The following is a 144179-nucleotide window of genomic DNA, read 5'->3' as shown; positions in this document are numbered from 1 at the left end:
CTCCTATGCACATTTCAGCCTCTAGAACAGCAAAGGAAAGTTTTTCCCCAAGGCCTACAATGTTCCAGCTCCCTCAGTCCCTGCAGCTTTGGTTTCCATGCAGAATTTCCTCCCTACTGGTGTGTCTGATGGAGGCCTGATCCCACTTGGGATTCAGCCACCCTGAATCTAACAGCTCATCACCTGGGCCCTAGAAGGAGGGGAAGTTTTGGAGAATCCAAAGAGTTCATCTTACGCAATTCTCAGAAAAATTGGTATTCTCTTTATACGGGACCAGCCTCTTTCTCTCAGGCCAAATTGACAGAAAGGGATCCAAGAGGCAGTCCAAAAAGTAAATTGTTGAGGCTCTCTTTTAAACCACATCCTGCAGTTTGAAAATAAAGCATCTTATTTTTAGAATGCCAGCAGAATTGTTCTGGCTCTGCCCCTGCAGTTTCAATAGTGGCCTTGGGCTCTACAACCCTGACCTTGAAAAGAAAACGTTTACATTGTAAATGCCCTGGCACTCTGAAGACTATTCTATCATGGAATAGCCAAGGGAGGCTCAAAGTTCAGAAGCGGCTTTGTCCTTTCTTCTGAAAGGCCTAATCCGCGAGGCTTTCACAGTGACAAAATCAACTCTTAGCAGTAATTGTGCATGGGTTCTAGCTATGAACTTGCATAAAATTTGAAATTTCACACAACCAATCCTGTTCTGGGGATTTTACCACCGATCATCGGGAAATGGAGCTTCTCGAGGGTTTCAGAGGAAATCAGAGCGTGCAGGCCCTTAGGCGAGGAAACTTGCTAACAAAATGCCTTTAATATCATCCATTCTTCCCAGACACACACAGGACCATGCTTGGCGGGGCTGGCCCTTGAGGACTGCAGAGGTACCCAGGTTCTGATATGGTGGCTTCGAGAAAACAGACTGTTTATTTCAGATATCTGGAGTCAGCTGACCAAGGCACTCAGATATTCTTACTGTTCCAGAGTTAGGTGGAAGAAGAAAAGCCTCACAGTGGCTTGATGGCCATCTCCAGGGTCTCTGCTGGAGTATCAGGGGCTAGGATTCAGTCCACACTGCCAAGTGGGCAAAACCATGGTCAGTGGGTAGAACAAACTGGAAGAAGCTTTCAACTCATATTGGAGGTGGGAGGTGGCTCCCATCTGGTGATTAGGACTGTGAAGCTAGAACAATCCAAATCCAAGGGCCATGATCCATTTGTCATTGGAGATGCCCAAGAGCTTAACTACCGATGGCAGTGGGGACTCCTTCATTGATGAGTCCTGATTCTGGTTCTCTCTGTGGCCATGACCAGCATCACAATGTGGCCCATAAGAACAGCTTTGGAAAACGAGACTAAGTGAACGGGGCATGACCAACGCATTCACTTCTCCAGGGTCTCGGACTCCTCAGGAAGTCCACCCTATGTGCCACAGCTACTTCATTAACTCATTTAAACTGCATAGCAACCCTCAGGAAGCAGGTACTGTTGTCATTCCTACTTTACATATATAGGAAACTAGGGTTCAGAGGTTAAGTAATTTGTCCAAGGTCACAAAGCAAGCAAGTGGCAGAGGAGGAAATCCTGGCTGTCATTCCCCAGAGTTTGCTCTTTTAATCTCTAAACTCTTCTGGCACGGAATGACCTCTGCAGGCTCACTGATACACAGTACCGGGACCACCACTGTCTGCTGTATCTGCCTTCCTTACTGGGGCTTGTTCCACTGACACATCAGAACTCCTTTGGTGTCAATTTTGTAATTGCAAGATCCCCTCCCCTCCCTATTAGGCTGCAAAAAACCTCAAGGTTACCCTTTGGGTTGATAGTAGGCCTTTCCATCATCTTATTTTTCAAATATACCTCTCCCCAACACACACAGCATCTGCCACCAATACACTCAAGGCTAAAGAATGAAAGATTTGGTGTCAGTTGAATTGCCTAGGTGTTATCGAACCAAAAAGAAATGAGGCCAAGGTAAATACATATATTTGTATATGTGTATATACATATAGATTGCTTTTGTGTCTTAATGTTTCATGTTCTAAATAACTCTTGGTTGAAATTGAAAACAAAGGGAATACTAACATAATAGCTAACACTTACATAATCTATGTGCCAGGCTCTATCCTAAGCTTTTTTCTTATGTTAACTAATTTAATCCTCACCAAACCCTATGAGGTTAAATAGTATTATTATCCCCATTTTAAAGGATGAGGAAATCAAGGCACAAAGAACTGAGTCACTTTCAGGTTCAGTACTTGAATGAGTACCCAACTAGTATTGCCAGGTGAGAGAGGACAGTAGACCAAACAAAAGTAATCTTAGAAGAGGTACAGAAAACAATTTGAATTCAAGAGACATCACAGAGGAACAAATCAACAGCATCAGAAATGAGAGACAAAGGAGTAACACCAAGATAGCTCCCAGGCTTCTGGTTAGCTCAGCTCCTTGCCATAAACGGGAAAAATTCCACCTCCATAACTCTGTTCGGCCTTTTCCCTTTTATTTGGAATGCCCTTCCACACTCTTCCTTGACTTCCCAAGCTATGAAATCTAATGCTTATAGCCCTTCTATCCACTCTACGTGGACACTCCTAGGTGCGTTTGTCACTTGCATCCAGCTTTTTGTCTTCATCTTTTTTCCTCTATATTTTGAGCTTTGCAGGGATGAAGAAACAGCATCATAAAAAGCAAGATGTCCCAAACTTTAGCCATTTGAGTATTGATTTTGTCACTCTTGTCTATGTTACTTTTCGCTTTGTTCTTTTATTTGTTTATTTTAGGACTGCTTTAGATCTACAGAACATTTGTGAAGCTAGTACAGAGTGTCCCCATATTTCCCACATCTGGTTTTCCCTATTATTAACATCTTATGTAAGTATGGTATCTTTGTCACTATTAATGAGCCAATATTGGTATATTATTACTAACTAAATGCCATAAATTTAATCAGATTTTCCTAATCTTTTTAATTAATGCCTTTTCTTCTCTTTCAGGATCCCATCCAGAATACCACATTACAGTTAGTCATCCTGTCTCCATAAAGTTCTTCATGGCCATGATAGTTTTTCAGACCTTCCTTGTCTTTGATGATCTTGACAGTTGTGAGGAGTACTGGTCAAGTATTTTGTAGAGTATCCCTGAATTTGGATTCATTTGATGGTTTTATGATTAAAATGGGATTATGGGTTTGAAGGAGAAAGATCAAAGAGACAAAGGACCATTCTTATCATATCATATTGAGGGTACATGCTGCCAACAATATTTTTGACTATTGATACTGACCTTGATCAACTGGTGGGAATGTGTGTCACGATCCTCCATGGCAAAGTTACTCTTTTTCCTCCCTTTCTGTACTATACCCTTTGGAAGGAAGTCACTATGCACAGCCCACACTTAAGGAGTGGGGAGTTATCTTCCACTAATCTGAGGACTAGGTAACCATCTACATTAATTATTTGTAATTCTTCTGCATGAGAGATTTATCTATCCTGTCCCATTTATTTATTCCTTTATTTATTTCAGTATGGGCACACGGATACGTAGTCTATTCTTACAACCCAATACTACTAATTAGTTTTTTCTGCTCAAATTGTTGCAACTTTGGTCCTTAGGAGTTCTTTCAGCTGGCTCCTATGTTCCTTTGATATGGCCCCATTATTGTGAGTTTTCTCTCTATCTTATTTTTTTAAACACTTCCTTACTTTCTGACACGGTAGGAGACTCCAGTCTCATCTCGTATATTTCCTGTCCCACTCATAGAATAAGTCATTTTTCTAATGAGCCTTGGCTCCTTTTTTGAGAATGATATTAGGAAATAAGATCTGTGTTCTAGATATGCTCACTGTTATCGGGTATTGTTTGTAGTCCCTTTCAACTGACAGAGGAAGGAAATATAAGTGTGTATGTAAACCTGAGATAAACAGATATCTACAAACATTTCTATATATAACCATTGGTATCAATTTTAAGCTTAATGTGAGTTCATACTGATGTTTTCAATTCTAATTTGTTACCATAGAAACCATTCTAGCCTTTTCCCTTGCCTGTCTGTATCTTGCCACTCCAACCATGAGAAGCCTGGCTCCCACCACCCACCACCTGTTTACTTCATTATTCAATTCCCATATACATGTTAGCAGTATCAGAATCGTTAACTACCTCTGTAGGAGATAACTTTATCAACTAAAGTACAGCACTTATGTGCAGGTTCTTCTGCCTGTAGTCTTATAGACTCCCCTTTTTCCAGGTACTAGGATCAGCACCTTACCCTCCAGGTGGAGGTTAACCTTCAATGAGGTTATTTCAAATACTTGCAATACAGTTAGATTGTTTTATAATATTCTCCATCCCACCCTGGCATGTCCCATATCCCAATCTCTTACATGATATTTTCTTTTGAAGAGAGGTAGGGAGAGAGAGAGAGAGGGAGGGAGGCTGAGAGACAGAATTCCAAGAGGCTCCATGCCCAGTACAGAGCCTGTTGCAGGGCTCAATCTCACAATCCCAAGACTGTGGCCTGAGCCAAAATCAAATGTAATGTGCTTAACCAACTGAGTCACCCAGGTGCCCCCCAAATAACCTCATGTTATGAGGTTAATGCTCACTCTTTAATGTTCATGCTTTAATGTTTTATGGGTTTTGGCAAATACATGGTATGATAACAGTATTATTCAGAATAGTTTCATTTATAAACAAATCACAGGTGCTTCACCTATTCAACCATCCCTTTCCCTAATCTGGAAGCCACTGTTTCGTTTTATTTTGTTTGTTTTTGTTTTTGTTTTAGGTTTTTTTCTTTTTTTGCAGACTCTAGTTTTCTCTTTTTCAGAATGTTATATAAATGGAATCATAAAGTATTTAGGCATCTCAGGCTGGCTTCTGTTACTTACAGTAGGCATTTAAGGTTCATCCATATATCCATATGACTCGATAGCACATTCCTTTTTGTTGTTGAATATACATTATTTTGTTGTATGGACGTGCCACAGTTTGTTTATTCATTCACCTATTTTAGGACATACCAGTTTGCTTCCAGTTTTTGGCAATTATGAATAAGGCTGCTATACACATTGACATACAATTTTTCTGTTAATATCAATTTTCAAATCATTTGGGTAAATACCTCGGGATATGACTGCTTGTAAGAAACTTCCATTGTCTTCCAAAGTGGTTGTACCATTTTGCATTCTAATCAGAATAAGAGTTCCTATTACTGTGCATGCTAACCAGCAATTAGTATTGTCATTTTTTTTTTTTTAATTTTGGCTCTCCTGATAGCTATGCAGCAATATCTCATTGTAGTTTTGGTTTACATTTCTTCAATGACAAAATTTCTTTGTTTACTGCTGCAGTAAGTTGCCACACACCAAGTGAATTTAAGAACACAAAAGTGTTACATTTTAATAGAATAGGTTAGAAGTCCAACGCTGGTCTCACTGAGCTAAAATCAAGGTGTCAGTCCCTTTGCCATGAAAGGTAATATATACACAGGTTGTGAAGATTAGAAAGTGTACATATTTGGAGGACCATCATGCTGCCTACCACATAAAGATATTGAGCATACCTTCATATGTTTATTTTCCATCTATCTTCTTCGATAATGTCTTTTCAAATGTTTTGCCAATTTTTTAAATTGAGTTTCTCATTTCTTATTGTTGAGTTCTAAGAGTCCTTTGGATATTTTGAATACAAGTCCTTTAAAGTTATGTTTTTCCTTCTAGTCTGTGGCTGCCTTTTCATATTCTTAAAAGTGTCTTTTTTCAGTGAAAAAAAGTTGTTAATTTAACAAAGCCCAGCTTACCTATTTTTTCTTTCACTAATCATGAGTCATGCTTTTGGTGTTGTATATAAAACCTCAGTGCCAAATCCAGAATCACAGAGGCTTTTCCTATATTTTCTTCTAGAAGTTTTATAGTTTTACATTTTACATTAAAATTTATGATCCATTTTGAGTAAATTTTCGGTAAGGTGTAAGGTGTATGTCTAGGTTTATGTGTTACATATGGACATCTAATTGTTTCAACACCATTTGTTGAAAAAACTATCCTTTCTCTTTTGTCAAAAATCAGTTGACTATATTTAAGGAGGTTCTGGGCTCTCTATTCTGTTCTATTGGTCAATGTGTCCATTCTTTTTCCCATACACTTTAGCTTTAATGTAAGTCTTGAATTTGGTAATGCAAGTCCCTCAGTTTTGTTCTTCGGTATTGTGCTAGCTATTTTACGTCTTTGCTTGTCCATGTAAAAATGCAAAGTCTGAATTTTTTAGAGTCAGATGGTTGATATCTACAAAATAGCATGCTGGATTCTGATTGGAATTGCATTGAGTTGATAGATCAAGCTGGGAATAATTGACATCTGACCAATATTATCTCTTCCAACCTATAAGCACAGAATACCATTTCACCTATAGAATCCTTTTATTTCTTTCATCGGTCTTTTGCTCTTTTCCATATACATATCCTGCATATATATATATAGATAGATAGATAGATAGATAGATAGATTTTTTTTTTAGACAGAGTGGGTAAGCAGGAAGCAGGGGGAAGGGCAGAGGGAGAGAGGGACTCTTAAGCAGGTTCCATGCTCATCATGGAGCCCCAAGCAGAGCCCAATTGCATGAACCTGAGATTATGCTGAACCTAAATCAAGAATTAGACATTCAATAGCTACCCAGATGCCCCATATTTTGTTATTTTCTTTTCCTGCAAGTTTTTATTTAAATTCCAGTTACTTAACATACTGTGTAATATTAATTTCAGGTATACAATTTAGTGATTCAACACTTCTGTGCAATAGCCAGTACTCTCCTTAATTCTCATCATCTATTTAACACATTCCCTACCCACCTTCCCTCTGGAAACCATCAGTTTGTTTTCTATAGTTAAGAGTTTGTTTCTTGGTTTGTCTCTCTCTCTCTCTTTTTCCTTTGTCTGTTTTGTTTCTTAAATTCCACATATGAGTGAAATCATATGGCATTTGTCTTTCTCTGATTTATTTTGCTTAGCTGAACACTCTCTTGCTCATTACAAATGGCAAGATATTTTGTCAGATTTATACCTAACTATTACATTTTTTATGCAGTTGTAAATGGTATTTTCTTTTCATATTTTAGTTGTTCCTTACTGATATATAGAAAGGCCTTTCACTTTTGTACATTGACCTTATATCCACTTAGCTTGTTGTACTTGCTTATTAGTTCCAATAGTTGTTGGGTTATTTTGTAGATTCTTTGGGATTTTCTACATAGCCAGTCATGCCATCTGTATTTTTTAATGGCTATATTTGACTAGTCATATTCCAAGTGATTATTGATATTGTTGGGTTAGTATCTTTCCTATTTGCAACTACTTTCTACTCACTGCATTTGTTCTTGGTTTCTTTTCCCTCTCTTTTTGCCTTCTCTGCTTTTAATTGAACATTTGATATGATAACATTTTTAATTAAAAATTATATTTATTTAAGACCATTACAGGTTCACAGGAAGATTGGGCAGAAAGTAGTTTCCATAGACTTCCTCCCACCCCCATCATCTTGCATTACTGTGGTATATTTTTTACATTGATTAGCCAACATTGATGCATTATTATTAACTGAAGTCCATACTTCACATTAAGAGTCACTCTGTGTTGTACCTTCTGTGAGTTTCAACAGATGTATAGTGACATGCACCCATCACTACTGTATCACACAGAGCAGTTTCACTATGGGTATATTCTTTGGGCTCCATTTATTCATCATGTCCTCTCCCTCTCACAAACTCCTGACAACAACTGATCCTTTTACTGATGCCATAGTTTTGTGCTTTCTCAGAATGTGATATATTGGGTTGATCTAGTACATAACCTATTCAGATTGGTTTCTTTCACTTAGCAATAAACATTTAAGGCTCTTCCATATCTTTGTGCGACCTGATAGCTCATTTCTTTTCATTACCGTATAATATTTCATTGTATAAGTATCACAGTTTGTTTTACCATTCACCTTATCAAGGGACATCTTCGTTGTTTCCCAGTTCTGGCATTACAAATGAAGTGGCTGTAAACATTCATGTACAAGTTTTTGTCTGGATGTAAGTTTTCAACTCATTTGAATAAATACAAAGGACCGTGATTACTGGATCAGGTGGTAAGAGTATGTTTAGTTTTTTTAAGAAATTGTCAAATTATCTTCAAAAATAGCGGTGCCATTTCCCACCAGCAAGAAATGGGAGTTGCACCATGTCATTACCAGAATTCCGAGCTGCCAGGGTTTTGGATTTTAGCCATTTTAATAGGCATGCAGTGGTGTCCCTTTGTCATTCTGATTTGCATTTTCCTAAAGCAATATGGGGTTCAGCATCTTTTCAGAGGTCTGTTCAGGGATTTTACTGATTTTTTAATTTAGTTGTTTTCTTATTGTTGAGTTTTAAAAGTTGTTTATAAAGTTTAATTACCAGTTCTTTACTAGGTATGTGTTTTGCAAAGATTTTCACCCAGTCTATGACTTGCCCTTCTGTTCTCTTAACAGAGTCCTCCAAAGTGCAGAAGTGTTTAATTTTAATGATGCCCAACTTATCAATTTATCAATTATCACCTTCTCAATGATCTAGGAGACCAAAGCCGAGGTCACCTGGATTTCCTCCTGCATTATCTTCCAGGAGTTTTATAGTTTTGCATTTTACATGTAGTAGTCTATGACCTCATGATCTTAAAAATATGATTTCACGTCACCTGCTCTCTTAGTAGTCTCTCTTAGTGATAAACGCTTAGCACACAACACTAATCTAAGCCAACAGGACACTTTACCACTTCACGGGCAGTGCGGGTATCTTATAACAGAGTATTAACAATACCTCCCTCCTGTTCCTTGTGACATTGCTGTCATTCCCTGATGAAATTAGTTTGTTTGTTTGCTCCTTTAATTGGGACAGGAAGACTGAAGAGAGAAGGAACTCTCTTCTTCCATCTGGAGCAGGGCTCTAGCAGTGTTTTTTCATAGGGGAGGAGTCCCTTGTCATGAAGAAGGCTCTGGACTTCTTCCAAAATTGTTGCCAGAATCAGAAGGGGATTTTTCTCAGATCCCCCCATGAGAACCTGACAGGACTCCTAGAGAGAAAGCCCAGGAAAGTTTGGGGGACCCCTAAGACTGATGATCCTCAGCAGTTTCTCATGATCACACTAGCCCATATCCTATATCTAGTAATTTGCTAAAATTGCCATTTTGATATTCCTACCATGGCATGGCTCTAGCAGTTTCTCTCTAGGTAAGCAGCTCTCTGTCTCTCTTCACTTTGAGTTGGCAATTTACCCCACATTTACACTTTTCTGATAGGTCCAACCTGAATTTTCTGATGGGTCTGGGATAAGTCATTGATTTTCAATTTATCCAGCCTTTCCTTATTAGAATGAGAGTGATGGCTTCTAAGCTCTTTAAATGTTTAAGCTGAAACTTAAAAGTCCCTACTTACTGTTTCTTTGTTTTTCAAAACACACTTCATTATTTCAGTGCATTCTACTGGACTTTTCGTATGATCCACAGAAACCTTCTGGGACCTATATTTTGCTATAGCTGCTGCTGTGAATATTACAAATAGTAGACTTCAAGGAGGTCTGCAAAGGAATAAGCACAGAGCACTTGGCCTCCGGCTATACCACACACTTCCTGTTGCCTAGCCTGGAGCTCTTCTGACACATCCCTCAACTCCCTTCCAAAGCCCATGCAACACTTACATGCAGCATGCAGCCCTGGAGTAAAGGAGAGTTAAGACCAATAGAGGAAAAGCCTATGGATAAATGTTTTTCCCTGAAATCCCAGGGAGACAGGAATATCAAAAAGCTCTCAGAAGATCCTGGTAAGACAAAACACCAGAGCCTGCAGCAATGGTCAATTCAACATTTTGTTCTAGTATCTGCTTCCCTATCTTCTCCCCAGTGTCTACTCCCTGGAATTGCTTTCCAGATAAATAGCCTATAGACAAGGCTTCATCTCCAGCTCTGCTTTTAGGGAACCCAGGCTAAGACAGAAATTTATTTAAAAAGAGATTCTGCAATGAATCTGTAAATGGAGAAAAACAACCATTTGCCATTAAACAGATGGTAACTGCCTTTCCATTGTTTTCCGTGCTCCCCCACCCATCAACACCTACTCCTTTTAGCTGCATCTCTCCTTCCTTCTTCCGTAGTTCACCCACCTCCTTCTATATTTTGAGAAACTAAGGAGAAAAGGGAAAGGAAAGAAAAAAGAACACAACAACATTAATCCCTGTTGCTCACACTCCTGTGGTTAAAAAGAGAGATGATCAAAAGTTAGAAAAGCGCTACTCAAAGTATGGTTTGTGGACTGGCTGCTGGTCTGCAAATTGCTTTCTCAATCTGCAAACAGTTAATAGCTTGCTCCAGAATGTAAGTCAACTGTATCACTACATGCTATATTGTATTCAGTTGGCTTTTTTTTAAATTAAAAATTATTTTTAATTTACAACTGACTCTTTTCTTTTTTTGGTAGCATAACTCCCTATGATGAAGTTCTAGAACCTAGGTGAGGTTTGGTGGGCTGAGGTCCAGAGCTGATGACCAAGAAAGAATTCTTGAGACATCTTTGGTGCAAAATGGTGGTTTATTAAAGCACGGGGACAGGACCCGTGGGCAGGAAGAGCTGCTGCCCTGGGTTGTGAGGATGGAAGGTTCTGTACCCTGAGGCTGGGGGAAGGTGAGGGAAAGGGAGGTTTCAACGGAGCTTTCATATGCTAAAGAGGGCCTACAAGGTGCAGGGATACCGGAGGTCTTGCAGGCTTGATAAATGTTGTCTTTGGGCAAGCCATTAACATCAGGATAGTTGGGAGATTCCTGGTGGGATGTCACAATCCTGCTATCAAGTGTCTTTGTTAGTGAGATTTAGGTATAGAAGAAACTTAACTTTACTTACATTTCCTTTTACCCCAGTCTCCTTCCGTTTTGTTTATGGAGCGGAGGGTGACATTAAGGCTTGAGGAACTGAGTTATTTGCCTCTGGAAATTGTGCTATTGATAATGTAACTTCTTTGTTTGTAGATCTCTAGGACATTTGTAAACCAAGGGAGACTCCTGTCCTGCAGGATTGTGATCTCAGCAAGTTAACTATTTGTTTCCGTTTATGGCAGTCAGGGGTGCCTGAGGAATGTCACATATATTACCGAGGGGAGGGGAGTGGGTGGAGAGGGGGTGCAAGGTGCCAGCTTTTGCTTTGTCCTCAGCCTGCCTCCTGCTCCCCCATCACCTAGACGAAGGAATCAATGCATTGATTTACATTCTTGTGTTAACTCCTTACCTCCTGATAAGACTGGCTTTTTAAGTAGCACTAAATTAAAGAGGTATAAAAGTACTAATAGTGGACATTTCTCAGTGTGTTCTATTTCTGAGCAATGTTCTGTGGGCTTACTGATATGATTTACTATTTAATTCTCAAAAAAGGTTGGTAATACTATTCTCATTTTATAGATAAGGAAACTGAGGCACGGTGAAGTTCAATAATTTATCCAGCATTACCCAGTTAATAAGTGTTTATAGTAGATTCCAAAATGGCCTCCAAAGTGATCCTCAGTGATGCTGGCCACTTGGTATTCATACCTTTGTGGAGCTGGCTCCCTTTTTGTATCAACGTTAGCATGTGTGACCAAAGAATACAGAAGTAATGATAATGTGTGATTTTCAAGATGTTATGAACTGAACATTTGTGTTCCCCCAAAATTCATATGTTGAAATCTTATGATGATATTAAGGTCTGAGGCCTTTTGGAGATAGTTAAGTCATAAAGGTGGACCCCTTATGAATGGGATTGGTGTCTTTTATAAAGGACACCAATCCTTTGTGTGTCTGGTCTGGCCAGAGAGCTGGCTGGCCCTCTTCCCGTGATGTGAGGATACAATAGGAAGATGGCCATCTGCAAACAAGAAGAGGGCTCTTACCAAAGACCTTATTGGCACCCTGGCCTTGGACTTACAACCTCCAGAATGGTAAGAAATAAGTTTTGTTTATAAGTCCTCTGGTTTCTGATGTTCTACTATAGCACCCCAAACTGATTAAAACACAAGTCTAGGTCAGAAAAGATACTTTTATCTCCACCTTATCCTCTCAGATTACTTGTTCTGGGAAAGGCTGCTTCTATATCATGAGGACACTCAAGCAGCCCTATTGAGAGGGCCAGTGGCAACGAACTGATACCTCCTGCCAGCAGCCAGCACCAATTTGCCAGCCATGTGAGTGTGCCATCTTGAAAGAGGATCCTTCAGGTGACTGTAGCCCTGGCTGACACCTTGACTGTTACTTCATGAGAGACCCCAAGTCAGAACCACCTAGCTTTCCTGCTCCTGAGTGTCTGACCCACATAATCCATGTAACGTAACAGATTTTAATTGGTGTTTTAAGTCTCTAGGTTTGGGGCTAATTTGTTTCACAGCAAAAGGTAACTAATACGGTAAAATGGTCTTCCCCCACAGCCTGTTTTCTTCATTGCTATGTGAAACAATGGAAGATGGAAAAGAAAATGACTTCCTCCTTATGTGACATGATGTTATTTAATGCCACGGTCGCATACCACCTGCCATCATCCCAGCTAACACCAGGGGCATGCATTCCAAACTTGAGAAATACAGGGGTGGACAAGAGAGCATGTAATTGCAGTAAGATTTGTGCATGTGTAGATTCAAATCTTCGAAATTCAGGCACATATCTCACTTTGGGCATCTCCAAAAATAACAACTTGTAAGGTCTGATCTCTCTAAGCAACGCTGAGAGCTGGAGATATAGAGAGATATTTGGAAAGAGTAGAATTCAGAGATCGATGGATTTTTCAGATGGGTGTTCACAGATTGTTTGACCTTTTGCTGTGGATGCCTATGTGACAGTGTTGCTGACTTAATGAATATCAGCACTGTGGGTGCTAATGCAAAGTGGTTATTGATCAACAAGGATGGGTTTAAAACTGGGTCTGGCCAAAGAACAATGAGCCCCTTCCTAGGAAGATAGGAACTTTCTATTCCCCCTTAAGGTATTTCACGTCAATGTTCTCACTGGCAAAATGAGAAGAATGCAGTGATAGAACCGAAACTATTAAGTGCCTACTATGAGCTGGTTGCCGTACTTTCTCAGTCATAACTACTCAACTGAACCACTGTAGAATAATAGCTACCATAAACAATAAGGAAACAGGTAAATGTGGCTGCATTCCAATTAAACTTTATTTACAAAAATGGGCAGCAGGCCCATATGGACCTGTGGGCCATAATTTGCTGAGCCTGCCCTAGATTATCTTTAGTGTCAACTACACTGCTCTTTCTCCTCTCTGAGCTTCTGGAGATGTGACTCCCTCTATCTGCCATATCCTTTCTCTTCTAAATTGCTTTTCTCCTGCTCATCCTTTAGTTCCCAACTAAAGCATCACTTCCCTGGGGAAAATACTGTCCATACCTTTGTCCACACCCTGCTTCTGAAATGTTCCCAGTTTCTTCTTTTATAACCTTCTCTCCCTTTCTTGTGGTCACATGCTTCTGTGTGTTTCTTCCCCAATAAGCTGAGAGCTCTGTGAAGGCAGGGATTTTATTTGTCTTGTGTACCATTCGAAGCACAGGGCTTAGCCAAGTCTTGATGACTATAAGGGGAAAGAACAAATGATCCTCCAGAGGACATCTAAGACAAACTTGGACCATTTCACACTTGTGTCTACATATTTTACAATTTTTCCTAAAGCTACCTTGTTCCCAAGAAATGGATTCTACACTTGTATATTTTGTTAAGCTCACTGGCAATTTGGTCTCTATTTTACAGTGCAAGACTCTCAAAATGAGAAACCATCTGTGAAATTCATGTTTAAGGCATTTTCATTCTCTTGCCACTATTTCCCCGCAATGGTGACCTTTAAATTTAGCCTGAGTATAAGTGGGGTTGTCAGAACATCAGGTTACATTATGCAATGCAGCTATTTGTGCCTTTTAAAGACCATGTAAGTTCCAACATGGACTCACAGCAGGAAGGTATCCTGATGAAATTCTCGAAAGCGCAGCCGCCAGGATTGAATCCGGAAGTGGGTCAGCAGTCAAGAAGACACATGCTTCTTGGAAATCAGTTTCACTGAAAACAAGTCCTCATTTATCCTTCCAGAAAATAAGTAACCCTTGGCTTATGCGTGACCTTGCTTCTTCAGGCAGATTGCAATGATGCTTGTGTTTGAAGGAGCAGCATGGAATTGTGCTCAGAAATTATTTTTCTCTTGCAGAGGTAGTGTGTGGATCTGTAGTGAATTGTAGAGTCATTGATTGTCCCACCTTATCTGAGAACCCGAGTGCTCCCTAGGGGTTGCCTGGGGCAGTTACTCCTCCTGGGCATGGGCCATCTCCTGCTACTTTTTTCACAACAGTATGATTAGCTGCCCCTCCTCTGTGTTGATAAACAGCTCAAAGGTTGAGCGAAGCAGCTCCCAGAGACAATTCCGGCTCTGGGTCACACAGACGATTTCTTTAGGATAGTTTCAGTAGCAGAGCTGAGAGGGCAAGCAGGGAGGGAGGGAGGGGAGAGTGAGAGGGGATCGAGCCCCAAAGGATGAAGCCCAACCTTCTGCATGGGCCGCTGTGTTGATCCCAGTCCCAAGGAATATGCTATAAACTGACATCTGAGAAGAAAGACGAGAAGCAAACAGTACAGATGCACAGAGTCATTAAGTGGAAAAGAATAAGCACAATGTTTAGCTCTCTTCTTGGGGAACTTCAGTGTAACACCAGTCAAAGGACACCCTCCTGGGCTTTTACTCCAGTCCAGTTTCAATAATAATGTCCCTGCTCAATTTTGGTTTTTAAAGCTAAAAGCTGTAGATGGGCAGGATCATCTAATAATAATGGGAAGTGTCCCTTGCACAGTGACTATATTCCAGGCACTGATCTAAGTGCTATACGTGTATAAGATGAAGTCATAGGAAACCACTGTATTTACAGACACAAAATAGCTAAATACCAGCAATTCATGTTCCCATCTAATAACAACTTATTTTATTTTGACCACCATCCTCTAAAGACTGTTGTTTTCTGGTGTGATGAGCTCTAGTGGAGTTTGAAACTTACCTCTGCCACTCTGGTCAAATAGTTTCTGGTCCTTAGTTTCCTTTGCTGTAAAATGGTACTAATACTACCACTTGCCTTGTAGGATTGTCAGAGGATTAAACAAGTAAATAAATGTAATAGTGCCAGCATGTAAGTGTTCAGTAAATATAGGCAATTAGCATTAGCTCTGCATAAAGTGATGTTTAAGGTCTTCATTCTAGAAATATTCTATGCAGTCACATCAGATGCTTTTTTTTTTTTTTTTTTTTTTCCTTGCTGGGTATTTATTTCTTCTTCTATGACAGTACCCCAATTTCCCCTTCAGGTACCTTGCCCTGACCTGGCAGGGCTGTGTGTCAGCCTTGCTTCCACTTGTTATGGAGTGCACACAGGTTCCAAAGTGGGTCAATCCTGATATCTCCTGCCTCCCGTACTTGCAAAGCCAGGCTCATCTCCTTTTCCTCTGATTCTGCAGCTATTCTGTGTTCCTCCAATAAATTCTGTTTTTGCACAATGGGGGAGGGGGCATGGTTTAACGAGAGGTAATTTAGCAGATTATTAGCAAGTTAATTGGTTTCTGTTGTTGCAACCGAAGATCCTTAACGTATATATCACTAGAAATAGGCATTTTAACTAATTCTAAATAATGAAACTAGCTAACATATACTGACTTTCTGACTAGACCTTTACTATGTCTTATATTTAATACATCTTTGTAACAGTAAGTGTCATTAGCGCCTTTCACAGATAAGAAAATTAAAGACCTAGATTTTCATGCCACTTTCCCACTTGGTGGCTGAGTGTCCTTGAGCAAGGCTTTGAACCTCTCCGAGTCACAGCATCCAGATGTGTGAAGTGGGGTTGGTTACATACCCACCCACTAGGTGGTTCTGAGAATTACACAAGATGATGGAGGTATACTAGCACTTCATAAACTGATCGTGCCATTCAATGTAAAATCGTATTATGATTTCCTATGGTCAAAGGATAAATTTTAATACTCCTTCTTGGTGTCTAATTCAAGCCATTTGTTCTTTCTGCACAATAATAACAACTTTTAAAACATGGGTTTTAAGTGAAAGTCCCAACAACTATGTACACATGGATAATGAGATTCTTTTTCTTGAAAGCAACATTGTAGCTTCGTGGATTTCCTGGCTGCTTTACTCCCTTGCCAGGCCAATCATGGCTGAAGCTTGTGTTGTGTTCTTTGCTTTTCTGATCAAACTGAGAGCCCTTTCTCTCCTTTTACTCCTATTTCCCTCCTGTCTTTCCCAATCTCAAGGCTCCCCAAGGACCAATAAATGCCAGCAATGACTACACACAGCCTTCTGAAGGTTTTTAGTAAATTAGAGATTAGATCCAACTTCCTGTATTAGAACTGAGATTCAAATTAAGGCTTTCCAAAGTCTACTGATGATTACATAAAGAGTAAGTGGGAATCGTGAAAATTAGGGATATTATTTCCAAATGCCAGTATTTTTAATAGACAAATAATGCAGGGGATCAGGCTGCAGTATATTAGCAAAGGATAAAGAAAAAAGGAGAGGAAGGTAAACAGACTTTATTTGCGAAGGCCCAGTGAATATTCTTATTGGCCCATAGTGCCATCTTGTGGAGCACTTTTAAATAGAGTTTGTTTTTCAGCTGTGATTACATTAGCTTGATTATTCCTAATCATGTAAAGCACCCATGAAAAGCAGCAAATATTTCCTGGTAACCCGGGAAAGCACAGATGATCACACCTGGGAGAACCAATATGTCTGTTGCTCTCTCATCCTCGCTAGGAGTGGCTGACCAGTCATCCCATGCTTCAAGTTATTTTTTTCTCTTGGCCCTCTGTAATACCAGATGTTCTTGGTTCTGGCAATTTCCTTCCAGCCTCCTTCACCGAGTCCACATTATTTACGTAACTCCAAAGATCCTATCTTTGTCTTCTCCTTCTATGTGCCAAGATTCTTCACCTTTTTGTAGATTATTAATCCACAGAGAATCCTATGAATAGGATTATGAATAATAAGAATAATAAGAATAGAATAATGATCACCTATGGACCGTGGTCTTTCTCTTCAGAAAATAACACTCATATCACCATTCCTCCCCACACACCTTCCCTCTCCACTCTCTTTCTGTTACACACACACACACACACACACACGCATATACATTTTTGCCAAAAAATTCAGGAGATTCACAAATTTCCTGACTCCACATTTGGAACATTGGCTTTGCAGCATTACCTTCAGTGACGTGATGGAGTCCCAGACTTGGAGCTATCACATCTCTGAAGGTGCATCTTAGATATCCATGTCCTCTTCTATCTTCCTTCCTTCGTTTCCAGCCTCCCTTGGTATCCCTGATCTAAACGTCTTGCCCTTTAGCTTGACTAACTGCCTCTCAAAAAATGCCTCTGGACACATTCAAATTCAGAACCATTTAATGCCTGGTTCATTTGCCACCATCTTTGGGAAGCCATTTCCTAATCAAAGAGAATTAAGCTTTTCCTTTTGTTATCTCTCAGAACTTTTTTCAAATTCTTTGCATAAAATATTTCAGACTTTCCACAGTTTACAAATGACTAAGTAGAGAGTAAGCTCTTGAGAAAAGACACCACATTCTATTCATCTTTTCAGCATCTATCATACTAGAGGGAGGGCTCTACCTTGTAGCTGTTCCTTTAATATCTGTGAAGTTGAAAGACTTGGTTTAATTTTTTACTCTATGCCTTGCAATATGACCATGAGCAAAGTTAAAGTCTCCAAGTCTTGTTTCTTCATCTGTACCCAGTAATCTGATAGATCCTACATGTGAATCCTTGGAAGAATTCAGTAAGGTCATGTATGTAATTCACTTGGTCCAGTTCCTGGCACACAGTTGGGGGTCCATATATGTTTGCTGGGGTTTTTTGGTGTTTTTTTTTTATTTTGTTTTGTTTTTTAATAAAAATACCCTCAGGGGAGGAAAAGAGTTGAGGTCACTCTCTCCAAAAAATGTCTTCCTGTGATTTTTGGAAGCAAGTGGCTTTTCCTGTCTTTCAATTTAAAAAATGATTAAGAAGTCCCTAAATTTTAGGCACTGAGCTAGGTACTAGAGACACAAAGATGAATCAGTGTTTTGTTCTAATAAGTACAATCTTTGACATTTCTCGGTTGATACTGAGATGCCCCTACCCAAGAGGCATTATTGCATTAACAATATTTATGAAAGTAATTTTTTAAAGCATTATTTTGTTTAGGCCTATGAATGGGTTTTCAGTCTGAGCCAACAGTTAGCAAGAGTAATCTGCTGTAGCTGGTTTCAGTCTCATGACAATTGTGGTTTTAACAGCACTGGCAAGTTGTCCGTGGTGCAGTAGAAAGTGTACTGAAGTTGGAGTAGGTCGAATTCCAAAGGACACATCCTTTCTTCCACACCACATATCCAGAGAAGAGTGAGTTTGGACTTTCCCCATTCATGGAGGTGCTCACTACTGTTGATATAAATTCGTTGATGTCCTGTAGGGTTGTATTTGTGCAAAAAAATCCTATTCAGAATTTCATTTTTTAATTAAAATTCTGTTTATTTTATAACTAAAAGCATAATATCTTGCTGAGTTCTGCCATATCACTTGCCAAATCATTCTTTAGAATGTTGATCCAATTAATATTAATAGTCCCACCCCCTGAAATGTGAAGCCTCCTGTTTCCTCACCTCCTTGCCATCCTTGTCAAACTTAATATTCTCTGAAAATCTGATTTTTGTCTACTGATGACTATAATGCAGTGTCTTGTTGCTGCTTAAATTGGACATTTCTATGACTATGAGTGAAGTTGAAATCTTTCCCTATACTGTGAGTCACTTGAGTTTCCCATTCTGGCTCCCCTACTCAAGTCTGAAACATTGTGTTGGTATTAATGACTTTTGTTGTTGATTTGCAGGAGTACTTTGTATATCTTAGATACTAATCCCATTAAAAAATTCTCCTATTTTTTTCATTATCTTACAGGTCTTATGTTCCACATTTAAGTCTCAAATTATCTAATTTGTGTATGGTGTGAGGTAGAAATCTCACTTTGCTTTCCCAAGATCAACTACTCAAGAAGCTGCCCTTTCTCCGTTGACTTGTCTTGCCATCTCTATCATATATCAAGTTCTTAGACAGATATGGATCTTCTAAACTTTCCATTTTGTTCCATTGTAGTAATACATTATTCCTGTACCAGAACCACTTTTGTTACCATGGCTTCATAGTCTATCTTCATATCTGCTAAGGAATTCCCCTTTATTTACTCACTGCTTCAAAAATTAACTTGACTTTTGATATTCACCACAAATATTAGAATTAGTCTTTCAACTCTATCAAAAAATAATGCTGGAATTTTTCTGAATTGTATTTAATTTATAAATTAATTTTAGGAGATTTGATTCTATTACCATTTTAAGTCATTCCATCTGTGAACATAATGGTATAGTCTTATATTCAGAAATTTGTCTGTCTTCTACTTTACTCACTATAAAAGTGTCATGCATTCTTTGTCAAGTAAATTCCTAGATGTGCTATGAATTTATTGCTATCATATTATTTTCCATTATTTCTTTTAGTTTTTTTTTTAATTACTGATAATAGAGGGACACTAAAGCTTGAATGGTCTTTGCTAATATTACTGATATCTTGTTAGTTCTAATAGTTTATGACACTGTTCGATCTGTTATGTGGATTGTTATAACTTTCCTGGGTAATTGGTCCCAGGAGGAGAGGCTACAAGTCCAGTCTTAGTTGCTCTCCTGGTGAGTTTAAGGAGGAGAGGGGACCAGACCTTAGAATGCTGAATCTTTGGAATCACACGTTGTTCTCAATCTCTCCTATTTGCCACCCTCACCAGGCAACACTGTCCTCTGTATTGGTTTCCTAGGGCTGTTTTAACAAAGTACCATGAATTGGGTGGATTAAATAACAGAAATTTATTGTCTCATGGTTCCGGAAGCTAGAAATCCAAGATCAAGACATGGGCAGGACTCTAAGACCCATGAGGAAGAATCTCTTCTGTACCTCTCCTCTAGTTTCTGGTAGTTTCCTGGAAATCTTTGGCATTCCTTGGCTTATAGAAATCCCCCCGCCCCCAACAGCTGCCTTCATCTTCACATGGTGTTCTCCCTCTGTGTGCACCTGTGCCCAAATTCCCCCTTTTTATGAGGACACCAGGGAGGTTGGATTAGGGGCTTGTTATACTCTAGTATTACTTCAGCGTATCTATTTACATCTGCAATAATCCCATTTCCAAATAATGTTGCATTCACATGTAGAAGTCGTAACCCTCACTACTCCCAGAATAGTGAGGGTTACGACTTCTACATATGAATTTTGAGACACCCATAACCCATCACAGCCTTCAAAGAACCTGTCAGAACCTGTGCCCTGAGTGCTACAATATTATAATCAAATCAGGTGATCCTTGATAGGTCTGCCCTCACCTGTTATTTGCTTCCCGCCCCAACTGCCTATGAGTGTCATTTCTCTTTGGTCTCTAGCCAGGGCTGAGCTTATGCTACTGGGTTTCTGATCTACATTGGCAGAAAATATGTGAGAAATAAAGACAAAAGAACTCCCTTCATCTGCAGTGTTTATCCCATCCATGTGAACTGCCATTTTCCCCCCATATTGTGGCCCAAGCACTATTTTCTCTCTGGGAGTTTATTATAGTTTTTATTCACATTCCTAGAGCCACCACCTTCTCTGTTGCTTCATCCATTTCAAAGGATGCATTCAATGGAGGAAACATAGTCTGTGCTAATTTGATATCTACACAGTCATCCTCTGCCTGAAATTGTTTTCTAGAACCTCAGCATGCAAGCCAACCCTTAGTTCACCAGCCATTTCTGATTTAGGAAAGGGAAATAAAGGGAGATTTTACAGTCCACCCAAATGGAGGCAGGTGGGTAGGTAATTAAAGCTAAAAGCAAAGTTTTAAAGTATATTTTAAAGATTTTTGCTCAAGAAAGACTAAGCAGCTAAAGAAGAGTCAGAATATTGATAAATGATGGTTTCCCAGACATTGTTATTGTTGAAAACAAAAAGATGCTTGTTAACGTGCCATGGAGATATTCATTTTTCTTTTCAGCATTATTCAGCTGACAGCTCTGTTGTGGCTCTTCCTTGTGTTGTGATGCACTTTGAACAGCTGCATGTAATGACAGGATCCCTGGGGTGGGAGACAAGATTCCCAAGGCCCGGCCTTTATCACTAACTGACTCACCTTGAGCAGATCACCAAGCCTTGGTTCTCCTCTGTCAACCAGGGTTCGGACTCATATACAGTTCAATTCTCACCAGATTTAACATGAAGTAGTGTGTGCTTATCATGGTGTGAAGATGAGTGTGCCTGGTATCTCTGTTAGTTTTTCAGAGAGCTTAAAGGAGCTGAGTGGTAGATCGTATAAACCTACAGCGAGGGAAAATATATATAATGCCATTAAAGATGCTTTCTGTTCAGAAATCATGCTTGCTTGGCTATTGTTGTTTTTATTTAATAGACGATTTCTTGGAGCAGTTTTAGGTTCATAGCAAAATTGAGCAGAAAGTAGAGTTTCTATACATATCCCGTCTGCATTGCACACAAAGCACCTACCTCCAATTGTCAACATCCCCCACAGATGGTGCGTTTGTTACAATCGATGAACCTACACTGGCACGTCTCAACTACCCAAAGTCCACAGTTTACATGAAGGATCACTCTGGGTGTCATTTATATTCCATGGGTTTGAACGAACATAGAACGACGTGTATCCACCATCACTGTTTCATACAGAATGGTTTCACTGCCTTAAAAATTCTCTGTGCTCCACCTGTTCATCCACCTCTCCCCTGTCATGCTGCTTTAAAAACAAACAAACCAAAAAACTTAGCATAGCTTTTTATTTTGCAATAACTTAAGATTTTCAGAAAGGTTGCAGAAATATTACGTAGAGTTCCTGTATACCCCTCAGCCAGTTTCTCTCATTGTGAACATGCTACATTTTCAGTGTGTATTTGTCAAACCAAGAGACTGACGTTTGTACATTGCTATTACCTGAACTCCAGACTTTATTTTGATTTCATCATTTTTTTCATTAATATCTTTTATCTGTCCCACCGTCCAATCCAGAAAACCACAGTGCATTTAGCTGTCCTATCTTCCCAGTCTCCTCTGGTCTGTGACAGTTTCTCAGTCTTTCATTGGTGGCCATGACCTTGAAAGTCTTGAGGAGGATCATCAGATAGTCTATGAAATGTCCCATAATTTGACTTGGTCTCATATTTTTTCATGATTAGCCTGGGATTACAGGGACTATATTTTTTTGAAAAAGAGGGGTTTATTTTGGAAACTAAAGATGTGAATTACCCTTCTAATTATATCAAATTAGGGGGTACATATTTGCATGACACTTAACACATGACTTGGTGATATTAATTTTCACCACCTGGTTAAACTAGTGTTCGCCAGGTTTCTCTACTGTTAAGACACTATTTTTCCCTTTCCTTATGCTATTCCTATGAAAGAGTCACTGAGTGTAGCCCATGTTGGATAGGTAGCAAGGAAGGGGAATAGCAATTAAACTTCAAGTCTTGAGGGGGGACCATCCACATATATTATCTGGAATTCTCTTTTATTACTTGCTCTTTTATGTATATATTCCATTTTATTTTGTTTGTTTTTACCATACGTCAGTGTGAAACAGTTGGTTCCCATCAGCTTCGGAGAGCCTATTGTTAAATTTTCAGAAATTTTGCAAGCTGGTTGACACATCTTGGCAGCCTGAAATCAGCTATGGTAGGAGTATTTACACCACAGATACTGGCAAACACTATAAACCGGCGCTTCCCCACCCACCCCTTCCCCCAGAGAGCTAGTTGTTAAACAGTTACCAGCACACTCCTATATGCCTACATGCCAAATAAACATAAAATGCAAAAAAAAAAAATCAATGAAAGATTAGATTAGTGATTAGATATCACAGTGGGCTCTTTATTTCTTTGCTGATTGAAACAGAAAAAAAAAAGTGAGAACATGTCCCTCTTCTGCCATCTCACTCCTACACTAGATATGACACCATTGTGTACAGAGGCTCAGCCATAAGTGTGAGCAACCCATCTGCTCATTGTTCCCTTCAATGAGTACAATACGTCATCTCAGGAGCCCTAACACTACAGATTACCAGCTGATCAGCTTTTAATATTTATATTTATTTATAAGTGTACATATTTAAATATGATAAACATATTATATTTATATTTATTTATATTATCCTGAATGCAAACATGACTTTCCTGGATCAGGACAATCATTATGACTTGCAGCGATAGCTGTTTCCATTCCTCGTGCCCCAATACTTCCCCCTTCTGAGGTGGTACAATGAGACCCTCGCCAGCAGGGGAGGAGCCCTGAAAATAGGAAGCTGAGAGCTTATATACGTAGTGCTCCCTCCACTCCAGAGAGAAGAGAAACCCAATCTCCTTAATGTCTAAGTATTCCCTTTGGGAAGAGAAGGGGAAAGTTCCTGAGTTTGTACCCTTCAAAGTATAAATAAATATTTCCTCAGAGTAGGTTAGACAATTGGAGTTTATAACCAAGGTTTTATTCCCCTTTGAGGCATAAACACAGAGAAAGACAAGTTTCTAAATCCTTCCTGAGGTTTGTTGGCTACTCAATCCAACTTCCCAGGCTGGTCCTTAAACCAAGTCTCATTTCTTTACTCAGAAATTCCTAGCCATGTAGAAACATAAAAATATCTTTTCTACTGTCGCATACCACCTTCTGGTAGAAAGCAGGAACAGTACAGACTCGGAAGTTTTATTTAACAAGAACTAAAAGAGGAATAAAACTCCTTGACAGTCCTCAGTCTCTGGGGTCTTACGCTTTCTTTTATCATCCAAAACAACCAAAATTGTGGTTTAACCAAAAAAGCAGCAGCAGCCCCAATTTATGGAAACCTAAAATCAAGCACAGAAGATTTTTGAGGACAGCGTTTGGTCTCTTGAAGAAACATAAATAACAAATCCTTTGCCTCGTGGAGAATGAAAAGTAAACTCATCAGGCAGAATTAGTGATCTGTCTCCCAAAGGCAGCCCCAAGGTTAGAAGCTAGAAGCCCTCTGATGTCAGTGATTCTCAAACATAGCCTATGACCAACTGTATCTCTATCGCTGGGACCCACTGCAGAGCTCCTGAATTGGGATCTCTGAGATTCTGGTGCCCAGCAATCCATACTTTTACAGTGTCTCAGGAAATCCCCCCAAAAAGCAAGCAGATTTGGCAACCTCTGCTCCAAGTTTTCTCCCAAGCAAAAGGATGTGGTTCTGGGAAAGGCGTGCAGTTCCACCTACAGGTGATCCTTGGTATTACAGAAGTTCAATATACAGCTCAATATACCAGTTAACCAGAAGTATCCTCTAGGTGGAATATAAAAATAAAAAGATAAAACATTTATTTTTCTACAACTATTGCTTAAATTATACTCTTTAGAATGTATAACCATTATAACTGAATATTTCAACTCTTTTGAAATATTCAGGGTCATCTTGGGCAGGATCCATAACTTTCCAGACATATTCGGTTAATAAAAGTCCAGAGTAGTTTAAAACTTCAGACTTAAACACAATTTAAAATCTCATCTCCTCACCACCAAGCAGCTCAGCCTAGACTGGTGACATACAGGATTAGGATAGAAGTTTTGGGCATGAGCCACTCTTTTCTCCTCAATCAAAGAGCCCTTAAAGCAGAAGGAGAGCTGTGGTTAGCCCTGAAACACAAGCTCCCTTTGGCTCCCTTGTTTTGACTTGCTCTCCTGAGGTTGGTGGAAAGCAGAGAAGAGACACACTTACCGTGGGAAGAGATTCCCAGCCCCCTTTCTGAGTGAGGGTCCTTTTACTGACCACCCAGGGAGTCCCCTCTGCTCTGCCTTATTCTCTGACATCTGTTTCCCTCACGTGGAACCTAAAGGGCTATGGGTCCCTCTTCTCAGGGTCATTGTCTGAGGAAACTGGAGCAGGTGTCCCTCTCATTCTTTTCCTCCCAGGTACTTGTCCTGCTGGTATGGTGGGCTCCAGCAAGTCTCCCGCCTTCAGGAATATAGAAGCAAAAAACAATTAACATCCTTCAGAGGACATGGCATGCTGTCCCAAGAACCCCTTACTACTGTCCACTCCTCTCTGATGGCTGTACTGGGGGGCTGGAGAGTCTGCTGCACTTCAACAAGCTACTGGCAAGGAAGCAACGTGGCAGTTCACGCAGATACCTCTGATCCCTACAAATGGCTTTCTCGGAGCAAAGCCAACAGCCCTTCACTTGGGTCAAAGGGTGAAGCATGGCCAATAGGTTTTGCCCACCTCTACATAATCCCTGATTGGAAACATCCGATCCAAATCAATGATTGGCAGCTCTTTTTAGAATGGGACATGCTCCATATTTTTTTGTTTTCAGTCTCAGGTCCTAGGTACCAACAACAGAGGGTAAGGAAAAATCCTAATCAGCAGTCTGTTACACAGTCATATTCCCCTGAAGCTAGTTGTAGGAAAGGCATCGAACTCCAACCAGTCTATTCATCACTGTATTTCCCATGTCGAACAAGGTATCTGTGACATGGCAGGTACCCACTAACTCGCATGAATGAGTGATAAACGAATGGACGCATGGATGGATGAATTTGTTTCTATGTTGGGAACCAAATTAGAGAATAGATTCTGTTTTCTTCTCATAAGTGTACTTAGAGATATTGCTGAGAATCAGTAGCCACCCGGTAACTATATAACTAGTAATAATAAATATAGCTAGTAATAATAATAAGAGTCCTAGTAACAATAATATAAAAAACACACACACCAAATTCTATGTAGGGATTATAGTTTTAATACCTCCAACAGCCCTCTGATGTAAGTACTGTTATCTCTATTTTACAGATGAGGAAACCAAGGCTTAGCTACTTTAGTAAAAAGCCTGAGTATTCTCAGGATATATCAAGATTTCTCTCATTGAGCTTCTTTTCTTGACTGAAACCCTGCAAATTTTATTTTTTGACCCTTAAGGTTAGGGATGGCAACTTGGTGTAATTTCACACAATAATACCTGAATGATAGTGGTTGCCTACAGCTCCATGTTGATGAAAATACTGGGATTGAGATCGAATAGTTATGCCTGCAATCAGATGTAAGGGGCAAGTGGTGGGACACACACATGCCATCCTTGATCCAGGCATTCATTCATACCTTTTCTAGCAAAAGTTGGAAGTTGGCAAAGTCTATTTCTGGCGTCTCCAGCTTTACCTCCTTCTACTTCCTTCTTACCCTCCTCTTTCTTAGGCTTGGTGTCTGGTCTCTTCCCCACTCCCATTTTGTCATGGATCACTTTTACTTCAATCTACACGTGTCTGTATTGTTCTGACCTTCTCGTGGGTATTTGTATTTAATCTTTAGGCTCATTGGGTGCTCTGATAGAGTAGAAAGTGCACTGAACCTACAGTTTAATGGCCTGAGTTTCAGTTCTACCTTCAGTATTTATTTCCTGTGTGATCCTGCTACACTGACTTAATTTCACTCAGCATATCATTTCTGTTGAAACAACTTCCAACATTGCTTTAAGAATCAAATAAAACCATGAAATTACAAGGCAGTATAAACCCTAATTATTAAGACATGGCAGGATTTGTCTGCAGTTGAAGGAGATTCAGGATCTGGTGAGAAGTTAGAGGATATATTCTCCTTGACAGGTAAGGTCTCTCAGAACCTCCGGCATTCCCCCATTTGAACACACTGAATAATTCATAGTAGTTAGGATGGTGGGTTAGAATTTCATTTCTACTCTGTACCACCTATCTGACCCCTGGAAGTCTGTGTCTCTTTTTTCCTACTAAAAAAAAGAAAGAAAGAAAGAAAGAGATAGAAAAGAAAAGAAAAAGAAATGGAATAATGACAGTGACAATAGGACAACAATGAGGTCTAATGCTAAGTGTTCAATAAGTGTTAGCTGTTATCTTCTCCCTAATTGTCTCCTTCTCTCTCCTATTCTGACAATTATCATCTTGGATTGCAAAGTTGGTTACTGATGACAGAGACCTGCATGAGGGGCACACACCTCAAAGAGGTGAACGCTCCCACCTCAGGTACTTCCTTTGTCTAAACCAGTTCCCACACCTGCTCTTGTAGACCCTTCATGGACAACTCCATCACTGTGACTCCACAGCCAGGGAATGAATGGGTATTAGGGCTTATCTGGTCTATTAATTTCCCCATAAGGCACTTCCATGGATTGGGAGGAGAGTCTGACCAGGACTGGTGACTTAGTGAAATCACACACTTTGGAAGCCAGCAGGTGTGCATGTGAATGGCTATGTGATATTGTACAAGTTACTTCAGCCCTGGTACACTCTGGCAGACACTCTTATTTGGCCAATCCAGTATTTAGTTTCATCCCCTATCTTCTTTTTTGTCTTCCACAGTATGGTTGGAAAGCTAAATACTCACTCTCTTGACTTTCCTTGCAGCTTGATGTGGTCGTGCGACAACGTTCTGGCATGTAAATGAAGTCTTCTGGGGTTTGAGGGGGCTTCTGGGGATTGTTTTGGTCTTCCAATTAAAAACACAATAATAATCTAGTACCGTCCCTTTTTCTTTCCTCTTGCCTTGGTTGCAGGCATAATGGTTGACGCTGTGGCAGCCATCTTGCAACTGTGAAGAAAAGCCTGAAAGAATTACCCAGATGTCAACCCTGCCATTGTTGAACTCCTGAGTCAACACCAAACCAGTGTGAGGCAAACAAACTCCTATTCATTACATTCACCCTTGACAGTTTCTCAGAATTTTTTAGTCAAAAGCCTTTCTACCTGAAATAATCAAGTCCATATCAATCAAAGGAGATTACCTGATTCATAAGGATACTGAAAGAGTTAAAAGAGAAACTGTATGTAAATCAGTTTGAAGCTAATAGATATCCAACAAATGTTAGACCCCAAAGACCCCTCCCTTGACTTTCCTCTCTCTTCTTCCCCTGCGGATTTAGTGAAGTGCTTCTTCGCCAATAATTGTATCCGCTACCATCGTTCTCCTCACTTCTCCGTGTTTCCTAGAAACAGTTCCAACAGCAGGAAATGGTGCAGTGGAGTGGTTAAGGGGGGGTAGACTTTGAGTCAATGAGATGTGGGTTCAACTCCCAGGTTGGTGCCTTATTAGCTATAGTACCTGGGCATGTTGTTTAATCATTTCTGAGTCTTGGTTTCCTCATCTATCAAGTAATACTAATATCAAAGTGCTGTGATGATTATTATAAAAAGTTATTTGTTGAGTATAGTGTCTGGCACATGGTAAACAGTAAAGGCTGTTGATGGCAATTGCTGTTCTCACTGATCTATAAGTGCCTAGAGGGCTAACACCATGTCTAACATTTTTCCTTCAATTCCAGGGCCCGGCAAAACCTAAGTATCCAATACAAATTGGCTGAATGAATGAATGAGGCAAGATGCTTCTGGAAAGTAAGTCCCATCCATCTTGTTTGCAGTTGTATCCCTTATCTAAGACTGTTCCCAGCAAATAGTGGAATAACAGTATTTATTGGGTGAATTTTTGGCCTTTAGTCAAGATGAGTCTCCGATCACATAATAGAAAGCGCTAAAAGATGATACTCAATATAAGAAAATTTATTTTATGGACTTCTTAGATGCAAACCTATTTCATTAATTTGGATATATTCAACTCTGATGCCCCTTCCCTTTGAAAATTATATATAAATAAGATTCTTATATATCAATTCTTTCTTACAATTAAGACAACCAATAGTAAAAGTCATCTTAATATCACATGACATTTTCTCATCCACTTTGTCTTACACAAATATTTCTGTGATACAGCCTTAATTCTTAGATGTATGTTCAAAAACTTGGATTTTCCCGTTTGGTAATATCTCTGTATTTTTTGAAGTTCTTGATCCTATATAAAGGATTTTTCAGATTCACTATTATTTCCTTCTGTCTTCTCATTTGTTAGTAATATATTCTAATCCCTCTTCAGATTTTTTTTGTAGATTTTCTATATCTGAAATGTTAGCAGGATATGAAGGGTGATATGACCTATCACTAACATCATTGTTCTTTATTTATTTGAGCTGAATTATTGCCAATGGCTTTTACAATGTACTGTCTTTTATAATGCTTAATTTTCTACATATTTCTATAGTTTTCTACGTGTTCTAACATGACGGATTTTTCTTTCTCTTTCATTTTCCAGAACCCAGGCTAGAATTTTTCACTGTCTTTCAGTTGTTCTGAATGAAAAATCATATTAGTGATTCTCATTAATATTTTAGGAGAATAAGAAGAAATAATTTATTTATGGTCTTTAGTGCTCACATTTTGCCTGAAGGAGTAACCATTTTTTATTTAAGGAAGAAAGACTGTTGTCATCATTACCTCTCAGTAATAATTCAAGATGCTTGTTATTAATGGGTATAAAATTAAATTTGACCTAGAAATCACTGTTTATGCCAAGAACTTTTCAATAGTCAAAATTGTTATAATCATAACTCATATTGGTGTAATTTGGGGGGGTTACCAAAACATTTTCACATTCATTATCAAATTTACTCAGCAATACATCTCTTTGGGGTGGGAATGGTTTTACCAATTTGAAGGTAAAGAAACTGAGGCTCAGAGCAGTTATCCAAGATTAAAGTAGAAAGAGTCAATCTGACAGCATTACTGGAACTCACTCCATTATTATTTGATAGTTGTCCCAAGAAAACCAAAGAATGAAGGGAATTTAGAGACAAGTGATCGAGGACAACATGGCAGTTAAAGCAGATAGACCAGGAATTGAAGTACATTTGTGTATCTCACAAGAATTAGTTGAGGACATACTATGTTCCACTGTTGTTCAGTGGTTGGGATAAAATGGTGAACAAGACAGATGTGACCTCTACCGTCCATGAACTTACTGTCTAACAACAAAAAAAGAAGTAAATAAACAGGTATTAGGAATCACAAAGGGTACCCAAGGTCTCCTCTTACAATTCATTCAGTTTGCAGGGAAAGAAACTGAGGTCCTGAATGGTGACAAGATTTGTCTAAGATCTCACAGGCAGATTGTCAGAAATCCAGGACAGGAAGCTAAGTTTCCATACTTTTGGTGTAATGGCTTCCCAACACGTAAATACCATCTTCAACATTATTATTGAATAATAGGCCAAAGAAAACAGGGAGATTTAGAATCAGAATTCTCTTACTCTTTACTAACTGTGTCCTAGAGATAGTCTAACTTTTTACCTCCATAACATCCATCCCCTGCTTCTTCCAGTAAATCATCAAGACGAAGGTTTCCCTGGTAAAGTCCTGTGACATGATTGCTGCATCACTTAGAAGGAGTTTAAGCTCCAGGTAGCTGAAGACTTCTTCAAATAACTAGGAAATACAGAACTAAAGTAGAACTGCCTTTTTTTTTTTTAAGGTTTTATTTATTTATTTATTTAATTTTATTATTTTATTTTATTTTAGAGAGCGAGAGAAGGGGAAGGGGAAGAAGGAGAGAGAGAAAATCTCAAATAGACTCTTCCCTGAGCACAGAGCCCAACACAGGCCTTGATCCCATGGGGTTCGTATTCCTGTACCAAAGACTATTCCCAGCAAGTTGTGGAAAATTAGTACTTGTTGGATGAATTTTTTGAGCGGTAGTTCTTGCCTTAGGTGTGGATGGGGAATGAGTTCTCCAGTTCCCAAATACTGTCATCACTGCCTTTTCTTTTACATTCTGCTTGTTTCGCTCATTTATGTTCCTTGCCTGTCTCTGAAGGGACATCACAGGTACTAGTGTAGACTCAGATGTGCGGGAAAAGTAACTTCATTTTGTCTAATGCCTGTCTTCTGCATCCAAATGGATACAAAACTGCAACTAATGAGTAGTAGCATGAAGTTGAGTTCTCTACATTTCTTCCAGTTTAAAACAATGCCATTTCAGGATAAACAGCCTAAATTTCATAAGCCTGCACCCTTGTGACTCACTCTGCTCATCACTAAATTTAGCCATGGGGCTAGATTAAGAAAAAAGAGAATGAGATGTAGGAAATTTAAAAGACCAATACCGGCCATCTCTGGATTGGACATAACAAATGGTGTCCTAAGAGACAAGAAGAGGGGAGATATAAAATATCCACCACCTCCCATTCTGGTCCCATCCAGGAAATAGCTGTCAAAGAGACAGATGTGTCTTCATTTCTCCTCCCTGGGCTCTGGCTGGGAGAGGGGAAGATGCATCCAAGAAATGAGGAGATAGTAAAAGAGCAGGGTGCATTGCCATATTTACATGTGGGCCTCTAGGAAGAAATCTCCTCCCATGATGCCCCAGAAACACCACTGAAAAATATAATCCCTGAGTGCCTTTCAGCACATCAGACAGACACTGATCCAATATATCAGGAATAAAACCACATTCCCTCCTCTCATAGGCTTATTTTCCAGTTGAGAGAGACAGATATAAGTGTGATATCTAAGTAAATTATATAGAATGGTCTTCAGTTGGGTTTTTTTAAAAATATGACACTGGCCGCTATGGGAAGAATAGACTCTAAGGGGGTCTAAGTGTTGGCAGCTACTTTGGTAATCTGGGCAAAAGATACCAGTAGCTCCAACAGAGTGTTGCTGTAAAGTGGGGAGAAGTCATTGAATTTGGAAAACATTTGAAGATAGAGCCAGCCTAAGTTTCTGTCCCACTGAATGTGGAAGTGGGAGAAAAACAGAAGAGTCATAGATGACACCAGTATTCTTGGCCATAGGCAACTGGAAAGTGAAGCTGACAGTATCTGAGGTGGGAAAGATGGGAGTAGAGCAGCTCTGGGGAGAAGATCAGGTGTCCATGTAAGGTCTGAAATGTTTAGTTGTCATCAAAGTCAAGATATCGAGGAGGAGCAAAGGGGATAAATTTGATACTGTACAGAAAAGCCGAGATGGAAATGTCTTCAGTTTCCATGTAGTAAGAATGGGACAGAGGAGTTCCCACGCATCCTCAAAGAGGAATGCAGCAGGGAGCTGTGTTGAAAGCTAATTGTCTGCTATGGGTCCCCTGTGGCAAAGAGCTGGATATGGAAGTGACAAGGGCCTGAGAGTTCTACAGTGCAAATAAAAGCTGAGATGAGGCCCAGTGGGCCAAGAAAGAGTGTTGGGCCATGAGCAGGCCACAAGGGAGAAGACCAGGGGCCATACCAACTGCAGATCTCACAGGGCCTCCATGTACAGCTACACCCACCAACACAACCCCCAGGGCCAAATCACCAGCCCAGGGAGCAGCCCCAACAACTTGATGCTCAGCAGAGCCCCTTGATTATCCAGATGTGATTGAGAATGATGCTTCTTTCCAATTGCCCCCAGGATCTCATCAAATTCCTCTTTAAGCTCAGAACTCTGGAGGAGAGAAGAGGTCTCACCTTGAACTCAGAGACAAAGGTTTCCAGGTGTCTAGGCAATAGCTCTTTCCTTTGGGTTCCTTTGGGACCTTGTATTGGAGGAAGTATTTTACTCACTTTTTTAGGCAGAAAACTGAGGTTCAAAGAAACCAGATGATATGTTTAAGGACGACTAGGAAGTGCTATATATATGTACCAACTAAAATACCATGGAGACAGATAATTAGGTATTAGAGCTGACAGGAAGACATCTAGGAGCTGGGTCTTCAGCCATCATCATCTAAGCTCTGTTGCAAGGCAGTTCAAGTCCCAGGCACTCTGGGTTCTGCACAGGCTGCCTCCAGGAGCCCCAGGGCATTGCTCAGAAAAGAGCCTTAGGCATAGGCTTTGGGAATAAAATACTCTGAAACCAGGAAAGGGGCTCACAGAGGCAGTAAGATGGACCCAACGGGATCTGTGCAGAACATGGTGTCCAGCGAGATTTACCTTCTACTTTATTTGTTTATTTTTAATTTTGGTCAAAAATACATAAAATTTGGCATCATAACCATTGTGAAGTATATGACTCAGTGGTTTTAAGTACCTTTACACTGATGTGCAGGCATCACCACCATCCACCCACAGCACTCTTTTCATCCTGCAAAACAACAATTCTGTCCCCATGAAGCAACAGCTCCCCACTCCCCTTCTTCCAGCACTCAGCAACCACCATCCTACTTTCTGTCTCTACAATTTTGACTACTCCACATACCTCGTATAAGCAGTATCATATACTATTTTTCTTTTTGTGACTGGCTGACTTTACTTAGCATAATGTCCATGACATTCCTTCTCATTGTAACATGTGTCAAGATGTCCTTCCTTTGCAGGGCTGAATAAGTCTCTTGTATGTATACACCAGATTCTGTTTGCCCATCACCCACTGATGGACATTAGGGCTGCTTCCACCTCTTGGCCATTGCAAATAGTGCTGTGATGAATATGGGTGTGCAAAGGGATTTATTTTGAATATGAACTGCATCAGGCATCGTTTTCTCATTGAATTTTTCAAACTACCACACGGCATGGGGTGGCAGACTCCTAAGCATCCTGCAACATCCATTCTCCCTTCTTCCTTAGTAATAGAGCCATCCCTAGTTTTAAATGAGCATAAAGAGAATGAGGGCAAAGTAAACCAAAAACAACAAAGGAAAGCTGTTGATGCTCAATTTCCCTTGCAGCTAGATGTAACTACATCACCAGGTTCTCTCCAGTGTGTGTGAACAGAAGTGGTGTGTGCAACTTCCAGGCAGGCTGTTCAAAACTAGGGGTGCTTTTACCTTCCCTCCCTCCCTTCCTTCCATCTGTTCTTCCTTCCTCCCACCACTCAGAGATGAGGAACAACAAGATAGAGGGAGCATGAGTTTCTGACTTAAGCTGTTTGTGAGGTGCATGACATCCCTCTGCCCTGTGTTCTGCTTTAAGGTCTCTGCTACAAGTGTCAAGTTCTCCCCAGCTAATACTGATAGATTATCATTAATGTCATTGCACAGATAAGGAAACTAAGGCTCAAATAAATAGAATGACTTACATCCAGTCGCAGCCCCAGGTGGACCAGCTCTGCCTGGTTCCACACCTGCGTTCTTTCCATTATACCATCTTGCCTCCAATGTTTAAGTGAGATATATGCATATGGGCGTGTGTGCGCCTGAGGGCACACACATGTATATGGGTGTACATGAATTTAGATTGTTTCACTGACTTAATCTTTCTGAAAAAAAATTTAAAAATTACAAATTAAATGATATTTTAATTGTACGGGGGCACTTAGGATTTGAAAATATTTGTTTAAGATTTTTTTTTTTTTTAATTTGACAGAGAAAGACACAGTGAGAGAGGGAACACAAGCAGGGGGAGTGGGAGAGGGAGAAGCAGGCTTCCCGCTCAGCAGGGAGCCTGATGTGGGGCTCCCTCCCAGGACCCTGGGATCATGACCTGAGCTGACGGCAGACGCTTAATGCCTTAGACACCCAGGTGCCCCTGAAAATATTTTTTGAAGATTTTTTTTAAAAGAATCCTTTTTTAAAGTGAAGTTTACATCTCCAGGTTTGTTTTGTTTTGTTATGCAAGTCCAGGTTTTTCCTATACTACATTTAGTTTACTTAACACAGAGCATACACACACACACACACACACACACACACACACACACACACACGAATAGATAAGTATGTCTCAATTGCCTTAATGGCCTATGATATTTGTTTTTAAGCTTCATTTGTCCTATTGGAGGAGGGAGAAATCTAGAAGAGGGGAGGAACAAGATAGGCAATTCACACTCAAATTTTCAAATAAAATTTCTATAGACTTATCACATTTGCAATTTAAATTGTTTTTCCATTGCATGAGTGGTTTAAAAACTAAAAAACAGAGGGAAGACAATGGAGCAAACTGAATCATTGGTTTATAACCTACAATGACCACGAGTTTAAGTGGGAGTGTATGACTGTACTTCCTTAATTCTGCCATCTGGCAAGGTTTTCCATGTGATTAATGAAAGACCATTGCACAACATTACCAGGAGGGAAACAATTCCAATTATGCATAAAGCTAAACCATAATTACTATGCAAATGATTTCAGTAATGCAATAGAATGGGATATCTGGTCATTACAGGGCAGACAATTCACAATGCTAATTGGGGTTAGTCTGTTTTTAGAAGGTAAATAATATTAACAGTAAAATAAATCCAAACTAATATTAGGTTTGATTTTGCCTATAATCAAGGGGCATGGTCTGCTTCTGAAATTACATTTACATTAAAAAGATAAACGATACTTGCTGTGGTTTCTATCAAATGTAAAATGATTTTGGATTGAAAATACTGGGAACAAAATGATACTGAGATGAGATTTAGGATTTGAGAGGAGGGGTCAGCGGTTGAGAGTCTTCAGGCCAGAAGATCCACGTGGAAATAGACAAGCTATAACTCTCAGAGTTGCCCAAATAGACCTGGGGTGGGAGGTGATGCTCAAAACCTGAAGAACAGGAGAGAACAAAAAAAAGAAAACTCCTGTTCTGTCATCCTCCTAAACCTTGCTTTTTTCCCCCAGGCTCTCTTCCATTAACCAAGTTTAAGTCCTATACTACCACCTACTTGTTCTCTTATGATTATTTTCAAATCAGTTTCTTCTGACTCCCTCTTCCTCCCCATTCATGCTCACCTCTCTCCCATTCTGTGCGATGGTAGCTCATGAGGTCCTTCCCCTCCCCTGCCAAGTTCCACTCTTTTTATCTCCAGTGGAAGTGCCCAAAGCCTCCTTCAGCAAACCTTTCACTCCCCTTTCTGCACAGCCACTGAGAGGACACAGGACCTGAACTTGGAAAACCAGATTTATGCTCCCAAGACTCATACAGAATGGAGCCTGTTATCCCGGAACCCGTGCCTGAATTTTGAGCCATGCCAGCGGCTTCCCCATCCCCTTCCCCCAGTAGACAGGATATCTGTCTGTTGGAATTCCTCCAACGAAATCCCCTTCTAGATCATCATCACCAGCATTTGTTTCTGTGGCTTTCTGAAAAGGAACCCTAACTGATACACTTTTCCTGAGAAATGGAAGATCTGCATGGCATTCAGTGGAGGGGGCTGAAGAGAAGTTCATGGTCCTCACCTAAATTGGAGCTGTTTCTAAAGATTGCTTGTATCAGTTTGAATTTGGAAATATCCTGTGAGTACATGACATCATCAGAAGCAGTGCAAGTAGTTGGTTCAGAACCAAGCTCCCAAAACAGACCATGTGGGTTTGAACCTTACTTTCTCCACTTGGATAGCTGTATGGCATTGGGCAAGTTGCTTACAAGGAAAATGGAGAGAGCAAGAATACATTCCTCCTAGGATTGCTAGGAGAATGAATGAGTTGTATGTGTGGATGCCTTAGAGCAGATCCTGATATCAGCAAGTGTTGTAAGTAGGTAAAATGTGATTATTAAGATTTCTGAAAAAATAGCCTATGTGGGTAGGCTATTTTAAATAAGATTTAAAACATAATAACTTAATACACTTTCTTGGCATCTGTGTACAAGATTTTATGTAGCATCCAAAGTAGTTACCCTGGGTCTACAAATATCCCCATGATACTGCCATTATTCAAGTTTGGTGGGATTTTTTTTGTTTATTTTTGGTTTTGTTTTATTTGTTTGTTCCAGAATTGCTCCTTTAGAACTTTATGTAAAGCCTGCTGTACATAGGTTGTAGCATCCTTGTTCCAGTTGGAAAGGGATTCAGTTACAAAAATACCAAAGGTAAGTGACTATCAGAGTTGGAAAACAATGTGGGGCCACTGTTCCCAAGGTCACCCAAACCCTGCCAAAAAATAAAATTGCAGAAGGGAGGTCATATGGGTCTTTGCTCCCATAGACCGTAGTGGCACAGGAAACCCAAGTCCTATGGCAAAACTGCAGGTGCTTGCTTATCGGACAGCAAAGTCTCCAATCCATGACCATAAGTGCCCTCCACCCCTTACAGGGTTTCAGATGACCTCCAAGGAAGCCCAGCCCTGGGACACATTCCTGCCTTCCCCCCTCCTAGAAGGGATCGATCAGGACCTGCTTCTGCTGCTGCTACCTCTTGGTCTTTCACTCCCAGCCCTGTCCAGACTACTTATTAGGCTCTCAAAAGGTGGCCAGAGTTTGATGCATATTACCTTGAACCACATCCCAAGGGCCAGATCTGTGGGATATTTGAGAGCCCACTGGTGTCTTAGTAAATTTAATCCTCTACACAGTCCTGGATTTGAAGATAATGCCACTCTCAGTATTCTGAGTGAGACATTTGAGCTCCCAGCTGGCAATTACAGTAGGAAATGAGTCCATGGATCTCCCTCCCAGGCTCCAACACACACCGTGTTTTGCATTCAAGACTCCCCAGTGCCCTCAGATGTCTTGGGTCAGGTGTGGCAATGGTGGATATAGTCAAGGCACTGGCATATTTCAATGCATGTCTGCTTCAGAGAAGCAGTGGTGGTTGAAGAGAAGCTTGCCTGGTCATGTTCTGATCCCAAAAGGTGGTCCAGTCACCAAGTCCAGTGTAGGGCACAAGGGGTGGTATCATCTTCTAGAATTAGTCATCTTAGGTGGTGGGCAGCTGTTCTTACCTATGGCACTACCCTCCTCTCTTGCTTTGGGTTTATTCTGCCACTCTTTTTCTAGCTTGTTGAATTAAATAGCTTTATTTGTAATTTTTCTTTCTTCCTCTGTCTAATAAATGTGTTAATTATATAAATTAAAGTATTACAATCACTAAACCCTATTACCTTTTATTTGTAGTGTTTTTATTGTTATTCAACCCTAAATATTTTGTAATTTTACTATAATTTGTTCTTGAGGTACACATCATTAATTACTATTTGTTTTCATTTTTAAAACTATAGAGATTATTATAGTATTGATTGCTAACATGACTGCATTTAGTGGAACAACAAAGTCTATAGTGTATTTGTTTCAGGTATTTGCTGAGACCAGGTATTTGTGGCTTTGTATATATTTATTCTTTAACTGACGGTATAAGAGTTTTTTTAATGCCTACTTACTGTATTGTCCAAATCTCCTTAATCTTTAAAAAAATCTGTCTGCCTTATTTATCAGATTCTAAAAAGAGGCATGTCAAACTCTTCCATGATTAGTAAGAATATTGCCATTTTGCCCTGAAATTCTTTCAACATTGGTTTAAACATGTTGAAAATGATGCTGGTTGTTGCAGATGATTTCAGAACTATTTTAGTTTCCCAGTGAATTGCTTGATTTATTGGTCTGTGATGACCTTCTGTGATTTTACTGCTGTGAAAAGGCTAATATCAATTCTTAATCTATTTTAAGCATATATAAACAATCCATAATTACTAGTAATGATTAGGCTAATATTAAATTGCTTTTAACTACTTTCTTAAAAATTTTGGTTTGTAAAGAAAAGGGCTCCTCAGGAGTCAATGAGGGTAGTTTGGGCCCAACCTCATTCAAGCAAGCTGTCAGTCTGTGAGCTCAACATCGACAACCCCACTTGTGAGAGATAGCAGATGCATGCCCTATAATTTCAGTCATTTCTCTCTTTGTTCTGCATGCCCTGGGTGGAGATGAGGATGGGGACCCGCAAGGCTAAGTGGATAAGATGCTGCTAAAACACACTTCTTCATTGGCCACAGACTATCCCAGATGCTGCAGAGTTGAGGTCTCCTCTCTGACCAGGGTCATCTCGCTCCTGCTACTGCACTGCATCTCTTTCTCATCCCAGCCCAGCCTTTTCAAGCTCTCTTCTCCAGAACAAGGAATACATCCTAGTGTCTAGGAGGCTCAGTGGCCATCAAGATATTTCAGCTTAGCTCAGCTCAGCTATGAAGAAGCCTGGAGACCAGGGGAAACCACATGGCCCATTTGGGTGTATGTTTATCCTATAAACCGAGGGAGTCTGAGGTCATTTCTTCTAACTGAGGGAAATGCTAGGAGTCTAAGAATCTTATTGCAATAGGTGACCTGCTTTTCATGTTGGGAACTTCAAATCCTAAGTACTTTGCTGAGAAATTAAACAAACAAATCTCCAGCACTGAGCACAGGAATGATGGCAAGGGTATGAGTATTAGAAAATTCTAGGGTGGAGCCTGGTGGAACTGGAACACTTTTCTTCAAATAAATACTCAAACTAATGAAGACTTTTTTTCCAGAAACTTCTTTTTTTTTTCTGAACTTCCACATCTCTAACAAATGAAACATACCAATTTTCAAGACAAAGCAAGCTATGTGTAAGTATAAGACTTTTAAAAATATATAACATGCTTTGAATTTTATTTTAGTCCTCCAAAAATCTAACAAAATAACTTTCTGTCTGTTAAAAAAAGACTTTAAAATGTCTGTTATATAGACCCTCTATTTATAGGAAATCTTTCCTATACCAATGTTTTTAGTCTGAAGTTTTCTCTAACTTGGGAGAATCGTAATACTTAACCAAAATTTAGATGCAAAAAGCACAAAATCTGAAATCACCAGCACAGCCATTCTGCTTTTTCACTAGAGGGCAGCATGTAATAACAAATAATAGTATTACAAGGTGATGAAGTAAAAAGCTATTTTAATAACAAATGTCAACCTCACAAAGACTCTAAAACAACACGAAGAACTTAAGAGATTTTCAGCTTAACTTTAAAGAGTCGTGGATATATTAGAGGCATTATTTTACTCCACACATTCACACATTCTATTTTAAGCACAAATTCTTGAGACTACAGGATAATAGGGGTAGAAGCTTTGGATTCTCTGAGGCATCTTTTCTTCATTTACATTTAAACCAAAGGAAAGGAAAACCGACTTCCCAGCCTAGAAAGTTTTCAACAGATACTAAGAACCAGTTATAATAAAGCCTCTCTCAATGTCAGACCTTGAATTTTATTTGGCAATTAACAATCTGGAAAAGAAACTCAAAACTTCAGGGAAACATACCCACACCACTGAGAAATTTACCTAGCAAACTGTCATTCTGCAAATTCAGGGTATAAACGTGTTTTGCTTGGCCTTAGTGTGTGTGTGTGTGTGTGTGTGTGTGTGTGTGTGTGTGTGTGTTTTCAGAACTGCCTGTATTCCCATTCACACTTTTCCCTACAAGAATCCAGATCCCTGGGTTATCTGGAGCACACAGAAAATCTGCCAACATAGAGTCCATATTTTCACATGCAACGTGGGACTGGGATCAAATGGTGGCTACTCCTTTTGGACCAAGCAAGAGCCCTTCAGTATTTTTCATTTCCTCTGACTCTGCTATCTAGATTTCCTAGCTATATTTGTTTTCTATTGTCATGAAACAAATCACCACAAATTTAGAAGCTTAAAACAACACCTACATGTTAGCTCACAGTTTTGTGGGTCAGAAGTCCAGTCCGGGCATGACTGCATTTTCTGCTCAGGGTCTTACAAAGCCAACATCAATATGTCAGCCAGGCTGCATTCCCATTTGGAACTTAGAATCCTCTTCCAAGCGTATGGTTGTTACAGAATCATTTCTTTGTGGTTTTGGGCCTGAGCTCTCCATTTTCTTCCTGGTTCTAAGCAGGGTTTCTCTCAGTTCTTATTGCCTTTCTGCATCTCTCACCACGTGATCTCCTACCTCTTCAAAGCCAGAAAAGGAGAACTTACCGCGTACTAAATCCCGCTCATGCCTCTGATCTCCCTCCAAAGTAGTTCAGTCCCCTTTAAGAACTCACCTAGTTAGTTCAGCCCCACCCAGGTTACTTTCCCTTCCTTAAAGTCAAGTGTGCTGTATGACATAACCTAATCATGAGAGTGATGACCCATCACAATCACGGTCCCAGAGATGATCCAGATGGTGTAATACAAGGCAGAAACCAGAATCTTGTCCAGTGCACTTGGCTGAGAGTCAGTTTGTCATTTATTATCAAGCATAACACCCTACTTTTTCAGAAGAGAGTTTAAAGGAAATTGAACTATTTCTATGCAAATATTTCCATTAAAAATTGAGAAGACGATCGGAGGAAAGGCCACATAGTTGGAGAAAAACAAGAAAAATATTCCTACACATTTCAAATGAAAATAAAGGGGACTATTTTTAAACACATTTATGCATTTTTGTTACCCATCTGGCTGCTTTGGGGGTTCTAGTCTGTGACCTGGGATTTAAAGCATCTCCTGACATCTATTTCCATTGAAAACCTCCATTGCAAACCTCCATTGAAAACTGCCTTTCAAAATTCATCCCATGCTCCTCTTGGCTCTTCACTCCTACTTCTCCCTTTTCTCTTGACTTTGGTAGCTTGAATCTCAGGGGTCCCCTAAGATGAAAGAGTTTTCCTACACCAGTGTTTCCCAGACTATCCTGTGGTAAAGGAAATTTCTTTCCCCAGTCTACCACAGGCCGATACTTCTGTAAATCAAAATGATACAATTGAAATAAAATGAGCTCCCTGATTATGTTGTTGGATGTTGGAGCAATACTAAATTGATACAAAAGTTTCAAAATTTTATCTTGTTCAAGACTGGTGACCAGCATCATGGACAGCCACCATTCCACTGACCATACAATGCTAACAATGACCTTTCATCAAACAAATTTTCAGTGCAAATCTTATGTAGTATGAAATGACATCTATTACTATGGCTATAATAGCTAACTTTTCTTGTGGAATTATTAGGTGCTACTGTCAATTAATTTCCTAGTACTTTATACACGTGATCTCCTTAGTCCCCAAAATCTACTCATTAAATGGATTCTGTTATCTTATAGGTATGCAAACGAGGCACAGATAATGTAAATAACTTGCCCACATTCACACAAATAGTCTGGGTTCTCAAATCCCACACTCAGCAGCCATTCCTGTGACCACAAGGGGTGTTAGAAATCCAACCCAATTTGGTGTCAGGAAGCAGGGCTCAAACTACAAGTCCTCTACCTCCCGGATACATGACATGGATTGAATTACTGAACTTCTCTGCGGCTCATTGTCTTCAGTAAAGGGCAGCACTCAAATATACAGCTCCCTCAGATAAATAGGGAGAGATCATTACATGATATAATTTGTACTAGCACTTTACAAATTGTAAAACTCTCTTCAAGCATTAATTATATACCCACATCAGAGTTTGTTTGTTTTTTTCCAAAGATTTTATTTATTTATTTGAAAGAGAGAGAGCGAGCACAGGTGAAGAGGGAGAGGCAAAGGAAGAGGGAGAAGCAGATTCCCTGCTGAGCAGGGAGCCCGACTTGGGGCCCAGCACCAGGAGATGTGACCAGAGTTGAAGGCTTAACCAACTGAGCTACCCTGGTGCTCCACCTCCTTCAATTTTTTAAAGCAATATCGGCATAGACTCTAACCAATGTCCTTCAAAAAGTTTCTTTCAAATATGCTGTACCAGTGAGGGCTCAGAGGGGGAAGAAAACCCACTCTTCCATACAGAAGGAATTGAATATAAGGAACCAATTACAGAGCTGATGGAAGAGCTGAAAATCCAGAGGGTGGAGAAAGATTAGTGAGGGTTCGGCCAGAGTAAAAGAACCAGAATATATATATGTATGAATATATGATGAAATACCTATGATCTATATAGATTCAATACAAATAGCAAAGAATTCTCAGTCTCTCCACCTACAAACGCTTCACATTTTAATCTTTTAATTCTCAGCTTTGTTCATGTTTTTCTTTCTGTCATTCTAATAGCTGCCCTAGTCCGAACATACCAATGTAGCTTTCATAAATACATAGATATCAATCATCTGAATTACATAAAAGTCCCGTCAGCCATAAACTTAGCAGAGCAGACCCTGGGACCAAAAAGCCTAATTGCCATAAAATAGTAAATGCAGAAAATATCACGTATTTATTTTCACCAAATGAGCAAGGACCTGGAGAAGGTGGCAAACATAGGATCAGGCATCCAAGCAGGGAAACTGGCCTTGGGAAAAATCCAGGAAACTAATTCATAGGAAAGAGGGAAGAAATAGGGCTGAACCTAGAGGTGTTTTGAGAGGTCTTTTGTCTCTGCATAGCCAGGTAAGGTGGACGGGGCTGGATTGTGGCTCCAAGGAAAAGCTTACAATGGGTGCTGTGAGGAGCTGAAAGCAAGCTCACCAGAGATGCTGACCAATCAGAAGAGAGGCCAGCACTAACTCCAAAGTGGGGCTCTGAGGACCTCCACTCTACTGAAACATTATTGTGGGAAGGCCTCAGAGCAGCCCCAAGTAGGGATCAGAGAAGAGGAAGAGGTGGTATGGGGTGGCAGGATTCTCATCAGGTAGCAGGTATTTTCCAGCAAGCCCAAAGCAATTTTGCTATTTTAAAATCTGGGTTGACAGGTGCCTATGATCTGAAGCAGCTCTGTCCCCAAACTAAGCCCTACATAAACTAGACTTGAAAGGAGAGAGAATACTGCCAACGTGTACTGTTCTCCTGTTCACTTCTTATCCTAACCACGGGTTGTTTGCCTGAGAGTAATGCTGTCTGTGAACTGGGTCAGAGAGAAGACCCAGAGAGTTCCACATCAGAAGGGCGATAGTATTACATCACGGATCTAAACAAGGCAGTCTGTTTTTGGAAATATGTGGGTGACTTGCCAATTGCATCAGCCTTAGCTGTTGCTGCTCTTGATAATACATTATTAGTCATCTTTATTCCAACAGAATCCTCACCATTCTCTGCAGATTTGATGTTGAATTTCAAATCTACTTTAGTAATAATATTTATAACTGGTAGGTTAGAAAGCCTGCGTTTTTTTAATAAAAGCAACTTATTTGAAGATCAGAGAGAAAGTTGGGGAATAAAAAAGCTCCTGGTCACTAATTATCTTTTTACAGGTGCTATAATGAATTGAAGCTTAGCATATCTTTGTGTAACTCTTTGAAGATCTTATATTGACATACCAGATATCAGGAAAAGTCAGTGGCTGCTATGGGGTATGGAGTTTGGAAATTAATGAAGAGAAGTGGAGGAGGGATTACAAATGTTTATGTCCTTTTCAGGTGAAAGAAGTTTGAAAAGGATGTATGAATTGATTGGCACAAAAGACTTTATTAATCCACCTACTGCATAGCCTATATGAAAGCGCTTTTCATAAAATGTATTAGCCAAGGCTTTCTGGAGAAATAGAACCAATGAGCCGTCTCTGTCTCTGTCTCAGTCTCTGTCTCTGACTCTATTATCTGTATCTCTCTAATCATCATAATCTATCTTTAAATCTATTTATCTACTCATCCATCTATTGATGTATTTCAAGGAGTTGACTCATATAATGGCGGAGGCTTGGTGAGCCCAAAATTTGATGGGGAAGGCCAACAGTCTGGAAACCTAGGGAAGAGTTACAGCTCAAAGCCAAAGATGATCTGTTGGCAGAATCCCTTCTTGCACGGGTAAGGTCAGTCTTTTCTATTAAAGCCATCAACTGATTGGATGTGGCCCACCCACATTAAGGAGAGCAATCTACTTTACCCAGAGTCCATTATTTCCATGTTAATCTTTTCCAAGAAAAATACCTCCTAGAAACATTGAGAATGATGTTTGACCAAATATCTGGGCATTGTGGCCCAGCCAGTTAGACAAATAAAATTAACCATCACATATGGTAACATGAAGGAGTACCAGTTCTTGTTAGTTATCTATTTCCAAGGAAAAGCTGCAAAGGTGGCAAAATGACTGCCAGCTGAGGAGTAACTGCAGGTTGAGATGTTAAACAAGCAAGGAGAAGACTTAGGGACAAATAGTAACACAAAGATAGTAACAACTCTGTGTTCTCACCACGTGTAGATATATAATGTGTGTGTAAAATACATATTTTCAAAACTCTGCTTCCCCCCTCTCTGCCTGCCTCTCTGCCTACTTGTGATCTCTGTCTGTCAAATAAATAATAAATAAAATCTAAAAAAATACTTTTGATTCTTACTTTATACTTTTTCAACAAAAATAAATTAGTTAAAAATATTTGTATGAAAAAATAAAAAGGATGCTCAAAACTTTCCCTGCCAACCAGGTATGATATTTAGCATATTTACTAATCAGTAGGGTGCAGGTTTGCTCAGAACCAGGTGTGGCCAGAAGTCATCTGTTCCTGATGCTTCCGATCAGTCTTGAGGCAAAATTTGTCTCCTCTGAGAGTCCTGGCTCTGCCCCCTACCTTTCACAGGCTGCAAGGCTTCAAGGTATGGAGTTTGCCTTTTATTCTCAGAGAAATGTAAGACAAATGGAGGGGAATGAAAAGAATTTTATATCTACTGCAGAGAGGACTGAAGAGGGAAGAATAAAGGCAAGGAGGTAAAGGTGCCATGAACAAAGAAGTTAGCAGTAGAAATGAAAAGAAATCAGTGGGTTCAAGGCCTACATGAACTGGGTGTATGGGACAGGGACGATCTGGGTTAAGTGTAGGGAGGAGAGAAATGGGAATCGTTTACAATCAAGAATTTTCAATTCCTATATATTAGCTTTCCATTGTCTTTTAAAGACCCAGATGTGGATATCAAGTAAGGAGCTGGATATACTAGACTTGAGTTCAAGAGAGTGGGGGGAGAGCAGAACTGAAAGTAATAAATTTGTGTATTGCCAATAGGTAGATGGTGTTGAAGCCAAAGAAGTATATACAAGGATTTGCCTCCTTAAACACCAGTTATAAAGAGTGCTAATCCTATGATCTTGGGCAAATAAACAGCTTCTTCATGCCTCTATTTTCTCATCTGTAAAATGGGAATGAAAGTACCACTCATAGGATCGTTGGGAAGATGAGTAAAATAATCCATGTACCCTCCCTAGTCCTGGGCAAGCACTCCATGAGTATTAATGTAATTTTTCTCCCACAACTGCCTTCACATCCACTCTAAGTATGATTGTATTAAGACCACTCAAGTCTGAGTGCCTTCATTGGGGTAACTTGGATGTGCTTGCTCTATCAAATTCTAAAAGTCCTGGCCAGTCCCCCTATTACCCTAAGTCCTCATCTGCCATCTCAGGCAGCTTTGGCCACCCTCACATGTTCACAATTCTTTAGGCAAGAAGAAGACACCAATCTCAGGGGTGAGAAGTCAATATTCCCTCCCGGCAGACATTCCCCCTTACGAGGTTTGCTTTGAGGACCATCCTAATTGGGCTTCAGGGAAGAGGCCCTTCCCCCTTTCCCCAGAGTTGGGAAGAGCAGGAAAATGCCATGATGCTCTTATACCTGTGAATCCCATTTTAAGCATCTTCCCAAGTTCTTCCTTATATAGTTGAAGGTGGTCAATGGAACTGAAAGTCAGAGGACCCTTTTGTTCATCTCAAAGTAAGTCCCCCAGAAATGTGTCCAGTGTTGCTCTTTACAGTGGAAGGAATTTGTCATAAAATATAATTTGTCGTTATAGCTAGCTTTCGTCATCAGCCAAAATTCCAGCAGCAAACTGCCCATTTCTCATCACTTATACTTCATTTTTTTTAGTATCAAATTAATTGCCTCATTACGACCTCCTTGCAAATAAATTCTGGCCCATGAATCTGAAGTCAAAAGAGATTTAGGGAGAATAACAGTATATAATATTGTCTTTCTTTCTATATGCTTATGGTATTGGGTTACAAATCTGAATAAGACATTATAAATATTTGTACTATAAAGGAATTCATAAATACCTGTACTAAAAAGGGTTATGTGGGTGATGTTTGAATTTAAGGGAGGGTGATAATTAATTGCTTCTCCTCAGAGTTCAGAACTAATTAAGAAGTAGAGTCAGATACATGGAGACCAAAACACAAGCCTTATAATTCAGAAAGGCTAGATTGAAGAATGTTTATCCTGTAGCAAATGTAGGCTTTCCAAGCCTCCCCTCACCCCTGCCAACTCAGAAAGGCAAGATGACAACCTGTCTTCAGAACCCTACCATATGCAACAGGGGCCATGAATGCATGCCTATTGTTGGCAGGCAGATTCCCAAAGAAGGAATCATATGGCCTGTTTTTGAAGGAAGAGACAGTCAGGGAAGCTTGGACAAATGGAGATCAGACCCGCCCTGCCTTCCAAATCAGGCTGGTAAAAGAGGAGAGAGATGCCACAAGTGTTCCTTGCATCATTTTCCTTCCTTCCTCCTTTAAGGTAAAATAAGAGGAAGGAGAAGAAGGGCCCCTTCAGAGGTAAATGTAAAAGGTAAATGCTGTGAACATGCAGATAGTGGAGAAAGATTACCCTGGAAGTGGAAAACCCCAAGGAGGGCAGCATCATGATGTTCTTTTGCTCTGGGGCTGCAACGGGTGAATTTTTCAGGGGAAGGTGTGCAGGCAGCTTTCCTTTCCAACGGAGGGAGAGTGTGAGTGGAGAAGAGAGGAAAGCCAAGTAAGCCTAGGAAAAGTGAGTGGTCTAGAGGGACTTGAAAACCAAAGCTTCATCGGGGACTGGAGGCAGACAGTGAAGAGGCCGTCTGGTGCCAGGTTGTGGAGGATCTTGGTTACAAGCCAATGAGTTTCTCTTTTATTTGGTCAGGAATTGGAAAGCAGTCAAAGTTTTTGAGTAAGAGAAGAACATAATTATAGTAATGCTTTAAGAAGATTAAGTGGGCATCAGGGTTCGGAATATATTATCTAGGGAGTGTTTGGAAGAAGGAAGATCAGTCAGATGCTCCTGTACGGGTTGGAAATGGAAGTAACATTAATTAGTATCATGGCAGTACGACTGGAAGGCAAATGGCTTGTGTCATGCTTTAGAGTTTACAACAGTCTTAGTGCATGAATTACCTCATGTGATCTGGCAACTGTGAAAAATAAGTAGCTCAATGATAGGCATACTCTAAGATAGACACTTTGCATCATCAATAAATATTAATTGAATAAGTTCAAGGAAAACTCTAAAGCACGTGGTGACTACAAACAGGAAGGAAGGCAAGTGGACAGTTAAAGATGACTTGAAGTCCTCAAGAACAACGGTGATTAATTTATTCAAAAAGTATTTACCGAGGTTCTACTATAATGCCAGGAATTGTTCCAGATGCTGGGCTATAGCACAGAACCTAATAAACAAATAGCTTATCCTCAGGGAGCATATATAGTAGGGAAAAGAAATCATCAACCGATATTTAAGGAAACATAAAGTTTCAGGGAGGAAAGGGGAAAAAAATCAGGTTAAAGGAGAGAGGGTCAGGCAGGTGTTTTTATAGATAATGCTATCAGAGAAGTCCTTTCTCTGAAAGTGACTTCTCAGCAAAGACCAGACAGGAGTGAGTTGGAGAGCCACACAAAGTTCTGGAAGAAGAGTATTTGAGGCAGCAAGAATGGTAAAGGAAAATCCTCAAAGCAGACACCTGCTTTGAGCAAGGAGCAGCAAGGAGGCCTGTGCAGGCAAAGCAGAGACCACAAGGAAGGAGTGGTAGGAAATGAGTAGAGAGAGAGCCAAAGGCCAAATCCCAAAGGATTTTGTAAGCCGGGCTAAGGACCTCTGGTCTTTGAGAATCATTTGTAGAGGAGCAAGCATGAACTTGCAGGAGTCCAAGCATGAGATGATAGTCACTTGGACTAATGTGATATTGTTAGAGAAGATGAAAAATAGCCAGAATCTGTTTATGGTAAGATAAAGCTTAGAGGACTTTTCATTGGATTTGATGTGGAGTGGAAAAAAAAAATTAAGGATGCTTCCAAGGTTTGTTCCCTGAGCATTTGGGTAAATAGCGGTGTCCTTACTGAGATGGGGAGTGGTAGACAATGGAAACAAGAACTTTGCTTAGAGCTTGTTGTCTTTGATAAACCTGGAGATGTTGCAAAGGAAAGATATGATCCTGTACTTTGGGAGAGGAGGCAACATTAGAGACATAAATTTGAGAAGGCTTTACCATCATCAAAAATAGAAAAGCCAGACAAGAGAAACTGGTTCTTCTATATATCCAGTATTTATTAAGTATACAGTATCCGTGAAACACTTTTTTAGGCCCTATGGGTGCAGAGCCCAAAGGTCTCACCATTTACAAGCAAGGAAAAAATGAAATACAGGGTAGTGGGATAAGGACTATAGCAACAGATTCTGGGGAGGATTATGGGAGACAGAAATGAGGCACTGGATCCAAGAATTCAAGCAAGTCTTCCTAAAAAAGGTGACAGCTGAGAGAAGTTTGGAGGATTAAAGAAGGGTTGTTTGGGAGAAAAATCCAGGCCCAGGGAAAGGGCATTTCAGGTGGAGGGAGCATAGTTATCAGCATAGAGGCATTTGGTAGCATGACATCTGAGTAATGGCAGTTCTGTAGGTAGGACTGGGAAGCGGTGGGCTTGTGGGAGAGTGGCAGGAGATGGGACTGGAAAATAAGCAGGGACAGACCATGAAGGACCCTTTGAACCACACTAAGGGGGTGGGGGTGGGGTGAGAAGAGGACAAGTTCCATTTTGGAGACGTGAGTTTGAGATACAAATGGCACATGTCTAGAAGGTAACAGAAAACAGAAGATCAGAACTCCAAGGAAGGTCAAGACCAGATTCATATTCTTATATCTCTCAGTATCTATAATATCTCAGAGTGTGCCTCATAGGGGTGATCATTGAAGCCACAGATGCAGATTCATGTTTCATGACGGAGAAATTACAGAGAAAGGAAAAGCAGGAAAATAACAGAGTTGTAAGGGGAGCCCACAGTTCAAGAACTAGAAGAGGAGGCATCAGGATAGACGTCAGGGACATTTAAGAACTGGAAGAATACACTGTCACTGTTGCCAAGGAAGGGGATGATTTGTGAAGGCCACTGTGGCTGGCAGTGTCAAACACTGAGCGAGGTTAAGGAGGGTGAAAATGGAGGAAAGGTCATCAAACGTGGTGACCAAAGGATCCCTTGGCGACCTTTGGGTGAATAAATAAAAGGCAGGGGGTAAAACTCAGCAGCTGGGGTGAGGGTGACAAGGAGTCCAGCAAGAGTGAAGGCAGAGCAAGTGGACTTACAAGCCTCCCTTCCCAAGCCTGTCCTATTTTCATGCCTGGCATCTGCCTTTTGTACTCAACCTTCACGTGACCCTTTTCTCCTGGCTCTCTGTCCTGTCTCCTTTATTCTCACTGACAACTGTCCCAATGTGGCGGCTTCTGTTGCCAACGGCAATTCTAGCATTTAGCCATGGAGTAAGCTAGGACCTGAATCATCAAGGACACTTTATCAGAAAAGGAAATAGGTCAAAGTTTACCTTGATGAAGGATGTGCTGCTGTCTTAGATTCTGTGAAATGAACAGAATCTCTCATCTCATTTTGTTTTGCCTGTTCGCAGATTCTGAATGCAGAATTAGGAATAGATTTTACCCATTGATTTTTCTCTGAACCCATTGAAATCACTGTGTGTGTTTTCCTTTATTTTGTCAATTTAAATGTTTGGTTTTTATTTATTTAAAATGTTTTTAAATTGAAGTGTAATTGACCTGTAACATTATATTAATGCCGGGTGTACAACATAATGATTCCGTATTTCTATACATTGTGAAAAGAGTATAATAAGTTTAGTTAACATTCATCACCATATATAGTTATCAAAATTTTTTTCTTGGGATGGGGACTTTTAAGATCTATTCTTTTAGCAACTTTCAAACATGTAATACAGCATTATTAACTATAGTCACTATGCTGTACATTCATCCCCAGGACTTATTTTATAATGGCAAATCTTTAACTTTGACCATTTTCATCCTTTTTGTCCACCCCCTGCTCCCACCCTCAGGCAACCACCAATCTGTTCTCTGTATCCATGAGGTTGGGGTTTTGTGGTGGTTGTTTAATTCCACATATAAATGAGACTGTACGGTGTTTGTCTTTCTCCTTCTGACTTATTTCACTGAGGGTGAAGCCCTTAAGGTCCATTCATGCTGTTGCAAATGGTATGATTTCATTTTTTTTATAGCTGAATAGTATTCCAGTGTGTGTGTCTGTGTGTGTGTGTGTCACACACGCGTGTGCATGTGCATCACATCTTTTTTTATCCATTCATCCATTGATAGACACTTAGGTTGTTTCCATAACTTGGCTATTGTAAATAATGCTAATATGAACATGAAGTGCATATATCTTTTCAAATTGGTGTTTTTATTTTCTTTGAATAAATGCTCAGAAGTGGAATTGCTGGATCATATGATAGTTCTATTTTTAGTTCTTTGAGAAACCTCCATACTGTTTTCCATAAGTAAGTGGCTGCACCAATTTACATTCCCACCAGCAGTGCATAAGAGTTTCCTGTCTCCATGTTCTTATCAGCTCTTATTATCTCTTATCTTCTTGATAACCATTTTCACAGGTGTGAGGTGACATCTCATTGTTTTTGATCTGTACTTCCCTGATGATGAGTGATGCTGAGCAAATTTTCATGTACCTGTTGGCCATCTATATGTCCTCTTTGGAAAAATGCCTATTCAGATCCTCTGCCCATTTTTTAATTGAATTGTTTGGGCTTTTGCTATTGAATTGTATGAGCTTTTTAAAAAATACATTTTGGAGATCAACCCCTATCATATATATGATATTTGCAAGTATTTTCTCCCATTCAGTAGGTTACCTTTTCATTGTGTTGGTGACCTCCTTTAATGCATAGAAGATTTTTAGTTGGATGTTTATTTTTGCCTTTGTTGCCTTTGTCTTTGAAGTCAGAGCCAAAAAATCATCGCCAAGACTGATGGTCAAGAGCTTACCCTCTGTGTGATCTTCTAAGAGTTTTATGGTTTCAGGTCTTCATTTTCGTCTTTAATCCACTTTGAGTTTTTGTGTGTTGTATAAGGTAATAGTCTAGTTTCATTCTTTTGCATGTGGCTGTCCAGTTTTCCCAACACCATTCATTAAAGAGATAGTCCTTTCCCTGTTGTATACTCTTGGCTCCAGAATCTCTTTAAGAACACTTTCTACTAGGAATAATACCCACCTACCTATTAACAGTAGTTACCCACCCAGGTCCTGGCTGGTTGTGGTGAAGGATACCTTTTAGTTTTTACAATATACATCATTTTAATGTTTTAGGTTATTGTTGTTGTTATTGTTTTGTAACAAAAAAAAACTTGTTGGTTATCTAATTTTAAGCACTTTGTTAAAAACAAAACAACAACAAAAAGATATACCCTTCATTCTTCTAATCTGTAGAGATACCATTTGGCTAAGACCATCTATACTTTTCTTTGTGTTTCCCTTCCATCAATCTTTGGCAGCCGGGATTAACTCAATGGAAATGTTGGCAGACTCTCGAGTCAGACATTCGTTCCCTTTAATGTCATGGCCATATCTAGATAATTGTTCTCCTACATCAATTGATATCTAGCTTTTAATGTAATTGGATTTTTGCATATCCAAATGCCACTTATGCAAATTAAAACAATGACCCCATTCAATAAGCTGGAAATGATAACCATAGTCATTATGAAAGTAAGTGGAACTAATCAAAGCCCCATCTTCATAATTTTCTTTTTAGAGACCAACAACTGAAACAAATGATCAGGAAGAGAATAATTGGCCATTTATTCCAATCCCCGCTTTTTCTAATAGTAATAAAGAGCACAAATAGCAAACAAATTGAACACTGCTCCCCCTGAGCCAATTAATTACCAAGTCAAGACAGCTTTACATCCTCCTACTTGAATCTTTTCCTTTTATCACTGGCTCATCCAGACCCTCTTCTTTTCCTTTGAACCATGCATGTCAACAGCCTCCCAGATTCTATTCCTGCTTTTCTTAAATACAGCCTCCACATCGATCTCTGAAATGAGCTCTCTACTGCAAAAAATAAGCCACTGTCTTGCTTAAAACTCTTCAGTGGCCTTGGCACAACATGGAATGTTTAAACTCTTTGTCATGGCATGCAAGATCTCTGGTTTGCTGGCTCTTACCTGTGAATCTTCTGAACTCACTTTCATAATATGCCAGATGGAGCTCTTCCCCATGACTTGGGGTTACTGTGTGGAGCTCACATCATTGCCAGACCCCACTTCTCTTGTGGTGCATTTCCCTTTGGGGTAACTCCATGCTCTTTTGTCACCACAGCTTGGTCAGGATGACCACAGTCCACTGTGGCAGGTTTTCCTAATTTTAACATTTGGTCGAATGGGTGGTTGACTTCCTTTCTTCACTTTAAGATCCTATGCACAGATATCCATTTCTTTCCTAAACCTCTTTAAACCAAGAAGTCTTTTGCAACATATTTTTTTCTAAGTTTATTGTGTATCATTTTCCAAAGTCAAGACATGCCTCAATTCTTACATTTGTGTGAAAGATGCAGCTCCAAATTGACTTTCAATGTTCACTTTTAAATAAAAAATTCCACCACACCAGGTACCCTATCACACATATATAACTGATTTATATAAAGTTCAGCTCACTGTAGTTATAAGTGCATACATATGTATATTACATCATTATATCTGCTTAAAAAATTACTTCTCTGACAATACTTTTAAATAATACTATTGTTGTTTCATGTTTCATGGGTGGTCTAGAAGATCATTTCCTGGGGTCCATAGCATTAAGACTAGAACCTTCTGACTTTAACCAGAACCCAAATGAATGAACCTTCTCAATTGACTGTTTATTCTTTCTTCTGCACCAGACTTCTAAAAGAAGATATGCTAATAATTACAGATTTGTCAAAGACTATTTTAAGGAGCTGTTGAAACTTCTGGATCTATAGACTTCAATCATACATGCACACATAAAATACAATACCTTGTTCGTAAGACCTAAAGACTCTTTAGAGTGAAAAGTGTTCAAGCTTGGCCCATGCAAGCTCTTTCACCACGTATAACGCTATTCTTGGAAGATCTTACTCAGACATTCAGAAAATGATGACCGCAGAGATAGGAATTTCCACTGAAGCCCAGATAGGGAGAACACTTTAGAAACATAATACTGGGCCCTCTGATGGCAATAAAAATATCTACAGGACCCATAGATATTCAGTCAACTAACAAGCCATGGTCTTTTAAAAACCCTTAAATACATAAAAATACAAAGTTGGCCATATGTATATCTTCAAGTCCTCCAGCTTTCTGGGACCATCTGTTCTTAAAGGGAACTTACTTAAGGAGCTCTAGAATCTCTGGGAGGGCCAAGGAGTCATGTTTGGAGATTTCTAGTTATGTACACCACCCAAGTTATGCAAGCAGTCCCATCCACATAGCTTGAGATTAATGGGAGAGATTATTAAAACTTTGTGTCATTCTTCAAATTGTAGTTCTTTTTTTTTTCAAATAATAATAAGAACTTTCTAGCCCAACACTCACCCCACTTTTGTCTAGCTCACAGGAAAGACAGCACTCAATTCAGAGCTTCTTGTAGTAATTCCCCTCTTCCCTTTGGAAATAGCCTAATTTATATATGTTAAACTTAATAAAACCAGGGTGGAAATTCCCAATAAAATAATTAAATTTGGTAGAAAGCATAATATGCAGCCACAGCTAGCTGCTGCTAGATCCAGATATGAACATAGGCCTTTAAATAGTCCCTACATTATCAAAAACAAGTATCTTCTGCTTCACTTCTGCTAAGTCCTTGTGTCTACTGAGGTCACCATCCCTTAAATATCCTTATAACACTGTCTGGGCCCCAATACCATATACTTCGGGAAACTCTGTGGCCACCCTCCCCTGACACAGGCGTACATAGACAGACACAACATGCACACACATTTTCCTCATCCTCGTGTCACTCTCTCCAGGGTACTCCAGTGAAGTCATTTCTGGTGCTCAGCACATCCTCTGAGCTGTCCTCTGTCCAAGATTGTTGGCATCATGGATGCTGTTGGTCCTCAACCAAAAGGGAACTACTTCATCCAGGAGATTAAGCTTCTACCATCCCTCCTTCAGAGAAGACAGAGGACAATGACTCACCGACACAAGGGCTTAGAAAACCACAATCCGTGTCTCAAAAGAGGACCAGCTTTATGGGGCAATTCAGGCTCCAGATCTCCCCAGGGAATCAGTCCCAAATTAGTCCCTGGCAAGGCCATCTCCACACAGGCTTTCTTCTCTCACTCCCCTCTCCTGAGGGCACTCCTTCAATATATCACATTTCCAGCAATCCCTGTCTGAGACTGTTTCTGGGGAACCCAACCTGACACAATTCAGTTTAGTAGATTTCCTCCTGAAGGAGAATGATGACCCAACATAGAACAGCAGTGATTTAGATTTGAATTCAGTGCTGTGTTGCTAAAACAAGCAGCATCAGAGTGGACAACTGCAGGACATGTTGCCCTCTTCTCTATACAGGACAGAATAAAAATATATCTATTTAGTGGTTTTATAATATTTCATTCTGTCCTCTCTTCACTGCTTCCCAGGGAAGGAAATAAGCACTAAAGGAAAAAGACAGCAAATCCTGGGTGCAGGAACCTCCCAGAGTTTGACAGTTGGATTATTTAAAATGTTTCTGGAAACTCTTAAAGCAAAGACAAAGCACAGGAACCAGATAATTCAACTCTTGAAAATCTGCCCTTCTCCAGACTCATTTCTCTCATTTTCTTTCTTAAGCACTTTTGTTTTTAAAGATTTTAGTTTTATTTATTTGAGAGAGAGAGACAGTGAGAGAGGGCATGAGAGGGAAGAAGGTTAGAGGGAGAAGCAGACTCCCCGTGGAGCCAGGAGCCCCATGCAGGACTCAATCCCAGGACTCAGGGATCATGACCTGCGTGAAGGGCGGTGGCTTAACCGACTGAGCCACACAGGTGCCCTCTTAAGCACTTTCATCCATAAACAAAGAACTTTTCCCTCAGTTCTTTTTTTTTTAAAGATTTTATTTATTTATTTGACAGAGAGAGAGATCACAAGTAGGCAGAGAGGCAGGCAGAGAGAGGGGGAAGCAGGGTACCCGCTGAGCAGAGAGCCCGATGTGGGGCTCAATCCCAGCACTCTGGGATCATGACCTGAGCCAAAGGCAGAGGCTTTAACCCACTGAGCCACCCAGGTGCTCCTCCCTCAATTCTTTTAGGGACCAGAACAAGTGCTGCACACAGGAATGTGTGATGCTGTGAGGGAAAGCATGTTAAAAAACAAAATGCAACTGAGTAAATTTGAAGATCAAATTGGCATTATTCAGCAATTCATGTATCACACAGCATCCCATCCAGGGAGCAAAAGGAGCTCTGAGAAAGTGTACAAAATGGAAGACTTTTACGGGCAGAACAGGGTAGAAAAGGAAGTTTTAATAGATTGGACCATTTGGGGCAAGCTTCCTTTGGGGGAAGGGCAGGGGTCTGTTGTGTGGATCACCTCACTAAGGCTGACCAGGTAATTCCAGGTTGACCGAGTAAGGATCACATTCCTGGGAGAAGCTAAAATTGCAGGTAGGGTAGGTATTAAGCCTTGATTTGCTGACATTGGCAAATGTCAAGTAACTCCATTTTGGGCCTATTGTCTCTTTTTCTCTAACAGGAATATAGGGATCCCGTCATGAAGAAATCCTGTGGAAACCAAGGTATGCATGATGGGATGACTTCTCCTTTGTGGGGCACGGGTGACGTGGGGTGCACATTCACACTGAGAGTGCAGCTGGGTTAAGTTGGAGGGATGTGCAAATTGCCATGGGACTACAGAAGGTGAAACAACCAACATGACTTGGTGCTGAGGAGGGGGAGGTTGGGAAAGTTTTCATAGCGTATATGACATCATACCTGTGTTTGGAAGGATGGGAGGTGGATTACCAAGGAGGAAAAGAGAAAGAAGGAAGAGGAAGAGCCCCCAAGACACAGAGATGGGAACCCAGATGGCCATGCAAGGACCAGGTGAGCAGAATGCTGCAGAGAGACGGCAGGAGGTGACACTGGGCAGGTAACTTGGAGTCGTGAGGAGGTCCAAAGCATCATGAACAGTGTTCTGGGGGGAAGTGCCTTGTTCGTATGTATTATAGAGAGCAATCTGCCCAGCATGTGGGAAATAGTGAAATTGAGAGAGAAAGGGAAAGAGAGAGAAATGAGAAGGTAGTGAAACCAGTTAGGAGGCTTTTGAAATTTCTCTAAGGCTTATTGTGTATTTGTGACATGCTAGGCACTGTTCCAAGCATTTTCCACGTTTGATTTCACTTAATCCTCACTATGACTGAAGGTCACAAATGCTATTGTACATCTCAAGTGACAGGAGGAGACGGAAGCTCAGGGGGTGAAGGCACTTGCCAGGGGGTCAAAGCTAGTAAATACAGAGTGAGGAAGGAAACCCAGGGAGTCTGACTCCAGAGTCCACAGGCCTTTCTGCCCCCCTCTGCTGGAATGTTCCAGGAGGGACACGTGGAAGGACTCTCCTACGGCAATAGTAGCTGGGATAGCTGGGGTACAAAACAAAGGATGTCTTGAGGGTCAGTACAGAACAAAGGATGTCTTCAGGGTCAGTACAGGTGAGGCAAAGAGATAAGGACAAATAACCATGGTTTGTAGTGTCAGTGAACCAAGGAGAAGGGATTAGAATTCCTAAGAGAGGGTAACAGCTTCAAGGGTGAAGGTATGCCACATTTGTTTAGAGAGCTTGGGAGACATCTGGTGAACCACTGGGAAATGTGTGACATGCTCTCAGTCTCTCCTTCCTCCCCCCAACATTAAAATATCATCTCCATCTTCTGCAACTGGGTATCGTCACTCTTGCACTGTCCTCTGTTCTATTGAAGTGTCTTCTCCAGGAAGATGTGCAACATTGTGATTCCATTAAAAAAAAAAAAATAGATATGTGGTCTTCATCCTCGTTCCTGGCACAGAGTTCCTAAAACTGTTGGAATTTCCTAAGTGATGAGAATATTAAAGGTGCCTTTTTATATATGAATTAGGTGTCTTTTGGAAAGTATCTAAGGATGGGGGCTGGTTGGGAGGGGGAAAAAACCATATGATTAGAGGGTTGGGACTTTCAGCACTACTCCCCACCCCTGACTGCCAGGGAGGGGAGAGGGGCTAAAAGGGAGAGGGGCTAAAAGATTAATCAACTACGCCTATGTAATGAAGCAGCCATAAAAACCCAAAAGGAGTCGGGTGGCTCAGTCAGTTGACTGTCAGGCATCTCTCTCTCTCTCTTTTCATCTCTCCCTTTTACCCTCTCTCCCTGCCCTTCTGCCTGCACTATTTGTTTTTATTAAAACAAAGTCAGCGACAGATAAGGAAGACTATTCATTGTGCCATTATTTATAACAGCAGGATAGAAACAATCCAAATGTTTATCAATAAGAGACTTATGAACTATGATATGTTCCCACGATTCTGTATATTCAGTCTTTAAGACATGAGGAAGTTTCCTATGCACCTATCTACAGATACAAAGATGAATTGTTATTTGAAAAAGCAAGGTACAAACTGCTAAGTCATATGCCACCTTTCATACATGTATTCTTATATTTACAATAAGAAATGCTAGAAACAAAATTAATTCCGTGTAGACAGCTGAGGCTAACAAGTTGGAGGGCACAAGGATGGACACTAGAGTGCCCCGCGTATAACGATACAATTCTGACTTTAGAATCACATAAATGTCATACATATTCAAAGCATAAAATTACATGTAAAAAAAAAGCAATGAAAATATTTCATACAGAAATTCGGAGGAGCTGTTTTCCAGAAGCAATCCCCCAGGAGAAATCAAACCACAGTGTTCGGCCCTCTGAATAAACTCCCAAAGTCGGGGAACCTACGAGTGCCTGGTCAAGCCTCTAACTGGCTTTCCCACAAGATGGGTGTCAGATGGGAGGGAAGGACAGCAGCGGGGAAAAGATGGAGAATGGACAGAGAAGGAGACACAGTTTGACTCAGGGAGAGAATGGCCAAGAGGAAGGGCCGAGAGGACAGGAAGGGAGGAACCCTGTAGACAGTCTTGTCTGCTTCCCCAAAGCACCCCTCCCCCAGCCTGCAAAATCTTCTCCCTCAATCTTGCCTGAAACCTTTGTTATTCACTGATACTTTCTTCAGTTAAAAATATTCTTTCTAAATATTTGGAGGAGGCTATTTAGCAGTTTTGCTTCTGTGGCAGGATGCTATTTTATCACACTGAACGGTGTCTTTTTCCTCTGGGTGTGGGTGTGCTCCTCCCTCTCACCCCGTTCCCCGCCCCCACTGGAACAGAAGGCAGCTGTTTGTTCACTGGGGAGCAGATGTGGAGGGGTAGATGATAAGAGCCTGCCTGGCTAACGTTCACCACCCCACACCCACCCCACCCTAGGAAAGGGTGAGGAAGAAGGAGGAAATGACATTTGGGGTCCTGAGAACAAGAAGATCCAGCTATCCTTCCAGGCAGGGACAGGAAGACTTGTGCCAGGAATGGTTAAATGGCTGGGACCCTCTGGGAAGGGGGGGACAGGAACAACCCAGCCCGAGACCTGTGCTCCAGGCAAGATATGGAAACAGAGTGTGACCTACTATGTGTAAGCACTGTGCAGAAGGAGCTTCAGGGAAGGTGAACAAAGATTAAATGAGCGCCCACACATTCTTTGGCAGAGGAACAAGATCCAGGAACTACGACACACATCACAGAGAGAAAGAGAATGGTGGCGTGGTGGGGGGGTGGGAGGCAGAGTGAGGGATTCCTCCCCTTTTCTTTTTCCTACACTCTGCCATAATGTGATGTAAACTTAGTCTTATATCGGCTTACAGATCATTTTACTGTACTGTTTACTTCACACTTCAGTTTGGGAGATGAAATGTATGCCCAGTACCTCTGATTCTTTCTCCACCTAATTAGACATGCTTAGACTCCCATGGGAATAGCAGGTTGGTGCACAGAAACAAAAGCAGGGTATCTCTGGCTTTCCCGGGGCTCCCCCAGACCCTGGCTGACCCACTTCAGTGTCCCATCCACAACCAAGGTGCCGGTGCTGGGACCCAAAGGCAGCAGCCTGTCAGTGGGTCAGAAAACAGCAAAGCAAGCCAAGTCAGAAGCTTGGAGAACTTGTCAGAGAGGGATGCAGACCATGACCGCTCAGTCCATCTTTATTTAATTCATGTGCCCAGAACTAAATACCACAGAGGTCAGACAAATACACTTGACTCAAGAACGGCCAACAAAATTGTCCTGCACTTTGTCCTGAAGGCAAACAATAAAAGTAGGGGTCAGCACGGGAGGATGGGGACAGGGTGGAAGGGGATACTACTAAAAATAGAAAAAGATTCCAAGAGAATGCTCTTTCTTTAATGTCCTGCAAATTTAGGAGCTGATCTTGGTTGCTATGTAAGGAGACGAGTTTTTGTTATGGTAATCACAGTCTTGGAACATAACCACCTTCATAAACAAAGTTAACCTTCAGAGCTGCGTGAATTGGCAGGTGAAACAACTGCATTGGGATAAGAAGTGCACATTCCATATGTCAAATACCTCATAAGATTGCTATAGATTCTACAAAAAAAAAAAAAAAATTAAGGCACTCTACCAGTCCCTGCTTACCTAGATGAACTGGTTCTTTACCTTGCCCACCTTTCACACAGTATTGCAACAACAACTAACTCACCTGCTGGATTGTAAGCTCTGAGGGTGCTGGGACATTGTCTTTTCATACTGTAACCTCGCTGCTTACCATAGTGCCTGGTGCTAATAAGTGCCCAACAAATTCAAAGGGAAGAGGAGGATGAATGGCTAGGTGGGAGCTCCATAGATAGAAAGAGGGTATGTGCATTGGCTACTGCCCCATTATTTGGGAGGGAACCCAAGTTTTGCCATAATACGTGCTGACAAATGGAAAGGAGCAGGGAATGGGTGGGGTCATTGTAGAGCGTCATTTTTTCTGTTTTATCTGCCCTTATCTACTTACAGGTGTAAGTAGATGTGGTAAAACCCCCCACCTCATAACTGTAGAGCAAGGATATCACATCTCTTATGTCATGGGCCATATGCAGCAGCAGAACATTCTCAAAAGTAATAGTATTCAAGGATCAGGGCAGGTGATCTTATTGTGGACTTAGAAACAATACTTAGGATCCTCCTGAATAAGAACTGTAAGTGGTAAGTAAGTACTTAAAATAGTTCATGGTAGAGCTTCGAGTCCAGTCAGAAATCAGGATTAATTAGGACACCAAAGTAGAAGCCCAGTTGGATGGGCCGACTTATGATGGCTACATCTTGTGGGGCACATGGCTGATGACTCACTGGATATCAGATCCCACCCCCAGAGAGCATGACAGGCCTAAGACGCTCTTTGGGGATCCCATTCCCATTCTCATGTATGTTCATCCTCTTTCTTCAACAATCAGTGCTTAACTATGCTCGAAGCTCTTTTCTATTAAAAGGAAGTAAATAAACCGGTCAATGAATAAGCAAACAAACTTCCTTCCTACAGCCAATGTTGGCTGACAATTGTCTCCACTTCTTCATCTCCTTCTCACTCCTCTGTGAGTACATCTAGCTGGGTATTTCTCCACTCATGAGGTGGCTGTCACTGAGGACAGTGATGATGTTGTTGATGCTAAATCCAAAGAACATGTTTCAGTATGTATCCTACATGCCCTCTCCTGCATTCATCCTCAACTACTCTTATTCTCTGACTTGACTTCCATGACAATGCCTCTTGCAAGCTTCTTTCTACCTCCTACTTCTCCTTCATGGACTCCCCCTCTGGCCATTTCTTTCCCAAATGCTGGTGCTCCGCCAAGTTTTCCTGAGTGCTCTTCTCTCATGCTCTACAACCCTCTGGTGAGATGTTACCTATTCCCTTGGCCTCAACACCCAGATGAAAATAACTCTCAAATTTATATTTGATCCCTGATTTCTCTCCACATCACCAAAGCTGTATGCTTTGATATCCCATATCCCAGACATCTCTACTTGGCTATCGATGGGCTGAAGTATGCCATTTTGATCCTATCATTTTGAGGCAACTTGATCTTAAGGATCAAAATGAAACTGACAAGGGTCAAACTGATACACTGTAAAATTTGTTACAGATGAAAAGCTGACTTGAGAATCACATATCATTGGTAAACTTAAAAACAGCAAAATTTACTTCAGGAAAATTTTAGCCTTGATAAAAAGAAATGTAAACTATAGCTGACAAGAGCAAAACCAAAAAATTGTAGAAATTATTGCTCACAAATTAATGAAAAATTTTAAAAGAACTGATAAAAGCTTACATGTGTACAATCTGACATGGTAAAATAGAAGAGATAAAAGAAAACATACCATGGAGAAGCTATAATCAGTACAAATTTCACAATGATTATGAAAAAGAAATTGAAACATCAACACACTTCCTTGTAAATTGTACACAAGAAAGATTTTATCCTGATGGAATTAATGTTGTTAAAATAAACATCAGAGTGGAAACAACTGGAAACAGTTTAAATATGCTATTTAGAACATGGACCAAGGAATTAAATTGCCTTAATGGAATTCACCCTGGAATAAATCTTTGCCACAAAATTCATCCATGTTGGTATCATCGTAACAGAAATGTTTATGTTCAAAAATAAAAAACCAGCAGGGGCAAAAACATATAGGAGCCCCAAATGATGAAGTCAAAATGTCCCATACTCCCCACAGGTCCTTCAAACCGTTTCCAAACTGGACTCACTTTTCCTCCCTCATACACCACACACCTCGCCTCTGTTTCCTCTCCCTGACTCCTCTCCCTCTTACCACCTTTGTCCTAACACATCTGACCACATCCTGCCTTTTCTTGTTCCTAAGGATCTCTCAATGTATTCTATCTCCCCATTCCCACTCTTAATTCCTGCTGTAGAGGCCATCATCACCGCTAAGCAACAGCCTCTTAATGGTCATACTGATTGCCTTGACTATCTCAAACCACTCCCCAGGCTGCCTAGGAAGGAGGTCTTTCGGAAAGGCAAATCTGATCCTATGTTCTTTATAGACTCCCTCCACCCCGTGCCTGGCTAGCAAGCCTCCTCGTGGTATGTACATTTCCTGCCTCAACCCCATAGCTGTTACTATATTAAGCCTCTCTCTGTGCCTTGACTTGCCAGACTTTCTCTGGCTCAAACTCAATGCATATCCTTTCCCGTCCACACCAGATCCTGCTACCTTCACCCCAACCCCTAGAATCCCTGTACTAATGATTTTCTGTTCATCCTTCAAGAATTAAATTGCAATTGTCTGTTTTCTCGTCTGTCCCTTCCACTAAATTATGAAGTTGTCAGGGCCGGATCATGTCTCATTCATTATTATATTCTTAGTACCAAGTACAGTGGCTGACATGTAATAGAATCTCTATCTGCTAAACTGATGAATGGATCTTATTTAAGCTGCACAACAATCCTGCATAGCAGGCATCACTACCCTTATTTAAAGAAGCTCCAAGAAGTTAAATAACTTGTCCAAGTTCCTACAGCAAGTAAGAAGCAGTCAAGATTTAATCCATGAATTTAACTCTAAAGTGTGTGTTCTTTTTATTCCACAATGAGGTGCTTTTTAATTGCATGCACCCAAAATGCAGATATGGGGAAACAGTTCCTACAAATATGGCATTGATAGCCAATAGGTGAGAATAATACATTAAAAAATCATTGGAACAGAGTGTTGGACTATGGGTATATAAAGTAAAAGAGAACGGCTATGGGGGAAATGGAGGAGGGGATTAGGAAAGACTGTGAGGGGTATTAGAACTAGGGTTTAAAGGATGAGTCAGAGCTTGACTGGCAAAGCTGGGAAGTGAATTCTGGGCAGATGCAGAAAATGAGTTTCAGTTTTCTTATACATCAGTTGCTGCATCGAATAAGCTTAAGAAATTAATATTCTTTTTGCGTGTAGTATAGATGACAAAGCTGCCAATGTCAATTTTTCAACATTTCAAAACACTGAAATGATTAAATGTATAAGAGTTTAAGTGCCAGTGAGTTGATTTCTCAGAAGTGGTGAGCATGATGCTGCGTCTCTCCCGGGTTCTGCCAGAGTCCTAGGGCAGGCCCTTAGGAACGTACTTCCCCATGTCTTGTACCTCACCAACCTATTCCGCCGTGTTCCAAGTGCTAATTAAAATTGTATGCTTTCTGCCAAAGCAAAAGCGCTTACATTAAAATAATAAGTGTCTAAATTAAATGGCTCAAAACACAGTCTGATTCCAAGTTGACACACAGTTCTTACCCCACCTCGTAATTGTGGGGGGAGAGGGATGAGACTCAGACATAAGATTTAATAAATAGTGCTTTCTTTCTGACATTTATAATTATTCAAACAACCTACCGTATAAAGTTTCTGAGAAGCAGCTTCCAACTCATCATCCCAGTTTATGCCTTCAATACACTGAAATGACTTAATCTGGAATTTTGAGGTGAAATGGAATATTCTACATGTGGAGAATACCTTGATTATCATTACAATATATCTGTAATTCCCTGTCCAAAAAAAAAATTTTTTTTTCTTTGCCTTATAGCCAAACCAAACAAATTAAAAAAAAAAAAAAAAATGCTTGTTCTGCAGGATACCTGGGTGGCTCAGTCAGTTAAACATCCAGGTCTTGGTTTTGGCTCAGGTTCTAATCTCAGGGTCATGAGATTGAGCCCCATGACAGCTCCCCTCTCAGGGGAGAGTTTGCTTGAGTTTTTCTCTCTCCCTTTCTTTCTGCCCCTCCCACCCCTGCTCATGTGCGCTCTCTCTCACTCTCTCTCTCTCTCAAATAAATAAATAAAATCTTTTAAAAAATGTTTGTTCTACAAATGTTACATTTAAGATACATTTTCAGAAAAAAACAATGTTGATAATACTTCTTAACTAGATATTAGAATTGGACATTGGGAAAAAGACAATACATAATAAATGCCCAATAGATACAGACTAACATTCTAATTGTTCTACTCAACAATTATGAGTAGTAGTGCAAGCAAATCTCACTATGTATGGGGCTCAAAAAGTTTTTTGGGGGGGTTATTCTTCAACTTGTGAACAAGGCCCAGAGGTATTGATATGAACTTTTTCATCCCCTAATTCCTCATTCCACTTCAAAGATTCTTGCTCATTCTTCCATCCGTTTAATGCCCTGCCTCCCCCATTTGTTCCCTATGATTCGGCCCTGGAATCTGAATCAGTCTGGAAGTTCCACTCAAACACTATGGATCCTCCTCCCTCTTCACTCTATATATGCTCCTCCATCTGTCTGTGAGGCCCTTTTGTTACCTTCCTCAGCCCCATTTCCCACCTGGCAAACACATCTTCCAAGACCCATTCAATGCCACTTCTTTCTAAACTCTCCTGGTTGCCCCCAAAGCAGAATTGCCCAGTCTCTTCTTTGAACGACTATGGCACCTCATTCATGTGTTTACTGTGGTCCTTCCCACACTGCAGTATCGTTACTTGTGGACGGGAAACACATCCCATTTATCTTCACTACTCTAGGGCTTTGCACAGTACCTGGCACATAAAAAAAAAATTCAACAAATATTTGTTGAATAAGCAGTAAGAAAGTATGTTGATGAAAGGTAAGCGACTTAGGGTAAATATTGCAATTTAGAACAGGATGCTGGAATTCATCCAAAGAAAAATATTACAAACTTAAGCCAAGTCCACATTCAACTTTAGCCTAAAATAATGAAGTACCTAAAATCTCATCATCTTAGAAGTGAAAGGAAACTTTGAGACAGTCTAGCCCGCTGTCTGCTGTATGGATCAAGAAACTAAGACCTGGATCTCATCTCAGGTTTCACACTTAAGCAGCAGCACAGAATCCTAACTCCGGCCTCTGGGCTCCAAATTTATAGCTTTCTCCATTTTACTCTGCTGTCTTTCTACCGAAGACTTTTGCTACTCTATTGGCATCAGTTGAGACTAAATTCTAGGGTCTAGACCCAGACGAAAATTTTATCTACTTTGATGCAGACACGCAAAAACAGATTATTTTGAGAAAACCATCTGTTAGTTAGAAACAAATGTTTGCATGGGTGAATCCACCTGTGTGTTTCTATAGGTCCCTGAAGGATTAACAGACACTGCCTATCTGAATATTTGGTTTAAAAAATTACAGACTCAGAAGAAAAATCCTTGTTGATATGTTATTTAAAAAAATATATACCTTTAATACAAAGAAAATTATTGGCTTTCAAGAAAGAACCCATTTATACTCTCCATAAAACAGAACACTGTCTATAAAATACCAGTGAAGAGACTGCATCACACCAATTAGGCTTTCTCTGTAAAACATGATTAAAATGTTAGAAGTAAACAAATAGCAGAAGATTTAGAATGGACATTAAGTTACCCAAAGTCAATGACATCAATTTATTTCTGTACCTTTAATTACTTAATATGAGATTGATTTTATTGTCCACGTTGATAAACTAGAAACTGTGAAAGAGCATATAAAGCTTGTAAAAATAAAATCAAATTGCATGAAACTTCATATTGTTTAGAAAAAGGATATCTAACCATGTCAGACCATAAGTTTCAACATAATGAACAATAAAATTGAATATTTAAAAATCATTCATAGCACTAGAGAAGAATTTTTATACAATTGATGTGTTGACATATCTAAGTATATGGATGAAAGATCAGAGTGAAAATAAAGAGATGATTTGGGGAACCTGGGTGGCTCAGTCGTTGGGCATCTGCCTGGTCACGATCCTGGGGTCCTGGGATCGAGCCCTGCTTGGTGGGAAGACTGCTTTTCCCTTTCCCACTCCCCCTGCTTGTGTTCCTGCTGTCACTATGTCTCTCTCTCTGTCAAATAAATAAATAAATACAATCTTCTAAAAAAATCTTTAAAAAAGAAAATAAAGAAATGATAAATAATGATCAGTGCCTGAATTAGTCTCACTTTTCTTAGCAATCAAATATTTCTATATGAATTATACATGTCAGATTTTTAACTGCAGCATATATCTGTCATCAGTGGACACATGCTCAGGGGAATGTGATTTAATGTTAGTACCAGCCTCGAGAAAGCATAATTAGGAGGACAGAACTGTCCCAAGAAAATAATGTTTGTAAGCCAAAATATATGTTTTCTTTTTATTGCTATTTTGAAAAATTAGCCACATTATTGTTCGCCTTCACAAAACTGTACACCTAAATTATAGCAACCATATGGAAGGTAAGAGGTAAAAGTTGTTCATTATTTGAAATTGATACTAAATTAGAAAATGTCAGAAACAACAGAAAGATTTTGCATATAAACATAAACTTAGAATATTGAAAAGGTTATTGTAGATATATATAAAAGAGCAATCTGAAAACCCAAGGCTCTGAACTCAGATAAACACATTTCTAAAACCTAGAAACCAGAAACCCTTGAGGATAATTTTGAGAATCTGAAAATCTATTATGCATTTGTAATACATTTCGGTAACAAAGATGAAACAGAGAGAAATACTTAGGTTTGCATAAGAAACGATAAAATTTAAAAAACAGATGTTTAGTGGTGGCTGGGTGGCTCAGTCAGTTAAGCATCTGCTTTCAGCTCAGGTCATGATCCCAGGATTCTGGGATTGAGTCCCTTCTTGGGCTACTTGCTCAGGGGGGAGTTTGCTTCTCCCTCTCTTTTTGCCTCTCTCCTTGCTTGTGCTCCCTGCCCCACCCCCCAACATCAATCAACCTTAAAAAAGATATATATATGTTTATGAGACTCAGAGAGTCCATTTACTTTTAAATATCTTAGAAACAGAAAGGAGAAAGGAGTAGACAAAATATTAGGATGGAAACACTGATGAATGAGCAGAATGAAAGCAAATTGCAAGAGCAGGAATGAATGATCACAGCCCAAAGGAACTTAACGGACATCCAAGCAAAGAGAAAAAGTTACTCTTATCTTGACCCATGAGAATTCAACCAGAAACACTAGAAAAAAGTAAAAATGTATCCTAAATATTTTGTAAAATCTTCTGATTACCAAAAACTATTTGATAAGTGGCCAAAAGAAGCAATTAATAACTCACCACCAGGGAACAATGAAAACAGGACAATAAAAATTCTGAAAGGCAAAATGCAACATGAACTCAATGATAAATAAAATCATCTTTACTGTGTGAATTCTAAAAATAAAGGCTTTGCCAGCCAGAATTATAAAGAAGGATTTTAACAGTTATCAAAAAAATTTCTGGAAAGTCCAAGTTCACTCTACAAATAGATTTTGTCAATTAACTGACTAATGATTTAAAAAATTCTAAATATGGCATGTTTACTTTTTTATGGGTATAATGAAAAATGAACAATGTGCTTTCTCTTCAAAGAGAAAAATCTGGAATGGAAAGCTTACTAAGTCATCACTATGGTCCTTTCAGCAGTATTTTGGGATTTTCCAGAAATTGAAAATCTAATCCTTTTATCTGATCATGAATAAAAGGTCCCATTAGCCGATATAGTACGAATTTGTGTTCATACACTTTTATTACATAAATATAACTTACTTTTAGGTCTCCAGAACAGAATATTTTTTATAAAACATGCCTCTTACCAAAATAACACTTTTGAATAGGGTCTATTTCAAATAGTTTCAGTCCTATATTCTCCTGCCACATAAATGCTTTTAGAAATAAGGTTTGCTTATGACTGTTTTAGTTATCTTCTAACAGGTACATTAGAATCAAAGGTATATTATTCAATTTGTGCTACATCTTCCAGAAACAAACTGCATTGGTGTCCTTTAGAAATGCATGGAATAAATCCCAGACAGGATAAAACTTAATGAATAGCAGTCCAAAAGTGACTGCTGAAAATAGGAAATCTTAGTACTCAAACTCAGAGATTCAGTAAACTCACATAAATTTGCAGCAAGCCTTGCTCTGGGCCCAGCACTCTATTTTATTTCTTTAGAACATCAGTTGTAAAGCTGTTCTGATTTTTTTTTTTAAACATCAAATTTTTCTTTTCTCTTTGAAAAAAAAATAATGAATTAAATTCAGCAAGACATTTTGCAAATTTGACATGTGACATTTATGATTTGGAAAAAGTCATGTACTACTGAAATACATTTTTGACTGAGAAATACAAAATTAATTTAAACTGTTATCTATTCAGTGGTTAAATCTATACTATCAAAATTAACTGTATGACAGTAATCATCTCAAATACCATTTCAGGTGCTGTTAAGTGCCACCTTAAAGCAGTGTTCTTAGACTGAGGTATGCATGGGTACAACATGGGTACAACATGGGTACAAAGTGGGTTTCTACTCTGAGGCCTGTGGTGAGGACTGGAAAGGTCAGTGAGAGACTATGGGTTCTCATAAAGGGATGCAGAACTAATGCATGGATCCTAAAGAAGGTACTCGAAAGACTTACATGTCTTTGATGTGTTATCAGTAAAATTACCTCATTTTAATTCCCTGCATTCAGATTTTAGGCCAAAATGCAAAGTCATTCTGTAAATAACGGTTTCATACTTCCCTATAAATCTTCATAATATAGTTATATCGAGCTATTTTTTTTTAAAGATTTTATTTATCTATTTGACAGAGATCACAAGTAGGCAGAGAGGCAGGCAGAGAGAGAGGAGGAAGCAGGCTCCCTGCGGAGCAGAGAGCCCAATGTGGGGCTCAATCCCAGGACCCCAGAATCATGACCTGAGCCGAAGGCAGAGGCTTTAACCCACTGAGCCACCCAGGCGCCCCTTGAGCTATTTTTAACCCAAGAGTCCAAGAGTCTGAAAAAGGGTTTGCAAGGATGCTATCCCAACATTTTGGAAGAAGCCATCAGGGTATTCTAGTCCAGTACGCTGTAGTGGGGAAAATGAAGTATAGAGAGGTCATTTGTGTTACCTTAGGTCAAAAGACTCTTTAACTGGAGAGTCAGAGAGAGTATAGGCCTTCTTTTGATTCAGGATCCTCGTAAGTCATCAAAATACTTGATGTTTTTGGTACTCAGGAAAAGTATATAGAACTAATTTCAAACATATTCATGGGGATATATATATATATATAATGCACTATTGAACTGAAATGCTTTATAGTTGAAAAGTAAAACCTACTAAGTTTAAATGAAAGGAAACATTCAAAGTTGACACTAAGGAGAAAGAAAAGGGGAAATTGTTTGTTTGTTTGTTTGTTTGTTTTTCTCTTACTATAGAACAGGTAGGTATTGCCCCATTTACCAATGAAAGGCACTGAGAACCAGTTTATAGACTTCATAAGATAGTTTTCTGGAGCTGGAATCCATGGCTCATGAACAATGGGTTCAATTTACTTTGTTCAGTCACAAAATCACACAATCAAAATTATTATCTTTAAGTACTAAAATATGGAGTAATGCAATTTATTTTTTTAAACTGTGTATATTGGGGTGCCTGGGTGGCTCAGTGGGTTAAAGCCTCTGCCTTTGGCTCAGGTCATGATCTCAGGGTCTTGGGATCTAGCCCTGCACAGGGCTCTCTGCTCAGCAGGGAGCCTGCCACCTCCTTTCCCTCTGCCTGCCTCTCTGCCTACTTGTGATCTTTGTTTGTCAAACAAATAAATAAAATCTTAAAAAAAAATAAACTGTATATTGGGGCACCTGGGTGGCTCAATTGCTTGAGCCTCTGACTCTTGGTCTCTGCTCAGGTCATGATCTCATGGGTTGTGGGATTGAGCCCACACCCCCCACACCCCCTTCCATATGCACACTCAGGAACTGAACTGTGCCTGAGTTTCTGCCTTCCTCTCCCACTGCCCCTCCTCCCTCGTAAATAAATCTTTAAAAAATAGAATAAAATTGTGCATACTACTCACCAAATTTCCATTCTTTTTAAAAATGGTATTTTGTGCTTGGCTATCTTTAAAACACAATAGCCACATGATAGATATTACAACCAGAAAGTACAAGAATACACACTTAAATAAAAATGTGCAGCAATTTTACAAGCTCTTAATTAAATTTATATTATCAATTATGCATGCATATTAAAATGTAACTTTAAATACATAAATTCCTTTCTTAAGAAAGTTTTCTTGGCTTATTGAATTTTTCCCTTCTCTTTTACATGTAAGATTCTCCCTAACTTCTTGTTCTTGCTCCTCACTTTCCTCCATTCAAAGTATTTCCCATGAGTAAAGTTATTTATTTGAGCAGCAGCTGGGACAGTGACATGTGAACAGCACACCAGCTCACTGTTTGCTGAGTGGCTTAAATTACTGTACTTCATTGTCATCCAAATCCTGTTTTTCCCTTGTACCTTAACTCAGAATGTAATTGGATGTCTCTTTAAGGGTGAGAGTTGTCAGGTTTTAAAATATTCCTATTGCTTTCTAAAGGTGGTATTATAAATCTAGGCCTTTTTACAACTGATGTAAAAAAACATGATAGCTCAACTGCTATTTATTTTCCTTGGAGAACTGGTTCTTCTGTGCTGTGTAACCGTCTCTTATGTGAGATTATTTGTAAGTTAGTACTTTGAAGATTTAGAACACCCATATGAAAACACCCTTTCCTGAATACTGAATTAAGTTGCAGAAGGTTGAATTAACCCAAAGAAAATAAATTTTTGTATTACAGTGAGAGATTTGATTATCTAATCATCAAAACCGATACAAGGGAAGAATAGTGTTAAGTGAAAAAAAATTTTAATATTGTTTTCAAAATGCTTTGTACTATGTTGACTTCATAATGTGTTTGAAATTATGCTGTTGCACAAAGTATTAGATCAAACAATACAGCTCCAGCGAAGAGATCCAACTGATCAGAAGCCACAAGTCCCCCAGTTTTCCCATCTTCATTTTGCTCCTCAGTGTGTGACACCTTCATACCTCGACCGTACACAGCGGCTCCCTTTCTCTCTGCTGACTACTTAAAAAAGACAGGCAGCCTTTGGACGGTGTTTTTCCTCTGGCCTGATATAAAAAATCCATTCCTACAACTGACTGCCTTAGGAAACAGAATTTCAGATTCCTTCCCTTCCAGCTCCTGTTGAGTTAAATGCAGGGGCAATAAGCCAATCAATACAGTGAGGCAGTAAATGACAACTGACATAAACAAGCAATAAAAGTCTCTTTTCTTCTTGAAATCAGTAAGCAATGTAATGGGATGGTATTATACTATAAAAAATCAGAGACTAGCAGAATTTGAGCTATAAGGAATCTTAAAGGCCATAAAATTTTCAGTACCTTTTATTTTCAAAATGATTCTGAAGATTTGTCCAGAGCGTTTGTTTTTGATAGATTAAGGCTCAGTTTTGACTATAACACAACAGAATTACAGGGAGGATGGTCACAGGAAATGTTTGGAATTGTATTCCTGTGAACTGCTTTTATGAAGGGAAGTACAGATGTTCCAAAGATTGATTTCTCCTTTTCCAGGGCGGGTGAGGGGTCAGGACCCACCTCTGGGGCCTTTTATTCCATCTTGGTCCCTCATCTGGGCTCTTACCCTGCTGTCAGACTGACAGGTGGCTGCTTTCCGCATGCTGCCAACAGCCCTACTGTTAAATTTGCTGATTCTTCAAATTTAGGTACTCAACTAGTGACAGAACCCTCAAGGTTCTCTGATGAATCAACAAGAGCTCGATTTTGCTGTATTCATACCTGTTTATATCTGGCTGTCAAGTTTAGGTCTAGGGGAAATTCTGAGAGTTTAATGTTAGAGGAAAAATTACAACTCCCCTTTTGCTAATCAAAAGGGTAACAGGCACAGGTTGGCTCTGAAGTTGGCAAATCGGCCTGCCACAGTCACCCTAAATAAAGCATGCAGCAACCACGTGGGAAGCAGGTGGCAAAGGACCTTGGCCCCTTCACTGGATCATCTTCACTTGCACCATTCCTGTCGCGGGTGGTCTTGACACCGCGCTTCGTGCGCAGTTAACTCCCCAGAGAGCCGCAAAGGACCGGCCAAGTAAAGCGGCCTCCCAGGTGATGGAGCAGGGGCACCGGGGCGGCCAAGAGCCGTACCCCAACCCCAATTCCGAAAAACAGCCCACTACGTCCGGGGGTGCCTGAAGCGCAGGAGGAACCCGGCTCCTCGGGCTTCCCCTCCGCGCCCCCACCTGTAGGGCGGCACCCCCAAAGCTCCTTCTTGCCCGAGTGTTTTGGAAACTGTCAACGGAAACTGAGAGGCCAAGGAATGTGACCGGCGATCATAAATATGCGGAAGAGATGGAGCCCAAATAGCGGACGCATGGAACCAGGGCTCGCGGGGGTCGGGGATCTGGAGCCGGGCTCTCGCCGCTGCGGCCGCGCGGGCGGTGCCAAGACCGGGCAGGCGGCGCCGGCGCACTTCGGGCACCGAGCTTGCAAAAGAGGCCCCGGGCGGGCGGCCGGACGCCTCGCAGACGGCGGGCAGCGGGTGCAGCGACCGCCGCGCCGGAGCTCCTCCGCCGACCCTCCGTCCACCTCCGCGCCCAGGCCGCTACCTCCCGGCCCCCAACCCCAGCCCCGGAAGCGGCCGTTGTCCCCGGCCGCGCGGCCTGGCTGCATGGAGCCTGCCGCGGTGTCCCGGACAGCCGAGCCCACCGCGACGCGAGAAGCCACCGCTCGCCACGCTGAAGGCAGGAAGAAGATGGCGGCGGCCGTGGCGGCGGCGACGGCGGCGGCGGCCTCCCACGCTCCGCTGACGCCAATGGTGCGCGCCGGCCGGCGAGCCGCGGATGGCGGCGGCGGCGGTAGCGGCAGCGGCCCGGGCTCCGGCGAGGGGCGGGGCGAGGTTGGGAGGGGGCCGGCCGGAGGCGGAGGCCGGGTCGGAGGCTGGAGGGAGGCGGCGGGGACAGTTTGTTGTGCTCGGAACATGGCGGGCGTCGGCGATGCGGCCGCCCCGGGAGAAGGCAGCGGTGGCGGCGGCGCGGACGGCCCGGAGCGGGACGGCCGCGGTGAGGCGGAGCAGCCGGGAGGCGGCAGCGGCGGTCACGGGCCCCCGCCGGCGCCTCAGCACACGGAGACGCTGGGCTTTTACGAGAGCGACCGGCGGCGGGAGCGGCGCCGCAGCCGCGCAGGTGAGGCGAGCGGGCGGGCGGCGCTAGGCCGCGCAGAGGGCGCCGAGGGCGGTGGGGAGCGTCGTGCGATCCCGTGCCCCTGCCCCGCGGCCGCAGCTGCCTCCGGGGCCACCCGGGCTGTCGGTGCGCGAGCCGCCGCGGCTCCTGGAGCTCCATGGCTCGGTAGCCGCTGACAGCTCGTCGGGCGGGGTTGGCGCGCGGCACCGGGGTCCTCGCGGCACACGCCGGGCCAGGTGTGTCCGAGAGACCGCGCGGCGGTCCGGGAAGTTCGTCCCGGGTCGGCTGACCGCTTTTGAAAGGTTCTTCAGAAAGACCCCCGGGCTCTGCTCACGCCCGGTATCGTTGGCGAGCACCTCCTACGTCGCAGAGAGCCCCAGCCTGAGAAGCTCAAGGCTGATTTCTTAATTACTTTCGTGCCAAGGTGACTTTTTCATTGTGTATTTTAAGCGAACTTGAGCTATAGAAACCTGTTAACTTGTCCTCCAAATATGTGTTCCTCAGCCGCAGCTATCAATGTGCTAATGACCGTGAAGTTTAGTACTTTGCCCAGAACAGAAACACGTAGAAACGTCTCTTCAAAACGTTACCTGTGAACTTTTCCTAAACGGAAACTTAAGCCTCTTAAAAAATAAAAAAAATAAAAAAAATAAAAACCGGTTGTATAGGAAAAGATGCCTTTGTGAACCCTACTCTCAACGACCAATTTTAAGCATGTTGTTAGAATATTATTTTTTTTTAAATGTGGGATCCCCTTTTTAAAATTTAAGTTGCATTTGTATTCGTACTGTAGTTGTATATTAGGCTTAAAAGAAAAAGATTTCGAGATACATGTTTCATTGAGTATAGTGATCCCATTTACATTTTTATGTAATTCTGTTTTAAACGGCAGCTGAGCTATAACTCCATTAAATTTCTTCCCCCAAAATTGCTTCTGGTGGGCAGTAGGGGCTCCATTAGCTGTTATTTCCTTCAGTTCCTGCAAATGAATGTTAACTCCTAAGGCTTACAGTATCATTGATTGTACTTGAATATTGAAAATGTAGGAGTACCTAAACACCAGAAGGTTGATCAGGTGAGATCCTGTGACTTGCTAATTCTCAGAAATAGACACAGGTTAGATTTTGAAGAGGTCTGTATCTTTGAAAAATTAAGTACAGACTGTGCCTTGTTCAGTCTGTTTCAATTAACCACTTAAAAATGCTCGACTCTGTTTGGTTTACTTGTCAGTTAAATACTTGCTTTCAAGAGTATTTACTTTCTTAACTGGCAGGATCTAAGTAAGACAGTATTAAATCTCTCAGCCGACTGTTTACTGACTTAGACTTGAACCTTAAGGACGCTCTGAAGCAAATGGAAACAAGGGTGGCCAGGTTTCACTACAATGGCTTTAAAATATTTCTGAGTTTCAGGAAAGCCAATATTATAAAAGCCTTTTGGTTGTTGTTTGCATACACAGAAAATGAAGTAGTCAGAAGCCTTTTGATGAGCACAAATGTTAGGTTTTTGGAATAACCCCAGCACCCCTTGCCCGGCCCTTCCCAAGATGGGTCTGAGTATCTGGTACCATGGACCTCCTCAGACTTCACACCACGCATGCGTTCTTCATCAACATGAGTTTGTGAGCATGGTTTACTTAACCTCTTGGAAGTTGGACTTTTAACCTAGTTGCAGAAAGTTTTTATCCGGGAGACACTTCCAGCTTTAGTTGTTGGGTGGCTCTCATTGTTTCCCTAATTCCATCAGTCTTGTGTGAGGAGAGATGACCGTGGCAGCTCTTGGGTATCAAGACTTAGGTAAGAATCCCAGGAATATTTCAGCTGGGGTCACCAGCCAGTGTTGTACCTTGTGGGCCCCAGGTGTGTCTGCTCTGCTAGTCACACAGCTCTTGCCCCTGCTGGTATCCACCCTCTAACTCTGATGCCACATTGGTTGGAGATTAGAACTCTTTCAGCCATTCTTAAGCACCCAAGCTGCTAAGCGGCTCTGCTTCACCTTGATGTTCTAGCATTTCCCCTTTCTACTGCTCTGTAACCTTTTCCTCCTCCCTAGAGCAGAGTTTAGAAAACTGTTCCCCAGGGGCTGGCCTGGGCAGGAGGGCCTTTGAGTGGCACCACCTAGTGTCATGTGGGAAGCATTTCTCCCTGAATCAAATGTCTTCCAAGGCTCTGTGCTTATACTTAAGGTATTAATTGTCCACTAAAAAAATTCTGTGTGTGTGTGTGTGTGTGTAGTTGACACACAGTGTTGCATTAGTTTCAGGTGTACAGCAGAGTGATTCAACATCTCTAGGTTATGCTGTGCTCACCAAAGTGTGGCTACCATCATCACCACACATACCTGTACATTTTTTTAATTCTTGTGCTGCCTCTGATACTTTAGTCCTCCTCTCCAGTTTAGGGCAACCTTTGTTTTTCCCTTTGAAAGTCATAATCTTAGCATCTTGGTGACCTAACCATCAGTTAGTTCAAAAATCCTTGTTATCCTTTCTCCCGAGGAATTTAGGGGTCTTATAGATGTTTGTTAGCCTGTCCCAACAACCTAGGATTTCATGAATGAATATACAAACCAGGTGCTTCTCCACACCTTCCCCATCTAAGTAAAATAATTCAAAACATAGTATTTGAGGTTAATATTTTTGTTTCATACTTATTTTTGCCCATTTATATGTTTAGAAGATACATATAAATATTCATTTGTCTACGAGCCATTACATATACCATGTACGTGTATCTACATTAAGTGTAAGCTTTCGTTTTGTTTCTCATTTCAAACTCTTTGAATCACTTGCTTCTCTAAACTCTGACTTTGACTTACATGTAGCCTGGCGGTGGGTTGAAACTGTGGTACTAGTACTTACACCTTAACATAGTGCGAACTGGATACACCACTCATCATTCCTGTTCTCTTCCTCTCTCTCAGAGCGTTCATTGTATATTCCACTGTTGCCTTATGTGGTCAGTGTTCTTGGACTTTGGGTAGAGTGCAGAACTACAGATCCATCTCTTCTATCTTCTTTTGTTCCTACTCTTAAAAATACTACTATAAAATCTTAAAAAAAAAAAATAGGGTGCCTGAGTGGCTCAGTTGGTTAAGCAACTGCTTTGGGCTCAGGTCATGATCCTGGAGTCCCGGGATCAAGTCCCACATTGGGCTCCCAGCTCCATGGGGACCCTGCTTCTCCCTCTGACCTCTCATGCTCTCTCTCTCACTCTTTCTCTCTCTCTCTCAAATAAATCTTTAAAAAAAATACTACCAACTTCTATTGTCCTTTTTGACGTAAGCTCAGATCATAAGTATGTATTACCATAGTTTTGTACTCATTCCCCACTTTACTTATCTGTAAAAGTTCTAAGGGGGAGAGTTCCTGTATAACCGTGTTCCCATTTAGGAATCTACATCCAGCAAGTCAACTTTGAACTAAGAATTAGGCAATCTGTTCTTGGCTTGGTTTGGTTGTTAAATTGTTCTTAGCCTCTGTGCTTGCTTAGACCACTTGCCTAATTCCTTTGGCTCTGTTGTGACTCCACTACTACATGGTTCAGTATCTGAGTACCTAAGTTGACTCTAGTACCCGTGAAGACTTAACAGTAGAAGAATTGGTGTAAAATAAGCATCGTACCTACCAGTGAGGATAAAACAATACCTATATGCAGGTGTTGGAATATGCCTAGGGATAGGTGTTGCTTGTGAAACAAAAGAGCTTAAAGTAAGGTTGTGGGTGAACAGTATTGTGTCTGATTTCAACAGTGCTGTGGGGCCTGTGCTTTTCCTTTTGTTTAAATGGTGTCCACTTCTAGACCTTACACTTGTTATCCATCTCTTTTGCTGCTTTTCTCGTTCTTTACCCATTTTAGACGTCTTGCTTTACCTCTGTGAGGGAATGAGCAGAGGCAGGAGGAAAGCCTAAACCCCAAAAAGCCAACTGAGCTCCTTTTTATAGTTCCCACAAAAGACTTCGAGTGGGACAAAGGTTTTAACTGTTAATATTGTCTACACCCTATTTTTTGTGTAATTGAAATTTTAAGTTCTTACTACAACTAATTTATTTTTATTAGAATACTTTTTCATTTAATTGGTCCTTATCCTCCATAGAATATGTTACATGGTTAGCCCTGTGGCCCCAGACTTATCCTATGGATGATTAAAGGCTGCTATTCTGAAATTATACTGTAGTCAATTAATTTCTCACTTACAATGGGAAGTAACAACTGTAAAACTGACTGGGAAGTTACTTGGAGTAACCACAACCCTGAGATAGGTAAGGTAAAACTACCTTCTCTTTGACACACTATTGCTCTGCTCTTAAAACTCTCACTTGTTTTATTTAACTAGTACATGTAAATTAAACAAGCGGTGAAGTTATTCATTTTGGTCTTTGACCAGGCAGTATTCTAGCTTTTTAAAATGTTTAACTTCATCCTAGTTTACCCTCCAAAATTCATCCCTGGCTGCTCTTTCGCGGCCCAGTTTGAAGAATGCTTGGGTGAAACAGGTCTTTGGAAAAACTATAGCATTGACTCTGTGAGATTATTGACATTCTGATCCCATTTTTAGTCCTTAACCCTGTAACCTTGCGACCTTTGAAAGAGTCGCTACTCCTTGTGTCCCTGTTTTCCATCTATAAATGTATAAATTCATGAATATTCTACCTACCTACATGAGACTATTTAGAAGCATTTTGAGGGTGTTAAAACCTTGAGTGGTACCTTTACCATTATTTGACTTAGGAAGATAGAATCACTATTGTATTGATTTCTAATTTGCGTTGTACAGAGATGTACCTCTATGTTTGTGTAACAAACTTACATGTAATATTTTTACATAACGTTAGTAAAGTTTATTACCATTTTACATTATTTAAGACTGGAGATTTACATGTTTTATAATATTTTCCTAACAGTTAACCAGTATTACTTTCCAATTTTTTAATGATCAGTGCTATCTTAAGAAAGATATATTTAGACGTATTACTTAACATTTAAACATGTTTATGATTACTCATTACTTTTAATTAATACTTTTTTATCTTGGCTTCTTATTTCTAAACCAAGCTATCCCAGAAGATAATTAAACATAATCTCCTTTTAGGGATGAGGAGGAAACAATTTATACTGTACTTTTCTCAATTTAAGATACCAGAACACAGAGCATTTCTGCAGTAAAAGATGAATATTTATTAAAAATACTCTGGAGGAACTGATTTGGATGTATGATTGGTATTATTTTCCTTATGTGAAATATTCACAAGTGGCAAAACTTAGTTCTTCTAATGTAGAAGCATTTGTTTGTGTTATAAATATTTTTAAAAGACATGCTGACATTTCTTCTTGGTAAGAACTAGACAAATGAGCTAAAATTTGTTGACATATGAAAAGTTAAGTCAGTGTTCGGAAAATAAACATTTGGATTATTTTATTTGGAAAATAGTTTGCTTTTAAAATATAAGGACAGATGTTTGGCATAACAAGTGAGAGCGACTTTTACAAAGAAGGAATAAAGTGCCACCACAGTATGGAAGAAACTGAAGTGGACTTAGCAGAATGCTTGAGGGGTGGCATCCACAGGTGAGAGAACAATATATCCTTCTTAGGTAATTAGCCAGGCAGCTATACCCAAATATCACCGGACAAGTAAGTTCAGACAAACCTGTAGAATGTTAGAGAACAATGTCTAAAACAACAAGAACAAAAACAGTGAACCACAGCTAAACTTCGGAACAGAAAATTAAGTAGCATCCTACAAAGTCTATCTATGGCTGGGGAAGGTGGGAGCAGCCGACAGAGCAGCAAGGCTAACTTACTAGCTCAGGCTGCCGGGCAATGTAAGCCCCTTCAACTTCAGTCTGAGTCAAAGGGTTCTTTCTGGTCTGCTGAAGTCAGATTAGGGCTAGGTTATCTTCTCTTGTGTGATTGTTGGGTAGATGCATGCTAATTATGGTGTAGGGGAGAAAGCACTCTGGACTTGGAGGTCAGAGATCCAGATTCTGTTCCCAATTTGCATCTTGACCTTTCAGTGACTTTGAACAAGTGTCTTAACCTCCACGATCCTCAGTTTCTTCATTTGTAAACCATGAACGCCATTATCTGCTTTCTTTAGCTCTCAGAATTGTTGTGAGAATTTTTTGAGGTACTATGTGCAAGACCTTTTTAAGTTGCCTCTTGGAATAAAGTGGAAGTATCCTAATCCTTTAAGCAGGGCCAGTTTTACAGGAGTGGGGGAGAAGGTAAGATAAAGTTTCCGAAATACTTTGTCCATTGAAGCTTGGTTCTTTTGTTAATATTGCTTTAATGTATCTTTAAAAAAAAAAAAAACCCATTCCCTATCCCATCAGTATGGTGTTAATTGTATGCAGGCACTTCTCTCAGATTCAGGCCTCACTGGGGGCTGGACATTGTAAAGATCAGGATTTGTGGTGCCTGCTTTCAAACAGCTCATGAGCTGGTACGGGAGCCAACCAGTTAACAATGTTAACTTCATAGAAGTAAACCCAGGGTGCTATATGTGAAACACAAAGAAAGAGGAAGATGGGGGGGTGGTGATCCCACTTTTCTAGAAAGTACATAGTGGCCTGTTTACAAAGGCACTAGACAATGATAGGCAAAATAATCTAGTGCCACATGCACCCCAGTGTTTATAGCAGCAATGTCCACAATAGCCAAGGTATGGAAGGAGCCCAGATGTCCATTGACAGATGAATAGATAAAGGTGTGTGTGTGTGTGTGTGTGTGTGTGAGAGAGAGAGAGAGAGATGGAATATTGCTCAGCCACCACAAAGAGCAAAATCTTGCCATTTGCCATAATGTGGATGAAACTAGAGGGTATTATGATAATTGAAATAAATCAGAGATAGACAAATACCATATGATTTCACTCATATGTGGAACTTAAGAAACAAAACAGGTGAACATAGGGGAAGGGAAGGAAAAACAAAATAAGATAAAAACAGAAAGAGAGGCAAACCATAAGAGACTCTTAACTCTAGGAAACAAACAGGGTTGCTGGAGGGGAGGTGGGTGGGAGGATGGGGTAATTGGGTGATGGGCAGTAAGGAGGACGAGTGATGTGATGAGCACTGGGTTTTATATGCAACTGATGAAATTCTGGCCCTGAGACTAATAATACAATATATGTTAACTAATTTGAATTTAATTGAAAAAATAACCCAGTGCCAGATCCAGTGTTTTGAGGATAGACTGCTTGATTTTGAATCATGGCTCTAGTGCTTTCTTCCTGTGTGACCTTGGCAACCTCCTTAACCACTCCGTCCCTTGGTTTTTTCATCTGCAAAGTAGACCTAACAGTAGAATATGTCTCATAGTTAAGAGATCTGTGCACAAAAAAAACATGTTTTTATCATTTTGATTTTTTAAGTGCATACTTTTAAATTTTCCATTGTGGAATTTAAATGGGTGTTTATAACTAAAATTCTTGCATTTCTAGAAGTAGAACCCTCACATACCACATTCTATATTTGTATTATAGTTAAGACACTTTTGTAGGTTTGTATTATATGACTTGTTTACAGAAAATTAGTTATTAGGTTGGATATATCCAACCTAATATATAGTTTGTTGATTATACTTATTTGCCACATTACTGTTTATTCATGAAAACAGAATTGCAGAAGCAGCATCAGTAAACACTAGGGAACCCCCAAAGCAGAATTGAGTAATACCTCAGATCCTCTGGAATTACTAGTAAGGAGTCAAGACCTTGTGTCCTGCTTTGCAGTTGTGCTTTCATACAAATCCTCTCCCTTGACCATCCTGCGTGGACCCTGGGCAGCTTTTTAAAACTGCTCCAAGCCTCAGTTTTCTCTCCCGTGAAACTGAGATCTATGACTTGAGTAGGATCACAGGATTCATGTGTGATAGAGAGGATGCCAGAACCCCATTCTTCTGATTACTAATCCCTGCTTTTCTGATGGTTCGTAGCAAAACTCTTATTATGGTAAAACTCAGTCAACTGCGTCATCAGGGAAGATGCCACTGTGAAGGATAATTTTCTAAGTAAATAGGGTATAGCTATCGCAATCTTTTGATTTAATTTGCTGCCTTAAATTTAAAATTCTATAATAACCTGTTTCTGTATTTCCTTAACACAGTTGACATACTAGCAGGCTGCCCAGCTTCCCTCCCTGCCCTTACTGTGATAACACCAGCATCCTTGTCCCATACCCCAGGGCGCTCACTGGCTGTGCCTGTCAGCATGGCACCACCCCGCCCGTGCTTTTAGTGTGGACCTTCGGATACCTGTTGCGTGACCCTTTACAGTCACTTAGACACACACACAGCCTAGAGGCTCCTTATCTTCAGTGGCAGCTGCGTCCATTGAGGCGCCATAGTTTGTCACTCGTCTGCTATTCACTCCCAGTCTCAGAAAATTCTGTCTCAGTCACAGGCTGTTTTCTCAAGAATCTGGTGTTCTCTCTGCTTTTGCCACTTCTGATTTCTGATTCTGTTTTTGTTCTCTCTGCCGCACTCCTCTCTGTGACTTTTTCCTCCTTCTCTGATCCATATAGTCTTTTAGCAAGCGTTTGTTGAACATGTATGACGTGCTGTACCCTGAGGGTGCAAAGTAAGGGACAAAACCAGGCCCAAAAAAGTGTGGTGAGTAGAAGTGCCAGAACAGGTAGACACTATGCCAACCGAGTGGGGAGAGGCTGCATTCTGTCCGGAAAACCTGGGGATGGCTTCACAGAGCAGGCATCTGTGTGTGGTCTCCTAAGGGAAACTGGAAGGAAATTCTTGGGCCAATGAACCGTGTCAACCAACTGTCCTGTTTGCAAGAAATGTAAAGTAGTGTAACTAGAGAATTGTGACCTAAAGATTCAACCGAGGCAGGTGTGAGGCATGACTGAAAACATAGCCAGGGGCCAAGTTGTAAGGGATCTGGTGTCACCACCAGGAAGGTGTAGGGCCTGGCCTGCAGGTGGCAGAGAGCATTGAAGGGGGCCCGCAGCTGGTCTGTGAGCATCTTGGTTCTGGCTGCCTGGCAGGGTTAGGACTGAAGGGAGGAAAGACTGGAAAAAGGGCATGAGTCATGAAGCTTAGGTGGGAACTAGAGGGGGATGAGAAGGACCAAACTAGGGTGACATATAGAGAAGGGGTAAGTGAATAAATGTCGCAGATGACAAGTCAGTGGGGCTTCGTGAGAGGAGGAGGGTAGCCCCAAGCTTCTAACATAGAACTGTGTCACTGGTGGTGCACAAGCTAAAGTCAGGACTGCAGGAGAGGGTAGATTGTGGGTGAAGATCCTGAGCTCCATTTGCCAATTCAAGGTGGGGATAGGGGGCCAGGTTGAGTTGCCCAGGAGGCAGCTGGAAATACAGGTCCAGGTTCCCGGGGTCAGATATGGTAACTTCAGGGTTCAGATGATGGCTTTAACCTTAGACTGTCCAAGGAGAATAGGAAAAAGAGAAGAGGACACACCAGGAAATAACAGCTTTCAAGGATGGCCGGTGTTTCACTGTAACTGTTGCTTTGTTAGGACACAGTGACTGGAACACCAAACCGGCAAACACTTACAGGTCCAGTGGAGGTGGAGGAGCTGCCAAAGATACCCAGGTCCGAAAAGTCGGGCAGTTAGAGGAGCGCCTGTGGTGGAGGGTGGAACAGGAATCATGGTGATGTGACCTTCGGGGCTCGCTGGTGTCGGTGAGAAGTAGTGTAAGTCAGTCAGTGAAAAGTAGTGTAAGCATGTAAGAAAGAAGTCTCTCCTGCCTTCAGAGAGACCTGCTGCTTCTTAAGTTTTACATGAAAGGATTGATATTTATGACATATATATTGATGTATATCACCTAATCAGAACTTCCTTTGCTTTCTGGGGTACCTGTGTGGCTCAGTCAGTTAAGCTTCTGCCTTCGGCTCTGGTCATGATCCCAGGGTCCTGGGATGGAGCCCCGTACTGGGCTCCCTGCTCAGCGGGGAGTCTGCTTCTCCCTTTGCCTCTGTGCTCACGCACTCGTGCTCTGGTACATGTAAATAAACAAAATCTTAAACACACACACACACACACACATCCTTTGCTTTCTAATTGGAACACTAAACTGAATAAGAGTGTGTGTGTATGTATATATACATTTTTTTAAAAAATTTATTTGCGAAAGAGAGAACACAAGCAGGGACATGGACAGAGGGGGAGGAAGAGGGACAAGTGGACTCCGCGCTGAGCAGGGAGCTCCATCCCAGGACCCCGAGATCATGACCTGACCCGATGTCAGACACTTAACCAACTGAGCCACCCAGGTGCCCCAAGAGTATTATTTTTATCTTTCATTGGTTTGGCTCTTCTTGTTTGCAGCTCAGAAGGCTTTCTTTTTCTCCCCTTCATACAGCAGATCATGTTCTGGATCTAGCCAGCCTACAGTATATTAGAAAGTTTCCAATCAAAAATTGTACTCTGTATGGATTTGGTGATACTGAGGCCTTCTAATCGGAGTATCTATTAATATGTAAACAATACAGTTTACCTCTGGTGTCCATGGCTTCAACTATAAATGCCCCGAGAGCATGATGCTTGCAGTGCATTTGATAATTCGGCCTGCCCAGCATGAGGCTGGAGTGGGTGGAAGTCTGCTTTTCTCTCCGTCTGTTTCAATCCCTAGATAACTCTCATGGTATCACTAACTCTCCAGAGAGATGACAAATTTGGAATTTAAAGAAATGTATGCACACGTGTGTGTATTTTTTTGTGTAATATAACCTCTCTACATGAGTAGACCGTTTGGCCTGATGCTCAGAGAACTAGCCATCTGTTCAGTGCTGGAGGAAGTAAGCTGTTTTAGGCCCACCGGGAGGTAGTAAGTCTCCTTCCAGGTCTCCCTGAGGGCTTTTCAAGGGTGTTTCTGACACTAGACTCTTCCCCATACCTGCAGACTTTAAATCCTGGCACTCACATAAGATGCCCTCTGTGAGTCAGTACTCATAAATGAAGTCCACTTTCCCTCTTGGTCATTTTTTGGAGGGGGAACACCAACACTGTATTTAGTAAAAGGACTACAAGTGCCAGCTCTGAGCAAAGGACAAATTGAGACCTTTGGTATCCTGACTTCTGGAAGAGGACTTGGCCTCCTGGGGAGTAAAAGTAGGAAGGTAATGGGAATCAGGGGTCCAGAAAAGTCAGTTAGGTGATGGGCTCTCAGGGAAGTGTGACATTTTGGAAGGGGTTGGAACTTTAGCTTCTTATCCCTAAGACTCCAGTTATAGCCAAGGGGAAAGTACTCAACCTCCTTTGGTCTTATTTTCATTTGAGACAAGATGATTGTGGGTGAATTTGTTTTGGAGGAACAGAGAGAAGACGGGGACAAATTCAAGGAAAGGGAAGTCTTTCAGATCTTGTTGAGGTTCTACTTTGTATGATTTAGTATGATGATTATCCTGTTGGTAAGCCTTCACCTAGGGAACTGTCATTATTTAGATACTTACGCAGAATCTCTGAGGCTGAAGAAAGAAGTATATCAGTATAGTTCACCCAGGTTGGTTTTTGTACCCGAGCAATGCCTGTTTAGGTGACTTGTCTCTCTTTTAGCATATGTAGAATCATATATATAGGTATAGACATACACATTTATCCATTTTATATATACCTGATCTTTATTCCCTCTTTTATCTACCAGTCCAGGTCCTATATCACCTATAAGACCCAGGACTGGGCTCTTGCAGATAGTTTTGTAACTATTCTGGCTCATGGTAATCATTCCTTCTATATTCCTGTGGCATTTTCCCTTTATACCACGCAGAGTAGCAATTTTGTCAATAACCTTTGCTGATCATTTGTATGTAGCTATTCAGTTCTCGGCACAGAATTATAGATTGCTTTGTTTTATTCTCTTTTTGTTTTATGTATGTGTTATCTGCAGCCCCAGCTAGCATGTAAGTTTCTTGATAAATACTGTTCTTTTTGTTTTGTGTCATTTTCTTTTCCTGTAGAGCTTTCATTGTTGAGGTTCCTCAGTGCTGAACTAACAAGAGGGTACTTCCTTGAACATAATGAGGCCAAGTATACAGAAAGAAGAGAAAGAGTATACACTTGTATGCGAATACCAAGAGAATTGGAAAAGGTACTATTTTTTTTTCTATTACCAGACATTATTTTGAAAGTTATGTTAACATGTTAATTATATGAAAATAAATTGTCAACAGCTTGAGTTGAGCTTTTAAAATATTGGAAATAGGGGCGCCTGGGTGGCTCAGTGGGTTAAAGCCTCTGCCTTCGGCTTGGGTCATGATCTCAGGGTCCTGGGATCGAGCCCTACATCGGGCTCTCTGCTTAGCAGGAAGCCTGCTTCCTCTCTCTCTCTGCCTGCCTCTCTGCCTACTTGTGATCTCTGTCTGTCAAATAAATAAATAAAATCTTTTAAAATAAAATAAAATATTGGAAATAATATGATCATATGTAATTAAATATATTGGGAGTAGGAATTCCTATCCGGGAAGAGGCTTTAAAACTTGTATTTTTAGTGTAAGTAAGATCCAGTGTTTCTTAACTTTGCGGTATGTTAAACTTACCGTATTTCCACTTGTGTGCCAGCCAGGTCAGTTTTTCCAAGGAGTTAATCTCTACATACTCCTTTAGTTCTCATCAGTCCCGTTCAGCATGACAAATTATTTAATTTCAGCCCTTTTAAAGGTTTCAATTTCTCAGAAAGCCCTCCTATTTAAAAACAGAAATGACAGTCTCTTCAAAGAAAAAGACGATTCATTGCATTTTTGCCACAGAAAACCTCACATCCTAGGGTCAGCGTAGCCACAGCAGCACTGGATCCAAGCACACTACTCCCGTGGTTGTGTATCAGTCTGGCAGGACCAGTCAGATAGGGCAGGAAGGCCACTCTTTTCCCTCTGCATTGCTGCAGTTGGTACATCTGAGCAATGCCAAGATTTCTCGCTAGAAAGGAAGAAATATTATTAAGAAATAATTCAGCTTTGGCTGTATCAGAACACAGTTTTGTACTTTTATAGTAACATAAAATTTTTAATAGTTTGATCAGTTCCTTACAGACTTACTTTCTATTGGAGTGGCTGTCAGAGGAGTTTTGCTGGTTAGCTCACTCAGAGTGTTCTATAACAAGAGGGGCGGGAGACAGTGAGGAGTGAGGACCCAGTGGGTCGGGCTCATGATCTTTTACTTCCAGCAGTCCATCTGTGTGGTAGAGGGGAGGGAGGCAGCTATAGAGTGACAGTTTGAGAAGTGTTGCTTCACGTGGGTTCTTGATGGCAGGTCACCTGCTGCAGTTTTAGGGCATTCTGTATTAGGGTAGGGAGGGATGAGAGCAAGCGCAGACTGGAGAGAGAGCAGTCATGGCCGTGAGATAATGGTTGCCTGTGGTTCGGATCATTATCGGTGCCTATCGGTGTGGCTGCTTCTCTAGGGAGGCTCTGGTTCCAGTGAAGAGTCAAGGCCTGGTGGGTGAGATGGAGGAGTATGGGGGTGCTCTCAGCACCACTGTTCCCCCAGTGCAGCAGCACCTTGATTTTCTATGTTGGAATTTATTTGAGAATTTGTCCCGGGATGGGGGGTAATGTTTCTTTTGCTTGCCAGTAATAATAATAGTTATATTAATTCTTATGTCTTCCTTAAACACATTAACTTATTTTCTGAGCTTACTTTTTCTTTCCGGTGATAAGCCAAGGTAGAGAAGTGTGAGGATACACTACAGAAGGAAATGGAGGGAGGTTGGCTGGGGCTCCCCCATGTCCCACTTTGATCTAATGTTAGACTTTTAATTTTTCTGCTTCACTTGCTGCTAAATTTGACTTTTCCAACCCAGCAAGGAAGGTTTTTCTCTCACCTGTGGAACAGTTGTGGATTCCCATTTTTCTCTGGAGAGTGCACAGAGATTTGCCTTCAGTCCTCAGCCAAACTATGGACACACCCAGGGGATTTCTTCAAAGCAAGAGGTGTGTGTCTGGCCCCTTTTATTACCCCTCATGTGGCAGAAATGATGAGCAGCAGCCATAGCCCTCATGATGGTGAGCTCATCAGAGGCCAGGTCAATACACACATCCTTCTCTTGTCTGTACCGACCACACTGACATGCCAAGCAGTTCCTTAGTAGGTATCTCACAGAAACTTGTGAGCATTTCAACTTTGTTATTGTGAGTGTTCTTTTCTGGGGAAAATGCCTGCAAGTCTTGATAAGACGTCAGTATAAACCAAACTGTTTTTCAAACCATGCTGTATTGGGCGCCTGGGTGGCTCAGTGGGTTAAAGCCTCTATCTTCACTCGGGTCATGATCTCAGAGTCCTGGGATTGAGCCCCGCATTGGGCTCTCTGCTCAGCAGGGAGCCTGCTTCCCTTTCTCTCTCTGCCTGCCTCTCTGCCTACTTGTGATCTCTGTCTGTCAAATAAATAAATAAAATCTTTAAAAAAAAAACAAAAACAAAAAAAACCAGGGCACCTGGGTGGCTCAGTGGGTTAAGCCTCTGCCTTCAGCCCAGGTCATGATCTCAGGGTCCTGGGATCGAGCCCCGTATTGGGCTCTCTGCTCAGCAGGGAGCCTGCTTCTGCCTCTCTCTCTCTCTCTGCCTGCCTCTCTGCCTACTTGTGATCTCTCTGTCTGTGTCAGATAAATAAATAAAATCTTAAAAAAAAATGCTGTATTAAGGGACCACTGATGGGATGAGTAACCAATGAGGTAGGTTGCTGTCAATTAGGAATTTTTTTTTTCCAAGAAAAAAATGGAAAATTATCAGAGTGCATTGCTTGTACGAGAGGAAGTATTTAGTCATAAAACCTTGGTTTTGTTTGTGTGTATTTAAGAGGTATAACGTTGGAAAAGTTGAATTAACAGTGCTCATGCATAATTGTAATAATTTTCTAATCCTGTTTTCTATTACAGAGGCTTTTGCTTTGGGCATATTTGGGGAGATTTAATTTATTCTCTTAGAACAACGCTTCAGAAGCTTTATTGCTTAAAATGTACAGAAAGGTGTCACATTTTTCAGTTTAGAGCGATTTCTTCTTACTGTCTCAGAGTAAGTGAAATGTAGAGGAAAGCAGAGTTCAATTTCAGTTTAATTGCAGGCATAAATATCTCCTAACAGGGTGAGTTCCCCCTGATGTCTCCCAGACCTTTATGTGATGAGTAGGGTTTCACCAGGCTTTTATTACAAGAGTTGGGGGGCTATCTAGATGTTCATGTCAGTAAATTTGCTGTCTGATTGATAATACCTAATATATTAACACCTTTCCCTGATGTAGAATATAGCATACTTCTAATGTATAACACTGTATTCATTTTTTTTCTTGTTTTTTGGTAAATGCTATGATATTTTCATGTAGCCTTTTCAGGAGGAGAAACGACGATTAAAGAGCACTTTGCTTCTACAAAGGTTGCATGTGCTATAAAACACATAATTAGTGTTTATACTTTCAGGTCAAGAGAGTGGTCAACTGAGTATCTTTTACTGAACCTGTTTACTAATGTAAAAAAAAAATCCAGAATTTTTGTGTAATTTTCTCAGTGGAAAAACAAATACTTGGCATTCAAAACAGGTAAATTGCTTATATATTCAAAATAGTATTTCCAGTACCAGTAGTGCCAGAGGAAATACTATTATTTAGAGGAAATACTACTATTTGTAGAAAATAATAGTGTTTCCTCTGCCACTTTTTTCATATTTGAACTTCTCATTCTGATGTGAAGGGATAAAATTTTGGAGTGTTTTGTTGACCTTGGGGAGCATTTCTTTTTTTCCACCACAAATCCCTTTCTGCCTGCACCCACACACCCCTTGGGTTCTCTTCCTGGATCTGTTACTCACTGTGTGTGATCTGTGTGGGGGCTATATTGTTTTCTTTGTACAGCGGAGGATTCTGAACTACAATTTCTCTGCAGTCTAAACGGAGACACAGGATAGTGCAGTGGTCAAGGGCATGAACTCTAAAGCCATTCTGCCCAGATTTGCACCTCTACTCCACCATTTATTAGCTGCGAGGCCTTGAGCCGTTCACTTCTTTCCATTTGCCTCAGTTTTTTCATCTGTGTGTTAATTATGGGGTGAGCCCTTTATAAATGTTTTAAAATATTTTATAGTTGTCACCTCAGCAACTTGGGGAATGCTCTGCCCTAGGAGAGCAAGAGAAATTTGGAAAGGTTTCTTGTCTCCAGGTTGCATTCTAGGGGATGTCCCCTCACAGGAGGGGTAGCTGTCATCTGAGGTCTCCCTGTACAGCAAGGGGTGACTGGGAGAGGTCTGGTTCCCATGGCTCCCCTATGTCCCACTTTGATCTAATGTTAGACTTTTAATTTTCCTGCTTCATTTGCTGCTAAATTTGGCTTTTCCAACCCAGCAATGGATGTGCTTTTCTGACTCTCTGCCTTCTTGGGTTGTTGACCACAGGCATTTTGGGGGAGAACTGTTGTCTTCCCTCTGTCTTTGTAACCATGCTGTCTTAGAGTAAACTGTGTGTCTTTCACGAAGGATTCGCTGATGGTCAAAAGAGATAGCACACCCTATCACCCTGACATTTTCTGTCAGGCCCTCTAGAGCCTGACCTCAGCAGGCATATGACTTAGAACATATGATTAGGTCAGACAACAACAGTTTAGAAACTTTGTGAACTCAGGACAGGATCATCAGTTTCTTAGAAAATTCCTGGTAAATGCTTACTGGCCCCTAGCCTAATTTGACTTGTCCATTTACATCCAAGCTATTTAAATATTTATTTACAACACAGGCACTTTAAATGAGTTAGCATTCCATTTCCCTCCAAGCCTCATGTGATACCTGTTCTCTTCGAGGCCCATTTTCTCCATCTGCCCCGACATGGCAGTCATGTTGGTGTTTGTGCTGCATTTTGACCCCATGGGAACAATTTATCCTGCACCCCATGGGAACAATATCCTTGTCAAGAGCTAATTTTGTCATCTGTGTGAATCCCAAACTGCAGGAAATAGTAAGGAAATGCTTGCCAAAGTAGTCTTTAATATTCCCTAATACACTCAAACACCAATTTGGAGAGCTACAGGTCACTTACTCACTTATTTTTTATTTTTCTCCGTCGGTTTTGAGTACCAACTGTACTCCAGGCACTTCGGCAGTGTGCAAGTGCAGAGCTTACCTCCAGACTTGCGGGGGTAATGCATTGCAAGGTAATGAGGAAAGGAGGTTGATTTTGCACCTACATTTTTAGGGCTTGGGGGTGTGCTAGGAAGATCCAGAGATGGGAAACTGTTAGGGACAGGAAAGGACACATACACTGGGAGGAGAGGCCGATTCCAGGTAACTGTGAGTGGTCAGACTAAGCAGTGCAAACTAGCTTTGGGAGGTTTTCTTAGGAATGCTTTTACCTGCATCTGTGACAGACTACCTAACAGTGGCTTAAATAGGTTTGAAAAGTTTTATGACAAGTCTAGAGAAAGGAGATCACTTTTGTTCCAGCTGATTAATAAAGCCAGTCTGGACTCGGAGTCCTTTTTATGTTTCCATTTCGCCATTGTTTGTAAATTGGCTTTCAGTCCTCTTGCTTGTTGCCTTTTAATAGGAAGATGACAGCTGCGACTTCAGGCGATGCCTCTGCATTATCACCCAAAAGAAGAGGAGACAGTGCCACCACTTGAGTGTCCCTTTTATAAAGAATTAGAAGCTTTCCCAGATGTGCTCCCTCATACTTCCTTTTGTGTATGTCTTATTGGCCAGAGTGAGTTCCACAGGCATCCCCAGCTGCCTAGGAGACTAAGGACAGTGGATGTGATACTTCTCCAATAAAGGAAGTGGCAGATTGAGAATGGTGATTGAGTTAGTCACCCCTCACAGCTCTGCTTCTGAAAAATTCAAATAGCGATGATCAACATAGATTAGCAATAAGAGAAGCAAAAAGGGCTCAAGATCTTTCCATGTGCCTAATCTTTCTTTGGATTAAAATAAATTGATTTATTTATTTTACCTCTTAAGGAAAAAGTGTGCTAGATACATGTCAGGGGTAGGTTGTGATTATTAGGAAGACTTTTATAAAAATTCCTTCCTTTCCATTACTTCCATATGTTTATGTAACTGCTTGTCATAAAAAGTAGAACTAAAATAAAAATATGTTTTTGACTTCTCTTTACCTTATAATTTTCTGATTTTTGGCATTTTTTAAATTTCGTTATTACCATAGTTATTTAATACATTTTTTTTCAAAAATGGAACTCAACCACTTAGTCTTCAGTGGAACTGCTTAGTTGTCTTAAGAATCTAGTAAATTTTGGGACGCCTGGGTGGTTCAGTTGGTTGGGCATCTGTCTTCAGCTCAGGTCATGATCCCAGGGCCCGGGGATCGAGTTCCACATCGGGCTCCCTGCTTGGCAGGGACCGCTTCTCCTTCTGCGTGCTGCTCCTCCTGTTTGTGTGCTCTTTCTCTCTCTCTCTCTCTCTCTCTGAGATAAAATGAATAAGATCTTAAAAAAAAAAAAAATCTAGTAAATTTTCCTAAGCTTTAAATTTGTTGGATGTAAGTATTGCTATGGGTATAGAACGTTGTTATTTTTCCACATAGACTATTGCTATTATTGAAATGGACAAAGTTTACCATGATTCAGGAAATTGGGGGTCAAGATTCAGTAATGCTAACTTTTCTTCTCAGCACTGCAGGTGATAGGCTAATGGCCCGATCAAGGCATTGAACTTCCCTGGGCTTTGACTTTCTTTGATAGACACTATGTGGTTGGACTGGGACATCTTGAGAGAGCTGATAGTCCATGACTCTGAATGAGTTTGCATATGAGGAGCAGAGGAAACAGGAGCAAATGGAAAGCTTCACAGAAAGGGAAATTGTACTTACCTAGGAGCGGAACTTAGAGTTGCTTTCTTGAGGGTTTAGGGTGGGGTAGAGGAGGTAGTATTTGGAAAAAATAATTCACAAGTCATTTTCAAAACAATGAATTTATTCAAAATATCACAGAAAGCCTTTTCATTGTTTCTCAGTGTGAGTGTGTGTTAACAAAATATAGTCACAGCCATCATTTCACCTTTATTTCAGGAAAAACAGTCCTGGGATTTCATGGTGAAACTGTATTGAGAACTTACCCAGACCCACGTGTATGGCAGCAATTTCTTGGGCATCCTGCTCAGTTGCTAATTTCAAGGAAGTGAGTTTGGGGAATCATTCCCCTCAGTTCTTCTTATGATGCAACTCTTGTCAGTGACAATCCCTGACTCAGAAGTCCTACCACAAGCCTGCTCAGAAGCTGGAAAACCATGGGGATCTGCATTTCTCAGAATCTAGCATCTGGGCAGCCTAAGCTGATATTCCTCTGGTTCTGAGGCTTGTTGCCCCCCGCTTGGAGTCAGAGGCCTGACTCTGCAACAGTCTTAGCCTTTCTTAACTCTCTTGGAGGACAGGGCCCGTTGAACAATGGCACCAGCAGCCCCCTTCAGAAGTGGGGCTTGGAGGTGATGGGGGAGTAGTCCAGCACCCAGGGCCTCATGGCCTGGGACCCCGCTACCTGTTGGACATACAGGACCCATTGCGACAGTTCTAGGACAACCAGCCGAAAACTTCAGGCTCTACCCCATTCACTGATGTAGTTAAAAGATAACTTGTGAAGTTGGCACCATGGGCCTGTGTTTATCTTTTTGAATCAGTAACTTACTTCTCTTGTGTTAGCTTCGGAAACAGTTTTAAATCTCTTTTCTTCCCTCTTTCCGTTGTGCTGTAGCAGACCATTGTGATCTCTCACTCAGACCATTATCCTCCTTCTCTGTCCTTGCTGCTTACTCAGCCTGCTGTAGTGTGCTGATCACTCCCTAAAAAAGGAGGTTTAAGCTGAGAAGTGGTGTGGTGGTGTGATCATGGCTGGCACCAGCTGCCACACCTCTGTTCCTCAGCATGACTCTCAGATGTGCCTTAGGTCTTCAGGGCACGCCCAGCCCACTGCAGCGCTGTTTGCTTTTTGCAAATGTCAAATAATGGTCCCTGCCTCAAGGTTTGATGGGAGTATTCAAGAAATTAATGTTGGGCAAGTGCTTACAGTATAACGGTATTTGACATGACTGTAAAAGAAGCAAGAAAATCCAAGGACCTTTCTATGTATATAGTCTTTCTACAAATTAAAATCTTTAATTTATTTCTCTATTTGCCTCTTAAGAAATCTATTCCTTATGTTAAAATACATGTCAGGTGTAGATTGTGATTATTATGAAGGCTTTCATCCACATTACTTTGTTTTCTGCGGTTACATACTCATACGCAATGTTGCTTGTTATAAAGGTCCCTGGGTCCCGGTAATCATTGTTTGCCTCTTCCTGGAGTGCAGACTTCTTGAGGGTATGAATTTTTGAATTCAGGTGAATAAAACTTATTATAGAGATGACCTTGAAGCAGTAATTGCTTTCAAAGTCAGTCATTTGTAAACTTTAAATTTATAAACTATTCTCCTAAGAATGATAATCCTTTCTTCTAATAATGGATCTCTGCATGTGGGTTTGTTAAGAACTCCTGGAACATGGGATAAAGGTATATGTTCCTTAGTAATTACTGAAGATGGTTTCTGTCCCTCTTCTATGTAATGATCACATTCTGGCCACACAGCCTCCCGCTCACGCTGCACCTGGGCATGCTCTTCTCTTTGTTTGAATTTCTTTTCCTTCTTACTGCCTGCCAAAATCTAGTGCCCCTCTTATCTCCTCTGTGGGAGATCCTTGCTAACTCTGTTCCTCTTCCCCTGAGTACACGGTCCCCAGTTCCACCCCTATTCCTGCCCACCCTGCCCAGACTTCATTTCTTCTCCAGTGTCTCTGGAGCACATCATTCACTGGCACTTACTACACAGTCTGTGTCCAGCTCACTAGATTATAAATTCTTGGGGGAAGATGTCCTTCCTAATGACCTTTAATCCCCAGTATAGAATTGAGCCAGATATGGTCTCTGCTCTTTCAGGAAACCTGAGCTTTGTAAATTGTGAGACCAGGTTAAAAGGGGAAACCCTGCTTCCTGCTTTGCTCCAGGTCAGCCAGCCCCCACCAATGGGTGCTGTGTGGTGGTCATGGTGGAGGAGATAGTATTCAGAATTACCAGGAGATGGTTTGTGTAATTCATAGAGGCATATTCCACAATTGTGCTATTTTAATTTTAGCCATAAAATTTTGTTTATTTTGAAATCTCAAAAGGAAGACAGGGTATTTTGTTAAAAAGGGACAGATTTTTAAAAGGTTAAGAAACCCTGCTCCATTCTCCAGGGAGAGAGGTTGGTGTTTTTATTTATTTCTTTTGAGGTGAGTCACTTTCAAATGATGAAGAGTCATCGTAGTAGGTCCAAAATGAATGTGGGAGGAGTTGGTTGTGGAAATGTTCACTAGCCTGTGATGTTTTGTGGACCAATGTAATAGAATCAGTGCCATTTTGTAGTTTTCTTAACATTGAAGTTCAGATGTTAAAACCTATGTTAATCTTTTTTTTTTTTTTTTTTAATATGTATAAGGGGCACCTGGGTGGCTCAGTGGGTTAAGCCTCTACCTTCGGCTCAGGTCTTGATCTCAGGGTCCTGGGATCGAGCCCCACATTGGGCTCTCTGCTCAGCGGGGAGCCTGTTTCCCCCTCCCTCTCTGCCTGCCTCTCTGCCTACTTGTGATCTCTCACTCTGTCAAATAAATAAATAAAATCTTTTAAAAAATATATGTATAAGGCCAAATCCAGAGGCCGGAAGGATGAATAACAGGTGTCATAATAGAAATAGTGTTTCCATTTTCAGAGTTGTGTCTTCTGCAGGCTGAAGTCTGGCCCTGCCTCTGCTGCTCACAAACCAGGCAGGCTCTTGAATCTCACTGCAGAGCAGGGGTGAGAGGGTGCTTCTCGCCTCTCAAAGTGGAGGGGAGGATGGACTGAGGCCGTGGGCACAGTGTCTGGGTGCATTGCGCGGTACCTGTACAACTTGCGAAGTTCTTCCGGACGAGAGCTCCTGCAAGACAGAAAGGCCAGCTGACGTTTCTGTCCTTTTGGTGTTTCTAATTACAGGTTTTTTTATTCTAAAGAGTCACAAGAGCTGTCTTATTAATTAAGCAGATTATTTTTAAATAATTATTTGCCCATGTAAGTTTTAAGAAATCCCTACTCTGAGAATGAATTTGAAGAGAAGTATTCTCAAATTGAATATCTGCAATTTGTGTCTCAGTGTTTTTCGTTCATTTTTGTACAAAGAGCTTCCTAGTGTGCTCTTACTCTGAAATTCTCTGCAAAGCTCCCTGTAGCCATTTTGAACTGTCTTCACTGCCCGTGTGGCTGCCCCTGAAGGGAACTGAGTTCTAACCAGTCTGCCTCTCCAGGGACCTGTTTTTTCAGACAGTGAGTTACCACCCTACATTGGGTTGAGAATTTAGTGAGACCGGCATTGTTTTATAAAGGGGAAGTAGAACATAATCAACCTGTATTCCATGGACTAAAAGTTAATCTTACTTTGGTGAAATCTTTCTTTTGGGTTTTTGCCTGTATATAAATGTTTTGAGTTTTTTTGAAAACATAGAGTGTTTTTCTCATGGTGGATCCTGGTTAGAGCTTGAATCCTCTTAATTGGGTAGTTTGCTTCTTTACAAGACTTTGACTTTTTTTTTCTTTTCTAAGACTCTGGTTTTTTTAAAATAGTGGTCATACATTTTACTCGGCTATCATAGTCTGCCACATGAGAGCTGCACAGTATTTAAGAGAAAAGGAGGAACAACTCAAAGAATGAGTGTTAGCCCTAGGAAGGTTTCCCACAGAAGGGTGTACAGCATTGTGTCTCCTTCCACCCTGCAAAAGTGCACAGACTGGAAGAGGAAAAGCCATAAATTCCAGTGTTTGATTTTTCTTGAAATATTTTCATCATGCTTTGTCATGCAAAGTAACTGAAAGTGTGAAAGTACATAGTATGCTCATAATATACACCCAAAGCTTTTAATTCTTAGTAATGTATTTTTAAAGTTAGCAATAAATCTAAATATGTGAAATTTATTTACCTTTTATAAGTTTGATTCATTAAGTGTCTTTTTGCATTTTTTATGACACTAGGCAAATTAGCAAGCGTTAGCACAAAGATAATTGTGTTAACCCCCATGCCTGGTAAAAGTAGGGGTAAGATCTCTTTGCTCTGGGGAAACTGCTTTAGAGAGAGAGTGCAGGGCCTGGGGTCAGGCAGACTCCGGCTTGAACGCCAGTTCCTTTACTCCGACCCCCAGCCTTGGGCAGGCAGGTGTTCAGCTTCAGAGCTGTGGTTTCCTCAGGTGTCAACTAGGGATGGTAATAACTACCTCAAAGAGCTATCAGGAGGGTTAAGTAGCAGGCTCTTCCACCGTGTTGGGAAGATGGAGCACAGAAGCCACTGCTGTCCGGCCCCTCCAAACTTGGGCGGTTTGGGGATGGGGTGGGGTGCACATGGATTAACTGAGAAATGCCCATGCGGTGTCCTGCAGGGTGCCCAGCTCATCCTGCACCTGGCATGGTTTCTTTACCTCCTTTAAGAATGAATGTTTTTATGGTTGCATCTTGTTCACTTTATTAGATTTTCTCACTCTCATCTGTAACAGATTTACAGGATCCTGTGCCTTAAGAGAAAGGACACCATCTGAGCAGCAGGCACTCAGTCAGGTCCATGCTTCCATGTTTCCAAACCATGAAAGACATTCCTGTTGCTTTTCTTGTGCGTTGTGTGTTCTCACTACACGAGTGCTTTCTCTCTACCCAGCTGCAGTGTCCACAGACCACAGCCACTTGCTTTCCCTCCGGTTTTATGTGGTAGTCTATTACATTGATGGCTCCAGGCCATCCATGGTCAGCATCTCATGTGAGATTATTGCTTGCCCACTTAGTGTGCTGGGCTACTTTAAAGTGTGAAGAGAAGGGCCCGGTAGACTTCTGTTACTGTTGTGCACCATGAACAATGCGAATACAAATTCTAAGCCAAAGAAAGGTATCTGTACTGTTCTTCTTTAAGAGAGAGATTTAGTCTTCATAATTTCTTTCCTCCTCTGTGCTCTTGCTCTGCTTCTTCCTCTTGGAAGCCTCTTCCCTCTTCTGCCCAGTCTGCCCTCTCCATGTGGCAGTCGCCCTCATCTTCTCAGATGTCTTTATGGGTCTCCTCTGGAGCTTTTTCTAGATCTCCCCATTTTGGTTTGGCCATTCTCTCTCTAGGGCTCCCCTGTTCCTTGAAAACTTAGTTCTGTCATAGCAGCAATCTCTCTGTGGGTGGCTCTGTGCTAAAATGTGAATGAGCTTAGTGAGTGCGGAAACCCCATCCTGGTGTCCTGCCTGGCTTTTTTTTTTTTTTTTTTTTTTTTTCACTTTTTCCCAGTATCTGCCTGGCTTTTTGCCTGCTGGGCTGAGCCTGTTACTTGGCCCATATTAGCAGCTTTGTAGATGTTGGGTGAATGAGTAATGTGCTCATCCCTAGTGGAATGTCAGGAGAAAGACAAAACCACTTACTCTCCTTCCAGTATGCCATCTCTTGTTGCATACACTCTGAGATACCTTCTGGGATGTGCAGGGTTCTAGTAGTTTCTGCCTTTGAAGTGCAGCCAGCAGTCCACCAGGAAACAGGGAAAGGCTTCTTGGTGACAGGGAAGTAACAAATATGGGCCACCAGCTTTCTGTGGACCATGCTGTCTTCTACAACACTCCTTTGTATGTAGAACAAGCAATCAGATGCAGGACCTTAGCTATGCTGGTGACAGACAGGATGCCTGACTGGCCACCAGCCTTGGAGGGAAGACTGGAAAGTGGTTTGTAACATATGACTTGGTACTTTTGTTGGTGTTTGTAGTGAATCCAAATTGTTTTTTAAAAAAAGCTCTTAGGTTCTCTATATTCTGATTGAGAAATCTGGCCCATACATGTGCATACTCTTTTGAGACATTCTTGCAAAAAGTTAATAAAATGTGTCCTTTCTTTTAAAGGTTTGCTAGGGCTGCTGTCACAACGTGCTGCAGACCAGGCAGCTTAAACCACAGAAAATTTTCTCATAGTTCTGGAGGCTGGGAATCGAGATCATGATGCCAACAGGGTTGATTTCTTTCGAGGCCTCTTTCCTTGGGCTTATAGATGGTGTCTTCTCCCCATGTCTTTGTATCATCTTTCCTCTGTCCCTGTCTCTGTCCAGATTTCCTCATCTAATAAGGACACCAGTCACATTGGATTAGGACTCACTCTAATGACTTCATTTTAATTTAATTACCTCTTTCAAGAACCTGTATCCAAACATGGTCACATTCTGAGGTACTGGTGGTTGGGACTTCAACATAGGAATTTTGGGTGGACACAATTCTGCCCATAACATTGTGGATTTTAACTATTTAATAAATTTGTGTAAGACACTGCATTGCCTGAGGTTACATGGAGTGTTTCGTGGGAGGGCACGTAGAATGTACCATGTTTGTGTATCAGACATAGAGAAAGTCATTGCTCTTCCAGTAGCAGAGTGTGGTAGCCTGGGTGTGGCAACTTCCCCAAGCCATCAAAAGACTCCACCCTCCTGTGAAATACAGTCCTGCGTTTAATGGGACGAAGGTGTAAAATAGGAAGGACGGGACAAGTGCACAAAAAAGGGGAAGAGGTACAGACGTTAGCAGCTATTCCTCCAATTAATAATGCCTTCTGAGTACAGCAAATTTGAGTGCACATGAAATTATGTTAAAATTAGTAATCATTGTGTACATTTGTGGCGTAAAGACACTATTTTAAGCGTCTTTCTCAGTCTTTCCTGTCCGTGAAGCACTCTGATACATAGAGACAGCAAAATCCTTGAGAGTCAAGTTAGAGTTAAAGGTTCTAGCTGAAAGATTTTCTACAGTATCTTTACAGTTTGAGGAAGTCCATATGAGGTGTTTCAGAGCTGTGGTTGAGGGCAGATAATCTCTTGAGTAATTGACTTTTCTGGGTGGTAAACCAAAGACTCTGGGAGAAGAACTACAAACTTGCACTTTGAAGAGGACTTTTCATTAAATGTGGCACATGTACCCACGTACAGTTACTAACTTGTTATTCACATAGCTAAGTTATGAGGAACGAATCCCCAACATTGTTTAGAAATTCCTCTTTTGAAATCTTCATCAACAGTTATTTAGAGAATATTTATTTTACGTTTTGTTTTTTTGTTTTCTTCTCTCCTTTTAAAATCCAGCTCATGGTTTTTGGAATCTTTCTGTGCCTGGATGCATTTCTGTATGTGTTCACCCTGCTTCCTTTAAGAGTTTTCCTGGCACTATTCAGGCTCTTCACTCTGCCTTGCTATGGCTTAAGGTAAGTTTAAGATCGTGAGCTATTTCAAATGTTTAAATTATTTTTGCTACTCGTAAAAGTAGTATTTTACTACTTGTAGTTGTTAAAGTAAATAGTCACTTTGATAGATTTTGCAGAATAGGGATAATTTATACAGTTTCATTCATACTTTGGCCTTAATGCATGAACTAATGCTGTTTATCTTTTTAATGAATATTATATAATGTACTTATATAATATTTGTACTTTTTCCATGCATACTTTTTTTCCAAATGGTTTTGAACTATAACTTTCCTTTGGCCAGTACAGTAATATTAATAATATAGGCGGCCACGTAGAAGAGTGGGAAGGCATGGGGACTAAGAGCCAAGGACCCGGTGGCTACTATGCTGCTCGCCCAGTATATTTGTGTTTGTGAAGTCCCTTGACCTCCGAGGCATCGTCTTGGGTTCTGGGCTGGGCGTTATCAGAATCTCCTAAGAAACTCTTACTTCAGGGGCTCCTCTTCCTCTCATTTAAGAATCACTGTCTTAGTGGCCTGGGGAGCCTTAGTTAATGATTCCCAATGAGAATCCCTCCGATTTGTGAACGCAGAACATTCTTGAAGACCGTTGGCTTGGTGGGAAGGCTCAGACAGCCCAGCCTCACATTGATTAGCTGGTGAGGTGTGGGCAGCTGCTTAACTTCTCTATTCTCTAAGCCTGTTTCCACATCACAGTAAAAAGGGGATGTTGAGAGCCTAGCATAGTCTACTAAAAGATGGGAGGTGTAAAAAGAATACCCAGCATGGTGCCTGTTCACAGTAGACCAGAACAAATATTAGTTTCCTTCCTTTTCTATCAAAACTAGGAACAGGAAGATAAAAATGTTAAGCTTACATAAATCTTAATGCTTTATTGGTCTTGAGGTTAGAAGTTTGGGTTTTACAGTTTTCTTTTTTTGTACAGACTTGTCAACATGTCTCCACTCTGTGGAGTCATTCTCTAGTATATTATTTTACAGTTCTTAGGGTAGTTGCCCAAATGACATTTCTCACATGGATCACTTTTCTAGACACATTTCATTCTGAAAAAGTTTTAAAATGCTGAAATGAACAATAATAAGTAACTTCATTTAACTATAAAGTAGGTGACTATTTTTTGGTATATAAAAATATAATTAATGTAATTATCAATGACTTAACCATGGAAACTGAGGTAAAACATTGATGGTCAATATACAAAATTATGTGTTGAGTTTTTTAAATGACTAAAGCCTTGGAAAATTCTCTTTTAAAGTGGTAAATGGGCATATACTTAATACTTACTAAGCAGTGAATAACACATACAGTCCCTTTAGAAGTAAACCTTAAACAGTTCCAATAGGGAAGAAATCCTTGCAATATAAATTGGAAGAATTTATGGTCGTGATGATCATATTATGAAAAGAGAAAAATTCTTTGCCAGATTACATAGAATAAAACAGTGGTCACCAACCATAATCACATCACTGTTCTTTGTGATACTTGACATGCTGTAGCCCTGCCTACCAGAATGAGAGAATTATGTGGCATATTTTATTAATTACATGTTAGTCAAGTGGAAGACTCTTTTAGGGATATAATCAACAGCTTTAGGATAGTCAAGTATATATACCTTTGGGAGAATTTTTAATGCTTTATTCTTAGTAGCAAACCTTTTTTTTTTTTTAAAGACATCTGTAGCATGATACTTTTAACAATAGCAAAGCTAAATCTCATATATTTTTTTCTTTTATTACTAGGGGCTCAATAAAATTATGGTTATTTTAGTTTTGAGAAAACCAGAGAAAGTATCTAATAAAACATCACTAAATATAAATCTTCATGTATACTGCATAGCCTAGATGGACACATAGAAATTTGGATAGAGCCATGTGAAGCTACCTGACATAAAATAACTAATGCCACATAGAGGTGTTCATGTCTGCACTGTGAGCTAAATTAACTTTTTAGTTATTCTTGGATCAACAGTGTGCTCCAGCCTATCTCTAAGTGAATGGCTTTCAAAGACATAGGGTGTTACATATGGCTGTTGGCATGATGAGATAAAACATTATAGGGAAATATATCCTAAGAACTCTCTTCTAAAGTGGGTCCTTCCCTGGGTATGTTAGTACACAGTGGCTGCTCACTGAACAAGGGACAGCGGTGATTTGTCAGTGTTTCCGAAGTTCCTTTTTAGGCTCTGTTTGAAGACCCATCTGGTTATTGTACAGGACATCTAAAACTGTGTCATTTCGAGTGTTCCTTGTCACTGGGGAGAAGCAGGGCACCCAAATCGCATGAGAGAAGTCTTTCAGTGTTTGTTCTGAAAACTAAAAGTGGTGCTGCAGAGAGCTGCCACATCTTCAGTCCTCGCCTCCCGTTTGCTTTGTTGTGAGTGGCCGATGGATCCTGGAGCCAACCTTTTCTAGATACTTTTAAGATTTTTTTTTTTTTTAGATATAAAGTAGAGGTGGTTGCTTTTGTATATTACTTTAAAATACTTTCAGTCTAAATTGAGTAGCGTTTCAAAACAAAATTAAAATGTGTTCTATTGTCAAGGTTTTAGAGCTAAAATGACACCAGAGGGCAGTGTGTCACCCCACATGCAAGACTGTTCCCTTGTCCTATGAAAACCATTCGTGCTATTTCTGCAGTTTGGACCAACTGAAAAATTACATTTTAGGCGGTCACTAATAAATATATGATGTGTATATATAATGTGGAATGCAGTAAAATTACAAAATAGAACTTTAGCAACTTTCTGTATTCTGTGCAAGTGTAGGCCAGAATACACAGAATGTGAAAATACTGCCTTACTGTCTTAGTATTAAGTATGCTTTATCAAAACTGAGTAGTGTTCATTGCAATTTATATTTTCTTAGCAATTTAGAAAACGGTGTCTTTTTGAGCATTATTTTTAAAACCACCAAATTTGAAATGTTTAAAACTTGAACTATAATGAGAAATATAGTAATAAAGCTATTACTAATATTATGTCTAAGACCTTTTCATTATTTTAGGAATATAAAAATACATTTATTTTAACAAAATTATTATTTAGAAATAGCCAAAATCTGCCTTCTTATTTATACCTTTTCTTTCAACATTCTCTACTTCCATTAAAGGTTGATTGTCTCACCTGTAGCTGTGCTATGTTCCATCTTTTTCAGCAAGCAAAAAGTGCTCTTTCCTTCAGTCTGACTTTTATTTTTTCAAAGGGATAGAAAGAAATTAAAAGAAAAATAAAGAAGTTCATAGTGGGTTTTTTTTTCTTCGAACTGTCTTTTCCTCACATTCCTATATGTCTTTTTATAAGAAAGTCACTGTGTTCCTACTCTCTTAGTTCTTTTTAATTATCCCCCCCAAAAGGGGGAAGAGGATATTTATCGGAGTAATCAAGATGCTGACATGAAAACCATGATTTTGCAGTGTCTAGTACTGTCCGTTTCAGTATGACATCAATAGTTGTGTCAGGTTGTAGCCTTCTTTCCATATTTGTGAGTAGAGTGCTTGCCTCCTCTGCTTGCAGAGTTGTGTCTAGTACAGCATGTGTGAGTGGCTTTGGAAAACTGACAGCCTCCCAGATTTTCTGCTTTAGAGTTTATTCTTTGGACCTATTTCTAAATATTCTGTAAACTTGCCATGGTTTTTGGGTTTTGCCACTTTTGACAACTTAGTACACAAGGACTTGGCCTTTCATTAAAGCTAAGTGCCAGAGCAATCCTGCTCGCCCTTAGGAGAACCCAGCCTTCATTGTGACTACCCCACTGGCTGGCACTTGGCCAGCTTTTGATCCTATTAAAATATTGTTCATTTAAGAAGTTGTCAGGGTGATTGTTTTGACTTGGTAGGTGTGTTTGTGTTGCCTACAAAGGGTTACTGCTTCCATAAAATATTTAATAATCTCAGGAATACTTATTTGAAAACCTTTTACTAATGAATTAACAATCTTGAAAAGTCTTCGGTCCCAGCTATTTTGTTGGAGACTAAAGTAAATAGAGAAATATATCCAGATTGTTTAAAAACAGATCCCTGTGTTTCTTCCCTCTTTTGCATTTAAAGTAGTATCATTTTTAGAAAGATATCCAAGAAACTTGAATATTTTCAATGACATGGAAATTGGAATTAAATTTTGATTCATTTGATTCATTGTATGAGGTACGAGTGTTTCTTGGAAGAATGAAAGTATTTCATTTTTTAGAAGAGTAGACTGCTCTGTATTATGTTAAAGAGGTATCAGACCTCATTTTTCCAAGTTTGCTTATAGAATAAATAAAATAACTAATTGTGGGAGTATTTTTTATTTACCTGGCATTTTTATGAATCTTCTCTGCTCAAACCTGTGACTTCACTTTGTGTTCTAGAATTCTCCATCACATTTGAGTTAAAAGTTGAGGGAAATTGTAGAGAAAACAGTGCTGTCTGGTGCCAAGAACTGAGTTATTTTTGAAAACTTTGCTCAGATATTTTAGATGGTATTAAGTGTAAAGTAGGCTTAGGTAATAAATGCCAGAGTGTTTTTCTTTTACTATCAGAGCAAATAAAATCTGTACAAACAAATTTCCTGATCGCACTTTGGTTTTAGGCTTTAGAATGCTTACTTGAGGTTTTGTGGACTTCTTTGTGTTAAAGAGGCAATAGTGTCTTTTTCCTCTGAGAGTTTACCCCACAGAAAGGCTTTTATCTCTCAGAAGAATGGTGAATTTCAAATGCTTGAGAGTTTCTTAACCTTTTGGACTTCCTCTGTATGCCTTACTTCCTTCAAGATATTTCACCCAAAATTCACTTCACACACACACACACACACACACACACACACACACACACACACGATTTTTCTCTTCAACATAAGCCTCAGTGGTGCCCTAAATGGTTTAATATCACCCTATAACACGTGAAGGGAGAGCCCCCTTGGTGGCTTTCTTTGGGGAAACAAGTATGTTTGCAATTTCCTCTTACCAGGGTTGATCTGTGTGGGTGATATGTAGAGAGCAATATATTTGTTTTATTAGAGAGTCTTCATAAATCAGGTTTTGTTGTCCCCTGTTTCCTCACCATGGCACTCTAAGTAGCGTAGCAACATTACAACCTTCTCTCTTTCTTTCTCTCTCGTGAATCAGACCGAAGGGAGGAGCACTTTCACTTCCTTTATAGAATGGAATGTGGTGTCACAGGGACTCCTTGTGGTGAGTAAACCCTGATTTTTCCTTCTCTACTCTTGGCCAAATTGACATCCATGCAAACAGATATTATAATGGAAACAACAAAAACAGCATAGGCAGACGTAACCATTTAAATGAGAATGGACACCTGAGGAAAACGTGGTCTCTATCCTTACTTAGTCCTAAAACTTTGTCCATATTTTTGCAAGATTTGACCATGATCTTACCTAACATAGGAAAATCACTCAATCAAATGATCTTCAGTTACACTTGCTGTTCTAGACCTTGAGAGCAAGTACTTTTTCTCTAATGCTGTAGCAGTCAACTGAGCTTATAATAAGTTCCTTCCATGTAAGCAGTTTTTATTTTGCATTACTCCATAGCTTTATTAAACCAGTTGGGTTTTTTTTCTAGTATAGTCTGAAATTATTTTAAAGCCCAAAGAAAGACTTTAATCATTCGGCCTCAGGACTTAGTAATTATTTTTCTACTATATGTTGGGAAAACTTAAGATTTAAAATACTGTTGTTGTTTTTTTTAAAGATTTTATTTATTCATTTGACAGCACAAGCAAGGGGAGTGGGCAGGGAGAGGGAGAGGGAGAAGCAGGCTCCCCGCTGAGTAGGGAGCCAGATGCAGGGTTCAATCCCAGGACCTTGGGCTCATGACCCAAGCCGAAGACAGATGCTTAACCGACAGAGCCACCCAGGTACCCCCAAAATACCATTTTCTAATTAAGGAAAACATCTTAATCGCAATACTTTATTTGAATTTACTTCAAAATTATAAAAGGACTTCTTTTTTTAAAATGGGAACCATATTGAATATTTTACTTTTTCTTACTTTACATTCTTTCATGTATACAACAAATAGCTAAAAGTGTTAAAAGAGAAAGAAAAAAAAGATTCAGTCTATGTATTTTATAATGAATTATCTCATGCCGATAGCTTGACACGTTTCTACACCGATTTGAAAATCAACCAGGCAGGGATTATCCCATTTTTCTTACACATCTATGTTGCCTTTTCTTTTTTCTTGATCTTTTTCTATGCTGCCAGTTTTTACTTTAATCTTAGCATGTTACTCTACTACTGAGCAGGAGGAAGAAGCCTAGTAGATCATCTCTGCCCACTGCATTGTTCTGTTCCCATGAATCTCCAAGCCCTTTGCAACAAGAGCAGTGCTTTAATTGACAATTGCGCATATCCAGTGGAAGTATTTGAATGACTAAGAGATGAAACTTAGAAATGAGAAAATGTGGTTTCTGTATGAGTGGCTTAACATGAAAATTTAAAAAAATATTTTAAGTTCTGCTGAATATCTTGTTTAATGTTAACTTGTCTTGCCATAACTCACAGCCAAACCTGTGAATTAGATTAATGGGTTTTTCACTTTGTCCAGTAGCTTATTCCACATTTTTATGTGTTCATATGAGATGTCCAGCATTTGCAAAATGAATTGCTAGTAACTACCGTTTAACAGACATTTATAAGGAAGAACTTGAATGTGAAACTTTTGTTTGACAGCCAATTCCAAGTTGATTGGCAAGGCTGTAAATAAGCTTCTTATGGAGTTGGAAATGCTTATCAGATAGTCATCTAAAAATATCCTGACAGAGAAGGAAACAAATACTGGGACTGCTTCAAGTTCTTTTATCCTGCGAGTTTATTTTGAGGGTCAGGTCTTTTCTTACTCAGAGATGCTGCGAGACATACAGATGTCTTCTAAGGTGCCACCTTGGAAATAGTTTTTATTTTTGCAAACAGGGACGTTTATAGGAAAACAAGAGTCTGTTTCTTAGGAGTTCTGCTGCTTTTATTCTTTATCTGAATAATATTCCTTAAAATCAGAGTCATCTCTGGAGCAACCACTTCAGATGTTAGCAAAGGAGATTTTTGCCAGAGCAGGGAGCACACGGAGAGCCATGGATCCAGTGAAATATGGTCCTGTTTTTTTCTCTTTTTAGAAATGAAGAATAAAAATGAGCTGTCAGCACAGTGATAAGTTATATCATATTAAATTATACTGAAAGAGAAAGGGTACTGAGTTGTTGATTTAAAAGTTCTTTTATCTTAAAAAAAAATTTTTAAAAAAAGTTCTTTTAAAGAAAAGTCTCAAAAAACAAAAACAAAACGGAAAGTCTCAAATGGTAGATGGTAGTAATGAACATGCCTTCTAGAGCCAGACTGCCAAGGTTCAGATCCCTGCTCCTCCACCCCTTGACTTAATGACTGTCCAGCTGTGGGTACATTCCTGATTGCACCTTGCCTCATCTGTAAAACTGAGATGATCTATATAGTACCTTGCCCACAGGATTATTGTGAAAACTGAAATGAGTATATTCCAAGTGCCTAGAATCAGTATCTGCCACATAGTAACTGAAAATGGTAGCATAAGGTGTTTGTAAAACTTTTTTGTGGTTCTACAAACTGGTTTGATCCTAGACAAGATAAAGCTAAATTAAAGTTGTTTATGCTTGCTTGATTTTAAATTTTTATCATCTTAGTTCAAAATGTGTCATACTGTGTTATTTGGGTATATCTATTTCCAGTGTTTGTTAGCTCTAATTTGCAGCGATGTCTTGCAATTAATACACCATTCCTTCATAGACACACAGTAACACATTGGCCCTTTGTTGTATATGTTTATGAAGACACACAGTTGGATATGATATATATAAAAGCCCTTTGTCTCTTAAATAAAATTACTTTGGCTGAGATCACTTAACTAAATAGATGCCAGTCTAGTAGTAAAAGCTCCAAGTATAGTTTTCTTTAATTAATTATCAAAGTCACCTTAGTAATTAATGCAGATTAATTAATACTGCCCTACTTTGGGTACCTATCATTTTCTTTAATTCATAACGTGTGACCTATAGTTCCTAACTACAAAGGCCCACACCTCTTGGTGATTTGTGGTATTTGGCATATGCAGAGCTGCACCTGCACTTCGGAGGAAGGGAGGGCTGCTGTAGTCCGTACTGATGCCAGCTTGTCTCTCCGCTGTCTCGGGGGACAGAGTCACACACAGGCCAGCAGCCCAGAATGTTCAGAATGCCTCCTCCTCTCGTTGTTTGAATGAAAAACATGCTTTCCTCCACTCAACAAATGTACTACCTCTTCTGTTTTTAATTTTTTAGGGTGGGAGCAGAGAATTGCCTTGATGAGGGAATAGCCCTAGGCAGAGATCTGTGTTCTGGGCTGGGTGTTTGGGAGACAGAGGTGAAGATCCCTCTGGTTCCATGAGGAGAAATGGGCCAGTATCCACTTGGGTTGGGAGAGAGGAACAGCACTGGAGAAGAGTCGGGGGACAGGGAAATAGTGCTGGAGATTGATCAACTTTGTCCTTGATGCAATTTTCCCCAGAATTTCAGCTGCTAAGAATAATTTTACTTGGTTTATCAGTTTATATTGCTGGTGTCAAGACACAAAGTCTGACATAGACAAATTCTGACCTGTCTCCCCATATAGACTCACTGGCTCAGCCCAATGTCTTCCCATCTACTTCTAAACCTTTGTGGACTTAGTTCTCACAGAACTTACCTCTTTTCAGGATTTTTGCATTATCCTGTGTTTTTTCTGTGAACAGATCAATTTCATATCTGACTAAAAACCATGTGTGGTGTGCATTGTGGAAAACAAGAATGAGGTTCTGTATCACCTGCTCACAGAGCTGCTATTGCAAGCCCCATTTGTAAACTAACGTTTCACTGTTTTTGTGAAACAGTGTTTTATATAACAGTTTGGAAGACCTATCCTTGTTGAACCCTGCAAGGCTCTCTTGAAGAAAAGAGCCTTGATCTGAATGTGGACAGTGGTTAGGGAATAGAGAAGATGTGAAGACCTCAGGATGTCGAGGTTCAGCTGGAAAATGAGCTCACCCCCTTAGGTGGTTGCTAGAACATTGTCACGATGGTGAGAGTGAAGAGATTCTGCAACTCCTGAAGAAAATGCTGGAGGCTTTTTATTGATTACATAAAAGCTTCCCAAACAGAATATGGAGCATTTCCTGTCTTGAGGAATTTGCCCGCAGTAGAGCAAGCTGCTTTCCATTCCAGCCACAGGAGTTTCATATCTACTGAAAGAAATCATAAATTTCTTCTCTTCTTTGTAGTTTTTCTGTGTCTTAGTCAGATGTTTCCATGCACAATTTAGGTTTTGCTCTTCATACTCTGACCTTGAAGTGTAAGGGAGGAAACTTCTCCTTTTTTCCAATCTAGATTCTTCTGCTGGTCTAATAATTAGATTGTCATAAAACAGATTCACAGGGGAAAAATACAATTTCATATATACAGGAACTCATAAAAATAGGCAACTCAAAGAAGTGAGTAGGCAGGACACTTTTATACCTTTAAGACAAAGAGATAGTAAATTTATGAAGAATTAACAAGATGGAGAAGTCTAGGCTTGGGATAGCAAATTAACGAAGAAGTAACAAGTGTTGTTTGTACAGCCTTCTCAGCCCTGAATTTCTTCTCTCTGGTGGTAAGGATGCCTTCTCTGCCCAGGGGAGGGTGCCATTCCCTAGGGAATTTATTCCCACTTTCAAGGGGGCAGAGGAGGTCAGAGTGTCCTTCTTACACCAGCTGTTTCTTACATAACTTTAATTCAAAATAAGATGCCATAGTAGCATATTTTGAGGTGGACTGCTTTGAACCCCATCCTGAAGTAAGCAGTGGTTCTCCTAGTAGTAATTAGGAAAAAACTAGTTTCAGCTCCTGTCAAGCAAGAAAAAGATAGGAGGGGAGAATTCACAGGAAATATAAATAACTTAAATATATAGAGAAATGTTCTTTCCTAAAGGGAAGAATTAACTGAAACTATGCTAGATGCCATTTTCAACAGTGGGATTGGCAGAGAGCCAGCAGCCAATCAAATCCTGGATTGCAGCACATCTACTGCAGCCTTCCCCAGGAGCTGCTAGTCGATGTGAACATTGGCACAGCATTGCAGAGGGTAGTTCACTGCTTCTGTTGAGGGAACATAGCCTCCGCCTATAGGAATTTATTCTACGGGTACATTTTCACATACAAGGCATGACATGCACGTGGCGTCATGGTTCATAGTTGAAAACTGGCCATCTGCCAGAGGTGTTCCATGAATTACTGCACATCCACGCAGTGGACCCCGATGCCATCATAGAAATATGAACTCCTCGTGCAGTGACATGGAGAAATCTGCTCCGCTGGTAAATAAAAAGTGCAGAGTGCTACCTGTGTGTGGAAAGGGCTGAGCCAGTGGGCTGCCGGGCTTCAAGATGAGGTTAGAGCCCTGGAACTCCATTGCTTCAAAGCACGTTGTCAGCAGATGCCCGCCCTCTGTGTTCCCTTGTTAAGAGGACCCACTTCTACTAGTAATTCTGGTTTAACATTTTTTTTTATTGTTGGGCAGAAAACTTCACGTGGTTGAGTAGTCAGTATAACTCGTTAGTTCTTAAAAGAGCGACTGAATTCTCGTTATCTCTATATGCTCGTGTATGTCCAGTAAAGATGATTTCAAGAGCATGTAAAGTAGAACTCATGTTTTTATTACTTCTTATGTATTTCAGGGACAGACGTTTGCTTCAGCCTGCTCAGGTGTGTGACATTCTGAAGGGTGTCATTTTGGTGATCTGCTATTTTATGATGCACTACGTTGACTACTCCATGATGTATCACCTGATAAGGGGGCAATCAGTCATCAAGCTCTACATCATCTACAATATGCTCGAGGTGAGTGAAGGCCCTCCTGTACCCGCAGTCAGCCTAGCCTCTGAACTGCACAGGCTTGGTCAAGGTGCAGACTTTGAACCCAATGATACAGAACACTCACCCGACAACTCTAGTATTGGGACAGAATCTAATGCAGATTCTGATTAGGTAGTTCTGGGCTGAGACTGGACAATCTCGTCCTCACGAGATGGTACCTACTGCTGGTCCTTGGTCCCCAGGGCATGATGCATCCTCAAGTAGGAGAAAAAGGTACCTGCTGTCTAGAGACTTTTTAGGTATTACCCCCTTGAGAATGTAAGTTATCATATGGTGGGGAAATTTGTTTGCATATTCATTGGAAACCCATGTATACATCTTACTAAAACTTCAAAAATTATGAAAAAAAAGTTAGGGTTGTATATACATTTGCTATAATAGATTTACATCTAAAATGCTTTGGAATTTTTACATAGAGCAAGTAAACATAAGTTTCTCAGTTTCTCCAAGTACTTAATATTTTTTTAAAAAGATTTTATTTATTTATTTGAGAGAGAGAGACAAAGATAGTGAGAGAGCGCATGAGTGGGAAGGAGGAGGAGAAGCAGGCTCAATCCCAGGACCCTGGGATCATGACCTGAGCCAAAGGCAGACACTTAACCAACTGAGCCACCCAGGCACCCCAGTACTTTTAATGCAGTATATTTCACTTTAAAGCAGTCAATATGTGAGAATCTGCTTTCATACAAAAAATAAGCAGCTACACAAAGGAAAAAAAAAATGCTTTGCTATATAGGCAGAATTTTAATCAGTTCTTAAAATAGTTACTCTAGGTTATATAATAAAACTTTTGAGATTCACATGCATTTTTCTCTATTACTTTTTAGGGATACAAATAAGGTCTACTTACCTTTTAACTTAGCTGGGAAAGGATTTTTCCTAGTGAGTGGGCAGAAGGAGGGATGTAGGGGGCTGCTGGCCTTTTGCTCTGAGGCTATATTGCTATGGTAGGTGAGGACTTTCCATCTCTTCACAGAAGCCATGGAACTCTGGCCATCCCAGTTACTCCTAAATTCATTGACCAACATGTTTTAAAACCACACCCCAGCTTCCTGATTCTAGACTCATTGCCTTTGCTCTTGCTCTGCCCCTCCACCCCCAAGTAGGATGCACCACATAGGATGCAGACGGTGTGGGTGAAGTGTGTGAGGCAGAGTAGTCATCCTTTCACAGAAAAGCCTGGGCTCATCTCGCTCCTTCTGTAGCCTACCAGTGTCCTTCACTGCCTTCTCTCTTAAGGTATTGCAGGTGATGCAAGCTTCTCCCTACCCCCACACGTAATGCATGTGCCCCCTAGTTTACAAAGCCCTCTACAGAGTGGCCTCAACACTGTTATTAGAGAATAGGCCTCAAGGAAAAGGGTCCACAAATTGCTGATCAGAATGGCTGAAATGCATGTTCACTTTGCAGACTATACTTGTTGTTGTAGTTTTGGCATAGTGGAGATAAACCACCTCTGACCAAACCCCACTTCTTCCACTTACTGACTCACTGTCCTGGACATGGGTACTAGTTGCTGAGTGTCTCTAACTCTTCCTGTTTCATCTGTGAATGCAAGTGCTAAGGGAATTGTGAGCGTGCGGTGAAGCAGTGTATAGGCAGGGCTTAGCACAGTACCAGACATGTGTTGGGTGCTCCCTAAACAGTGGGTCACTATTATGCCTGCATTTGACAAACATTTAATCGAAATTACTGTGTGCCAAGCACTCCCTTAGGCCCTGAAGATCCAGAGGTGAGCAAAGCCTGTTCTTAAGGAGCTTGTTTTGCAGGTGGAAAAGAGACTGTAAACCAGGAGGTATTTGGAAGTGATAAATACCATAATGCAAAAGAACAGGGTGATGGATTAGAGACTGAGGGAGCCAGAGATTGACGGCCTGGGTGTGGATATAACATTCTAGCCGAAGCCTAAATAATATATACTCTCCTTTCTTTTTTATGTGCTGCTTTTTTCATCATACTCTATTCATGGAGATCGATACCTGAAAATGTCTTTTGGAAGTAAATCTGCATATTATATACCTGTGATTAATCCAAAACAAATTACAGTTACAGCTGTCTACAAATATTAGGTGCAAATACAGTGGGTCAAATGATGTATTTGTCTTAAAAGACTTAAGTTCAAATCTGAATTAAATTAAATTAAATTAAATCTTAATTAATTTAAGTCTGAATTTAAAGAATTAAAATCAGAAAGACTATGATTTTGATGTGCCTCTCCCTTTTATTTTTGCCACTATGTAATACTCTTCTTGTTATAAATATATAGCTAATTAGACAAAGTCTAATTCAAATAATGCAAGATTTTGAGCACTCACTTTGTGTCCGAGAATAAAGAGATCCCTGCTCTTTTGTGGCTTGCCTTACAGTGGGATTTAAAAAGAGCTCCAGTATTTTTGAGTTGCATCTGAGTTTGAGTAACATATTTAGGTGGAATGTTAAAAAACACTTTTCAGAAAAAGAAAAACATTTTTCCAATAATTTTTCTCCTTAGGTAGCAGATCGTCTGTTTTCATCATTTGGACAAGATATATTAGATGCTCTCTATTGGACAGCAACGGAACCTAAAGAAAGAAAAAGAGCCCATATCGGAGTGATCCCTCACTTTTTCATGGCTGTTCTCTATGTCTGTATCCTTTAGAATTACTGGAAATTTCAAGTCAGTACATATTCTACATTATTTTATTTGGCTAGCTATTTCTCAAACTTAAAGGTGTATGTGAACGTGTGTGTGTGTGTGTGTGTCCTGAAGATTAATGTGAAATGTCTGCTTTCTTTTAATAAATTGGTTATAGTAGTTATTGTGAGTTAAAGAGCCTCATATATGTTTGATCCCTTTAACTGGTAGAAAACAGTTCTAGTCTCAGTGTGACTGATTATATGGAAGAACTTGAGAAGCTAGATTTGTATTTATACATACTTTATAGAGATCCACATAACTTTCATGCCCATACTGAAATTGTTTGGAAGTTATCTTTAAGCCTATGAGTTTTTTGTTAAAACCTAGGACTTAAAATGTATGTGGTTCATCTAGAGGTAAAATTTGAAATTGTTTGGGGAGGAATTTTGGAAGTTTTATCTCCTCTGCTCCCCACACCGCTTCTTAAAGCTTTTCTTTTGAAAAGTTAAAGGCTTTACTATATAAACTGTTTGTATGTGTGTATGTAGCCATCTGTGTATTTGTATACATGCTTGCATAGCTACACTTAAGTTCCATATGGGGTCCAGACTCATTCACAGGAATGTGTACTGTCCCTGAATTTGTCATACCTGAAAACATTGGGTTAATACTTGGAAAGTTAAGGGGCTCAGTGGGAAGATTTCTATAAGCATAAAAGTTTGTTCTAAGTATGTGGAGTAACACAGTATTCCCATTTAAATAAACTATTCTATGTGTAATATGAATATAATTCTGCAACTTGTGAATATCTTCAAAAATGACATCTACAGAAGAATCTCAATTATCAGACATTTCTTGTCATCTTACATCCCCACCCCAACCTCCTGCAGAACTGTAGAAGCCAGTTACTTCCAGACTTCTACTTTGTGTTCTTTTCTATTTTAGAATGTAAATCAGCTGTCTCTTTTTTCAGTATTTACCATAGTTTATTCCACTTATTAGAAAGAACCTGTTTCCCACATCTTTTGCCAAATGCCAGAAGTCCAGAAAGAACAAGATAACCATCTTCCAGGACTCACAGTCTAAGTGAATAGATGCCCAGAGGCTCATTTCTGCTTCTGTTTCGAATGGGTCCCGTACATCTTACCTGTCAGATTTGTATCAACTATAGCTAACAAGATAATAAAACACTAACGCAAGACTGGATTTAGAAAGCATAATCGTCCCTCCCATTATTCACTTTCTAAATTGTATAGTTTCATCTACTAATGTGAAAACAGACAAGCTTTTTCCTTGACATCATTCACTGCTAGTTTTGCATGCAATTCTTATCATGGTTCAAGCAACAACTCTCAACGTGGCTTTTAACTCGCACAACAAGTCACTGCTTACCATCATGATGTCTAATAATGTAAGTATGAGATTTTATTTTATATTTTTGAGGTTATATGGGCACTTTAATGGCAATATTGTGGATGAATAAAATTATTTTTTAAATGTTATTTACTGTCCAGGAAATTTTATATTGTATCTTGTCCATTTTTAAACTGTTACAGCGATAAAGGTGATATTTTTGTTTACTATTTCAGTTTGTTGAAATTAAAGGAAGTGTTTTCAAGAAGTTTGAAAAGAACAATCTTTTTCAGATGTCGAATAGTGGTACGTACACTTAGCTTCTACATGCAGCTTTATGCAGTATGATTTTGCAATTCATTCTGAATCTCCGTGTCAGATTTCCTCTGGGCTACTGCTTCTTTGACTTAGCTGTGCTTTCTCTTACTCCTTTAACATCTTTACCAGGTTTTCTTCTTATCATGGTTATTGTAGTCTCAAAATATTTCAATATGACAGTTGTATAGCACCATACCATTCTTTCAGAGCTTGTTATTAATCCAAAAATTTCTTTGTAGCAGATGATATTCCATTTCGTAGATGTAGAAACTAACACACAGAGAACATAATTTGACTTCCCCAAGGTCACCCACACAGATGTCAAGAACAGAGTTATGATTGTAAACCTCAGATTGTCTCTCTGTGCTCAACTTTTTCATTTATGCCTTACTGGCTCCTTACTAACCCCAAGAAGAGTGAAAGCACAGTATCTATCCCTGGAAACATTATCTTTCATAGTTACAAAAATCAAAGCAGCATAATGTCTTTGTTCTGAAAGTATAGCCTGTGGAACCCTGGAGGGGCATCCCTGAGACCCTGCAGTGAAGTTCACAAAGTCAAGATCATTTCATGAGAATATGAAGACATAATTTATCTCTCACCATGTTGACATTTGTACCATGGTGGGAAATGGGGGTGAAAGAGTCCTGATGAGATACCAGTACCCACCCCCCAGAGTGGCTGCTCCTGTAGTCTGCCACTGGCAAACACTAGCAGGGGTACCAACTGACTGGTGTTCTCATGCTTTGATGGGAAATATTAAATTTGCCCTGGTACGTTCTTACACAGTTAAATGTTTGCCTGTTCTGTAACTTAGCAGTGAGAACACATTTTCACAAAAGACTTGTACAAGAAATAAGGGAGCTTTATTCATAGCAGCCAAAAACTGGAAATAACCCAGTGTCTGTCAGTAAGAAAGCAGATAAACAAATGGTATAGCCATGCTGTGAAACACTACTCAGCTATTTAAACAAAAAAAAACACTGATATGTTCAACCATATACAAAACTGGAATTCCCATACCTGAATTGAGACATGAATGCCTTACCAATGTAACACCATCTTATATATAAAATAGTATATTTATTTTGCAGACATTTATATATAATTATACTTTAGTCGTGTTCTGACTTAAAGTTGTACATGAGCTATATTATTTATATATAGTACAGTATATTTTAATTTTTTTTCAGATATTAAGGAACGATTCACGAATTATGTGCTTTTGCTAATAGTGTGTCTAAGAAACATGGAGCAGTTTTCTTGGAATCCAGGTACGTAACACTTAGTAGATACAGTGCCTTCTAATTTTACTCTTGAACCAAAAATCATTCTTTTACATGACTAAAGTGAATATTGCAGAGAACTTCAAAAACTTGAGCTGCTCTGCTCCTAGGATGTTGGAGATACCTGTTTGGGTAGAAGGGATTGAGCATGTTCCCCATGGTGTGGTGGGTGATGGGTGGAATGCCTCACCATGTGAGGTAGTCTTTGGCTCATCATTTCCCATAAACCTCACAGCATCTCTAGAGCTGTGTACTCCGTGGGTGAGTGGATGCTGCTGAGCACTACAGCCTCTTTGTTTCTTTTTTTAACTCTAGTGCCCTGGGGTTATCTAAATGCAGTTGGCTTTTTTTCATTTTCACGGTTTGCCAGAACTTTTGTTCTTTCTTAACATTTGTCTTTTACTCATTCACTGCCTCTTAATTAGCATTTTGAATAAGGATAAATTGAAAAAAAAATGATATAAGACAGTACATTTGGTTACTTACACATTTTTAAATCAAGGCTGACAGGAAGTTGTTAAGATTCTATGAATTTTCATTATCCATTCACTTGTAGGCATTTCCATAAAGCCAGGCACTGTAGCACACGTACAGAGTCCTAAGATAGACACAGGACTCCCAGGCTGATAGTGGAAATGTGCAGGTAATTATAACACAGTCTGGCAGTGAGGTTGGTGGGAAATAGTCATGTCTTGTGTAATTGAGAGTTTTTTCATGTCTCTCATTTTTATGCAACCTCATTCTTTAGGACCGAGATTATACTTTGCATTTTATTTATTACCCTCAATGCCATTCACATCCCAGGCTTTTAATAACTTCTTCTTCATTTATTTTGATTCGTTGCTAGCTGCCAGAAACAGATGTTAAATGAGATATGTGATCTTGGAAATATATTTCCAGAAGTTATTTCCCAGTATCTTTGATTCATAGTGATAAAGAGGGGAGGAGATTATTCAGTTGTCTTCAGCACATGTCCCTACTAGCTATTTACTGTCACAATAGGCAGCTATCAAATTAAAGGATTTTATGACAAGCCTGGTTAATTAGCCGTCCTACCAGTGTGCCGGCTCCATGAAGGAGGTTGGGGGCTCTGTTCACCTCTTTGTCCTGCTCAGAGGAAATACGGAATAAAGAGCTGTTGAATGAATTATCCTTTAATTTGATAAAATACAGCTCTTGTGATAATTAATTGAATGCTAGTTTTGTCTCTGTTACCGTTTATTAACAACGTTATAGTTAAGCTCTGGAGATTTCAGATTTCTATGGCAGCCTGTGATATTATGGTATAAGATGTTCTATTCGTATTAAGAGATTTAATTGTCTCTTTTTCCCTATCCTTTCTAGATCACCTCTGGGTGTTGTTTCCAGATGTCTGTATGGTGATTGCATCAGAAACTGCTGTGGATATTGTAAAACATGCCTTTATCACCAAGTTCAATGACATTACCGCAGATGTATGTATTTTAATAAGCAAGCAATTCAGTGTTTAATGTTGACTTCGGTGAAAACTGGTACAGCCACTCTAGAAAACAGTATGGAGGTTCCTCAAAAGGTTAAAAATAGAACTACCTTATGACCCAGCAATTGCACTACTAGGTATTTATCCAGAGGATACAAAAATACTGATTTGAAGGGGCACAATGCACCCCAATGTTCATAGCAGCTTTATCAGTAATAGCCAAAGTAGGGAAGGAGCCACAAATGTCCATTGACTGATAAATGCATAAAGAAGATGCACACACACACACAAACACACACACACCCCAAAAAGAATGAAATCTTTCAGTGACAATGGATGGAACTAGAGTGTGTTATGCTAAGCAAGACAAGTCAGAGGAAGACAAATACCATATGATTTCACTCATGTGGCATTTAAGAAACAAAGCAGTTGAACATAGGGAAAGGGAAGGAAAAATAAGATAGAAACCAAGAGGAAGGTAAACTGAGGGTTGCTAGAGGGTAGGTCGGTGGGGACGGGATAAATGAGTGATGGGTATTAAAGAGGGCACTGTTGGGATGAGCACTGGGTGTTATATGTAAGTGATGAATCACTAAATTCTGCTCCTGAAACTAATACAAGAGTATGTGTTACCTAACTTGAATTTAAATTTAAAAAAAAACAATAATAATAATTATGAAAAGTAATATTAATGTAAAAAGTAATATTAATTAAGTAATGTTGACTTCTGCTTAATATTATAAAGATGTAAAATAAAGCTAGGTTTATTCCATTTATTAAGATAAGAGTACTACTTTGAAGTTAGAATTATAGTTTTAAATTTTAAAAAATTGTTATACTACAGAAAGTATGTTATTTAAATACTGAACAGTCCTGGTTCCATACTTTTTTGTGGAAGTATAGTTTGGGTAATAGTTCAGGTCGGAGTAGAGTGTCACTAACTCAGAATCATGATAAATTGTTAATACTATCGAAGTCTGTGTACTTAAAAAACTTCTAAAAATCACATTGTTTCTTTTTAAGCATAGACTATCAAAACTTTTCTCTCTGGCTAGATTTTTTAAGTATTTTGTATTTAAAAATTGATTTTTTTTCTGTGATTATAGATTTCTAAAAAGTTGTAGAAGACAAGAGCCTTATATTTTTTGGTGAAAGCACTCAGGAGATTTGCTTTATGTTTCAACCAGCGTTCTGTGGAGTTTCCACAAATAGATGTGTGCTGTAGGCCCATTGTACACAAAGCACGGAAGTTCTCAGTGCCTTCCCCATTCCTACCTCAGCCCCAAAATGAATATTCGTTTGGACAGTTTCCTAGATTTTATTTGGGTTGTACTTTGTCTTACTGTGGTACTATTTCAAAAAGCATAGATTTGAAATCTAATGTGGTTGCAGTTGCTAAAATATGATTTGATTAAGAGTTTCTGAATGCTTTAATAAACTTTAATAAGTTTTTGTACTCTTTTGTAAAGCACTGATCAAGTAATTTCACTGTTGACTCTCTTGGTTTCCTCAGTACAAAATGGTTGGCTTTCCATGGGATCATTTTCTCAGTATCTGAAGGCAAAATTAATAAACTTGATTCAAGTACTTGGTGCAGTTTTAGTGAAATGAGTTTCCAGTGCCTTTGTAAATGTTACCTCTTCGAACTCAGTTTTACATCTTGCTTAGCACCCATTGTTTGAATGATATATCATTATCGTAATAATAATTTTTTAAGCTGTGCATTTAAAATTTAAAAATTATTTTATATGTATTATACTATTTAAAATATGATTTATACTACTTAAAATAACCACTCTTCCCCAGATTCTAAACTCTCAGGATCATAATCATTGACTATTCATCCCTCTTTGAAAAAAAATCTTCAAAAAGCTTGTGAACATAACAGTTGGGGCTGTTTTACCTTTACTGTAGGAAAACAGAGAAGCACTATCCAGATGTCTGCTTGGCCATCAGCACCTTTTCCCTGGTTAATTATTAAACGTTTTCATCTACAAAGTCAATTAAGTCTTTGTACATTATACATTGCACTATATCACTTAATATTTCACTTTTATTTGTCTTTAGGTCTACAGTGAATATAGAGCCAGCCTTGCTTTTGACCTTGTTAGCAGTCGACAGAAAAATGTGAGCATTGTATTGAATACATAGTCCAAAATTACCTGAAAAATGGTTTAATTTAGTGTGGAATATTGGTTAAGGGAAAATTGCATAAACTGCAACTTCCTACTTACCTCTGTTCTTGACACTATGTTTGTAACTTAGTAAAATAATGACAGTACTTAATATTAAATAAGGTGTGATTTCTGTAGCATATTAACTGTTATACAACTTTGGATTTAGAACTTCTTAATGAACATTTAGATTTCCACGTTTTACTCAATTACATAATAGTTGCCGGGTTCTCTTTTTGTGCATAGCCTCACCCTTGAGAATATGTGCTGGTGGTAAGTGGAAGTGAACTTTTCAATGCCGTAAATCCTTCTCTCCTTTCTCTGTGCAGGCATATACTGATTACAGTGACTCCGTGGCACGGAGGATGGGGTTCATCCCTCTCCCACTGGCTGTTCTAGTAAGTTCATACTTTTTTCACTTTTCTACAGTGAGATAGCTGTTATGATAAAGTATTAACAAACGGATTATCAAGAAGTTTATTTCAGACGGACCTGATACAAAAACTAAAAGTAAATGACTTGGAAGGAAATGTTAAGTTATAGTATTCTTTTGGATTTTTGAGCTGTGCAACAGATGATTAATTTTAACAGATATTTTATGTAATGGCTTTCCTAGTAATGAGAGTACTCATTTTTGCTTATTCATTTGGCAGAGATTTTTCTTTTTGAATGGAAATGTCTAGTGTAGGCATTGGTGCGACCACTGTAGCATGTATTAGTGGAAGTATAAGAAGTCTATCCAACATTTCTAAAAGGTAGTTTGACAGTATTATGCTTTGATGCAGTACTTGGAGTTCTAGGAATTTATCCTAAGAAAATAGTTATAAAAAGCACACGATGATTTATAGGCAAGATTATGTATCACAGTGGCATTTATAATGGGAGAAATTTGAAAGTCATGAAATAGGTTAAATAAATTTTGGTATGCTCAAATGAAGACATAGTCTCTATCCATTATAGTCACTTTTTACAATTTTTCCAAAGTTTTTACAATGAAAATTTTTACTGTTATACTCAGAAAAAATATGTATACATATTAAATATTAGCACTGAAATGTATTAAATCAATCTAAAAAATAGCCACCAACTTTGAATATTTAAATGAATTGCTCAGAACAGCCTTGCAAAAAGTTACTAGCCACATCAGGCTGTAATAATGTTTGTTAATTAAGATTTGCTGGCTGTACCTGTATTTGATTATGTTCCTCATTGGCTTCCTAGTCTCACATCAAAACAAATGCAACCGTCTTTTCACCAAAGGACATCTAGAGTTCTCATGTAGATGCAGTGTCATGGAAGCCAACTAACATGTATAAAAAAGTTGTAAGTGATACCAACTGTATTTAGCCCAGCTTGCCTGACCTTTTTTAAAGGCTGGGAGATTAGTAGATTTAGTGTTATGTAAATTTCATTGTGACTCTCCAGACAACCACATCCTAAATGTTTTCAATTCTATTAGTAACTTGTTTGTTATGTAATAATATAGCTTTCTTTTTCTGGGAAAAGGAGCTCCTAGAATTTTGGAAAAACAGAATATTTTAAAGAGTAAAATTGTTAAAACAATTGATAAAATGTTAAATCTTTCTACATTTGTTACCTACAACTGGAAACATGATACATATACTATAAGGATAAACCTAAGTTGCCTGAGTTTTTATTTTTAAAGGATTGGTTAAATGATTGGATTTAAATGTGGCCCTGCTTTGCCAAATAATAACTAGTAGTAATTTATTTGCCAGAAAATTCTATTCATAATTAGTAAGGATTTTCTAAGTTAGTATTTTTTAAATTTTTATCTGCCCTTTGTTTTATTCCTTAAATGAGTTTTTATGATTGTTGTACCAAAAGATTTAAGTTTAGCTAATAATTGATTAGTGAAATGCTTCTGGAGAACCTCCCGCATTTTCAGAGGGGATCATGCAGTTAGGCAGTGATCCAGCATGTTTGCTCCTGTAGCACTTTTCTCGGCGAGCTCCAAAGTGACCCCGTAGCTTTGGCAGCCATCTAGGAGCCTTGAGGAATACTCCGAGGCCTCTTTAAGGCCCACAAGTGGCAGTGTTTCTCCCTTAAATGAAATCATATCCAGGAAAAGTAAAAGAAATGATATATTAAGGTCTCATGGAAATTAAGCTTTGGACATACGTACCTTAAAATTACTTAATAACATATTAGATAAAAATGAAATCATTTAAGCCTTGAATGCAGCAGTTGGCTTGCCTTTCGTATTAATCAGTAAAATCCTAGAGCCACATTAACTTCCATCACAAATACTTGTACAGCAGGTCATCTCCACATTAGAGCCTGTGACAGAGACAAGGACTTCCATATCAGTCTTGTAGTAGACCTGTAGTGAACATGACAGTTTCCTTGATCTCTACCCAGTTGTTCTTTTACTAAAAGCATTTGTAAAATATGGTTTAAAATGTGTCTTATGGTATTTATTTAAGACATTCTAGTGGAATTCCACTTAATAATAGCAATATTGCTGGATAAGGCCCGTTATTTTCCCAGACTTTCCATTTCCATGTAGCAGCCCCCCTAGACCCTGAGATGCAGACACATTATTGAGCCAAACCTGTAATATATAAATATTTTTCAGTGACAGACCCACAAGATTTATTCAGCACACTTCCAGGGACAATGCTGTGATATTACTCATTTTTTTTTTAAACAGTACAAAGCTCCCAAGGCTCCCTTTTCTCTCTCTTTCCCATAAGTCACTGTGGGTTCCTAAAAAAGAGTCAAGGAAAGACAAAGCAAGAATAAAGGAAGTGCTCACTATGTGGTTTTAGCCCTCATGGGCACACATGCAGCAAGATGGATTTATTTGTATTTTCCAGAGTGATTTTTCATTTTAAAAAATCAGCTGATTTGCATCTCTGTGGGGTACAACTAAATGTGTCATTCATGAACCTAGATATAGTGCTTGACTTCAGAGAGTCAGCAAGCAGCTGAACGTGACATTCACCACAGGAATCCTAAATTTGCCTGAACAAATCCAAGTCTTCCACAGAAGTTTTCATAAGCAGCCAGATGTTCATACAAATTAAAAAGCCTAGGACTGCTTGCTTGGATTTAGACAAAGCCCACAGGAGTATAACTAAAATGTTGAAATCAGCATGGAGAAGTCTTTATTTAAATATTAACTAATAACTCTGTGGTTGTATGTTTTGTTTGTGTGTTTTTTGTTTGTTTTGATTTGTTTCTGGCTAGCTCATCAGAGTTGTAACAAGCTCAATTAAAGTGCAAGGAATCCTGTCTTATGCCTGTGTCATACTCTTCTATTTGGGGTAAGATTAACTATTCTTGAATATGTTTTTGGTTGTACAGTAAAGTATATGTGTAAGAGATAATGGAAGTGAGTTGCAACCAAATCACCCTCCACCTGTTCTCACTGACCCAGGGCTCCCTTAACAACACATACCTCCAGATGTGTTTGTGACTTGGTGAGAGTCAATGAAATATGCTGCTGTTTGGTACTAGTATTAATAGCACTTTAGATTTTATTTTAATCTTCAGCAAAATCAGTTAAAGCTCTTTCTGCTTAGGATTTCAGTTGCACTCCTATTTCCTTTCACAATAAAATCTGCCATTACAATCAGACATTTTCCTATGTTTAAAAACATCTTTAACTCAGTGAATCCATGGGGCTCTCCCCAACGAGGTTTTGCTCAGGTCCTAGGAGTCAGGTTACCCCCCTTGCCATCAAGCCTCTGTCCCTGCATTGTCTCCCAGGCCACGTCATCAGTCCCTTGATTGGTGGCTGTGGTTTGACACTGAGCACTTGGGAAATTGTGTTGAGGCAGGGAGTCCAGGGCCTTGATTTCTCCTACAGCCTGCCCTTTCTTCGTACTACAGGGACTGACTTACAGATTCTGAAGCTCAAGGAACCACACACCTCTTTCAGTTTGACATTTAAAACCATGAGATCCCGCTTCTCTGGTGCAGGTGCTCACATAGCGCTCCAAAGTTCTTGGCCTTGTGCCTTGCTCATCAAGGGCTGTTGCTATAATTGCTCTCATCTTTATTTAACAAAATATTCTTGTGTTTTTCTTTTGACCTAAACTAGGAAATAAAGCATGTATATGCAACATTGAAAAACTTTTGTTTAGTTACAGTTGTGTGTGTGTAATTCACCAAAGTGGACATGCTTTCATCTGAATGACCGAAAATTCACATCCCCTCCCCCACACCTCATCACTGTTCCCCTTGATAGTCCACGGAGGCCCGGCTGCTCACCGACCTTTCTACTCCACTCATTTCTCCTTATTACTTTATATCTAAGGTAGTGCCCAAATTATCCTCCCCTCCTTCAAAATCTTTCCCAGACCGCCTTGTCCCTGAAGCCTCCTTTATTCTCTGACCTCACCATCCCAAGACTCTCTCTTGAGTGTGGACAAGTCAGAATTCAGTTGGGCCTTCTGGCTCACAGTGCTGGACTCCCTCCCCACTGCCCCAGGTTCCACTTCTTTCCCCACAGACTTGCCATGGCTGACCTGCAGGAGGAAGGCCAGTGGCCTCTGCCCTCCTCCTGAGGCCAGCACGCCTCAGTGAGCACTTGCTACGCACCAGGTACTGGTCCCGGGGCAAGACCAAGGCCATGCCTTTGTGGCACTGAAATTCTAGTGGAAAAATAGGCAACAACTAGAAAAGCAAATCTCTGTAAGGTGACAGTTTGTAGTAATTATCAGGAAGAAAAATAGGGTAGTGTAGGGAGATGAAGAACAGCTGAAATACCTGCCTTCCAGCCCCTCTGGTGAGCTGGTGTTCAGTGGAGACCAGATGGAGAGAGAGCAAGCCATGCAGACACCTGGGAGGATAGCAGATTCAGCAGAGGTGACATAGGACAGGCCTGACAGGAGCAGCAGCAGGGGGCCCGGTGGCCAGAGCACAGTGGTCCAGACCAAACGTTATAGACGGGACTCGGCAGCCGAGGGCTCAGGTTCTGGCTGAGGGAAGGAAGAAGCCCTGGAGGCTTCCAAGCAGAAGAGGGCTAGGTCCAGCTGGCTTCCGACCAGGACCACTCTGGCGGCTGTGTGGAGAATGGCCTGGAGTGTGGCAAGAGAAGAAGCAGACCTCGGGCCAAGTCAGGAAGCGGTTACGGGTCTCCTGGGGACAGGGGACTATGGCGGCCACTCCAGTGGTAGCAGTTGGAGTGCTAACACTTTGTCAGCTGGTGCATATGTTGAAAGTAGAGCCAGACAGGACTTGCGGGTGAATGATGGGATGTGAGGTGTAAGGGAACCAAAGGAATCGAGTGTGATTGCAGGATTTGGGGCCCAGGGAATGAGGGTAATGGAATTGCCGTTCTGAGATAGGGAAGCCTATGAGAAATACAGGCAGGTGTGATTTTGTGGGGTTTTCTTTCGTGTTTTGGAAGGTTGGGTTGGAATCAGGAGTTCAGGCTTGGCTTTAGTAAGTTTAAAATCCTGTTAGATATCCCCAAGGCAGGGTGAGGAAAGCAAGGAAGGTATGAGTAAGGAGTTCCGAGCATAGTTGGGTCTGAGGGTAAATTGGGGAGTGTTTTGCACGTGAAAATCCTTAGGATCGTGGATCCATGTGAGGTCCTCTCTGGATATTTGCTTTCTTAGCTCCTGGAGGGGAGAATCTAGGGGCAGTGAAGGAACCTGTTTGCTTCTTTCTTTGACCTCCCTGCCAGGCCCCTCCTTAGCCTCGCCCCCACTGATTTGCAGTTTCCTGTCATTGCCAGAATCTCACTTCAGCCATAGAAACAGCAACCGCCTCTTCATTCACAGTAACACTGTTAGTGGGGTCCGGGGTATCATTTAAGGTCCCCCATACATGGGAAGATACCAACATGAAGGATATTTTTTCAGAATTTTTTTGCCAGATTTGTATCAGATACCTTAAAATGTCATATACATTTTGGCCCCAGAAATTCCACTTCTGTCATAGCTATCCACACAGTTCTCTTAAGGAAATACAGATTTAACCTAAGTTTTCCTAATTAGAAACTTTTAAATAGAAACAAAATACTGGAAATAACTCAAATATCCAGAAATTTGGGGCATTAGTAGGCTTTGTTATATGATAACTCAAACAGTGAAATATTATATTAAAATAATGTCCCTGAGGCACATTAACTGGTAGGGAAAATACTCATAATAATATATTGTTACATAAAACAACAACATTTAATAAAATAGCAAAATTGGTTGACATTGCTGTATGTTAGGTACTATTCTGAGCACTGACTGGAATCATCTCTGGATTTGTGGCTGAGAAATGCACTCAGGTCCACACAGGGTCTAAGCAGTGAGTCAGGATTTGAGCTCGAACACTTGGCATCCAGAATCTGCCCTGGCCCCGAACTCCAGCCCCTACTGCTTTGTAAAATAGACCCCATTCCTAAATAGTGGAAAAAGTACAGATTAGTATAAACCCATCATAAAAACGACCAAAACATAGTATATCAAATGTCACAGTGAGTAATGCTGGACTCTGGGATTAGAAGTTATTTTTTGTTCATCTACATTTACAAAATAAATTTGTTTTGCAGTGAAAGAATAAATGTTAAATAATTTGGTACCAGGTAAAACCTCTGAGTGGTACAATTTCTTGTTGTAATAAGAACAAAGGAATTGATCAGGCATTTTCCCTTGATGTAAAGAAGCCTCACTGGAAACTGGCCCATCCCAGACTTTGGCCTCTGGCTTCCAGGCCCACGCTCCTCACCTGGCCCTGTGCCCTCTCGTTAGCAGTGGTAGGAGATGGCATTCATGGTGATTGAGATTAATTCCAACTGTGGTTTGTTTTTTTCTGGTTTTAGGTTGATATCCCTGAAAGTACTTAACAGCATCGTGCTGTTGGGGAAATCATGCCAGTATGTGAAGGAGGCCAAGATGGAAGAAAAGTTGTTTAATCCCCCTCCAGCCAGCGCACCAGGCAAACCACCTAATAAATCACAGAACAAATGTAAACCCTCTCAAGGTACATTTGGTTCCTTCCATCACTTGTATGAATCATTTTCCAAAGAGTTAATGATCTGAATTTTCTTAGTAAATCACCATTTGGTCAGTTTCACAATACTTTCAAGAATTGACTTCACTTTGCTGAGTTGTTTTTAATGTTTATATTTTAAAAAAAAAAAATTTATTTATTTGACAGACAGAGATGACAAGTAGGCAGAGAGGAAGGCAGAGAGAGAGGAGGAAGCAGGCTCCCTGCGGAGCAGAGAGCCCGATGTGGGGCTTGATCCCAGGACCCTGGGATCACGACCTGAGCCGAAGGCAGAGGCTTTAACCCACTGAGCCACTCAGGCGCCCCTAATGTTTATATTTTAGATCTCATCACAGATACACCTAATGCAGTGCTCTGAGTTTTTACATTTATTCCTTGTCTAGGAGTTGATCCTTGAGCGCCTGCTACACGGCAGGCCCAGGGGATACAACAGCCGTAAAGAAAGGCAGCACTGTTTCTGACTTGTTGGGGAGACAGGGAGAAAGTGAGGGGGCAGTCATGCTGTAGAGAAAACTAAAGCTGGATCTGGAAAGGGAATATGACTGGGAGTCTGGAGCTCCCCTGGCCAAGGAAAGGGCACCTTCCCAGGCAGACCACCAGCAGCATGTGCCAAAGCCCAGGGTGGAAACCAACATGTGCTGGGCATGCCAAGGGACCACAAAGGCCAGGTGGCTGGAGTGGACCCACCTCATGAGAGAGGGACTGGAGAAGGAGTCAGAGAGGCCTCATTACTGCCATGCAGACTGTGGCTTTTACTGTGTGGGAAGGATCTGTTTCACGGGTGGGAAGTGCATTTCAGACAAGGATCTCAGTGTCCATGTAGGGTGTTTTGGAGATCAGACCACAGTCCAGACACCATTCAGGAAGGTGTTGCAGATGGAGTAACTTGATCCAGCTGACGTTTTAAAAGGATCATTCTCCAGCTTTGTGGAAAGGAGACTCAAGGAGAGCGAGCCCAGAGGCAGAGGCCAGCCAGGAGGCTGCCTGGCTCAGAATGGGGCTTAGTGGTGTGAGCAGGGAGAGCTGGCCAGATTCCAGATAGATCTGGAAGAGCACAGGATTTGCTGATGAGATTTCACAATGGGAGAGACAGAGAGAGAGGGGTGATTCTAGGGTTGCTGGCCTGGAAGATTTGGAGGAAGAAGTAGGACACTGATGTAGTTTTTGTCATTCGATGGCAATTCCTTGTCTGTTCCATATCTGTTCTTGTGACTTTTCATTTAAATGGCTTATTTTTAAGTACATGGAGCCTCTGTGTGCCAGGTAATAGACACAATGCTGAAGATACCGAGATAAGAAATCATGCCTACAGGGCCTCACAGACTGACCAGGGAGATGGCAAAAGTGCATAGTGCAGAGAGGGGAGCGGGATGTTGACAGGCATGGACGGGCCAGGAGAGGGTCCCTTCCTGGAGGTGGTAATGCCTGAACTAAATCTCAAAGAGTAGAAGAAGTGGGTCCAGGTGAAGGGACCTCAGCTTTGGACTTCCCATAGGTGGAATGCTCAGGGCTGCTAAGGTGTCTACACAGAAGAGGTTGGATGTCCTAGCGTCTGCCTCCCCTTGATGTCCTGATTGTAGCAGGGGCAACAATCATATTAGGACTTGGTCATGTAGAAGGGAGTTTGTTGTATGGGAGTTCTCATCTTCCCAAAATCAGGTAGTGGTGTTAGTTGTGTGATAGGATCCACGTAATAGCCTTTCTGTAAAAGTTTAATCAAACAAATGGCGTAGCCTCGGAGTTTCATTATAAACTGTGACTGCTTTACATGCCCCAGGCTATTTGGTGATCACTTGCTTTACCTTAAAGTATGGATGATGGACACTTCTTTCCATTACTACTCTCTCTTGGTAAGTTTGTGTATATTATAAGTTGGGGGGAAAATCCTTTTCTGATTAGTTGGATCTTTTTTTCCACAGAAGAAAACCTGTCCGCTTCAGTCACAAGCCAGCCTGTTCATCCAAAGGAAAATGTTATCCCATTACTTGTGGCAAGCAGTTCTGATCAGTTTCTCACCACTCCAGATGGCGATGAGAAGGACATAACGCAGGAAAGCTCTGAATTAAAGCACAGATCCTCAAAGAAAGATTTGTTAGAGGTAGACAGGTTCACAATCTGTGGAAACCGAATCGACTGAACTCTGCGGCCTCTTGTGCCCAAGATGCAGAGTCCCGGGGCAGGAGATGCTCTGCTCCTGGGACGGACAGATGCAAAAAATGGCACTTAAATATTTATTTAAAAACTTAAATTATTAATGGAAAGCGAATCTTAATATCTTTCTTCCAGTAGTGGGGTTTGGCTGCCGCTCAAGCCACAGAAAAGCAGCGACCTCCAGCCTGGACTCTGGAAACCTGACTGGTTGGAGGAGCCCCTCCTGCTCAGCAGGGAGCAGTCACCCCCGGGCCTCACGGGCGAAACGTCAGAATCACTCTGCTTCGTCAGTCCAGTCCGTGCTTCCAGAACATCGAATTTTGCCTCAAGGCCTCTTCAGTACAAGGATATACCTGGAAAACTGTGAAGCTTTTCCCATGAGATTACCTTTCCAGTCCTTTGCTATTTTCACAAACAGTTTTCAAACTGTATTTCATCTGCCAAAGCATTAAAAAAAAGTAATTAAGTCAAGATAAATGTTCTTACCACCAGAATAATCCTTGAAGATGTATCTGAATTAATCAGAATAAAAGGCTACCTAAAATAATTCATGATGAATAGTAGCATTTTATAGGAAAAAACCCTAAGCCAGTTTATTTAAAAAACATTCATCACTGAAGGTTGCATCACGGAGAAAAATGTTTCATAATTTTTCAGTTTACTCTTTAAAGCAAAATGTGAGCTGTGTATCGTTCCATTGCAATGGATAAAATAGAAATACCCTTACAAAAAGGCACTTTTTTATACTGCAAAAGCAGAGCAGTGTTAACTTTAATGTATAGTTAACTGGTTTCGCTTTAAAACTAATTGCTTCATAAATTGTTACGGTTAAAAGGATTTGGTGTTGAATGGGCTGAAGAATTGTCAGTGTACAAAATCCAAAGGTGTCAACTTTAACTGAGTTTTTTAAGTGACAGCTTTAAAGTGAATACTCTAAATGGTTTGGGCAGCGTCTTGCTTGGACTTACAAAACACGGGAGTCCTGCTGATTGGAGCGTCCGTGGGGGTGCCTGTGCTGGGGGCCGTATGTTTGGGCTGCGAGCGCGGCTGTTGGGGTTGGGGGGGATGAGGTGTGTGTGTTTGGACGCTGGGAACAGCAACCAAAAGGTGCTTTTTGGTTTTGTTTGAGATCAAGATTTCCGTTTCTGCTTAATGATTAGTTTGTGGCCCATATCACGGGCCAAGTCATTTCCCACCACAGTTTTATCTTGAGAAACCTTTCTGCATTTTCATAAAAATGTTATAGTGTCCTATTTCAAAATGTGCAGATGTTACTGTTAACTGTCATTTCCTTTGATGTTTTCATGTTGAAGTTCAGCTCTTGTGCTGGCACTTCAGGCATATGATACGCAGAAGGTAAATTTTAGGGGATCCATGTCTTTCCTGGGTAAAATACAAAGCACGCTTTAATGTTTTGGCTTCTTTGGCTTCTGTATAAATACAGAAGTGAATCTTAATGTTTTGCATTAACTAACGAAATAGGAAGATTAATGTTCACGTAGGGTAAAAGAGGATATCGTACGGAAATGCTTTTGTGAAACCAGGAAGTATTTTGAGTTAAAAATGAAAAGACTCGTGTTTTGTGTATGTTTCAACAAAGTCCCATTTTAGAATTCTTGTATCCATCCTCTTCACCACCAAAAGGAACAGTGTCCACGTGAATGGACTAGTTTGGGGGAAACTTTGCCAAATATAGCCCTGATCAGAGCAAGAATATGATTTGGGTATATCTGTCAATTCAGCTTGAATTATCCTGTTACTATTGTGCTGTCATTTTCGGAAGATTTCATTTCCTTTGCAGAATGTTGGGAGTTTGGAATGATGTTCATTTCTTCTGTTAAAATGGCATTCAGTACTAATTTTATAAGTGCATCTTGTGTGAAACTCAATAAATTCAATTTTGTAATCTTTTTTAAAAAGGTCACTGAATTTATTTTAGTAATGTTTACTGTTACATTTGCAAGAGCAAATTTCCCACTCTGTAATAAGAATTTACTTCTAATTTACAACTGACAAGACTGTCTAATTTGAATTCTTCTCTTGGTCTTAATGGTGGCAAAATGTTGGATTTTTGTCCTGGTGAGGGAAAGGCTGGTACTTGATCAAAGACCATTTCCTATCTCTCAGCCAATGGAGGCACTTGGATTTGACAAGTGTTTTGAGTGTCACACAATGTGTTTTCACATCTGAGAGTTGAGTTCAAGACAGAACTTTGCTTTTAAAAAAAAAAATTTTAAGCACAACATTGGTCAGACTCTAATTAGCTTTTCCTTTGGAACAGAAGTATAAACCTCAAGAATCATTCAGGATCTTGTCCAAATTTTTTAGTACTTTGTACTTCTGTACTTTGGCTACTGTTGAAACTGTGTAGTCATTATATGTATACATGGAAGAAACGTGTTGTAATTAGATCCCCAAAACATTTCTGCCACTGCTGCTAACTCAGCAGAGGAGAGTATTAATTCACAAAGTCATTTAAAATCACTGCATTTCGATATTTTTCATTTATCTGTTCTTCCAACAGGGATTTATGAATCACCTTGTATGTATCAGGAGGCTTTTCTAAGATTCTGGGATTAGCAGTGAACCCAGCTCCAGCTCTTCCAGGGAAGACCAGTAGTAAACAAGTCAGTAAGACAACATCTCCTGGAGACACATTGCCTAATGACCAGAAGACCTTTTAGGTTTATGTCAGATCTAAAATAAAGATGGTTCTTTAACATTTTATAGAAGTCTTATTTTTTTCCTATTGTATTTTTGTAAAATAAAATGATTATGTAGCAGTTTCACAGTACTTCTATAAGATAGAAATATATATATATGTATATATATATTTTTTTTTAACTAAAGACTGCCAATCGTCCATCAGAATCTGTTCTGTACCATAGACAGAGTTGCGGTGCAGCAGTTGGGGACTACATCCCTGAGTCCTTGCTGTTGCTCGTGGCTAGAGACATTCCCACCAAGGGATAGAAGTCAAAGGACTCTATGCCATCATGGACACCCTTCCACCTTCTCTCCCCTTCCCACCAACTGGGACCCAGAGAAGGTGTGGCTTTGCCCCAACCATGCTCTGTGTCCAAAGGATGGCAGAGCTGCAGGGGGATGGATCCCGGTCCCTGAATGCCTTTGTGCCCTGTCCACTAGGAGCACTCAGCTTTGACTATACATGAGAGAGGAATAAACGCCCTTGTTTCTCAACTACTGAATCCAGAAGGTCTGTATCATAGTCCAGATTAATACACCAAGGAATCTGGAAGGGTCTATTTAGAGATCTTCACACAAATGGAGTGAGGTGTTTGACCTCTAAAACACATTCTCCTGAAAACACTCTGGATTCTCATTCGTACTCTGTAGGGGAAAGTTAAAGATGCTTGTGTCCCACTCATTCAGAGGTCAGATTCCCAGCACCCTTGGCCATCTTGAACTGAACCTTGAAATTTGCTCATAAATGGCAAACTCCTATTTGTTCATATACTCTACCGATCAGATAACGCCTTGCTCCTCATCACTCGGAAGATTGTACAGGAAGAGTGAATGATGGATCTAGTGTAACAGCACAGAGAAGTGAAAGCAAAGGAGTGAATATATTAAAAGAGCAGCAAAAATACGGTCATCTGGGACCAGTTTGAGGCAAATGGTTCTGTGTAAGAGATTGCTCGAAATATTCCTGTGTTAGGTTCAGTGTGATACGTGGCATTCGTGAGTGCCTGAGACATTGAGGATGGTTTGGGTCATGTTGAATCTGCTTGAGACCTGTCTACAATTGAGGAGGAAGTTGTTAAGGAAATTGGCATTTCAAGAGAGTTTTAGTGATCTGCAAAGTTGGCTTACAGGAAACAGCTCCTGTTCAGCAGTGTTTGCTTGTTCTAAATTTCAATAAGAAAAGATAACACATACTGGCAGGTTAGTTAAAAGGCCCTTTTGGCCTGGTGCAGTAAAGGTGTATTGGAAGTTGATTGATACTTAATGAAAAAGAAGGGTAAGTATCTGCACAGTGTGTTTTGCTCTCAACTTGCAATTTTCTTTTTGGCAGGTGAGGAAGTTAAGGGCAGTGGGGGGAGGGGAGTCTTGGGGTACAGGGTGCACCTTTTAAAAAAGACTGGATCAGGAATTGTAGAATGTATAAGCTCCTGAAGGGTGAATTGCCTGTAATTATTTTTAGTAAGCATATTCTATTTCATTTTAGATATGTCTGCGTAAGAATGCAAACACGGAAATCACTATAATATCAAGGTTAACCAGATAGAGTGAAATACAAGAAAAATGCATAAATATTTTGTAGGGTTTGATTTAACACATATTTATTGCACAGTCACTGTGGAAAGCACAGACGTAAATAAGCTCTGCTCTGTTCTAAGGTCCAGTGGGCAGACTGATAGTTGAACTGGCTTGGCAATTCTAGTCCCGTGAGCTACATGCTGCCGTAAACATGGGTACTGGTTGCAGGAGAACATCTAACTCAGACTGGGTCCCAGCATCTGTCTTGTATGGTTCCTGGCATGTGCAGGTGACCAGTAAATATTTATTGGATGATTAAACATGGGAACCATTGTGGAGAACGTGACCTTGGACTGCCTGGAAAAGAGTAAAAATGTGATGGGGTAAGAGGTAAAGGAAGGGCGAGCCAGGCAGGGATGAAGGAGGAAAGCACAGCATGGCCTCACATGCCTGAGAGTCTATCGAGTGCCATCCATCATGCTGAGAATACGAGGAGGAGCTTCAATCCAAGGTGGGGGACAGTGGAGAAGGAGGCAGGGGCTAGATCTGGAGAGTTTTGAATGCCTTACCAAGAATCTTGGGCTTGATCCTGCTGGCAATGGGGAGAACTTACATGGACTCTTCAGTTGGTTCATTGGAGCTATCAAATGAACGGATAAACGGGGAAAAAAAGGGAAAAAGCTACTTGTAAACTATAAAGCGTTAGGTAACTTGTCCGAGGTCGCACAGGTAGCCCATATCAGAACAGAAAGTTAAACCCCTTCCCTAACTGAGTAGCCTGAGGTCATTGCTGCTTTTGGGAGGAGATAGAAACAGACCAGGAGACCCTGCAACCATGGCCATTCCCCCTATAGGAACAGGACACACTGGATGTAGGGCCTGGTGACCTTTCAGATGTTGGGTGTCTTAAGATGTTTGCCCCTCTAGGAAGCTGGGGGAGGGCCAGCTGGCTGTGTGGGGTTGGAAGCAGGGACTTGTACACTGCAAACCTGCTTATCTGTAGATCAGGCTTGATGTTACCCACTTCCTGGGATTGTTGGGACGAGTAAGAGTGCGTCTGACACGGTGTCAGGGTGGTTCAGTTGGTCAAGCATCCAACTCTTGATCTCAGCTCAGGTCATGATCTCAGGGTGGTGAGATTGAGCCCTTCATCAGGTGTGGAGCCTGCTTGAGATTCTCTCTCCCTCTGCCCCTCCCCCCAAAAGAGTGCATCTGACTCTCAAGTTGTAAATGATACAGCACTGTGCAAATCTTAATTGTTGACCCCCATCGCCTGAGGCCTCACAGCCTAGATAAGTGTCCTCAAAGTGTGGTCCTGACCAGCAGCATCCCATCACCTGTGGACATGTTAGAAATGCAGATTATTCTCTGCCCCCACTCAGGCCTGCTGAACAGAAACTCTGGGACTGGGGCCTGACAATCTGTTTTTACAGCTCTGCTGGTGATTCACAAGCTTGTTAAAGCTTGAAAACCCAGTCCTAGAGCCATCACTTTCTAAGATCTAGATCTCAGAATTAGGGGGCCCAGAACAACCCTATCTGCACTTCCCAGGGTAAAGATTGAATAGACTAAAACAGAATTTTGGTCTTAAGCAGATACCTCCAATTTATTGAAAATGTATATTTTACTGCTGTCGCCCACTCAAGGCCAAGCGGCCTGATAAGACCGAGCAGGGTGAGAAGCAAGGGCTTCTAGATCTTTCTCAAACCTTGCTTGGCATTCTTCTGCCTACTACACCCTCAAGGTTCAGCCCCCACCCCCTGGCACTAGAATCTTGTGTCTCCAGACGAGTCATGCAGAAATCACAAAGCACTGGACCAACATATCACAGGAGACTCCAAAAGTTTAATCACCAAAGCGGAGGAAGAGAGGACACACAGTCCACTAAGTGGTGCCCCTGAGCTCCAAACTCTTTGTGGCAGACTCACTCGACGGAGCAGCCCACTGTCCGAGGAGCTGGCCACACGGTGGACAGGGCACACAGGGTCCCTCCTTCGGAAGCTTCCATTCCAATATTCCAGTGAAGAAACCAGACAATAAAAAGAACAGCTAAGGATTTGCAGAAGGGAACGGACCATAGAGAAAACAAGGTAATGAGCAAGGGGCAGGATGCCGTCTTGAAATCGGGTGGCCCACACAGGAAGGCCCCTCTGTATCAGCTGCAGTCAGAGCTAGAAGAAACTTCCTTTAGGCAGAGAACAGCAGGTTCAAAGCTGCTGGCACGAGAGTGAGCAGGCTGAACTCTATCAACAGGAGGGACTTCAGCAGAGTTGGAGGACACGAGGCTGGGGTCCAGGTCATCCAAGCCCGGGGACAGGAGTTAGGGTAGTGCTGCTCCAAGGAACAGATGAGGAGTTAGGATATTGCTTTTTTCTGATTTGGGTTGCAGCATGGCCAGCATGGAATCAGGGAGAAAGGAGAGGGGGCTGTTTTGAATGGAGTACCCTGGGCTCGGGCAGGCCTAGCGTCATCCCAAGGCTGGGCCAGGAGCCCCTCAGACTGACCCCTCTTGGTCTTCCCCCCGGGAAGGGCAAAGCAGCAGCACATCTGCAGGAACCTCTAAACCTCCCCTGGCGATACAGGCACAGAACAGAGGGTTCAGCCTAGACGCGAGCCCCTCATTTCTTCCATGCTGACACTGCCAAGCAGAGCAAGTCCTTCTTCGTCTGATTCTGCTTCTCTTTGGGTGATGGCAGTGATGAGCGGCCTTCAGACATGCTTCCCTGCAGAAATGACTCCCTGGGGCAGCCTGGACGGCTCACTGGCCTGTGATAGAAACCATATTTCCTTCAGGGGACATAGAAAGGAGCACCGAGGGCTCCATGCTGAGGAGGAGGAAACTGGGCTCAGCTCTCCTGCGTTGGACCTGGGAAGGGAAGGAGCTGTTGGCAGGTGAAGGAAAGCCATGCGCTTTCGGAATCTGTCCACCTTTAATTGGAAAACACAGCAGGAAAGAGCATGACTTTCCCTTGTGAATATAATGGAGGTACGTGCACTGTTCATTTCTCCCTCAAACATAGCATGTTAAGAGATGGCCTAGGTCCCAGACTGATGGCAGTTTTGCCTGGAAGGGGTCTCACAGGGTACCCAAACTCTCCCCCAGGGGCAAGCTGCCTTCTCCTGCACCCCTGATAGGTTGTCATCTCACTGGGACATGAAAGAACAATGATAATAGTAGTAGTAATAGTATAGTAATAGTAGTAATTTTAAAAGCAGCACCTATTAGACATCTACAGTAAACCATCAAACAAAGCCTATTAATTCATAACTTCTTTAATCTGCACAACGTCCCTGAAAATTCCCCATTTTACAGAAGAGGAAACCAAGGCTAGGAGGCTCTTTTTTCAAGTCGCCCCGCTAGAGAGGAACAGAGCCAAGATTTACCAGATCCCGTGGTGGCAGAATCGTTGACCCTTCCCCAGTCCGCGGAGCATGGACCTCAGCACAGCCCTACACGACAGCTCTTAACAACACACACAAGATTTGTTTCTTACATCAAAGAGTTTTCTTTGGAGTTTTCCACATAGAGTATCATGTTATCTGCAAAAAGTGAGAGTTTAACTTCTTCTTTGCCGATTCGAATGCATTTTATTTCTTTTTGTTGTCTGATTGCTGAGGCTAGGACTTCTAGTACTATGTTGAAGAGCAGTGGTGATAGTGGACATCCCTGCCGTGTTTCTGACCTCAGGAGAAAAGCTCTCAGTTTTTCCCCATTAAGAATAACATTCGCAGGGCACCTGGGTGGCTCAGTGGGTTAAAGCCTCTGCCTTCGGCTCAGGTCATGATCTCAGGGTCCTGGGATCGAGTCCTGCATCGGGTTCTCTGCTCAGCGGGGAGCCTGCTTCCCCCTTTCCCTCTGCCTGCCTCTCTGCCTACTTGTGATCTCTCTCTCTCTGTGTCAAATAAATAAATAAAATCTTTAAAAAAAAAAAAAGAATAACATTCGCTGTGGGTTTTTCGTATATGGCTCTTATGATATTGAGGTATGTGGAGAGTTGGTTTTTCTCTTTTTAAGATTTTATTTATTTATTTGACAGAGAGACAGACAGTGAGAGAGGAAACACAGGCAGGGGGAATGAGAGAGGGAGAAGCAGGTCTCCCGCTGAGCAAGGAGTCCAGTGTGGGGCTTGATCCCAGGACCCCAGGATCATGACCTGAGCCAAAGGCAGACACTTAGCCGACAGAGCCACATCAGCAACCCTACACTATGGAGAGTTATAATCAGGAAAGGATGCTGTACTTTCTCAAATGCTTTTTTTTTTTGCTTCTTTGAGAGGATCATATGCCTCTTGTCCTTTCTTTTATTAATGTAGTGTATCACAGTGATTGATTTGCAGATGTTAAACCACCCTTGCAGCCCAGGAACAAATTCCACTTGGTTGTGGTGAATAATCCTTTTAATGTGCTGTTGCATTCTATTGGCTAGTATTTTGGTGAGAATTTTTGCATCCATGTTCACCAGGGATATTGGTCTGTAATTCTCCTTTCTGGTAGGGTCTTTGCCTGGTTTTAATGCACAGAAAGGGGAGCCCTCTTATACTATTAAGAATGCAAGTGGTGCAGCCACTCTGGAAAACAGTATGGAGATTTCTCAAAAATTTGAAAATAGAGCTACCCTACAACCCAGCAACTGCACTACTGGGTATTTACCCCAAAGATACAAACATACTGATCTGAAGGGGCATGTTTAGAGCAGCAACGTCCACAATAGCCAGACTGTGGAAAGAGCCCAGATGTCCATTGACAGAGGAATGGATAAAGAAGATGTGGTGTATATACACAATAGAATACTATGCAGCCATCAAAAACTGAAATCTTGCCATTTGCAACGACATGAATGGAACTAGAAGGTATTATGCTAAGCTAAATGAGTCGATCAGAGAAAGACAATTGTCATATGATCTCACTCATGTGTGGAATTTAAGAAACAAAAGAGAGGATTATAGGGGAAGAGAAGGAAAAATAAGATGAAATCAGAGAGGGAGATAAACCATAAGAGACTCTAAGTCATAGGAAACAAACTGAGGGTTGCTGGAGGGGAGGTGAGTAGGGGAATGGTGTAACTGGGTGATGGGCATTAAGGAGGGCACGTGATGTAATGAGCACTGGGTGTTACTTAAGACTGATAAATTGGGGCCCTGGGTGGCTCATTTGGTTAAGTGTCTGCCTTCTGCTTAGGCTATGATCCCAGAGTCCTGGGATAGAGCCCTGAATCAGGCTCCCTGCCCAGCGGAGAGTCTGCTTCTCCCTCTACCCGTCACCCCACTCTTACACTCTCTCTCTCAAATAGATAAATAAAATCTTTTCTAAAAAAAATTTTAATAAAACTGATGAATCACTGAGCTCTACCTCTGAAACTAATAATACACTATATGTTAATTAATTGAGTTTAAATTTTTAAAAAGGAGTTTCCTAACAAAAGTATGAGAAATCGATTTTCCATTCCTTCTGACCTCCTTCGGTTCACATTTTCCAGACTCTCAAATGATTCTAATCCTCCCTAGATTGGCATTGCTGAGTGCTATTTTTAGAATTTGGATTATGATTGGATTCCTCTTATTGCCAAATCACCTTCTTTTTCCTCCCTACTGAATCATGACGAAGCATAACAATGAGAAGTTATGTGACGACTGACACTTTTCAAATAATCTTTCCTTGGCTTCCCATTCTCCCCTGCAACGTGTGTACAATAGGGATTGAGAAGTCCACGTGCCAACCAGGAAACCAGATAACCCTGATTTTACAGGCGCTTGGATGCCATGCCTGGACCAAAGGGGAGAGCTCCCCACCACGTACCAGGCACGTGCTTGCAAAACGTATGGTCATATGTGCCCAGGACTGTGGGACCCCTGCTAAGGAGGGAGGGTGGAGAGAGGATCTCCTTCCTGGGTCCAGCAATGGCAAATACCACTCACTTTAGAATTTTTTTATTTTTGATCCTCAGGTAATATGCGTTCATTACTGGAAAGTCAGAAGACTATTAAGAAAAAGATAGGGAGAGAGAGGAATACCTGTAATTTTACCATTTAACTTGGTGCATGTTCTTTCAAACTGTTTCTGCAAAGAGACACACAGAGATAGGTTTCCACGTGTAAATATATTTCAAATACACTCCACATGCTGATTTGAAACATGTTTCATTTCCTTCACATGTGGTGGGAATTCTTCCATACAACAATTTAAAATATTTTCAATGCATGCATAGAATTCCATATATAGCCATATCATCGTTCCTTTAATCAACTCCTTTTTGTTACACATTTGTCTGACTACTTCTTTAGGATAAATTTCTAGAGCTGGAATTACTTGGGCAAAGGCTGCAAATCACTTATGATGTGTTGTCACAAAATTACCTTCCAGAGGCATACATTGTATGAATATTTTCACCAGCCCCGGAGTGGATGACTGTCCTAATCCTTGCCAACTTTACAACTTTACAACCTTTAAAAAGGGTACCTAGTTTTAAGTACGTGATTACATATTTTAATATATTTATTAGATATTTTTCATTTTGGTGACATGCATATTCATATCTTTAGTTTTTCTTTCTGGTGTTAGCTAGAAATAGGGCAGGGGTATGGGGAACTGTGAGGCTCCTGATTGCCCTACACCAGTGTTTTACAACATTTTGAATAGTAAACTTTAACCAAACAATGCCTACCTTTACTCTGATTTTTTCAAATATTTTCTACTTATATATTTTTTAAAAGATTTTATTTATTTATTAGATAGATCACAAGTAGGCAGAGAGGCAGGCAGAGAGAGAGGAGGAAGCAGGCTCCCTGCTGAGCAGACAGCCTGATGCGGGGCTTGATCCCAGGACCCTGGGATCATGACCTGAGCCGAAGGCAGAGGCTTAACCCACTGAGCCACCCAGGTGCCCCTCTACTTATATTTTTTAAGTGTTAGTCATACCATACCAAATTGATTCTGTAATCTTGTGATGGATGATGTCACAAAGATTGGAAAACACTGGCTTAGACCCAACATCACCTGAATCATCATCATCAGCTGCCTGAATATACTGGCTCTGAACAGAGTCAGGGTTTTATTAGCAAAGAATACAAGGGAGGTAGACATCAGGCAGACACGTTAACAGTCACCATCAGACCTTACAGGGTGGGCCAGGTATAGGCAGGTGAAGACCAGGAGAGTCCTGGTGACAGTGAAGGTGAGGGCAGGATAAACGCTTATCCTGCCCCCAGCACCATGTCGGCTGGGCCCAGGGATGTGTGGAAGGAGGCTGGCTGGAAAAGCTGGCTGAGCCCGGCCTATCACGGAGGCTCCAGAAGAACCTCTTCAGGGAGTGTCTTAGTGTCTTAGTGAGTTCAGGAGGCTGAAGTCCCAAGTCAGTGTGTTGGCACCTCTGGTATCTGATGAGCGCCCCTTTCCTGGCTTGCAGATGGCGGGGTTCTGGTATCCTGGCCGGGTGGAGAGCAGAGGGAGAGTAAGCAACCTCGCTGCGGCCCCTGCCCTTAAGGGAACGATGATGGTTCATTTCACGCGCACCTTGACTGGGCTCTGGGACCCAGGCAGCTGGAAAAGCATTGCTTCTGGGTGTGTCTGTGAGAGTGTTCCTGGAAGACATTAGTGTCGACTCGGGAGGCTGAGTAGACTTGTGGACGGGCATCACCAAATCCCTGCACCGGCCACATGCAGCAAAAAGGTAAAGGAAGGGGGAGTTCCCTCTGCCCTGGAGCTTCCATGTCTGCTTTCTCTTACTCTCAGACCCTGGACCTCTCGGTGCCTCTGAGACTTAAAATCAACCAGATCCTCAGTCCTCCAGGCTCAGCCTCAGACCAAATTAGAACCTCGGCTCCCCTCACTCTCCAGCTGGGAGAGCAGACTGTGGGCTTTCAGCCCTCCATTCCCACGTATGCCAAATCCCCTAGGAGACCTGCTCTTACCCATAACTGTTTATCTCCCGTGGGCTCTCTTTCTGGAGAACCCTGACCGGTCCAAGTACTAATCCCATTCATGAGGCTCCACCCCCATAACCTAATCACCTCCCATTGGCCCTACCTTGGGGGTAGGATTTTGACAGGTGAATTTGGGGGAGGTTATCCCTGGGCTGGAGTGCTCAGATGCCTAGCAGCCTTTTCTGCCAGGATTCATTTCTTTAGCAACAGGCTGACCCTACTCAGGGCTCCTCCCCAGACACACTCCGGTTTCAAGTGTTTGTCTGCATTTTTTTCCTCCGATGGACTACATTTTCCTAATGTCCTTTCAAGTGTACCATTGTTACCAAAGCTCCCCCCGCTGCCCAGGCTCTCTCTAAACTCATCACCTGGGGATCTCACTAAGTGGCTTGGGACAAATGTGTCCTGCAGAACAGGAGTCATCTGCGATGGACCCACGGTGCACAGAGCATCTGATGAACGTGACCGGCCTCTGGGACACAGCACTCAGCACTTCTCTCCACCACTGTTGCCCCAACAAGCTGACAACCCAGCAGCTGGGTATGAAGTGACCCCCATGCTGTCTACACTGGACACAGAATTCCCTCCCGCCAAAAGGGTTCTGCTCGTGGTTTTTTGGTGTTCAGAAATAAAGCATCTTCATTTTCACCAAGGATTCTTCCCCATACAGTCGGAGTTGTGCCTCCCCAAGCCTCCTGATACTGACGTTCATGAACGTTCCTGCTCCTGCCAGATGGGCAGGCCAGCCTCTTTGTCATAAAGGTGACATCAGACAGGAGGGATCGCGGTCCTATGACACCCTTGTGACTGGCTTACACTTGTAGAGCAGAGATTATCCAACTGGTTATCACAGACTCGCAAAAGTAGGAACAGACATAGCTCTCTTTATTGGACGTTGCTTTATTGTGTTTCACAGATACTGGTTTTTTTTTTTTAAGATTTTATTTATTTTTTTGAGAGAGAGCAAGCACAAACAAGGGGAGGGGCAGAGAGAAGCAGCGGCCTCCCTGCTGCTGAGCACGGAGCCTAGCCCTGCAGGTTCCATCCCAGGGCCCTGGGACAGTGACCTGAGCGGAAGGCAGACATTTAACCGACTGAGCTGTGTTTTTATTTATTATTTATTTATTATTTTTTTACAAATTAAAGGTTTTCGGTGACCCTGCCTCTACCAAGCTTATCAGCACCATTTTCCAAGAGCATTTGCTCACTTTGTGTGTCTGTGTCACATTTTGGTAATCCCCACAATATTTCAGAAGTTTTCTTTTCTTTTCTTTTCTTTTCTTTTCTTTTTATTAAGATTTTATTTATTTATTTGACAGAGAGAGAGAGAGACAGAGAACACAGACAGGAGAGGGGAAAGCAGAACTTCCGCTGAGCAGAAAGCCTGATGTGGGGCTTGATCCCAGGACCCTGGGATCATGACCTGAGCTGAAGGCAGATGCTTGACCGGCTGAGCCACCCAGGCCCTCCTCAGATGTCTTCATTATGTTTGTTATAGTTATGTGATTATGGCTTACTCATAGCTCAGATTACGGTTAGCATTTTTTGGCAATAAAATATTTTTTAATTAAGGTGTACACATTTTTTAGACATAATGCTGTTGCACACTTAATAGACTGCAACATAATATAAATATCACTTTTATATGCACTGGCAAACAAACAAAAATCATTTGACTTGCTTTATCGTGATACTCACTTTACTGCAATGGTCTGGAATGAATCCCTGCAAAGGAATCTTCCTGAAAGCTAATGTCAACTCTTTAACCTCCATTTACTCATTCATTCATTCAACAAATCAAGTGGGAAGAAGAGTCCCAAAGAATCACTTTCACTGCACTGCATTGCCTGTATGAAAAGGCCTCCTGAAACTCACTGAGGCATTTATTGGAATGACGCTGTCCTCACTCTGCTTCTATGTGCTACTTTGAGTCCTGGTTGGAAAACGATGGTCTGTAAAGGGTTTAGGAACACAGAGACAAAAATCTCCCCTCTGTGGTAAAGCTGGGCTCCCCAGGCTTGGTAGCCAAGAGAAATGATCGTGCTGTGATGGACCTAATATTTTCTAGACTGTGTTCTCATCAATTACCATGTTTAATGGTTGAAGTAGCTTTAAAAATACTCATCTCTCAGCAAAGGAAAACATGGCCTGGGAAGGTTAGATAATGTGCCCTGGGTGACACCTGTGGCTGGTGATGGAGATGGGAGGCACCCAAGTGCAGGTCTCGGACCTGCAGCTTTGGGGGTGTCCTACCACACCCCCAAGGAGAGCACCCTGCTGTCACTGCAAATTAAATCGCTGTCATGTCCTAATTAAAATGACATTAATTAGCTGTCACTTTAACACAGATGACCCGATAGTGCTGTCGTCTTTCCTCCACTTCGCAGAAGTCCTTTTACTTCCAACTATTTAATTAGGCATCAGATAATCCCCCCTAGCAAGCTCCTGACCTGATTTGAAAAGCTGAGGCTGTATCTTGGTGTGGAAATAGGATCCCAACTGGGAGTTAGAATCTTCTCTCCACGCACTCCATCTAGACTCGCAAAGGCAGCCTCCTGAGCCTTGGGTTTCATCCTGGAGTAGTGCCATTTCCCTCTCCGCTGTTTTGATCAAATGACAAGCTTCTAGGCTTAAGGAGCCATTTACAACTCGAGAGAGCACCCATGCCCTGCTCCGGTGAGCAGTTCCCGTGGGCCCCAGGGGCTATGGCGGGCAGGACTGATCTGTGTTTATGGGTGTTTCTGACCTTGCCAGACTCTACTGAAGTCCTGTAGGTGCTTGAGGTCAGTCACGCCGCACAGATCGTTTTTGAGCTAGGTCCCGCGGCCGCCTCTCCTCTCAGCAGATAAGACTCAGACTTACAGAGAAGCAGCGAGTGCTGAGGAACGCAGTAAGGGCAGAAGCAGGGTTCAAACCTGGGCAGTCTGATGTCCAGTGCCGCTGGGAGCCACGAGGCTGCCTCACTCCATCTGTAACCTTCCTGGCCTGAGGACCATGTGTGCTGGCTGGTGCTCTCCC

General features: G+C 40.8%; 1 protein-coding gene across 1 annotated transcript; it reads left to right on the top strand.

The window, feature by feature from the left end:
* The first annotated feature begins 73375 nt into the window (after positions 1–73375).
* On the top strand, positions 73376–130931 carry TAPT1 (transmembrane anterior posterior transformation 1). Its single transcript, XM_080797558.1, has 14 exons — positions 73376–73600; positions 85531–85661; positions 99673–99791; positions 110484–110646; positions 113174–113309; positions 114613–114710; positions 114889–114958; positions 116164–116244; positions 117601–117710; positions 119783–119842; positions 120219–120287; positions 123103–123179; positions 126680–126840; positions 128790–130931. The coding sequence occupies exons 1-14, from the start codon at positions 73396–73398 to the stop codon at positions 129005–129007; spliced, it is 1698 nt and encodes a 565-aa protein (XP_080653684.1). The 5' UTR covers positions 73376–73395; the 3' UTR covers positions 129008–130931.
* The last annotated feature ends 13248 nt before the right edge of the window (positions 130932–144179 follow it).

The sequence above is a fragment of the Martes martes genome (genome assembly GCF_963455335.1).
Source record: "Martes martes genome assembly, chromosome: 2".
Classification (NCBI taxonomy): domain Eukaryota; kingdom Metazoa; phylum Chordata; class Mammalia; order Carnivora; family Mustelidae; genus Martes; species Martes martes.
This window is presented reverse-complemented; position numbering and strand designations above follow the sequence as displayed.

Coding starts and splice junctions, on each gene's coding strand:
- TAPT1 (XM_080797558.1), top strand. CDS start 73,396: ATGGCGGGCGTCGGCGATGCGGCCGCCCCGGGAGAAGGCAGCGGTGGC. Junction 110,647..113,173: donor TCATCTACAATATGCTCGAG/GTGAGTGAAGGC, acceptor TTTTCTCCTTAG/GTAGCAGATCGTCTGTTTTC. Junction 114,711..114,888: donor CCATCATGATGTCTAATAAT/GTAAGTATGAGA, acceptor TTACTATTTCAG/TTTGTTGAAATTAAAGGAAG.